Source organism: Molossus molossus, unplaced genomic scaffold (genome assembly GCF_014108415.1).
Source record: "Molossus molossus isolate mMolMol1 unplaced genomic scaffold, mMolMol1.p scaffold_m16_p_6, whole genome shotgun sequence".
Lineage (NCBI taxonomy): Eukaryota > Metazoa > Chordata > Mammalia > Chiroptera > Molossidae > Molossus > Molossus molossus.
This window is the reverse complement of record NW_023425399.1, coordinates 116,750,391-116,890,858: the sequence shown is the minus strand read 5'-3', so window position 1 is coordinate 116,890,858 and position 140,468 is coordinate 116,750,391. Positions and strand designations below refer to the sequence as shown.

The 140,468-nt window shown below is 58.4% G+C and overlaps 2 protein-coding genes across 5 annotated transcripts; one reads left to right on the top strand and one right to left on the bottom strand.

Annotated features, from left to right (window-relative positions):
- Positions 1–37,403: 37,403 nt before the first annotated feature.
- On the bottom strand, positions 37,404–49,196 carry GALR1 (galanin receptor 1). The gene is made up of 3 exons (XM_036245610.1): positions 48,531–49,196; positions 44,209–44,274; positions 37,404–37,721 (listed from the first exon to the last, which is right to left on the bottom strand). Exons 1-3 carry the CDS (start codon positions 49,194–49,196, stop codon positions 37,404–37,406), a joined length of 1,050 nt encoding a protein of 349 aa, XP_036101503.1.
- A 17,756-nt stretch (positions 49,197–66,952) lies between these two features.
- LOC118618156 (myelin basic protein) lies at positions 66,953–136,409 on the top strand. 4 transcript variants are annotated; one of them, XM_036244132.1, is made up of 10 exons: positions 66,953–66,997; positions 82,940–83,014; positions 89,878–89,965; positions 105,309–105,742; positions 112,078–112,155; positions 125,793–125,900; positions 127,217–127,252; positions 127,593–127,625; positions 130,174–130,293; positions 135,401–136,409. In XM_036244132.1, exons 2-10 carry the CDS (start codon positions 82,964–82,966, stop codon positions 135,443–135,445), a joined length of 993 nt encoding a protein of 330 aa, XP_036100025.1. In that variant the 5' UTR covers positions 66,953–66,997; positions 82,940–82,963; the 3' UTR covers positions 135,446–136,409. The 4 variants fall into 4 exon arrangements, with proteins under 4 accessions (XP_036100025.1, XP_036100023.1, XP_036100024.1 ...); XM_036244130.1 differs by lacking the exon at positions 66,953–66,997 and adding an exon at positions 81,207–81,335; XM_036244131.1 differs by lacking the exons at positions 66,953–66,997; positions 112,078–112,155 and adding an exon at positions 81,210–81,335 and having other exon boundaries at positions 135,401–136,408.
- The last annotated feature ends 4,059 nt before the right edge of the window (positions 136,410–140,468 follow it).

The following is a 140,468-nucleotide window of genomic DNA, read 5'->3' as shown; positions in this document are numbered from 1 at the left end:
GCACCAATTGAACGACAGAGATTATCAGAGTGGATCAAGAAGCAAGACCTAACTCTATGCTGCTTCCAAGAAACCCAGTTTGTCTATAAAGACACATAGATTAAAAGTAAATAGAGAAAACCCATAATACTAACACTAATCAAAAGAAATCAGGAGGCACTATATTCATTTCAGACTGAGCAGACTTAAAGGCAAAGAAAATTATCAGAGATTGAAAAGAGCATTATATAAGGAGGTCCGTTCTCCAAGGAGCAGACCAATCCTTAATGTCTATGCACCTAACAACAGGCATCAAACTCTGTGAGGCAAAAACTAATGAATTGGCAGAGAGGAGTAGTTGAATTCACTATTGTAGCTGGAGATTTCAGCAACCGTACGTCAGCAATGCTCAGATCCAGAGAGCAGGAGATCGTCAAGGACGTTGTGGAACTCAACGTCTCCATCCATCCCCTGGAGGTGATGGACATTGGCAGACTCCCCAGCAACAGCAGGGCACGCACTCTTTCAAGTGCAATGGAACATTCACCAAGAAAGACCACACACGTTCTGGGCCATAAAACACACCTCAGTAAGGTTTAAACCAATAGAAATTATGCAATTGTCTGCTTTCCGACCACAATGAAATGTAACTGAAAATCGACAACAGAAAGATAACTGAAAAACCCAAAACCGCACGGAGATTAAACAACACCCTTCTAAAATAACACGAGTCAGAGAAGGAACTGAATTCCTCAAAAGGAGTTTTTCCAAATAGTTTGAACTAAGTAGAAAAACAATTTACCGAGATTGAGGGGAAGTGTTGAAAGCAGTATTTAGAGAAAAAATGTCTAGCATTGAATGCATGAATTAGAAAAACAGAAATATCTAACATCAATCATCTAAGCTCCCCTTTTAGGAAACCAGAAAAAGAAGAGCAAATGGAGTCTAAAGGAAGGAGAAAAAGGAGGAGGAGGCCGAGGAGGAGGAGGAGAGAGGAGGGTGGGGGGAGAGGGCAGGAAGGAGAGAGCAGAAATCAGTGAAATCGAAAACAGAAAGATCAATGAAACCAAAAGCTGGTTTAAAAGAAAAAAGATCAATGTACCTAGCCTGGCGTATGAGCCAGGCTAAGTATGGGGCACCGCGAGGGGACCAAAGGCCTGTGGGCCCTGCTCTGGGTGTCTGGTGGCCTCTCGAGCTCTGAGCTCTAACTGCCCTGCGTGTTCCTTTGTTCAGCAACAGCTGTGGGCAGAGTGACAACATGCAGCACGCAGAGCCGCTGCTCACGTTAGACGGAAACCCCAGGGTCCCTCTGTTCCGAGCGTCATCGTCATGGACTGTCGAGGTCCGGGGGTGAGCGCAGGAGGGGTATCGGCTGGTTCAGTGTTTGATATGTGCCGGGACCGAAGGCACACGGGAGCTGACTCAGGCATGGGTCTTCTGATTTCAGTGGTCAGCCTCCAGCTCCGGTTTCTCCCGCGCTATCGAAGCCACTGACTGAGCAAACAATCTTCTTCAGAGAGAAGGACACAGCTACATGTCAGAAACTCAGACCCACGTGACGGAGAGAAGTGCGTGAAAGAAAGAATCAGTGAAAGTCAAATAAAGATTTTCACTTCCTTTGTTTTTAAATGATCTAACGGAAAATTCTGATCACCATCTTAAAACCCTATGAACGTATCTTTTCTAGAAGGAATGTGTTATTATAACGTGTGAAAGCTAAAGCTAATGGGATTACTTATTTGGGCTTTTGTTGTGTTTCATAAAGAGATGTTTTAAAATACAACAAACAGGGCCAAAAATAAAAAGGGGAACGTTATAACTGTATGAGTAGCTATCCTCTGTAAATCTATGTTGCACATTTAAAATAGATTCAACATTCTGGGAGCTGGCGTAAAATACAGGGTGTCTCTGTGTGTCTGTCTGTCTGTATATATGTGTTGAATAAGTTGAGTGACTTTCACTCAAATATCTTTTTTGCAAACTCAAAGGATAGTGTGAACACTATAGGCCTTTTCGCCATGAGAAAAATAACCTATGATGGGAGTGAAGAGAAAATTGATTTTCTCTGTAGAAAAAATAACTAATATAATCATGAAGCAGCCAAAGATAGTCTTTAGATCCAGTAGGTCCTGTTGAGAAGATGAATCTCTCGGAAAGTCTATTCTTTCTTGTTCTAGTCTGAACTCAAGTTTAAATAAAATCAAAAAGATAAAGAGTACCTTCCCCCTCAACCTGAAAAAAAACAAAACAAAAATGTTTTCTACAGCAGCTTCCATGAGCCATGAAATACAAAAATTAAAAGTAATTTTAAGTTTCTACAAGCACTCAGATGATTAAATTCTAAGTGACTTTCCAAAGTATCTAAACTCTGAGGCTCACGTAATTTCACTAAGTGTTTTGTTTACATCTTGTTTCCGACGGGGATGTGACAGTACATTTCTCACCGAGAGGTGATGAGCACTGAGTGACACCCAGCTAAGGCACCAGGCTCAGCCGCTCAGCATCCTCGCTTCCTAAGCAGAGCGTGGGTGACAAGAGGCAGAACTGCTCGGAGTAGGTTATGTAAGGTGATTGCAGCCTCCCTGGTGAGTCACCTGCATTCTTTCTAACAGACCTCAAAGACCTGTGGTTCTAGTGTTGACTTGGTGCTCTCTTCCTGCCCCATAATGGCTTCAGAGTCAAGATCAACTTTCCACGGCTTGTGCTCATTGTTCACGTGTCTCCCTTTGTTGTGACAGAGAAGACAGAGAAATCATAGTACCTCTGAACTGAAGAGAAGCCCTAAAGACTGAAGCAAGTCATTCCTCTTGCACGTCCTGAAGAGCACAGCAGGCTCGTGAAGAAGGTGAGGCCGTGTCCATTGCCGTGGTGGACTTGCCCTGTTGGCCTCAGGCCGTGAGGGGTAGATTGCTCTCCTCTTCCCTGAGGACAGGTATTGTCGCCACTTCTCATCACAGGCTCAAAATTCTCAGGACTCACAGGGCAATGCCAGAACCTCATGGAAGAGTGCCTAGGGAAGGACGTCAGAGCCCAGGATGAGAAGGGTGACCCCACCTTTCAGAAGGACGGACGTCTGAAAGCAGCGAGCTGGGGCCGCAGCAATGACGACAGCGTCCCAGAGGAGGTCAAAGGGACTACATCAGCAGAGAGAGGTGGGTGACCTACCGAGAGGATCGACCATATTAGTGAATATCACATTGGTGATACGTTACTAAATGTGTTGAGGTGAAGAGAACCAGGCTTCCCAGTGCGGGCGAAGAGAGGTACGAACTTGGAAAGACAAGACAAGAATAAGCACTGTGGCATCGAATTAAAATTGGTGTCATTGGTGTGATTCATGGGCTTCAGTATAGACAGATGATGATGATGATATTAGGCAGATTGATAGATAAATGATAGGTAGATGATAGATGACAGATAGATAGATCGATAGATAGATAGATAGATAGATAGATAGATAGATAGATAGATAGACAGACATTTATAGATATGTGTATATATTTATATTCATACATTTATTCCCCACTTCTATCCACTGAAAGGACCTGAAGGCACTGAAACCCCAATAGCCTTGAGCCCACCAAGCTCTGACCTCTCAATATGATTTTCCACTCCCGTGAATTAAGGCTCCTTGGAGAAATGGCCGACTTCAAGGCTGGAGCAGAAAGTTCACGATGAGCCTAGAACGTGTGCCAGGAAGGACGAAAGTGCTCAAGAGGGATGGGCAGGTGTTGGAAGGACACAGAAGCCGGCTCGAAGGACTCTCGCTCACCAATTACGAGATCAATTGAGCATCAGAATAAATAGTGACAGCGAGGAACTTTAACCTATTAAAATAGGAAGCTACAGGTACCTATTTACACAGATAAATGAATAGTTCAAATGTAATGAGAAATGGGATATTTAGCTGGTAAGCACCCACCAAATGTTTATTAATAGCAGAAGTAATAAAAGGAACTTTAGCATGAACACTGGAAGACACCACCTTGATCAACGTGAACATTCTCAGTAATGGGCAATGGAACACGGCAAATGGGGACTCGGGGGTGACTTTGTTGAGCAATAAACGGCGTAACAGGGATTCCCTTCATCACTCGGGAGAAACGGCGTCATGACGCAGCAACTGCGCATGATGGGCACAGTGGGGACAGGATTTTTGTTTGCCAACAGGTACCCTCTCTGACGGTGAGTAGACCCACAGCGGGGGGGGGTAGGGGGACTGTGAGATTCTCACTTAGAGCAGTGCTTTAGAGAGCAGCAAGATGTTTGTTTTGCTGCTCTGCAAACATCACTTTAATTTTCAGAAGAGTTTAAATGTCCCTGAGGAATGTCGCCACCCCTGTTAACATCTGGGGCGTCTTTGGACCCCTTTGCTGCCCAGATCGGTGATCTCTTCTCGCCTTTTTGCAGGATGTGGAACTTGAGAGAAGCTTTTCTTCAAAGTCAAAAATTGCCATCTACTTGGCAGTGCAACCATTCTATTTACACCGAGTCGCCAGACTTAGCATTAAAGACAATAAAGAAATATAGATATCCGGTTGGAGGAACCATGATCAGATAATAGGAGGAAGGACAAGTGTTCACCCTGAGTGACACTGGTTGGGACGTGGGCGTCGGGGCAGGAATTACAGCTCCTGTGTGATTAGGGCTCTTATCTTTTCTACGAGGAAGCAAACCCCAGAGATCTGCAGGCGCCCTCTGGGGTTCTCTCCGGCCTGAGCCCAGGAGGTGAGTCACCACCAACCAGCCAGGAACCATGCCCGGGGCTGGAGCCTGGGCCACCGCGGGCTGGAGAGAGTTCATCAGCTGGTTTTATTTCCCCTTCTTCTCCCAGCGCGTCAATAAACAGGCTTTGGCCCTGGCTGGTTGGGCTCAGCAGTTGGAGCGTCGGCCCTCGGACCCATGAGTCGCAGGTTCCATTCCAGTCAAGGGCACGGGCCTCTGTCGTGGTTGGATCCCGCCCACTCTGTCTGAAAATCACTGGAAGAACATCCTCAGTGAGGATTTTAAAAATAAATAAATAAATAGGCTTTGTTCTTCTTGCTTTCTCCTTCCTTCCTTCCTTCCTTCCTTCCTTCCTTCCTTCCTTCCTTCCTTCCTTCCTTCCTCCCTCCCTCCCTCCCTCCCTCCCTCCCTCCCTCCCTCCCTCCCTTCCTTCCTTCCTTCCTTCCTTCCTTCCTTCTTTTTGTTACAGATGTTTCTCCTTTCTCACCCACTGACACCTTCCCCCCTCCCTCCCCACCCTGTCCCCAGCTTTGTTGTCCATGTCCATTGGTCATGCACACATGCATATAAGTTCTGTGGTTTATCTCTCCCCCCCACCCCCTCTTCTGGGGATTATCAGCCTGTACCCCACTTCCACATCTCTGGGACTACCCTATTGTTTTGTTCTTCTTAATGTTGGGGTGACACTCAGACTTTCCACAGGTAGGGCGAGGAAGACTCGCAGAATCTCTTTCCTCCTTCATCGCTTGGATAAAGTTCCCCAGCAGGCTCCCGGGAGAGAAACTGACAAGGTGCAAAAAAAATGGGGACCTGATTCTGCACGAGGTTCTAACAAGTTTGCAGTCATGAGGACAGACTCGGCGGCCGCGCTGGAGGCTCCTGGACGAGGGGAGAGCCGAGAATGGGCTGGGGGGAAACCGGGAGCCAGCGGTCCCCAGCCCATTGCTTCCCCTCCAGCCTCTGGCCACAGCCCAGTGAAGCCTGAGCTTCCAGTGAATGGGGGGGGGGGGGTCCCACAACACTGCCAAACCCTCACCCTTGGGAGAACTGTCCAGTGTTCAGGATGCTGAGGACGGACACATCACACAGAAAACATTTTCGTACGCCTCGGTTTTCCATGTTCCAAGCACTCAATTCAAAATTAAGACGAACCTCATGGAAGCAGATTTTAATCTAAGGATTTTTCAGGATGTGATAAGGCTTCAGAAGCTCAGCTGTTTGGGAAATTGAGCATAGAAAACATGGTTTTCCGGTGCACGGGGAAGCAGCTTACTCCTTGGGTTGATCTATAGCTGTTTTTAATCAGCAAGGGGTTCCCAACTGAGAAGGAGAAAAGCCAAACCTAACCTGCGGCCCTCAGAGACCCTCCGGCACAGCTGCGGTTGTACCGGAGGAGGACGTGGCGGAGATGGGACTATGACCTAACAGCCAAGGCGGGGTCTCCACGCGGAGCCCCTGACAACACAGCCTTGCCTGGCAACCAGACCCGACTTCCTTGGTGACAAATGAGCCAGAGTGTGTGTTATCTTTATGGCCTGGCCCACCCAGTGGAGGGTGTCGCATTGCCTTTCTGAAGGAAAGAGACCACATCCGAGGACACTCTGGTGTGCTGTGGGCTCCCGTAGCAACGCCACTGGCCCTGCCCATGGACGGCCCGCGGGAGTGAGCAGGGGAAGTGGTCCTGCCCGGGAGGGCGGCTCCGCAGTGGGGCCCTGCCCCCCATGCATATCCGTCCCTGCCCCCCGTGCATATCCGTCCCTGCCCCCCGTGCATATCCATCCCTGCCCCACCCCCGTGCATATCCATCCCTGCCCCCCGTGCATATCCGTCCCTGCCCCCCTGTGCATATCCATCCCTGCCCCACCCCCGTGCATATCTATCCCTGCCCCCCGTGCATATCCGTCCCTGCCCCCCTGTGCATATCCATCCCTGCCCCACCCCCGTGCATATCCATCCCTGCCCCCCGTGCATATCTGTCCCTGCTCCCCCCGCATTTCCGTCCCTGTCCCCCGTGCATATCCGTCCCTGCCCCCTGTGCATATCCGTCCCTGCCCCCCTGTGCATATCCATCCCTGCCCCACCCCCGTGCATATCCATCCCTGCCCCACCCCCGTGCATATCCGTCCCTGCCCCCCGTGCATATCCGTCCCTGTCCCCCGTGCATATCTGTCCCTGCCCCCCCTGCATATCTGTCCCTGCCCCCCCGCATATCCGTCCCTGTTCCCCCCGCATTTCCGTCCCTGATCCCCCCGCATTTCCGTCCCTGCCGCCCGTGCATATCCGTCCCTGCCCCACCCCCGTGCATATCCATCCCTGCCCCCCCGTGCATATCTGTCCCTGCTCCCGCCGCATTTCCGTCCCTGCCCCCGTGCATATCCGTCCCTGCCCCCGTGCATATCCATCCCTGCCCCACCCCCGTGCATATCCATCCCTGCCCCCCGTGCATATCCGTCCCTGCCCCCCGTGCATATCCGTCCCTGTACCCCGTGCATATCTGTCCCTGCCCCCCCTGCATATCTGTCCCTGCCCCCCCGCATATCCATCCCTGCTCCCCCCGCATTTCCGTCCCTGATCCCCCCGCATTTCCGTCCCTGCCGCCCGTGCATATCCGTCCCTGCCCCACCCCCGTGCATATCCATCCCTGCCCCCCCGTGCATATCTGTCCCTGCTCCCCCCGCATTTCCGTCCGTGCGCCCCCGTGCATATCCGTCCCTGCCCCCCGTGCATATCCATCCCTGCCCCCCGTGCATATCTGTCCCTGCCCCCCGTGCATATCCGTCCCTGCCCCCCGTGCATATCCATCCCTGCCCCACCCCCGTGCATATCCATCCCTGGCCCCCCGTGCATATCTGTCCCTGCTCCCCCCGCATTTCCGTCCCTGCCCCCGTGCATATCCGTCCCTGCCCCCGTGCATATCCATCCCTGCCCCACCCCCGTGCATATCCATCCCTGCCCCCCCGTGCATATCTGTCCCTGCTCCCGCCGCATTTCCGTCCCTGCCCCCGTGCATATCCGTCCCTGCCCCCGTGCATATCCATCCCTGCCCCACCCCCGTGCATATCCATCCCTGCCCCCCGTGCATATCCGTCCCTGCCCCCCGTGCATATCCGTCCCTGCCCCCGTGCATATCCATCCCTGCCCCACCCCCGTGCATATCCATCCCTGCCCCCCGTGCATATCCGTCCCTGCCCCCCGTGCATATCCGTCCCTGTACCCCGTGCATATCTGTCCCTGCCCCCCCGGCATATCTGTCCCTGCCCCCCCGCATATCCATCCCTGCTCCCCCCGCATTTCCGTCCCTGATCCCCCCGCATTTCCGTCCCTGCCGCCCGTGCATATCCGTCCCTGCCCCACCCCCGTGCATATCCATCCCTGCCCCCCCGTGCATATCTGTCCCTGCTCCCCCCGCATTTCCGTCCGTGCGCCCCCGTGCATATCCGTCCCTGCCCCCCGTGCATATCCATCCCTGCCCCCCGTGCATATCTGTCCCTGCCCCCCGTGCATATCCGTCCCTGCCCCCCGTGCATATCCGTCCCTGCCCCCCGTGCATATCCGTCCCTGTCCCCCGTGCATATCTGTCTCTGCCCCCCTGCATATCCGTCCCTGCCCCCCGTGCATATCCGTCCCTGCCCCCGTGCATATCCGTCCCTGCTCCCCCCGCATATCTGTCCCTGCTCCCCCCACATTTCCGTCCCTGCTCCCCCCGCATATCCGTCCCTGCTCCCCCCGCATATCCGTCCCTGCCCCCCGTGCATATCTGTCCCTGCTCCCCCCGCATATCCATCCCTCCTCCCCCCGCATTTCCGTCCCTGCCCCCCGTGCATATCTGTCCCTGCCCCCCGTGCATATCTGTCCCTGACCCCGTGCATATCCGTCCCTGTCCCCCGTGCATATCTGTCCCTGCCCCCCCTGCATATCCGTCCCTGCCCCCCCGCATATCCGTCCCTGCTCCCCCCGCATTTCCGTCCCTGCCCCCCCCGCATATCCGTCCCTGCTCCCCCTGCATTTCCGTCCCTGCTCCCCCCACATTTCTGTCCCCGCCCCCCCCCGTGAATTTCCGCCCCTGCCCCCCCCCGTGCATTTCCGCCCCTGGGGATGCAGACATTTTATTTTACTTTCTTTTTCAGACTTTTTATTTTAAGGGAAAACCCTTCATTTTCTCTAAGGTCGCCTGAGAATTGGTTCAGGGTTTTCCTCTTAATGTGAACGTCTACATTTTCGTTCCTTTGGGAGCACAAACACGCCTCCTTGTCCCACTCAGGGGGCCGTGGCCACGCGGTCTTGGTGGTAATCCTCGCGCGGATGCTTCCGTCGATTTGGGGGGGAATGGAGACGGGGAGGGCGGGCAGGAGAGGACAGCAGCCCTCTCCCCCGTTTGCGGGATGCTGAGAGTCGCTGGACAGTTGGACAGACTCAGCAATGACATACCTTGTGAAGGTACAGTGAACGCGGGCACAGGCACACCACGCTCCTCACCCCTCAGAGGAGGAGGTCACTGCGGAAGCCCCAAACCAGGAACCAAGTGGGCCACACAGTTTCGGTGGCAGAGGTGGCTCGGCCGGCTGCCCACGGAGTCATTCCAGGCAGTGCCATCTGAGACGGAGATGGGGTTGGAGACCAGGCTATTTTACTTTCCACCTCGTGTCCCTCTACAATTGTTGTTATTCAAGCCACAGTAAGTGTTAAGGTCCACTGTCCCTTCACTCGTCTCTCGGGCAGAGACGTGGTCGGGATCCCACGTCACACGCGTCCACAGTGCGACCTGGAAAAGTGCCTGGTAACCTCTCCCCACGGGCCAGGTTATCGCCGGCCCCACCTTCACGTGTTCAGGGCAGATCTGACGGGAACGGTTTCCAAGAGCTTTATTTCCCCGGCTCTGGACTCTCCCGTTGCAGAAGAGGAACTGGGGCCTGTGCACAGCCAGAAGCACAGATACGCACCGTTTCTAAGGCGGAGCCATCCTGAACCTCACGCGGCCCACCCCCTCGCCCCAACTTTCAGTTCCCTTTCCGGACGAGCGTGGCCGGTGGCGAAGGAAGGAAGATGTGTTGCGCAAAGGCCTTTTCCCTGTTGAAAGAGCAGAGCCCTCGTCATGGAGCAGGGACGGCAGTGATGAAACGTTAGAGCCACTTTCGAAAGGACGTTTGACCGCCCGCCCGCGGAGGCTCTGCTCCCATCCTGATGACGGCGCTGGCTTGGCCTCGGCAGAGAACTCAGGGGAGCAGGGGCCCTGCAATTTGCCAGAAGAGCGAGGAACCCATGCCCTGCGCAGTAGTGAACCGTACTCGCGATGCTCATCGGTCCTCCCAGAGAGGAAGGGGACCATGCCCCTCCCAGGTCAACAAAACTGTCACGGCAGGTCGTACAGCCCAGCCCAACACCAGGGGTGGAGCGTGAACCCTGTTTACACCGAGCCGGCAGAGTTGTGAGCCAGAGGGTCCGAGATGCACAGCTAATGAAGAGGCCCCGCCATGAGGTCCAGTTCTGTAACCGGGACGTTTTATTCGGGTTCTTGCTGAGCACAAGGCAGCACCTCGGGGCTGCAGGAAAATGCGCACAGGAGCTGGGAAGAGGGGACGGAGCGAGCGGCCGCCAACGGGCGGTCTGTGCAGGGACAGACGCTGCAGTGAACTCCCGGCGCAGGACAGAAGGCGACGAGAGTTCCCGTCTATGAACGTGAGGGCTGGTTTCAGTCTTGAAAAGAGGGTAATGTGGAGGTGGTCGGTTTTAGAAAGTCCCGTCTGACACCACAACCCCGTGAAGAATCAGAGCTGGAACGGGTGTGGCTGGTTGATGAAGCCAAGCTCGGACGCCCCGGTGAATCTCGGTCCCTGTGAAAAGCCCTTCTCTGACGGGGTGAGGAGGGCCTCGCAGGCAGGGGTCTGAGAGGCCGAGGGGCTCTGGGGACCCCGCTGTTCCCAGGTCCTCCCGTCCTTCCTGCATCCACGGTCCCATTGGTGAAGGTTACCATGGCCACCGTCACCGGGCAGAGGACGGGCTGGGCGGAGTGAGCCCTGAAGGAAGACACGGCGAAGGCGGACAGTGGGGTGTCTGGGAGGGTAGAGACGGAGGCTGAGCTTGGAGAGGGGAAGGCTCAGACCCAGAACATGCTGTTGGCACGGCGCAGGGGCGCATGAAGGGACGGGCCATCATCTGCCAGGAAGAAGCGTTTGTCGGTGGTGTGGGGATCAGGGATTCGTGAAAAGCAGGTTTTAGGGCGATGGATGAGATTCCGATGTGGACACTGGACGAGAGGGATGAAAACACAGGGGAGAGAATTAATGGGCTCGATCGTCTCGGGCCGAAGGGGAGGAGACCGGGTTAGACGGGACAACTCAAGGTGAAGGAAGTCTGCCACACCTCCAGGGCGACTGCAGGAGGACACCCAGGCGGCTTCCTGAGGCTCCAGGTTTGGGGACAGGCAGTAGGTCCACAGACAATGCCAGTGTGGGTGTGGTGCATTCATGTGGGTGAGCAGGCAGCAAGGACACAGGAAGTGGGGCCCGGGGTCCGACTCCAGAGCACTGAGCATCAGAGTTAATGGCACCACGGAAAACTCTCAGAAACCACGAGTTCGCATACCACAGCCTGAAACACACAGAGAAAGCCAAAAAACAAACAAACAAAAAGGCTCTGCAAAGCTGTGAAGGTAAAAAAAAATCTTTATAGCCAACATCCTGTTCAATTCTCCCTCCAATAAAAAAGAAAAAGAAAAGAAAAATTCATTTCATTTCAGAGTAAATAAACTCATCCAATTTTATGCGATGAATATAGAGCTATTATGAAAACTAATTAAGAACAAAATACTGTCTTTACCGTCAATAACAGCACGTCAGAGAGATATTTGATAAAAACAGGTGCACCGAGAAGAAAAATACAGACCAGTCTCACTTATGAGATACTGCTGCAAGAATCCGGAATTAGAGTTAACACCTCAAGACTCACGTCCACTATCTTGGACCAGCTCTGCTGCAGATAGAACAAAAGCAAGAAGGTGTCCTGGGTCTGGCCTTGCTGACGTCAACGCTAACATTGCTCCTCTGGCCGCCCCACCACTCGGGGGACCCAGTGACTCTCCCTCCCCGGCAGTGTGGGGACGAGGCGCAGTCAGACCTGGGAGCGGCCGCCACGTGTGCTCACGGTCACCCTTCATGTGACACACTCACCCAGAGGGCCCCATGCTCTCGGTCACCTTTCTGTCGCCCTCTCTCACACACGGACTGTTCAGGTCCTGTCCCGCTCGCGTCTTCCTCCTCCCGGCCTTCCCAGAGTCAGAACGCCAGCCAAGACCCCGCCAGCCTCCAGTTGTGGCCACAACGGGATGTGTCCAAGCCCAGCCGCTGGGACCGAACTGAAAAGGGAGCATCAGCTCTGTAATCAGTTAGATGAGGCCCCGACCCGATGGTTGGTGTCCCTAAAAGGAGAAGGAGGTTGGGGGACCCAGAGACACAGATGGGAAGGGTGACCGTGAGCATGTGTGGCGGCCGCTCCCAGGTCTGACTGCGCCTCGTTCCCACACTGCCGGGGAGGGAGAGTCCCTGGGCCCCCCTGAGGGGTCCCCCTGAGGCGGAGGCAGAACGTTCAGTGACTCGCGCCCAAAGCCGGGACGTCCAGGAGCCACCCGGCGCTGGAAGAGGCAGGAGGGTTTCCCCCCGAGGGTCCTCAGAGGTCCTGCCCGCACCCCGACCAGCCCCTGGCCCCCCGAAAGGGGAGACATTCTGTGGATGCCGGGCTCTCTGCCCTGCTCTGTCTCCTGGGAGAGCAGCGAGCGGACTGAGAAACTTTGCAATGAGCCGAGCGCTGGCCATTGCTGTGGAGTAATCCAGAGATTTCAGAGCAAACCCTTGTCCCCGGGGGGTTGTTGAGGCCGAAGTGTGCGTGAGCGTGTACGCGACCGGCGCCCACCCCATAGTCAACGCACGCGAGACATTCGCAGCCCTTCGAGAAACCATACGTGGATAATGGGGCTGCCCCCAGGAGGTGCGCATGGCCAAATGCAAGAGCAGTGAGGGTTCTGGCCGCGGCCGCCTGCAAGGGGTGATGGACCCGCAGCGACCGAGGTCCGGCTTCACCGGCGGACCTCACGGGTCCACACCCACCCTCCGGCTCCCTGGACGGCCCTCCCCCTGCCGGGCACGGGGAACAGAGACAGCGCACAACTATCCAACCCATTTCACCGAGGAACCCTGGAGCCGTTTCCCCTGAGTGTCCTCCATCTGGTTCCATCTCTTACAGACGAATGACGCATGAGCCTTCCAGTGTCACACACCAGCCGAGGCTTCGAACGCCTGCTTCCTCCTCCTGCCCCTCTCGCTTTCTTCTCCGCTTTCAAAAGACTGCTGTTCCTATGGCAACAATAATGCACCACTTAGCCCTGAGAGCAGTGCGCAAGGGAAAATGATGGACACACACATGGCTTAGTTGTGTGATCTTTTATCCCCCAAATATACATAAATATTTACCTGTGATTATCCATAATATCGAGACAGGAGAAAAAATTAAAGTCCAGACTGAGACGGCTCTTTCAATTAGGCTGACATCTCTCTAAAAGTTCTCTTTCCCAGCGAATAGAAACGCCGATCCTGTCATTTCTCGGCTCGTTCCTCCGCTCACCAGTGGTATCCGGGGCCTACCCTCTGGCAGGCATCTAGAAAAATCCACCCGGGGTGCTTATCTTCTGTGAGATCCGATGAGGCTTTGACAAGAAACATTAAGCGTGAGCCTTACCATTCCTTTGTCCTTAGGGAATTCGAACACAAGCATCTTTTAAATTTTCAAAAAGATTATTTTAAAAGCGTAATTACCCCCCAAACGACAGAAATGTGTGCAGTAGAACTCGGCTCCTGGCAAGTCTGCTCTCCTCCCTTCTGCAGGTCTGAGTTCAGTGCCCCCCCCCGAAACCAGGCGGGACTCAGTTTCCCCGAGATGCGGACGGAGACATCTGGTCGCAGGAATGTACAAATGCGTGACCGGGATGTTCCCGTGGAGAGAGGAATGTCTGGACTTTGAATCTAAAGATGAAGTGCTGCTTCATGCGTCCTTGCAGTGGGTGTCGGCAGTGAGCCTCGATTATTCTTGCGGTTTCCGTGGTCTATAAATTTCCAAACCGCTACTCCGACACTTCTGCCTTGACAAATGCCTCATTCATGTGCCCAAGACTGTGCTGTGACGTCAGTCATGGGATGTCTTGTTCAGACTTTTGTCATTGCTGTGTCGTGTACTACATGTTGCATGTGCACATGTGTGCACACGCACGTAAGTATATGTGTACATGGATATCTACCATTACACACAGACACACACATATATGATATACGCCTCAGAGAAAGCACGTCACCTAGGGAAAATGACAAGTCCGCAGACACCTGTCTGTTGTAGCGACCCGACGAGTTTGACCAGTCAACTGTGTGATAAGGATTTGTATTCACAGGACATCACCATAGTCCGAATGTCTGCACCCTCCCAAGATTCATAGGTAGGAAAACTAAGCCCCATGGGACCTGAAGTGGGGCCTTTGGGAGGTGACAAGGTCACCAGGGTGGAGCCTTCGTCAAAGAGATTAGTGTCCTTACAAAAGAGGCCCCTTCCCTCCCCCATGCACCTGGGTTGTACTGATGACCTCAGGCACAGACAAGTGACGGGGTTCCTCCGAAGTTAGGGTGGTGCCCAGAGGCCAGGAACATGTGATATTTTTAGAGATTGTCCAATAAAAGGCTGAATTAGAGGCTGGATGGAGAACTCACTGAGGCAGCAACTCCAGGGAAGAATAAATGGCAGAAAGTCAGTGGGCTTAGGCCCAGGGAGGCACAGATGCCGGGGTCTGAGCCACCCTGGGGGTCGTCAAAGAGCACAACCCCCATATTCAGGGTCAGGGGTGGAGCAGTTTCAAAGACGACAACTAGGCGGACTTAGGCATCGGCAGGCACAGGCTCCCTTTGACTCCGAAGGCGGGTGTGTCGTCTAGAGGAGGATCTGACCGAGGTGGGTCACGAGCCCCTCGCGCACTAAAGTCTACGTGAAGCTGCCCTTGCTGGTCGCTTCTGAATCCGCGGGGTCCAGCCGGACATCAGGGTTTTAGAGGGAAGTGCGTTGAGGGTTCTGGGTCGGTGACAGTGACACCCTCCAGGCCTCACCCCTTTCCAGGCCCTTCTCGGGGGCTCCCCCTGTGCCCTGCAGGGGCCCCCGGCTCCCCGGCCTCCTCCCATCTCCCCAGGCGGCCACCAGCAAACTTAGCACATCACTGCCTGCTTCCAACCTTTCGGTGACCCGTGACGCAGAATGAATTTCAAACTCTTCGTGGTGACCCACCAGGCCAGGCTTCTGACACGGGTCCTGCTCTGGGGCATCCCGTGTTCCCCCCGCTTGTACAGGAGGCTGCACCCGCACTGAGTTCTCCACACATCAGGGGTGTGTCGCCCCCTTTCACACGTCTCTGGTGCTGGTGGCTCTGACAGCGACTCCGGGGTGGGGGCTCTGCTCTAGCCCGTCGGTGCACTGCGGGGCTCGCGGGTGCCCCACAGAGGCAGCGCGGGGTCAGGACGGGACCCTGAGCTCAGCGGGCCTCAGAGTCCGCAGCGTCACGGGCCTGGCGGGAATGCGGCCAGCTCCCTGCACTGGACAGGGCGTCCCCGTGGCTGAGTTCCTTAAAGAAATAATCATCAGCTTCAGACACCAGCACGATGTCCTCCCAACCCCAGGAGTGCTGTCCTGGCGGCAGGCTGGGCCGGGCCATGGTGTCTGCACCCTCGCGGGCACAGTGCACCACAGGCACACGCTTCAGCCGCTGTGCACCAAGCTCTCCTGCAAGTTCAGGCTGGAACGCAGGGCCTTGCATTTGCAGAAGTGACAGAAAATCGCAGACTGGATCTGTACCAGAATTTAGAAAAGAAAATGCAGAGTCTCACCGAAACCGTCAGTGTGGGCCCTGAACTCAGGGGGAGAGCAGCGTGGGGATCTGCTAGGTAAGGGCAGACGGGGTGAAGAGGCTGAGGGGAGGGTGTGGCTTTGTGCCCAGGTGTCTGGAGCTGCAGGGACCTGTCCACAGAATTAGCAAGACGAACGCCATCATTTTCTAGAAGAATAAGGAGCCCTGGCCGGTTTGGCTCAGCGGTTAGAGCATCGGCCTGCGGTCCAGAGAGATGTGGGTTCAGTTCCTGCAGAGGGGCACGTACCTCAGTTGCAGTTTGTCCCCGGCCCTGGTTGGTCGTGCGGGTGGCAGCCACTTGATGTGTCCCTTTCACGTCCATGTTTCTCTCTCTCTCTCTCTCTCTCTCTCTCTCCCCCTCCCACTCTAGCTGAACAGAAAAATGTCCTCTGGTGAGGATGAAAAAAGAAAAAAAAACTGGCTGTGACTTCCCGTGGCCAAATTCTGAAGGCCCAGGTCCTCGGCATATATGACTCAGCCCTCTGCCCTCTGGGCCCCAGGCCCTCTGCCCTCCACCTGCCAACCACCCTCAGGAAGACGCACAGGAAGCTCGGAGTTTGGGGGAACTGTGGGCAGTCTTGTCCTTCTGAAACGGACTAAGGCAAACATGACTGGATGTGAATACATACATCTTAGTCTCCCATTAAAACATACCTGAAAGTCTCTGAATCCTGTTCCATTGAAACTCAGCGAGATGAGGTCAGATGGAGCAGGGGCTCCACCGACCGAATAATGTACCCCCAACAAACAGGCTTCTGGTAAGAGTCGCAGGCTCTGCACCCCGCCCAGCACCGGAGAGACAGAGCAGACAGCGCCCGGACGCTGTGGGCCTGTGACAGGCCCAGGGAAAGGAAAACACATGTCTCCAAACAGGAGGCCATCGCTCCTGAAGGAATGAGTTACTTTTCTTAATGACTTTGCCATTACGTGGACCCGTGTTTGTTAGCGTGTGTCTTCCGGGCAGCCGGTCTCCTACCCTGAGCTCTCCTGCTGCCTTCATGTGTCTCACTTTGTACTGAACACTGACAGCACCTACCAGTGCGACACTGACCACCCGAAGGGCCACAGTGTTCCCGAGGCAGCATCTCGGGAGAGGAGCCGCTCCGTGCTCATCCCTTGAGCAGTCAGGACCCTGAACGGCCATGGACACACACATCGGGACCACCCTGGGGAGCCTTTGGGGGGCAGGGTCACTTGTAGCTCAACAAAGTTTGACAAAATTCAACACCCTTTCATGACAACACTCAGCTCACTAAGGCTAGAAGGAAGTGACGTAACAGTAAACGCCATGTGCTAGCCCACAGCTGACGTCACACTGCAGTGAGCACTGAGCGCCTTCCCTCCAAGACCAGGAGCCAGGTTCCCTCTCCCACCGTCTGTCCACATGGTGCTGGAGACCGGAGCCTCCGCAGCTACCAAGGAAAACAAAGAGAGGCACCAGTCAGACGGGGAGAAGGTGTGCGCCGTGACTCAGCAGCTTTGCCTTGACGTAGCCACTGGGCTCAGGACAGTCACACTGCAGACATAGCTAAAAAAAAATCAAGCCCAGCCGGTGTGGCTCAGCAGTTGCGCGTTGACCCTGCTCCAAGAGGTTGCCGGTTCGATTCCCAGTCAGGGCACATGCCCAGGTTGTGGGCCAAATCCCTAGTGGGGGGCATGCAGGAGGCGGCCAATCAATGTTCTCTCTCATGGATGTTTCTATCTCTCTCCCTCTCTCTTCCTCTCTCTCTAAAAATTAATAAAGAAAAATAATTTAAGAAAGAAAAGAAAACCTAATCTTTAAGAAAAAAAAATCAATAAAAATATATTTTAAAAAATTAAGTCTATGAAACTTTTTTAAATGTGATAATATAGAGTTAAAGAAAAGAGGAAAAGATAAAATCGGGGGGGGGGGTGCATTTCAGGTTCCAGTGTGGGAATACTGACTTGCACGTTGATGCCTCTCAGGTAAACCAAGGCACCGCGGAGACGGACTGGGATGTGAGAACGAGGGAAAACACATTTTGTTTGGGGCACGTGACGGTGAGATCAGGCAAAGCCAGCTACGATGATGGTTTAATTACCATTTGCCTTTCACCCTTCCAGGGATTTTCTCTGATCAAGGCACTGATACAATTCAACAAGCGATGTGTTATAGCAGGACCACAGGGTCACATTACAGGGAAGGAGCCAGTAAATGCTGAGTGACGTCCCTCCATTCATCACTGAATTATCAGTTACTTGGGAGCCAGCTGCCACCGCATCCTTCATAACTGAGCTGGAGAGCTCAAAAAAAGCCCCTGGGTATTTTAAAAATAAGATCTACTGGACTGGCATTTAAAATGGTCCTGGAGTCCCTCAATTATTATGCAAACATCATCTTTGCCTTGGCAATGGGGTTAGCCAGATTTATGGATTAATCTCTGCGGCGTTTTGAATTTTCACTGAATAATTGGATAAAGCTAAACCATTACCAGAATTGAATCAGCATATTTAAGGAAAATTTAAAACATAGAATGTTCGTTCAAGGAGAGAAGTGGCTCTTTAAGAGAGAGAGAGAGGGGGAGAGGGAGAGAGAGAGGGGAGGGGGAGGGAGAGAGAGAGGGAGGGAATGAGGGAGGGGAAGGGGGAGAGGGAGCGGGAGAGAGAGAGAGAGAGGGAGAGAGAGAGGGAGGATAGAGGGAGAGGGGAGGGAGAGGGAGGGGAGAGAGAGAGAGAGAGGAGGGAATGAGGGAGGGGGAGGGGGAGAGGGAGGGGGAGTGGGAGAGGGAGGGAGGGAGGGGGAAAGGGGGAGGGGAAAAGAGAGAGGGAGAGAGAGAGAGAGATGGAGGGAGGGAGAGAGGGGGAGGGGGAGAGGGAGAGGAAGAGGGAGAGGTGCTGTTTTGCACAGATGCGCGATGGACCTTGGCAAACAGAACAGCCCCATCGCTCTCGCTGTGGCTCAACAACACAGAAACGCACCGTAGAGACTAATAAAAAGACCTGGTGACTTTCCTGGTCACACATATTGTTTAACTGATTTATAATGTCTCTGGCTCATAATAACTCCACAAAGGCTCGATGTTCCCTAAATTACCTACCTATCTTTCTGCCCCTGCGAAAGCGCACTGTTCATTTTGATTCATTTTGGTTGGAGACATCCTTAGTCAATTGGGTCTGTAAAGACAATTATTACTCAGATTATGTTTTTGTTTTGTTTTTTCAGTGAAGAGCTAAATCTAATAAACTAGAACATTGTATGAAATAAGACTTTGCTTGGATATAAGTAATTAAAACCTGATTAGCGATGACTTGCAACTTTTTGTGTACTATGTCTCTTTTGCCGACTCATGGTGGCCTAACCTAGAATGTGGTGTTTTTGAAGACCGGTTGATTTGAGGAGCTGGTTATTGAAATAGTGACTACGCCACTCTCCTGGGACATGTTTCTCCCCAGGACTCTGGGTTTGGACTTGGAGGTCATGATGATGCTGGCAGAAATATGTCTTCTGCTCGGCCCACCATTCAAGGCATTGACCCGTGATGAGTGCTGCAGCGAGTTAGGAAGATATGCTCATGTCCTGACTTGCACAACCTGTGGATGTGACTTTATCTGAAAAGGGGAGGGGGCTGTTTGCTGGTAATAATTAAGGATCTTAAGGTGAGATCATCTGGGATCACCTCCGTGGATCTGAAATCCACTGACAGGTGTCCTTATAAGAGACACACATGGAGAAGGAAAGAAAACCTGTGAAGACAGAGGCAGAGGTCAGATTGAGGGCCACCTGCCAAGGAACACCTGCAGCCATTGGAAAGTGGAAGGGGCAGGACGGATGCGCCCCCAGAGCCTCTGGAGGTGTGCTCAGCCCTGCTGACCCTCTGATTTCAGACTCTTGGGCCCCAGAACCACATTTGTATTGTTTTAAGTCCCAAGTGTGTAGCATCAGCACTCACAGGAAACTAACACACTCTGACACCATCTGTTACAGTCGACCACGCCTACCTGCAGAGTCCGGGCATGACTCAGGTCTCCAGTAAACCTCCTGCCCTGGTCTTTCCGAGGTCGGTTATGTCACCAGGACTTCATGGATCACCTGCCTGGGTCTTGAGATGCAGTCCATTAAGGGATAAACATTTTTTAGCAAGAAGTTGGATAATGATAAAGGGATCAACTACCAGCAAGTCACGCGACCTGGATGGAAACACAACAGACCACAGAGCCTCAAACTACCTGAGGGATGAACCTCATAGAGCTGAAAGGAAGCGAGCAAACCCACAGGTTCCGCTGGGGACGTCAACCCCCCCTCAGCACAAGCAGACCGAAGATTCCACAATGCAATCAACCAACAGTCCCTCGCGGACCTTCATGGAACCTCCTGCCAACAGTGCCAGAGCGCACGTTTTCTTCCGAACCATATCACAGGGTGCTCGGAGGTTCTGCTCTGGCCGGTGACACCCCCACATACAGCCTTTTGGATGAACCTCACTTTTGCTGAGTTGCTCACTCTTGGTAGGTGCAAGACTCAGCCAGCTGGCTCGTGTCTGAACTTTCCTCGGGGATGCTGGGCCTCAAGCTCGTTCTGGAGAGCAGGGGGCACGAGGGTCGGCGCACGTTTTCAGGCTTTGTGAGCCCTGCCTTCTTTGTCACAGCGACCCAGCAGGGCCACGTGGCACGGAGACACCAACAGCCGCCTGCCCGTGTCTCAGGACCCTCTGCTGAGGGCACTGGGGTTTGAATGCCAAGTGACTTTCCTGTTGGAAAGGACTCGCCCGTGGAGAGCAGCAGAGAGCCCCTGTGCGAATACCCAAGGGTGTTTGAGAAGAGTCTCCACAGGCCTGGCCCCACCCTCTCCTGGGCTCTGCTTCGGGATGGGCGCCCCCCAACACCTGCTACCCTAACTCGGTGGTGACTTTCTGTTTGTTTACGGAACAGTCTGTGACGTCATCCAAGTGCCCTCCGGAACTGCTGGTTGGGCTGAAAATACACAGAAACATTGTGAAAGAGATTTTGTTGGGAAAATCTAACTTCCGGGGGCCAGGACTTTGGAGTGGACACCTCCATTTCAGTTGCAAGAGATCAAGTCAATCCAGGGAGGAGCAGTGTGTGTGTGTGTGTGTGTTCTTGTGCGTGTATTTATTTACATATATACAGTCTATGTGTGTGGAAATCTATATGCCTGTGCACATTAAATATAGTCACTAATTTATTGTGAAATATTACTAATGTATATCGATAAATATTTAATATATTGACTTATAACTAAATATAATTAATATATTTTATTCATATATAGTAACTTGACATGTTTAATAATTAATGCTTGCTATGTTTTAAATCGTGTATTAATATATATATGATGTAAAACATACTTAACATATATATTTAAACCTATATAAAGACGCACACGTTGTTAAAAGTCGGCATCAAGTTCTCGTAGGCTGTTTCGGATGGCGCCAAGGTCGCTGCAGGAGTTGGCAGCGTCCCAGCAGGGCTGTGCTGCACCTGTCCTTTTGCACTTCCTGCCGCACCATCTCGGGCTCAGGTGACAGACGCTCGGAGGACTCCCCAGAGCTGAGCTGCTGGGGCGGAAAAGGAAGCGTGTATGTTGGGGAGCTTTAGACAGCAGGCAGCCACAGATCGGGGCTCCGCTCCCTGCTTCGCAAGCAGGAGGGTCCTGGGCGGGCAAGGTGAGAGTCCACAACAGGTCCCCGCACCTGCCCGGTGCCCCTCTCCCTGCTGGGGGCTGAGTTCCACCAGCCCCAGTGCATCCCACATCCCGCATCTCTGTGGGTGGAGCCCAGCTGTGGGTGGAGCTTGACTGTGGGTGGAGCCCGGTTGTGGGTGGAGCCTGACTGTGGGTGGAGCCTGGGTGTGGGTGGAGCTCGGCTGTGGGTGGAGCCCGGATGTGGGTGGAGCTTGGCTGTGGGTGGAGCCCGGCTGTGGGTGGAGCCTGGATGTGGGTGGAGCCCAACTGTGGGTGGAACCTGGATGTGGGTGGAGCTCGGCTGTGGGTGGAGCCCGGCTGTGGGAGGAGCCTGGCTGTAGGTGGATCCCGGCTGTGGGTGGAGCTCGGCTGTGGGTGGAGCCCGGCTGTGGGAGGAGCCTGGCTGTGGGTGGAGTCCGGATGTGGGTGGAGCCTGGCTGTGGGTGGAGCCCGGCTGTGGGTGGAGTTTGGCTGTGGGTGGAGCCCGGCTGTGGGAGGAGCCTGGCTGTGGGTGGAGCCCGGATGTGGGTGGAGCCTGGCTGTGGGTGGAGCCCGGATGTGGGTGGAGCCTGGATGTGTGTGGAGCCTGGCTGTGGGTGGAGCTCGGTTGTGGGTGGAGCCCGACTGTGGGTGGAGCCTGGTTGTGGGTGGAACCCGGCTGTGGGTGGAGCCTGGCTGTGGGTGGGGCCCGACTATGGGTGGAGCTCGGCTGTGGGAGGAGCCTGGCTCTGGGGAACCAGCAGGGAAGGAGCTTCGTCCTTGAGTCCCAGAAGCCCTGTCCCCTGGCGTCCTGGGAAGAGCCTGACTGAGCTGCTAATTAAATGCTCTCTGCAGAAGCAGCTTGCGCACACTGTCTCCCACTGAGAGGGGATGGCTTAGGCGAGACCGAGAGGCACACGTCTGAAGAAACCCATTTGGGGCTGAATTTCACTAGGAGAAGCCAAAGGGCAGGGGAGAAGGAGAGCGGAGAGATCGAAGAGCCGCAAATGCTGCTGCTTCCGTTGACGGCCCTCTCCCCGAGGGCCAGGCTCGCATGACTAGGAGGGGCCTGCCTGTGCAGGGAGGCCTGGCTCCCCACCCGAGACCCTGAGACAGCTCCCCAGTGAGCACCTGGAGGAAGGCGACTCTCCCTGATGGCACACGTGGCCAAACCACGCAGGAAAACGCCACGGAAAATGAAAACCCTCCAGAACCTACTGCAGACAAATTGATCCTCATTCACAAGTACTTCCTTAATTTTCACCTGGGTTATCGCATTACTGGTCGCAAAGTACAGCTAATATGTTGCGGTATGCAAATTCTGGGGGAACATTGGGCGCAGAAAAGTAATATTCACCCAGTGCGACTGTGGAAATTTTAAATGTAAAAAAGAACTGGTAAAATATATGAGAATTTCCTGGTTATGCAAACTAACATAGCCCAGGGGGTCTGGCTACAGTTCATTTGCATTTTAACTTAGTTTTTATTCATACAGTAATCAGGTAGGTGTATGCTTTATGGGTACAAAGAAGTTCTTAAGTGAATATGGGTAGAATAAAAAATACAGATACTCAACAGAGGCTGCTACCAAATTAACAAAAAGAAATCGAGTAAGGCCGAGAGCCATGGAGGGCGACTCAGAAGCCCAGTTATGGCTCGTTACCGGGCAGAAACCAGGCCTTTCTTTGTGTCTTCGCCCATCAAATAATGATTACATGTTGTTAGAGCCAAATTAAATGTTCAAGTGCATTTGTCGGAGAATGAATAACATAATAAACCAACAGTTAGGGCACCCTCCTTCTGAGAATTCTATGTTTTATTCCAATGTTCAAGCTGGAGAGAATTTGGGTAATAGCCACCTCGTTTTTCAAGCACAGTGGAGCCCAACGGGGAGCAGGCGGCAGGGACAGGCAGGCTCTCCCTCCACACACACCTGTCTTTCCATCCGGGTCCCCACGGGGGACCCAGCGAGCGCTATGAAATGGGGGGGAGGGGCGCTTTCCTAGGTCTTTCCTGGCCAGAGCCGAACCTCTGCAATTCCCATGAAAAGGCTTCAAACTCAGGAAGTTGTTGGGAAACCACCCGTCTGTCCGTCCCTGACTCAGCAGGGCACATGGCTCAAGGAAAAGAATCCTGCTAACTCAGAAGTGAGCCTGCAGGGCACCCCGCTTTGCCCTGCAGCAAGAGCGAGGCCCCGCCCGCCACGGGCTCTGAGCTGACCATATCTGCGTGGGGCCCTCTGGTGCAGCAATGCACCCCTCTGGTGGGGGCGTGGGTAACAGGGGGCTGTGCAGGAGTGGGGGCAGAGGGTACGCGGGAAATCTCTGTACCTGCCACTCCAAAGCTGCTCTCAACGTGTAATCTGTGTTAGAATAACTGTGTGGGGTCCAGGTGGGCACCAGACTTATCGGGGGGAAACTTATAGATTGTCTAAATATCTAACCGCGATGGTGTACACCTAAAACTAATATAAAAGAATAGTGAAGGCCAACTGCAATTGACAAGTTAAAAAAATCATTAAAAATGAAATTAAAAATGAAGCCAATTTTTAGAAACCATGATGTGCTGTCCTGTGTCGGTAACGGGGCAGATGGCCGTTCTCATCGTGGGGAAGGTGTATCGCTGAAGGGTACAGTTCCCGTGGACAACATGACTTGGCTTCCTCCAAGGGGGTCTGAACTCCGCACACTGGGCTGTCAGCAGTGTGTCTGCCGCACCGGAGCCCGAGGTGAAGGGCTGGGCTCCCCCTGCCACATGCTCCAGCTCAATTCCTCACATTTCCCCACGGCGTTCTCTCTGTAGCCCCCGGGCTTCAGCCAAGTCCCATGTGAAATGCAGCCTAGGGGTGCTGTGCTCTGACGTTGCATCTCTGTCCTTCATGGTCTGGGGGAGCATGGACTGGAGAGTGGTTGTCCAGGGGCGGCGGGAGGTCAAGGCAGAAGACTCCGTCGTCAGCTGCCCGCGAGGACACACTGGGACAGGGGAGGTCTGCCGGGCGCTGAAGACAATCTTGAGAAAATTCAGAGTACTCGCTGGCGAAGGAAATGTGGTTAGAAGGACAGAAGTGGAGAGAAGGAAGGAGGGCGGGCGGGCACCTTATATGTGGTGCAGCAGGAAGGGCCTTCACCTCTTTGCATTTGCACCCTGAAGGGCCGATGACACCTCGATTCTGGAGCAGCTTGGAGCACCCCTGTGAGTTCCTTTCCATTCCTTTTATTTCAGATGCAGGCAAAGTATTTGCAGATACATAAATGGAAATGGAAACGAACACCACACAGCAACATGAAATTCTGCTTCCAAATTAGCTTTCTGTTTTTAGAAAGCAGCAGACATGATGCTCTTCTAACTAGAAAACTATTATTTGCTAACTTAATTTGGACAATGCGTTAAACACAGGGAAGAACATAAAAATGACCCATACTTCCTTGCCAACTGGCCTTTTAGAAAGGTCTGTGTGATAAGTGTACAACAGGCTCGTTTGTAGTAGTGTGCACGTGTGCACGCACACAGAAAGGAGGCACACTGCGCCCTGTCTAGCGTCCCCTGTTGCGGGAGCCGTGGCCGTGGTCTGTTTCTCATGTTCAGCTGCAGTGTTTTCCTGAGAGCACAGTTGCACCCCGGAGTCCTGGGGACATGACAGCAGCAGAGATATTAGCCAATTTAGGAGGCACACGTTAGACTGCAATATTCCAATTACGTCGACGTTACAGCAAATTGACAGAGTTCAAGTGATTTAGCCGTGTCCCTACTCATTTCTGGCTGGCTGTTCTTGATAATTTCTTTTGCAAAACTCTTGAACTGCAGGGAGGCACCCAAGAGGAAATTATATAATTGATTAAGTTTCTGGAGGGTTGGTGAAGTGGAACAAATCCAGATGAAGAGGCGACTGGAAATCCAGGACGAACTGTAAATGCCACACGGGGACCCGGACTCGGATGGAGTTCCAACCAGCCAGGTGCGGGGGTGGGGGTGGGGGCAGGGGCTGGAGTCGCAGGGACCCCTGGACTCAGAAGAGAGCGACCATATGTGTGGGGTCTGCGTTTGTCAGCGCCCTGACTGCCTGGAGCTAGTGTCCCTCTCTTCACTCTCCCAGCCACGCGACGGCGTGGTCTGACCCTGCGTGGCAGGACTTGGCTATCTTTTCAAGTTCAAACTGCTCATTCCGGCCTCGTGTCCTGGGTGGTCCCCATGGATGCGAAGCTGCCCCCCCTCAACCTTCCGCCGTGTCCTGATGGTTTTCCGTCTTCAGCTGTTCTCAGCACCTCTCTCCCCTGCACACACTTCACCTGGTCCCCCAGCTTCCAGAGGGCTCTGGTCTCCCACACGGGGGCCACCCTGTCCTCAGGCCCTGCGTGTCTCTCGGGGCCCCTGTCAGATGCACTGCACTGGGACGTCCCAGCCGATGTGTTCCTGAGAGGTCACACGCTCCATAGGGCAGAAACCACTGGGCTTCTATATCACTGTAACCATAGCAACCAGCATTTTCCCCGATACTTCACGCACAGCCAAGAACAAATTAGCTGAGCATCTTTACACAAACTAGTGGGCATATCAGGGTTTCACCGTCCTGATTCAGAGACACGAGGAACCTCGACCCATGGTCCTGATGCCTGACCCCAAGACTGGGCAGCTGGTCACTGGCTCTCTTCAGGCCGAGGTGATATTGAGGTGAAACGTGACCTGCCATCAGCTGTCTGCACGGGAAAGTGGGCACCAGCAGAGAGGAGTTCTCGGGGTTCTTTCAGCCACTCACTGAGCTTGACCAGGCAGCAGGACAGCTGACGAGGCCCTGGACTGGAACCTTTCGGGGTTCCAATCTACCGGACCAGTCTTCAGGGCCTATCTTAGCGGGATGTCGAAACAGTAGTGTTACTGATGTTTCTAAGGCCATTTATTCAGCAAGAGGGGAAATAGTTTTACCAAAAATGCCTTAAATCAGAATCTTCCCTTTTTCCTCTCTTAGAGTGCCCAATTTTCCTCTGGGGCGGGCTCCTCCCACCCCTCCCCGTGCTTCTGATGGGCGAGTTGATCGTGGTGACCTGGGCTACAGGGGTCACGGAGTAGGCTGCACCCCAGACAGACGTCTGATGACACCTCGTGAGTTGAATGGAGGTTTGGAGCGAAAGTCTGACTCAGCACAACGTGAGGGATGGTGACTATTCCCAACACTAGGGCTTAATTGGAGAGAAATGGAAAATCCATGAGATGGAAACATCCATCAGCTGCCTCCTGCATGCCCCCTACTGGGGATGGAGCCCGAAACCCAGGCATGTGCCCTGACAGGGAATTGAACCGGGACCTCTCAGTCCATGGGCCAATGCTCAACCCACTGAGCCACACCAGCCGGGCTGCCCTTCACTTTTAGATGTTTAAAATCAATAACTTCTTTCGGAAGTGGTCACAGGAGACTATGTATTGTAAATAATTCAAGCCATTCCTGTGAATGAACAAGTGTCCGTGGTACACGTGTACATACATACATATTTATAGCCTCTAAATGTGACGATAATCAACGTGCTCATCTTCCTGAACTCATATTTACAAAACGCATTTCGGTAAAAGAGACAAATTACAGTACCTTGTGCATCCGGCATGAACCATCTCGACACATTTCTCAGTTTGGCAGTAATTCAGATAATGTATCTCAGGAATATGGCTATTTAATCTTCCAATCGTCTGTGCCTAGAGTGTAATAATCTCCCTCTCTGCAAACAAGTTCCTGGAACTTCGTTCATTCTCGCCCCCCTTCCCCGAATGATATAATTTTCTTAAGAGACACTCATCAGCAATTGTCTAGATAAGATCCCCACCCTGTAATGAAGGTAGACTTCAGCGAGCAGAGTGGTGTTTATCTGTATTAACGCCTTTATTTGAAGTGCCTACGGGTCGTTGCCTCCCGGGGTCCGCCCCGTGCAGTCCGACGTGCTCAGGTCACGTTACGATCCAGCGTGAGGCAGCGAGCCCTTCGAGTGCACCAATTCGGGTTTTGGACCAGAGCCGCGGTGCTCGCCACGCGCCCCTCAGGAGAGCACCGTGCACGGAGGAAGCTAACGTGTGCACGCAGCATCTCCGGGCTGGCCTTCCGAAGGCGGATGTGCAGTCTGAAGGCGGAAGGTAGTTGAGGGGCACGAGGGGAACGTCTCTGCTGGGGAGCACGTGCCCAGACCAAGGGGCTCACAGATCACAGGGGCCACCACCTTCGGAATCAGCCCATGTCCCCTTCGCTGCCCCAGGAAACCCTCGTGTCGTGGTTAGGAACAAGTTAGGAACACGGAAGAAGTGTTCTCTCCCACCAATTTTACACAGTGGTTGGAGGTGTCCAGGGGGAAGGGGAGGCAGAGAGGCCCTTCTCTCATCCCATCCGCACATCAACGAGCACCTTAAACACAGCCAGAGATGGCTCCGAATCCACCCAGAGGCCATGCTGGAGCTGACCAGGCAGACTGCATCCGGGACAGTTGCAGGGGTGAGCGCAGACCCGCCACAGGACAGGCTCTGTCATCCGGGAGGATGCTACAGATCGAAGGTCTGTGTCCCCAGATAACTCATTGACACCCAGTCCCACTGGGACGGCATTAGAAGGTCGGGCCGTTGGGGGTGCTAGTCATGATCCCAGAGCCCCCGCGAGTGGGACAGCATCTTTATAAAAGCCGCCCCAGAGCACTGCCGCCCCTCTGCCAGGTAAGGACAGAAGACGGCGTCTGTGGGGCAGGACGTGGGCTCTCTCCAGACACCGACTCTCCCAGCAGCTCGCTCTCCGCCCTCCATCATCCAGACGGTGAGGAGGGACTCTGTTGCCCGTAAGACCCCCGGTCCCCGGTGTTCTGTTACAGGCGTCCCACAGACCGAGACAGGACAACGCACCCGAAGAAGCAGTGAGTCCTGGGAGACGCCGAGGGGTGAGGGGGCAACGCCGGAAGGACAAACAGAGGACACGGGCTGCGAGGCCCCCAAGGCAGGGCCCCACTCCTCGGAGCCCGCATCCGCGTCGTTACCGGGCATCCGCGTCGTTACCGGGCATCCGCGTCGTTACCGGGCATCCGCGTCGTTACCGGGCATCCGCGTCGTTACCGGACATCCCCAGCACTGGCCCTTCCCGTCGCTCAGTCGTGTGTTCCTGTGTCGCGGAACAGCACTTACACCCAAGACAAGGCTATGAGGACTCGCATTTGCAAACGGCTTTATGGAAGCCAGTGTTTTCTTAGCTACCAAGGTCATTCATTTTTAAAAATGCTTTTCACGTCAAGGAAGCATCCGTGACTTACTAACGGTACGCACACACCACAACGGCAGTCATTTGTGTGCTTGGTTTTGAAATTACCTTGACAATGGATGACGACCCCTGTGGATCAAGGGCTTCTCTCCTGTGTCCACAGGGAGACGCGTGCATATGTCCGCAGGTGTGCCGAAGGGCCGTGTGACGCTCCCTCTTACTAAATAAACGTCACAGCAAGCGGAAAATCAGGTGCCATTCAATCCTCTGTGGCATCCCGGATGTGACGATAGACCAGACAATATTTATTTTGAAAAAGCATTACTGAACTCAAGATGGAGTGCATCTCAGTGCCCCTTAAAATTAGGATCATGATAAGATAGTGCAGGAAAACACACACAAAAAGGGGGTAAATCTGGGGACCCAGCTCTCACTTTCCAAAGCCCTTCCCCATGGCCAAGACCCTCATTTTAGGGGTGCCAACAAGTCCCATGATTTGAGGTCTTCAACGAGCAGGTTACAGATTCTCACTGAGAGTATCACAGGCAGGAAGCTGCTGAGGCTCCTTCAAGCAGCCTTGTCTGTGGACTGAATGAATCGTCTGTCTCGTTCTGCGGATTTCGAGTCTTAAGCAGAGAAGCTGTGCCGTGGGTAATAAGATACAATCCACTTAAATGTGTAAGTGATTCACTGTTGCATTTTTTTTTTTCCATTTTCTATTTTGTGTGTTGACCTTGAATCCTGTAACCCTACTGAAATCACTTACTAGTTCAGGAGATATTTTGTAGATTCTTTGGGGTTTTCTACGCAGACAAGTGTTATCAGCTGCAAATATAATTCTTCCTTTCTGATCTTATGCCTTTTATTTCTTTTTCTTGTTTTAATGCAGTGGCTGCATACCTATGTTAAATGAGAGCAGATGTCCCTGCCCTGGCCGGTTTGGCTCAGCAGTAAAGCGTCAGCCCGTGGACCAAAGGGTCTCTGGTTCAATTCCAGTCAAGGGCACATACCTCAGTTGCAGCTCAGTCCCCAGCCCTGGTTGGGGCCATGCAGGATGTAACCAATTGTTGTGTCTCTCTCACATCAATGTTTCTCTCTCTCTCTCTCCCCCCAGCCCCACTCTGTCTGAAGATAAAAAGGGAAGAGAGCAGAAGTCCCTGCCTTTTTCCTGATCCAAGGAGGAAAACTCTCCACCTTTTACCACTGAGTATGAAGTCAGCTGTAAGGCTTCTTGGAGATGCGACTTACCAAGTTGAGAAAATTTGCCTCTATTCCTAATTTGCTGAGAGTTTTCCATCGTGAACAGGTGTTAGATTTTGTCAAAAGCTTCCTCTGTGTCAATTATAATCTCATGATTTCTTTTTACTACCGGTTACCGTGGTGGATCACATGAACTGATCTTTCAGTGCCGATCCAGGTTTGCGGTTCTGGACGAAATCCCCCTGGTCATGGCATATAATTTGTTTGAATCCTTGCTGAGTGTTATTTGCCGATGTTTTATTGAGGACTTTTGTGTCTATGTTCATGAGAGATATTATTCTGTAATTTTCTCTTTTTTCGTATTACATTTTCTACATTAATATACACTAAAAGTGCAATTACTCATATGAATTTTTGGTAATTATTTATAGTTTATAAAAGAATCCATACACTGTGAAAGGTTGGACATCGCTGGGCTAGATCATCACAAACACCTCTTTTACTTTTGTGAAACTGTGATTCAATTTGTGAAAAATGCTCAGGTATGAAGGACTGATGGGAAGACACATCCTGATGAGAATGACAGACATCAGTGATTTCACAAAGCAAGGGGACATTCAGGGAAGAGACTAAAAACCAGTTACGTGAGATGGGGAAAATGAGTTTACCTCCAGATGTCTTCCCAGGAGCATTAGAAATTCGGAGCAGGGTCTAAAAACTCAATGAAAATAAAGGGCAATAACATCTTATTTTGGACATTGTTTTCCAGGGATCAAGGCAACAAATGAATCTTCTCAAACGTGAAATAAATAACTCAGGAATATTGTGCCTTTCAGACCTTTGGGGAAATACAATATTACTTGGCCAAACGACTCCCAACAATGAGCTAATAAAAAGAGAGAATTTAAAAATAACCTAGTGGTAAGCAACGTATAAAGTTTAAACATAGAATAGAGATTTTTTTTTTTTTTGTTCCATGAGATGGGAAAACCGTCTGAAGCTGAAATGTGTTTGTAGTTTTTGTCCTAAAGACTCCAATTCCCTCCAATGTTTCATAATCTTTGTTTTCAACTCATGGTGATCAACTATTTAAAATTTAGTAATTCTTTCCATTTCACTTCATTTTGTGTTTTGCTAATTAAATTCAAGTGAAATACAGTTAATGTTATTTATAAATAATATGCATATCATGATCTAACTTTTCTAAAATTTCAGCTCCCCCCCCCCCATCCCTTCCTCCTACCCTTTGGGGAGGACCCAGAACAACATTTAGAAGATGGCTATTTCTTTTTTTTTTTTAATCCTCACCTGAGGACATTTTTTTATATTTTGTTCAGATAGAGTGGGAGAGGGAGAGAGAGAGAGAAACATCAACATGAAAGGGACACATCGAGTGGTCACCCAACCAGGGCCGGGGACAAACTGCAACCGAGGTACGTGCCCTTAGCGGGAACCAAACCCGGGTCTCTCTGGACCACAGGCCGACGCTCTAACCACTGAGCCAAACCAGCCAGGGCCATGATGGCTATTTATTGATCATAAAATGTGGGGGTGAATGCTTACTCTCTTTTTCTATAATTTCTTGTAGTAATTTTATAATTTTTACAAAAGCAACAGACATGTATTCCTTTTTAAAACAGAGAAAGGGGAAGAAGGTGGAGGAGAAGAGAAAAACATTTTTCAAGTTCAGGTGTCAATTTTCCACCAACGTGATTCACCTGTGTTTTCTATATGACCCCCCCCCCCCATAGGAGTTAAACCGACTGACCTCAACAACCTTGTATTATGCTCCTACAATATGGAACAGCATACTCACAAATAAGACCACTTTGAGGAACAAATTTTATTTTCAGTTCAACAAAACTGGTTCAAATCACGAATTCCATCTAGATTTCATGCAGAATGCAGAGGTAGGGTGATTTAGGACCACAACTGTTACTATGTGGATTAACATAACTTCTTACTTTGGAGGTTTGGGTTTGGGTTTTGCGAGTTTAGGGTACTCGCACTAAGTTTACACATGCTATCCATGCCAAAGGTATAGATAATGAGACAAGCTTTAGAGAAAAAGTCTGAGAACAGTTGTAGCAGCATCTGCTGTAGAAGATCTGTGCTCAGCGCCACTCAAACAGCGATTTCTAAGCAACCACATTAGTAACATGACAACACAAAATACCTAGATTTTCTTCCTTATCCGTCCTACCGTGTTCTTAGCAGGTCTTTAACGGAAAACCTATCCACATGGAGTAAGTTACATGTATCTCTTAGAGATAATAATGTTAAAAGTCAGCGGCCACACAGACAGACATGCACACATTTATTTAAACATTGAGCTCAAAAGCGGACATGCAACACTTTTGAATGTTGTCTTCACCCCTACATCTCGGTAGGAATGAGGTGAATGTATAGGTGCTCTCTCCCCCCGAGTTGTCTTTTAAGGAAATCCTAAAGCTTATCTCTGAAATCCTCAAACGTATTCTCAAAGCCCTTCACACTCTTGAAAACCCTCAAATGCCTGCAGCTCAGGAGCCGTGACCGTTGAACGGACGTGTCATCAACCCGGTCAATGCGAACCACAGCCCTGGCCAGTGTTTTCGCCCCGTAGCGGTGTGGAGGCCTGAAGGGCCGCCCCAACATGAGTGTCTCAGCTCCGGCTGTGCACCTGGAGCCTTTAAAAAAATGCCTGGGCTCCGTCTCCAAGCCAATGTAGTCAGGTGGTCGTTCCCAAACGGTGCCCCTGGACCAGCAGCAGACCAGCAGCATCAGTATCGGCATCAGCATCACCAAAGCGCTCGTTAGAAATGCAGATGGGGCTACATCAACCCTCCTGACTCGGAACGGTGAAGGTGAGGTCGCCGGGCCATCCGTGCTGATCCGGCTCCTCGGGGACGCTCAGCAAGTGCCCAGCACCAGCGCCCCCTCCCCCCCAGCCCATCCACACGGTGACAGCGTTGCCGCCAGCCACCCCCAACAGCCCACCTCAGGCAGGTGTCAAGCATCTCAAACTGTTCCTCAGGCTCAATTCTCCCACTTGTAAAGGAGAAAAGATCGAAATACAGTACAAATTAGAATCCGATAAAATCCCCACTTCGTTGTGTTCCTCTCTCCAAGACAGCAAGGGAGGCCGCCCCCTCCCACTCTGCACAGCTCTTGATACAAACAAGTCGTTCAATGAGCCAGTCACGAACGGCTACTTCACAAGGAGCCAACCTCATGGCAACACTGTCTTAACGGCCACGAGGAACATGAGCCACTCACACATGTCAAACCTGGGAGATATTCTCCACCAGAAGAGACCGAGCCTCACAGATTCTGGATGTTTGCAGAGGACACGGACGCACTGTGTTCAGCTCACGTGACTGTGGTCTGTGGACACGCGTTTGATAGACCCTCTTAGTGGGAGCTGGTGCTGCTGACGGTATGTATCTGAGCGTGAGCCTCCTCAACACCAGCAGCTCAGAACTTAAGGTGTCTGTGGCCATCTGTGGGGGGCAACATGCTGAGCTAAGTTATCCCGTCCTGCTCGGAGGACCCCTGGCCTTGGGGTTCCGCGAACGCATCCACGTTATCACAGCCTTATCTCCAAGCATCCGAGATACCGAGCAAACACAATCGTCTGTGAGATGGCAGTGGAGCTGAGTCACCCCAAGCCTGAGCCTGCATGACTCATGCCGACGCCCCCGGCTCTCATTCATCCCAGCTGGGGCCTGGCAGGAGTTGTCCTGGGGTGAGGATCGGAGTGAGGAGGTCCAGGGAGAAATGAGTTACCACCGAAGCACAGGAGGTGGGGGTGGGGGAGCGAAGGAAATGCTGCTTTACCCCCGACGTGTGCAGCGCAGTGACCTTGTTAACAGCAAACGTATTTACCTGACATGCGCGGAAAACTACCCCATCCCCACAGACAAGGTCAGAGTAGCAGAGAGAATCTCTGCAAGGGGGCTCCTGGGAGCACAGGGCAGGGGGGCTCCCGGGAGCACAGGGCAGGGGGGCTCCCGGGAGCACAGGGCAGGGGGGCTCCCGGGAGCACAGGACAAGGGGGCTCCGGGGAGCACAGGACAAGGGGGCTCCGGGGAGCACAGGACAAGGGGGCTCCCGGGAGCACAGGACAGGGGGGCTCCCGGGGAGCACAGGACAGGGGGGCTCCGGGGAGCACAGGACAGGGGGGCTCCGGAGAGCACAGGACAAGGGGGCTCCAGGGAGCACAGGACAAGGGGGTTCCCGGGAGCACAGGACAAGGGGGTTCCCGGGAGCACAGGACAAGGGGGCTCCGGAGAGCACAGGACAAGGGGGCTCCGGAGAGCACAGGACAAGGGGGTTCCCGGGAGCACAGGACAAGGGGGTTCCCGGGAGCACAGGACAAGGGGGCTCCCGGGAGCACAGGACAGGGGGGCTCCCGGGAGCACAGGACAGGGGGGCTCCGGGGAGCACAGGACAGCGGGGCTCCCGGGGAGCACAGAACAAGGGGGCTCCGGAGAGCACAGGACAGGGGGCTCCCGGGAGCACAGGACAAGGGGGCTCCGGGAAGCACAGGACAAGGGGGCTCCGTGGAGCACAGGACAAGGGGGTTCCCGGGAGCACAGGACAAGGGAGCTCCGGGGAGCACAGGACAAGGGGGCTCCCGGGAGCACAGGACAAGGGGGCTCCCGGGAGCACAGGACAAGGGGGCTCCGGGGAGCACAGGACAAGGGGGCTCCGGAGAGCACAGGACAAGGGGGCTCCCGGGAGCACAGGACAAGGGGGTTCCCGGGAGCACAGGACAAGGGGGCTCCGGAGAGCACAGGACAAGGGGGCTCCGGGGAACACAGGACAAGGGGGTTCCCAGGAGCACAGGACAAGGGGGCTCCAGGGAGCACAGGACAAGGGGGTTCCCGGGAGCACAGGACAAGGGGGTTCCCGGGAGCACAGGACAAGGGGGTTCCCGGGAGCACAGGACAAGGGGGCTCCGGGGAGCACAGGACAAGGGGGCTCCGGGGAGCACAGGACAAGGGGGCTCCGGGGAGCACAGGACAAGGGGGCTCCGGGGAGCACAGGACAAGGGGGCTCCCGCCACCTCACTGGATTCACCATTGGAAACGGACCTCGCGGCTTATTCAGCAAGCGGGAGACGGGTCTGAATACCCGAAACCTCTCTCCCTACATGGAAGCAAAATGCCCGGAAAAGCACCCCTGCCCCGGCCGGGAGGCAGCCGTCTAGGGAGCAGGCATCCCCTTTGCCTGAAGTTCACTGAAAAACCAGGTTTGCAAGAAGCTGACCTGAAAGGGGTCTTTCTCCTTGAGCTCGGCGGCCGGAAGGAGAAGCGTGCTGGGCGCCTGTGTCCTTCGAAGGACACAGGGTGCTCTGAACGGGCACGGTCTGCCCTGGCACGGGGAAAGCAACCGCCCGGGACACGCGGGCACCTGCACCTCTCCTGGGGGTGGGGGTGGGCAAGGAGTTCCCCAACGCCTCGCCAGGAAACACACGTTTAGGTCCTGGCAGGACGGACGTGATCATCTGGGTCAAAATTTGTTCTGGAAGTGAACACCCTAAACTCTGAGTGAGGGGCACCGACGGAAACGACAGCCGGCAAGGACACCCTAACATGAAAGGAAGCGGGCGCAGGGACGCCCACAGACCGGGGTCCACAGGTCCGTGATCACAGCAGTGCTGAGCCTGCACCGCCCCCCAGCCAGCGCCATCTGGGGTCCCCGGGCTGGCTGGCCCCAGGCCCTCTGCCGGAGCCGGCCAGTGTGGCTTAGAGAAAGCAGCATTTTAAAACTACTTCCAGTGTGGGTAGAAATCGGCAGAGGATAGAAGGGGCAGCCAGGGCGCAAGAAGCTCGTCGTGGAGCAGGTCCCGCGGCCGCCGGGAGACTGTGCGGCAGGAGCTCCCAGGGGCTATTTCACGCTCCACAGAGCGCGGACTGTCACTATCGGGACACAAGGTTTCTGCCGCTGGTTTGAATACAGTGCTGAAAGGTTTCCATGCAAAGGATGTAGCTGCTCTTTAACGTACTCACGCGCACGCACACACACACACACTGTTTCCCTGGCCGCCCAGCCCGAGGCCGGGGACCCCCAGCCCTCCGAGGAGTTCCTCCCAGCCCGCCCGAGACACCGCACAGGCCACCTCGCGGGACAGAACGCGGGAGAAGGACTCTGTGAGCTACAGGTCAGCAAAGTCTTCCTCTGCGCCTGTTTTCTGCCCTAGAAGGCGACATTTCGCACGGAGGCCTGCTCCGACACAGGTGTGCCTTACCCAAAGCCCTTCTTTCTTAATCTTCCCACTTCTGTCTCCTCCTGAAATAACCGAAGTCTTGCATTCAGAAAAGTGTCTTCTCGGATAGGGTAACTCAACCTTTCCATACCGCCGTCTCATTGTAGACACGAGTCAACATGACACTGTCGTAAACCACATTTGAAACTCAAGCGGTGATGATTTTAACCCAAATTAACATTTCCAGAGGGAGTTCTGTTTGGGGTAAATGAGCACTAGACATCACTGCAATGTAATGAGAAAGCACTGTTTGTACAGACAGGGTAACCCCAGGTACACCTGCTCACAGACATGTTTTCTTCCAACGTGATCTGATCACGCATTTGGTCCACTGTCCCATGTGGCAGGACCACCTCATGGACTCACTTCTGACTGGTCTTTGGCCCCTAGAAATTATCTACACATCACCCTCGCTGACATTTTTTTTTCCCAATTCTGTCTTTTGAATTGGTCCCATTCCAGGCATAGCTAAGGCCTTGGTCAAGCATATGTACAATTTTAATGCCCGGTTTCATTGCCAAAAACTCACCCCAGCCTCCACTATGAGAACAGTTGTCCTTGGCACTTTTCCTGGACTGTTTTTTTTCCAGTCGACTCTGCAAAGCCCGGGTTCACAGGGCAGGTGTCACGTGTGGTGCCCACGGCTCCGCCTGGAGTCTGCTGCAGCACCAGTGACCTCTGAAATGACCCGAAAGGCCTGCGGCCGCAGAAGGACACACACCCCTCCGAACCCTGCGCTCTCCGCGCGACCTGTGCCGGGGGACTGGGCACGGTCCGAACCCCACTGAATAGCTGCGCGGCCACCTCCTCGGCCACAGGGAAAGTGTCCACGGTCACAGTGTTCATCGCCCCGTTTCTTACAACTGAGGAACACACACGTGAACATTTTTTCTAACAAAATCGTCTTTGACATACAGATCATGAATGTTCCTGATCGCACTTTTGGGTCCTTATTCCTACTGTATAAAGACGTGAACCTGCCCTGGCCAGTGCTCAGTGGTTAGAGCATCGCCCGGGAGCAAAGAGTCTCGGGTCCCATTCCAGTCAAGGGCACGTACCTCCGCTGTGGTTCGTCCCAGGCCTGGTCAGGGTCATATGGGAGGCAACCGGTCGATGTGTCTCTCTCACATCGATGTTTCTCTCTCTCTCTGAAAATAAACGGGAAATAAAATGCCCTCAGGTGACGATTAAAAAAAAACTGAACCTATCTAAGGAATTCTATTAAACTTCCATGTCTGGAGCGGTATAAAACAACGCAGTGTTTTCTTTCTCCTTTTTTGTTAAAAATAGAATTCTAAACTAAACTAAAATTTGGAAATAATTCTCACTAGACCGAGGGATTTCCTAAACAGGTGAAAGTACTTTTCAACACAAGTGGCACTTAACCAGCACGAGGGGTGGTTGCCAAGGTGAGGGCGCCCCCCCGCCGCCCATCCCCCGCCCCCCGCCCGGGGGCAGCCGCCTGTCCTCACACGTGCGTGCAGTTGGTGGACGGCGGGGTGTCCGCTCGGCTCCTGTTCTCCTTGCTCTCGCCGGGGGGCGCCTCACGGCGAAGCTGGCACCGGAACACCTGCTTGTAGGCCTTCCTGAAGTTCTCGGACAGGAAGGCGTAGATGATGGGGTTCACCGACGAGTTGCTGTAGGCCAGGCAGTGCGCCGTGACGCGGAACAGGAAGGAGGCGGGCGTCAGCGGGAAGGCGCCGAACTCGGCCCACAGGTGGACGACGTGGTGCGGCAGCCAGGAGACCCCGAAGACCACGACCACCACCAGCACCGTCTGCGCCGTCTGCGGGGAGGGGACACGTCAGTGCTGGCAGCGGGCGAGCGCCCTAGGACATGCTCCGTGTCTTCCCGGGGCTCAGACAGACTGGGTGTGTGCTGAGCCTTGGCCTCGGGGCGCCGGATGGTTTTGTCCCACCGCCCCCGGGACCTGGCCTTGCACGGGACAACCTGGCCGTGTGCGTGACGGGTGGGACCTGTGCCCGGGTCACGGGAACGGAAAGGTCTGGAGAGTTACCACGTGGCTTCACCAGCTTCAGCACGGCGGCTGCGTCCCCGGGGGGCAGCCCAGGTGAGCACAGAGCCCGCCCTGCGCAGCCTCAGGCTGCAGGTGGTATTTCTCCTGAACTTTGGCAAGTGAAGGAAACAGGTGTGTTTCCGTCTGCGGACCAATTAGCCCCTTGCTGGCATCATAAGCCTTCCCTGTGCCCCTGAACCAGAGACACCGGAGCCCGGAGGCGGGGTCCCGGGGGTGAGTGAGGGTTTCACCGAGCAGGTAATAGGGGTGCTGCCCAACAAGGACCTCAGCAGGGACCGGCTCCTGCCGGCCCTCTGGCCCCTCCCTCGTCCCTCTGTGCCCTGCCCTGGGGACACACACATCATGTTCTCCAGGGGCTGCCAACCTAAGGGCTGGGGTCCAGCCCTGGGGCCACCCGCCCTGCGACTTGTCCCTGCCGCTTCCGCCCATGTCGAGAGGTAACAGCGAAGGGCTAGCGCTGTGAGCCACTGAGGACGCCATCTCTGGGTCAGTCGAAGGTGGGGGTTTGCTGACATTTTCTACTGTAAAATACAAAGCCATCGGCTGGGTCCTTCCCTCAGCAGTGACCCCTCTCCGTCTCGCTGCAGCAGAGGTGGCCGGGGGGACAGCGCCCAGGACAGAGCCGCCAAGGCTGAGCTCATGCTCCCTCTGCCCAGCTCGACCCTGCAGTGACCATGGGCTGCCGATGAGACCAAGACGCAGAATGGGGGAGAACCGTGCCTAGGGTCCCGCAGCTGAGCGCACCCCAAAGCCAAGCTCTGGCCGCTGGGACCCAGGAGAGAACTGCTCAGAGCTCCTGGGACCCATCGACCGCCCGTGCCACCCGGCCCGTTAGTGGCGTCGTGGCCGATGAACAGCCACAGAACACAGCAGCCTCTGGGTGCCCATCCGAGGAGGCCCCCGTTCCCGTCACCAGGACGTCCCCTCCTCGCGGGAAGAAATACTGAGGCACGGGAGCCCCTGGCCTGAAAGTGGCCTTTCCCCCAGGGTTAGGCCAGGTTGTAACAGTTTAAGAGCTTGAATTCCTGGGGTGGACTCAGGACTGTTTGGACCACTGGCCTCCCGTGCGTCTCGGACCAGGGAGGCGAGGGCACGCCTCTCCCGCCGCCCAGTCAGGACGCGAGAGCGGGGCTACCAGGCCGCTCCCCCGACACAGGAACAGTCCTGATGAGGGAGGGAAAGAGAGTTGAGAGGAAAGAAGAGAGAGGAGGGAGGAGGTGGGAACATCGTATGAAGGCTTATCTGTCTGACACCCACACGGGAGGAAGCATAAGACACAGTGATTGATGGCTAGGAAATCACGGTGACACCAATTCCGTGTGGGGGACGGGGACCTCACCCCCTGCACTGTGGGGACCTTCCCACGGGGCTTTTCTGTTACTTGTCGTGAGTTAGAACCTTCTGTTCTGGGAAACATCACCGAGGACGCAGCGAGGAAGGCGGACTCGGCAGGCAGACCGAGGCCGAGATGGCAGGAGAGACCGTCAGGGTTCGGGTCGGAGCCAGGACGCGCAGGGTCGGCAGGGGCAGGAGATGAGAGTAATGCTCCCTGTCGGAGGACCGCGGATGGTGCAGAAGCCGCGACGCCACTGACGGGCCGTAACCTGGTTGTGCGACCCGGAAATGACGTGAGCCCTGCGCCTGGACTTCCTCGCCTGGGCCTCAGGATCACCTGGGGACAGGTGTCCACAGGTGGCGGGCTTAGGTGCTACAGCCAGCTCTGCACGCAGGTGAGGGACGCACGTGCGGGGACCGTCGCTCCATCTGTTTCTCCGTGTGCAGCAGACACTGGTCCTGGATCACTGAACCAAAACCACCCACAGGTCGCTGTACCTGCACCTGGAACTGTCCCCTTTCTTCCTAAGTCAGCAGGGACCTCTCTCTACTTCACAAAACAGGCCCCTGGATGATTCTCACGCTTCTGTTGGGAGGCCCCTGCCCAGCACCAAGCCGAGGGCAGGGGGGGCCCAGCCGCCCACAGCCCGTGGACTGGCTCCCAGGCCCCAGCACCTGCGGGGAGAAGGCTGTGGCCGTGCATGGAGCCAGCCTGTGGCATGCCTGTCCCTGCGCCTTGGTGGGTCATTCAAACTTTAAACTTTACCTTTTTAGTATTTGTAACCCCTGGTCTTCTCAGAACCATGAACAAGTTCACTTTTCTCGATCCACCTGTAGCTTCAAATGTGCCTGGGTTACAGTCCGCAGAATAATATCGGGAAAGAACACCAGGCAGGCACCGACATCGGCCGCGTCACTTATCTGAGGCTGTGCCCAGAGGGTGACCCAGCATGCTCCCCGCCGAGCGTCCGCAGGCCTCACGGTGTCCCCACTTCACAAGCATCGCAGCCCATCGGAGCCGAGGTTCTGCGCAGACAGCGCCCTGCGCCCGGCCCTGCAGTGCCCAGCCCGGCGACGTCAACTCCAGCAAACGTGTGTGCGCCGCGGATACAGCACAGGGTTCCTGCTGTCCCCCAGCACTGAGGCCCAGGCCTCCAGGCCCAGGGTACTGAGACGCTGGGGTGGGGGCTACCGGGAAGAAGCCCCACATGTGGGCAGAACACCGTCCTTGGCTCCCACGCTGGCTGGACGTTGGAGGTCTGGTCGGACGACGCTGGGGCTGGGAAGCCCAGCGTGCTCACCCCTGCCGGGCAGGGCTCCTGGGGAGGCAGACATCAGGCCTCACGCCCCTCTGCCCGGGCATGATCGTCAGGAAGCTTCTGAACGTCTCGAGGTTGAAGAACCACGGACAGAAACCACAGCAGCAAACTGTCCTGCCCACGTCAACCTCAAGACACAGGTGCTCACAGGGCTCAGGGCCCACTTTCCCCAGAAGGACTCAGAAGGGCTGCTTCCTCTCGCCCTTGGACACGTCGGGGTGTCGGGAAGAGCCCGTCTGTGGAGAATGAGGGTGATTTCCCAGCGTTTCTTACAGGACTGCTGTTATCCCCGCAGCAGCACGGACCTCAGTGAGGGACAGAGCGGGTCACCCTGTGCAGGGCCCGCGCCCCCGGCCTCACCCCTCCGCTCTGTTTCCTGGCTCCTTTCGCTCCTTACGCTGAAGTCTCTGAAACCCACTCCTCGTCCGTCTCCCCGGGAGATGCTTCTTTTCAAGTCGCCTAAGACATCCGTTTGCTTTATTTTTTTCCTTCAAAGAATTCCGCTCAGAATATGTCTAATGGAACTTGGCTGGAGAGGAAAAGTGGCTGAAAATGAGAAAGATGAAAACAGGAAGTAGCCGTGTCATGGCCGAGGGGCCGCGGGGGACTCCGGGCCAGAGGGGACGCGTCTGGAAGAACCGGTGGCTGATGGCTGTCAGGAGGGACCTCTGCTGCAGGTCCTGCAGAACCCGTCCCGGCGATGCTGTCCCACCGGTGGCAGGAAGCACCCGTGTCCAGCTGTCCTGAGCACAGCATTGGCTCCATCGAGGGCTCCAGACAGTGATGGGCATTATTTCCCCGGGGGAAATCACATCCTTTTCTGCGTTTCCCCCGAGGACGCAGGACAGCTGCGGGGGGCATCCCTGGGTGGATGGGTACCGCGCAGAGGTTGGGAACTGCACTCAGCTACGGAGGGGAGGAGCTGGGGACAGGTGAGGTGAAGTGAGTGGGCTGCCCCCCTGCGTGTCCACGGAGCCGCCATGCAGTGCACACTGAGCACGAACACGCAGCAGGGACGCCGTCAGCGAGGAGCCCGCGTTCTCTCCTGCCTTCCGGAGCTCACCACGGAGCCCGGCTGTCTGCCCCGGACCTCCTCCTCCTCCTCCCTCCCCGCACCCTGCCCTGCCCTCTCTGCTGCCCCGTCTCAGACACGCACGCACGGCCGCACCACGCCGTGTTTGTTCTGTGTAAACAAGGAGGCAATTAAATCCATCAAAAGACAACTGACATCTGTTCGGTGGCTGTTTAGGGTCAGAGGCTGTGACAATGGAAGAGAAACTCTGCTTCCCACCTACAGATGCTGAAACCCTCTCCTGGGGCAAGAATCACATCTACAGACACGTACATGTGCACATCACACACACACCGCTGCACACCCACCACACCGAACACAGTAGCCGTGAGGCGAGTCACTACCCTTCGGACGTTTTGCTGTCGAGCACAACAGAGGCTTTTCTCGTACTTCTCGTGAGACCTGCTCTGCTCCCTTTGGCCGCTGGGTCCTTGGGGCTCCACAGCTGTTCTCCTGCACCTTCCGAATATAGGACGTAAGAGCGCCGCTGCCTGCCCGCAAGACCAGCTCAGCTCACCAAACGCTGGTGTGCCTGTTGCTGAGCACCAACAACGAGCGGCGTCACCTCCGAGCGGCGTCACCTCCGAGCGGCGTCACCTCCGAGCGGTGTCACCTCCGAGCGGCGTCACCTCCGAGGACGCCCAGCCAGCGCCCCCTTCCCGGCGCCCATCAGGTGGACAAGGCTTGTTCCTGAGCCTCTGCAAGGTCGGAGCCCATGGCTGCCGGGTCCTGTGCAGGGCGGGAGCTCTGCAAATAACCGTCCAAGGGCAAAGTATAACAACCCTTAATTGTGTTTAAGGCATCGTTTTCTTGGAGACAGGAGTGTGGCTGAGGGAACACGGAGAGAGGTTGAAAACGGACAACTCCAGCGCAACAGCACCTCCCTGAACACAGACGGGAAGCACTGGTTTGCACACCAGCCGGACTTCTCAAGCGGCTCTGCAGATGGGTCCCGAGGGCTGGACGGCTGCCCCGCCGCAGGGACAGACACAGGAAGGGACACTGGGACAGGCCTGCGGTCCACGCCGCGCCTTTCCCTTCGAGCGGCTTCTCCTAGACGGGCTCTGGCTGCGTTTCAAGTGTAAGCTGAACCCTGGCTTTTCCAACCAGCTGGCCAGCGTTTGCACCCCTCGCCTCTGGGGACAGACGTGTTTCCACTGCGTCATCACTTCACAACGAGAAAAGTTCGGAAGGACTGCGCTATACTTAGGTGGAATTTTTAAAAACAGATATGATTGAGTCACGGGCTCGATTCCAGCCAAGGGCATGTACCTTGGTTGTGGTTCGTCCCCAGCCCTGGTAGGGTTGTGCAGGAGGCAACCACTCGATGTGTCTCTCTCACATTGATGTGTCTCTCTCTCTCTCCCTCTCTCCCTCCTGCTCTATCTGAAGATAAATGGAAGAGCATCCTCGGGTAAGGATTATAAATAAATAAATAAATAAGATTAAAATGTGCCCAGCTGGTGCAGCTCAGTGGTTGAGTGTCGACCCTGCACCAAGAAGTAGCTCATTCAATTCCCGGTCAGGGCACATGTCCAGGTTGTGGGCCCCATCCCCAGTGGGGGGCATGCAGGAGGCAGCCAATCGATGTTCTCGCCCCTCAATGTTTCTATCTCTCTCTCCCTCTCCCTTCCTCTCTCTCTAACATCAATACAAATTATTTTTAAAATATATATATATAAAATATCGGCAAATATGTGTCATTCATCCCAATAAACATTTAGAAGGAAAAACAAGGTATTTTAAGATGTTACATATCATATTTATGGGTAAAAATGTCTGGTTATGATCTCCCCATCCCTAACCATACTGTCTAACGAGCTCATTCTGCTTTCTAAAATCAGATATTCTACAGATGGTGTCTAAGGAACAATTGAATTAACCCTGATTTGTAAAACAGCTTTTTCCTCTAAAATGTGCAATGTCATCGACAGCAGAAAGTCAGACACCTCCCCATTACTCAGAAGCTTGTCTAAACAGGATTCGCCTGATAAGAAAGACAATTAAAAATGGGTAGAAGTGACCCGGCAAGGCCTCCTCTGGGCTGTGAGCCCCTGCCCGGCCGACGGCAGCACAGGCCTAGGAGGACCCGAGAGGGACAGTCTGCTCCCGCGTTGAAGGGACAGGTTATAGCAACGTCCTCTCTAGAGCCAGGCCTCGAGTTGCTCAGAGGAGGGAAGACACCATGAAATGGCTGTGGTTCAGGCAGAGTCCGGTGGTGGTGACGTGCCCACTCGGTCCCCATCAACCTAGAGCACAGCCCCCCGGGGGCTCAGAATCCAGGAAACATGTCCCCTCGCCTCCCAAACCTCCGTCTACAGTTAATGCAGCCCGGTGGTCACCCGCGTGGCCCTCAGGAGCGGCCCGCCTCCGCCCTGCACCCAGCAGTCAGAGCCCCCCGAATCCCTGCCCCGGGGGTTTCACAGGCACTGGGTGCGTGTGGGACAGTGAGGCATGAAGATAAAGCACGCGGTGAGCAGTGCCCAGGCAACAGATGTGTGGACATTACCTTTTTCTTCGATGCCTCCGATTTCTTCGACATGTTCTTCAGCTTTTTATGCAGATGGTTAAGGACCTGGAACACACAGGCTGTGAGAATGGGTCTGCTCGCGCCCCACCTCCCGCTGTCTCTATCGCACGACAATTCTTGGCACTCTGGATGGCAGCACCGTCATCTACAAGATCACTCAGATGGAAATGCACACAGGCGATGATGATCGTGGACTGCCCACCGCACTGTATCCGGGTGCAGGTGTTGGCCAGAGCACCGTGTACAGAGCACCATGTACAGACATCCGTGTACAGAGCACCGTGTACAAACACCCGGGTACAGAGCACCGTGTACAAACACCCGGGTACAGAGCACCGTGTACAGAGCACCATGTACAGAGCACCGTGTACAGAGCACCGTGTACAAACACCCGGGTACAGAGCACCGTGTACAAACACCCGGGTACAGAGCACCGTGTACAGACACCCGTGTACAGAGCACCGTGTACAAACACCCGGGTACAGACACCCGTGTACAGAGCACCGTGTACAAACACCCGTGTACAGAGCACCATGTACAAACACCCGTGTACAGAGCACCGTGTACAAACACCCGAGTACAGACACCCGTGTACAGAGCACCGTGTACAGAGCACCGTGTACAGAGCACTGTGTACAGACACCCGTGTACAGCGTGTCCTCTGCAAGTTACTCTAGGGCTTTGTCGCCACACTGCTGCCCACCCTTGCTGGTCCACCTCCCACCTGGATCTCCCCCAAGATTCTACATTGTGACCATCACCAAGCCTCCCTACACGCTTCCAAGTGCACAGAACAGTGGAGAGACGCCACCATCACCACCACCTCCTGAATGTGCTCGTAACCCATCATGACATCTGCACTCTTTCTCTTTTATGACAAACCTCCACTGAGACGCATCACAATATGTTAATGCGTGCACGCGTCTCGGACATCACGTTAAACCCAGCTACGCACAGATGCTAGAGGCCAGCGCCAGCCCCTGGGGAAGGGAGGCAGGTGGGCCGAGGAAGACGACGTCATCAGGGAGGGCTCACGCAGCCCTCGTCTGCTCCCACGTGTCCTGCGGGCTTCCCTTTCCTGCAAGACCCCTGAAAGCAAAGGTCCACCCACTGGGCGGTCAGCTGGGCCTGACCTCAGCACCCTGTCGGGGTCTCCCGGAGCGCACCGGCTTGCTGGTCGGAGACACCAGGTGTCTCCTCTCGACAGCGCGGTGGTCGGGGGAAACGAGGTGGGACATCTGGCGCGTGTAGAGGAGCCTGCAGCAGCCCGAGCCCCCTCTCCTGTCCCGTCTGAGCGGGGATCTGGGGAAAGCTCGCCTCTGCCGTCTGAGGGCTCAGGCTGTCCATCGGCTGCTGAGCGAGTCTCCGCGAGAACTCAACCCATTCCAGCCGGGTTTTCGCTTCCCTCTGACACCGAGGCTTGGAAATAACGTGACCAAATGACACCTGCCAAACCCCCCTCCCCCCGCCCAGTGCTGGATGCAGGCTCCTGGGTGACCAGTCACACCTGACGGAGAAACGAGGACTATCTACCAGCCCTGGGAGCCCCGAGCCGGTAAGCAGCAGTCACTGCGGCGTGGATGTCGGACACCAGCCCCGGCGGCTCAGCATCGTCCACCAGATGACACGTTCACTTGCTACGGCCGCATTGGGCATCAATACGTTGGCAATAGGTTAGGTTACTGTTCTGCCAATGGAAATCATGGGGCCAAAAACGAGATGGAAGGCAGAAACACACAAGGTGCTTTGGCAGGGACCATGAGAGTCTCTCCACGGGGAAGGGCAGAGCTGGGCGCGGGACGCTGTCTGGACAGGTTCCTCGGTGGCAGCCTCCCCGGAGAACACTGGTCCCTGGGGACAGGGACGGGAGGCGAGAACACAGGAGAGGCAGAAAAACAAAACCCGAGAGAGACACCCGGAGAGGAAGCCAGAACAGGAAAGTCAAAGTTGTCTGCTCGGGGTCCACTCATTCCTCCCATAAACTGGGGGGTGACCTCTCAGTAACCGCAAAACACCTAAGGAGTGTCGCCGCGTGGTTAGCGGAGAAAATGCGCAGGCTGCCGTCTTAGCTCTGATTCCTCCGAAGCCCACGCTCTGTGCGCGTATTAATGTCCCGATGGACGTTGTCGTCAAAGGGAGAGAATGCAGATGCTACGGCGGGTTACGCGCACATTTCTTCAGAAGGGGATGATGGTGGTGGCATTTCTCCAATGTCCTGTGCACTTAGAAGTCACACGTGACCTCCAGCTGTTCAAGCCTTGGAATGAATGTGCTTAATTGCACTGAATTCAAACGGTATTTTGAGTTATGTTTAAAAGCAAACTATTTCCATGGAAAAATATCCCCACGACCCTGTACTTACTGGATTTGTAAAAACCACCTTCACACTTTGCTCTACAGTGGAAACCTAGCCTAATCTGTTCCTAAACATTTACCTTGTCCCTTTCATTAAGACTTAAAACTTCTGGGAAATTGAGAGATTGTGCTGCAGTTCTAATCTACGTAATAATAACAAAGTAAGAGGCAACTATGCGAAGAATCCCTCCCGTCCCAATCTTCATGACCCCAAAGCCCTCACCACCTGTCCCCTCCCACGGAGGACAGGGAATCCCTGCCTTGGAACCTTCCCGAACAATTCGCAGGCTTCCTGACCTGGGCCCGTTGCTTCCTCCCTCCCAAACCCCTTCCCTCATCTACCCAACAGGGACGGCAGCTCCGGCGGGGTCTGCCCTGCTGATCAGGGGGTCTAGGACAGGAGGCAGACGCCGTGCTGTGCGGACCGCGCCTGGCCCTCCGTCCCAGCAGACAGGCCAGGTCGTGCGCCAGCCGCAGCGGAAGATCGAGCTGGAGTCTGTTCTGAATTCCCCGTTCCTGCCGTGCAGGCTGTTCCTGCAGATGATCTCCAAAACCTCCACAACCACCACCGTCCGGAAAACAGAACCCCTCAGGGCTGCTGTGGGGGAGGGGAAAGCCAAGCCCAGGTGCTTATATGACATACACGTTGTCACTGGGAAAACTACTTTGTGAACTGAATAAAAGAAATGATTGCACCTCGTCTGGTTATTCACGGCCCTGCCGGCAGAGCCGGAGCAGAAACAGGACGAGACACACAGAGAGGGAGGTCAAATAGTGGAATTTCAGAACCTGGGTCCGAGGGTGTTGGCCGGTGGGGGTGGTCCTCCCAGACAGTAAGCTGGGGGCACGGGGCTCGACCCCGCGGATTGCGACCATGTGAGTATCAGGCACAGACTCCTTTTCACTTAAACGTAAACAAGTGTGTTGATCAGTGTGACACCTTCAGCCCCGTGGGCTCTGAATGAAAGAGAAGGTGAGTTTGCGGAGCTGTGAGGCTACTTGAAGGAAGAGTGGGAACAGCGTCAGGTGAGCAGAGCAGGTCGCCGGAGTGGGGCCCCCTGTGCTGCCCCCGGTGAGGGAGTCCGGCCGACCTGCCCTGGGCCACTCACACCCTTTCCACAACCTTCCCGAGACCCATCCAGTTCTCGGGGGCCTCAGTCAGACTGAGAAGAAACACCGTTTCTCCACTGGGTTTATAAAGCGACTTCCGGGGAGAGCAAAACGTGAGCCCAGCTGTGTGGCTCAGTGGATCGAGCACCATGGTCCCCTGCACCAAGAGGTCACCCGTTCCATTCCCGGTCAGGACACATGCCTGGGTCTCAGGCACGACCCCCAGTGGGGGGCGTGCAGGAGGCAGCCCATGGTCTCTCTCGGGGATGTTTCCATCTCTCCCCCTCTCCCTTCACCTCTCTGATAAAGTCAATATCTATCATCTCTAATGTGAGGCTCTGTCACCAGTGGCTTCAGAGAGGCAGGTCCCTGCCGAGCATCCCTGCGTCCCTGCGTCACCTCCTTGTGTCCCCACTGAGTACTGGGCGGGGGCAGAGGGGACCTGCCACCCTGGCAAAAGGCTGGTGCTCGGAGTGAGCGAGCACTCCCTGCGACTCTGCAGCCGCCGGCTGTGCAGGTTTGAGCTGCTAAAATGGAGCCGGGTCTCCTCTGCCTAGAAGCTGGGGCTGCGCACGGGCCTGCTTCCAGGACAACCTGGGGCTGTGGGCTGCAGTGACCCGAGGGTGGGCTGGACTGTGGGAAGTGAACTGCAGACTTTCCCAGTGTCTCCCACACTCCGGGTAACTTTCCCTGAAACTTCAGACAGACAAACCTGCAGCGGAGACAGGGACCAGGGCTAAGCGGTGGGGGCCGCTGCGGGGCGCAGAAAGGGGCGCAGGGAGGCGGAGGAGAAGCAGGGACCCGCGGTGCCCGCCCCAGCCGCGCCGCCGGCCCACCTTGGCGTAGCAGAAGCAGATGAGCAGCAGGGGCAGCAGGTAGCCGAAGACGAAGGTGCACACGACGTAGGCCTTCTTGTGGCGCGGGTCGGGCCACTGCTCCCAGCAGAAGGTCTGGTTGCGGCCGTCCAGGTGGAAGAGGCGCTGGTGGTAGGCGACGGGCGAGGCCATGGCGATGGACAGCGCCCAGATGCAGCCCACGCCCAGCAGCGCGTTGCGGGACACCCTCAGGGAGGAGGAGCGCCGCGCGTGCACGATGGCCACGTAGCGGTCCACCGACATCGCGGCCAACGTGAAGATGCTGACGAGCATGGAGACCGTGAAGAAGTAGTGGGTGAACTTGCAGATGAAGGCGCCCAGCACCCAGGTGGGCAGCACGTACACGGTGGCCTGGAAGGGGATGCAAAAGAGCAGGTAGGCCAGGTCGGCGATGCTCAGGTTGAGGATGAACAGGTTGGTGGTGCTGCGCCGCTTGCCCGGCTTGCTGCGCGCCAGCACGGTGATCACCAGGCTGTTGCCCAGCGCGCCCAGCGCGAAGATCAGGCCGAACACCACCAGCGTGATGAAGTTCTCCACGCCAATGCCGAAGAGCGGCGGCGGGTCCGGGGCGGGGAGCTCCGGCCCGCTCGCGTTGCCCTCGCTGAGGTTCCCGGCCAGCAGCTCCATGGCCTGCGGGGCCGCCCGGGCGCGCTGGTGAGCGTTGCCTGATGGGGACGGAGCGTGCCCGGGGCGTTGGGGTCCCAGCTGCAGCACAGAGCGCGAGTTTCCAAGCCTGAGCCTCCCCGGTGGCCACGCGCGCGCGGCCGGCCTTGTGTGGGTCCGCCTCCTCGAGAGCTGGACCTTCCCGGGCAGAGGCGGCGGTTCCGAGAGCGCAGGGGACCCCTGCCCTGGCGCCACTGCCCTCCGCGGGCACAGAGCAGGCGAGGAGGGACCCGCTGTGCGGCCCTGGAGGTGGAGAAGCGCTCTCTGCCCTTTACCTGCTCGGGTCCCTGCGCATTCCCGCCCGGGAGTGGATTCGCGCCGCACCTGTTGCTCTGAGCCGCTCCCTTCCCGAGCACGCCCGGGGCTCTGCCGAGTGCGCACAGCGCTCGTCGTGTTCGCGGAGAGGGCTCCCGGCGACTCCCGACCGATTCTGCTCCCAGCTGTTGCCGCGGCCCCAGGGCGTCAGCAGGGCGCGCGCTCTGTGCCTTCCCGGCGGCTGGCAGCGGGGTGCTCTGGTCTCTCTGTTGCAACTGAGATGTAGCCAGGACACAGCCTGGCTGAAACCCACGCCCCCCTGGGTGCCTCCCCTGTCCCCGGAAGTCCCCGCGCGCAGAGACCGGGCCAATCCTAACGGATGGGTCGCCGCCCACCTCGGCGCTGGAAGGAGCCCCGCGCTGCAAGGTGCGAACCCCGCCCGCGTCCAGCGAAAGCCCGGCGGCTCGGGATGGGGCACAGGCGGGCGGAGAGGACGGCACAGCTGCTCGGGGCGCCGGCGGGCGGGCGGAGGCCACGGGGTGCGCAGGCCTCCTCACCCCTCAGCACCCTCCGTCTTTCTCCCTCGCGGGGAGGCTGTCAGTGAGCGCTGCCTGCCCGCAGTCACCCCGGGAAGTCGGGATTGGCGCCACAACTCAGAGTTTTGTGACATCCCTAATCCCCACCCCCACCCTGCCCAGGACTAGGGAGGAAAGACCAGGAAAGAGAGAGGAACAGCCTGTCTGCGTTCCCTGTAAACACGCGCACGTGAGGTTAAAGGAGCCTGTTGGGTTGGCGTCATCTGAACGTAGATTGGTTTGCCTGACATTGCTCATTTGAGTGGCAGAGATGGGAACACGGACATGAAATGTTTGTCAAGTGAAAGAACATGTTTAATATCAGCGTTGTTGGTTCCTGTATTTGCCAAGCCTTTCTGATGTGTCTGACAATCACTTTCCCAAACACCAGGAGGTTCCCTGCATTCTCCAAGTGGGGAGTGAGAGCCCCTGTGCCAGACACGGTGTTTGAGAGGCAGGTAAGCGCAGGGGAGCAGGTGGGACACCCAGGAAGGTGGGCAGGGCGTGTGCTGCCACAGAAGTAAGCACCACCCTGAGCTGAGGCAGGGCCGGCTCCTGGGGTTGGCGGAGTAAATAGTATCTCATTTCTCTTTCATTCTATCCCACGGCTTCTATTCCGCCCCATTTCCAGAAAGATTCTGATGCCGTTTGTTGAACACCTACTATGTACCAAGTACTTTATCTGCAGTCAGTGTTTCATTTTGTGGACCCGGAGGAAGAAGACACCTACCAAGAAGGGCCAGCAGCCATTTCTGCACAGGGGCCTCTCCCGCAAACCAGAGCTCAGGGGGGACCCTGCACTGTGTTGCTGCAGAGCCGGCCCTTATAAAGGAGTTCCTGGAATCCTATTTCAACCAATAGGACTGAGGCTATCCCCCTCCAATCGGAACTGTGTATCCCCATCTGCATTTTTCACCAACCAATCAGAGCGTCTTTATTCTCGCCAATCAGGGCAGTGCTTTTTGGACCAAGCAAACTGGAACTCTTTCTCTAGTCCAAGTCAACTGAGGAGTCCAGATGGATTAGCCGGGTCCTTTTGTCGCCACTTGATGGAAACATTACTGCAGGGGGGTGACGACTTTGTGGGTCCAGATATCTACACAGGAACAGAACATTCTTTCAGACTCCCCATAATGATTGCATATTTCAGCCTCTGCTTTCTCAAAGATCAAACGACAGAAACACTGCAATTTGTCTGGCTACAGTAATTGGATTTTTATTCACAAGCCCTATGTAGAAAATCACCGTGGAATGCACTTAAATTAGGTTAAAATGTATCTGAAATGTCATTTGCAAAGTTAGTTTGTAATATATAATATTCCTCTGACCTGCTGTTAAATAGATTTGGGATGATGTATGTCTAAGCAATTTTCCATTCGAAGTTTTTGACTCTTATCGTCCTCTGCGATTCTCCTTCTGGGAGTCTTGTTCCTGACACTATTCTCCTCCCTTGTGTTAACGTGGAGTTTTTCCAAAACAAACACTGTCAAACAACACAGAGCAACTTAAAATATATAGAGCCAACGTTGTCCTCACAAAACAGCCATTTATCATTGAGAAATCACTCGTCTGTCCACCTGCAAAATGGACCACGTCTACAGAAAGCAGGATAATGGAAAGACGATTAGTATTAGGCTGTTGTCCCCACTCTTCCACTCACACCACGCCCAGACTCTTCTGTCTCGGGGCTGTTCTCCCTCCCTGACCTGGTGATGGAGGAAATCAGGCGAGTCCACCATGACAGGTGCAGGGCTAGGAGGTGGGATTCCACTCACTGCGGGGTTTTTCCAGAGTTCCGCAGTGGCTTCAGAGGGTAGTTGCCAGAAGGAAGGGGGTGAAGGGGACCTAAGATGATTTGACTTTGGGTGGTGGGCACACAGTGCAACATACAGATCTTGTAATCATAGAAACCCACACCTGAAACCTATATGATCCTATTAACCAATGTCACCCCAGTGAACTTAATAAAAGATACAGATAGAAATTTGATAGATAAACAGATGATAGATAGATAGATAGATAGATAGATAGATAGATTGATTGATAGACGGGTAAAAGATAAAAATAAAGTTTGATTATGTCATAACAGAAAAATTGCTGATGGCTTCAGCATTTTGCCCAAAGTGTGTTTATGATGCAAATGAGCCGAGGAGGAGGGTGGGGGGTAGAAAGAGCAAAGTCTGAAATTCATTGTACTTCGCCTTCTAAATACTCAAGTCCTCTTGACTGAGACAATGGAATGTCATCTCATTAAAGAAACATCATCTTATCAATAAGCCCACGGGACTCCTTTTTAATGTTGAACAGGAAATGACACTTTGAGAACTGGGAAACTTGCTGGTGCGTTTTTAAATAACAACTGTTGTTGTCATATAATTATTAAGAGTGATCTTATTTCTATTGTCAGTAGCATTTTCAAGATCTATTTCAGGCTACCCTAACAGTCTTCAAGTTCTCATTCAGCTTAATGACGTTTTGTGACTAATGAGGTTTGATCATGATGGCATAACGGTTTGAATTCCTCAAATTCAACTTAGAATAAATGAGTCCCCTGTCAGACCCAGTGTTAGGCGAAGATGTATGTTGTATGGACACTTCAAAAAGAATCTGTGGTGGCCAAGTTTGTGGTGGAATCAGACGCTCTAAGAACCACTTTGATGTGTACTCTTCAGAAGTTTGAAATGGATTTGGCCCCCCGCTCCCCCCGAGAAGAGACCTCGGCGTGGGGTTCTCCACGGGGTGCAGTCTGGTGGAGCTGTGGCCCCTGAGAAGGCAGAGGACCCTCTGTGTTCCCCCTGGTTCATGGGCAGCATTGTTCTTACTAATTTTTTTTAACAGTCTTTTCTCCCCTTTAAGTTGATGGTTAAGTGACTAACAACAGGAGAAGACAACAACATGTACATACTTGTCTGAAAAAGCCCCCGAAATGCCGCCCACAAGCACAGAACACCGCACGCAGTTGCGTTACGAAGTCAGATGCCCCATAGGGTAGCTGTGGGTGACGTCTCCCCACCTCGCAGGAGCTGCTCCTGCGAAAGTGCACCCAGCTCGCTTTCTGCCAGAGCGTCCCTCCCTCCCGTGTCCAGTGTCGGTGAAGGACACACCTGAGGAACATTCTTCACAGCCACGCTTCTCGCTGCTACTTAAACACGGCCCCTGACACACACCATCACTGGCCTTCGACAACAGTCAAGTATCTTTGCCTGAAGAAAATGAGTAGAATAAGCCTCCTCTTGTCATCCATCCTGAAATGTGCCGTGTGTAATTGCAGCCACTGGGAAGGGGGGGAGCTACAGCATCACCGACCATGCAGTGATAATGCAAACATCCGAAGCAAGCACAAATAGAACGATGATCATGTTTAAATGGAGCAGCTGGATCTGTCGAAGGCAGAATTCACGACGGCCCTGCAGCCCCATCACAGGTGTTGGCAGCCCCGACTCCCCCTTCTGTTCTACTGCTCGTCCTGACCAGGCATCAGCGTTCCTTACGTCTCTCCAAGTCGAGCTGTGCTTTGCCTTTGTTGAGGTCAGTGTACAATCTCCAAATGTACTTCCGTCTGTAAGTGTTCCAGCCGGTGTGGCTCGGTGGTTGAGTGTCGACCCCTGCACCAAGAGGTCGCTGGTTCCATTCCCAGTCCGTTCACATGCCCAGGTTGTGGGTCAAATCCCCACAGTGGGGGTCATGCAGGAGGCAGCCAGTCGATGTTCTCTCTCATTGATGTTCCTATCTCTCTCTCCCTCTCTCTCTGTCTTGATGTGGCCTCTTCTTTAATTCCGTAGTTGTGGGACTTTCATTCAGCTCGATTTCACGTGGTTTTGAATGATGGTTGTTCTGTAGTTTAGTTGGCATTTCGATGTGGTTGTGGGAGGAGGTGGTACCACGTTTACCTACGCCCCATCCTGACCGGAAGTCACAGTTCTTGTAGCTGATACCTGTGGGTCTTTCTCTGACCTGCACAGCTCACAGGGGGTCCAACCCTAACACATCTGTACAGAGTCAAAAGCCAGGAATTTCTTGATATTTCCATCTGTTCAGCATCTTCCTGTTGGTACATTCAGCTCCAAACAGGCAATCAAGTACCTTAACAATTATTCCCCTTTGTGCAAGGAATTAATGATAATAGCTAGACTCTTAGCTAGAGTGTTTTTATTTTAAAAGTGTTTACCTTGGATTTCCAGTCTAACTGCCTTACTTGGGGATAAATGAAGTGTCTCTAGGTCCCTTGTTGACCAGACTGCACCATGGCCCACCCTGGGCCAAGCCACGAACGTGCCTGGTCTGGTTCATTGTAATGGTTTCCTAGCTGGCCCGTCGGCTTGGACACTTGGTCCCCACAGAGGGACCAGGAGTGTCTCACAGATTTTGAACTTCATTTCGCAGGGCCCTCCTCCGCGGCGTGAGGCGGGCCAGGCACCGCGAGTGACACCGCCCTATCGCGGCTCATGCCCCCCGTGAACAGGAGCAGGAAATCTTGCCAAGACTTACAAGCTGGTGGTTCCTTTCACGCCCGTTGTTTTCAAGGTGAAAGCAAAAATTTCCGAAGAGCCGAAGACATCGAACATGGGTTGCATCAAGCAGACCGATCAAGGATGTGCGCACAGGTCAGCGGGGTCGAGTCCGCAGCCAAGCTGTCGGGGAGCCCAGGGAACCTCCGTGACCAGAGCCAGTCACTCTGTCCATGCTGGCCACACACACTCACGCTTTGCCCGGAACCAGCCGTCACCAGAAGGGGTGGCTTACCAGAATCGAATGCGTCGCCCTCTGACAATGGCCTGTTCACGGACAACTTAAATAAAGACAGTCAGAAGATTCTCTCAAGGCCTTCACCAGGGGCCTGTCCAGGGGGTGCGCAGGCTGGGGAGGCCCCGGATGAAGACAGGTGGACCTCAGAGAGCCCGAGGGAAGCGTGCGGTTTCAGTTCGAGGGGAAAGTGTTCGCAATTCCACGCCGTCTCTCCTTGCCCCGCCCACCGCCCTCAGCAAGTCCTGGGCTCCTAAACCGAATCGTTTAGGAACTCCACTCTGGACTCAGCCAGGAAAGGACAATTCTGAACAAGAAGAAGATATAAAACTTAGGAGGAGGGAGGAGCCCTGGTACCATGGACTGGGGATGTCTGCGCCCTGCCAAGGCTCGATCCTGGCTTCCAAGCACCAGCCTCACACCCAGGCTGGCCGGGCACGGAGCCTGCGTGGGGGCCTGGCAGGCCAAGGCCGCTCCCTCAGTCTCCACTCACCACCTCCAGGAGCACAAGACATCCGTCCACTCACCACCTCCAGGAGCACAAGACATCCGTCTTCACAAGCCGTAGGCCCCCTCAGGGCCGGTCAGCCTGCTCACACGAACAGCCCTCTGCCTCGGGTTCAGAGGGTGCAGGGACAGGGACCAGACGTGCAGGCTCCAGTCCAGACAGTGACTGTTCAGGTGAACTGACCCAACAGTCAAGCCCTGAGCCTCAGTTTCCCCACTGTGAACAAACATCTCATCACCTCGCGTCCCTGTCTACGTTTACAGGGAGGTGTCACTACTGTTGCTATGATGAACAATGTACTGAGTATGAATCATGAACAAATCCATTATTCATATCAGTTATACTAATAAAGTTGCTATTTATTGAGAACTCACCCTGTTTTACTGCATCACCTCACTAAAGTCCCATCCTAGCCCTGCAAACTAATACAATTATGTCCGATTTACAGGCTAAAAGAGGTGAAGTGGCCGGTTTTTAAGATAAGGAAGATGAACGCACCTGCAAAGTTCAGCAGGCTGACCCCACAGACAAGGCTGACCCGACCTCACAGGCATGTCCCATGAGCCTTCTGCCGGCCCGGACTGGCTGTCTTTCTGCTCCCTCTAGAAGCGGTCTTCCTGGGGACCAGATCACCTTTCCAGCCGGTTCCCAGGCAGCAGCCGGCCTTTCTGTGCCCAGGGCCCTGGGCAGAATCACCACGGCAGCACCGCGTCCCCCTGCCTGGAGGATTTCCACTCCAGACACCTTTCCTTAACCCCGCAGATGGCAGCTTCGCCCCCTTTGCTCTGGGCTTCGCACTTGGAGAAACAGCATGTCGTGTGCTGGGTGACAGACGGCTCTTGTGAGTCGTGCCAGCCCCAGAACTCAGTCACCTTTTGTCCAGCTAGGAAAGCCCTTCTCCAGTCCCAGCGCTAACAAAGCTCCGGACTCTGCAGGGAGCAGGGACACTCCGGGGTTCAAGGGGAGGCAGCTTTGTCCCCAAGGGACACCTTGAGATCTTTGCAGACACTTGTGGTTGTCGCAACTGGTGTGGGTGCTGCTGACATCTAGTGGATGGAGGCCAGGTTGCCAGACATACTGTAAGTGTGGAGGCCCCATAACAGGGAACGGCCCAGCCCACGGGGCAGCAGAGCCAGGGGTGAGACACCCCCACACACGGGTCCCCCTGCAGCACCGGGATGACAGTGTGGCCCGCCTCAGGTGTCATCCCTGGGTTTGGCGGGTGTTCGGCGTGCGCACCTCGGCGTCTTTGGAGCGCTGTGTACCTGCGGGTCCACCCAGCGCGGAGCACGGCGTGGTGCATCGTCCAGCTCGGCGCTGGGTAAGCGTCCAGTGTTTGAATAAACACTGCTCTGTCTGTGCCCCTCTCTGCGGTAACGTGACGACGGAATTATCACCGATGAGTCCGCAGCCCTCCAGGTGCGACTCCGAAGTTGTACTAGGGTGAGAGCGTCAATATTCTACACGAAGACCAGAGTTGGAACCCCTCCATAAGGCATCTTTTAATCAAAAAAGGAAAAGAAACCTGAAGGATTATTATTGAAATGACCCAAAAGGAGTCTTAGTAAAAGTCTACGGTGAGCCCTGCCAAGGACTCCGGAGCCCTCGGAGGGCTGTGCGCAGGTCTCGTGGGGCCCGCTCATGACGGGCTCTTTGCTGTGCCCAGACTGGGGGCGTAAACGTAGACCCAGAGGGTGGTAAATGTCACAACCCACCCACAGAGATGTGGCCACGCGAGGTCACCTGGCCTAGCCTGACCTCTCGAACAAGGAGCTAAGGCAGACGCAGGAGGCTGCCACACTCCGGGCGGGGCGGGCCGGGGCAGGGCCAGCCCGGGGCGGGGCGGGGCAGGGTGGACCGGGCATGCAGAGGAGACCTAGGAGCAGTGCTCAGAGCCCATGTGTCGATCGAAACAAGAGCGAACACAACCTTATAAGGGACACGTCAAACGGCCGCTGCAATCCTGGGCTCCGACACCAGCTGTGACCTTGGGCAATGGATCTGCCCCCTTTGCAAAGCTCATTTTGAAAATTAAATGAAACCACACTTGCAGATCGCCATGCACACGGCCAGGTATCCACTGAACACGCCATCCACACGGGTGATGACACAGCATCCCCGCCGCTGTCACCGCCTGGCAAGTATCATCATCACGGAGCATACAGGGATTGCTCCAGTCAGGACCCGTCAGTGGGATTTGGAGCCCGATGTCCCAGTGCACCGAGCCACAGAGGGAGCCTCCTGGGGCCCTGTCCCTGTGAGCTGGTTGGGTGGACTCGCTCCGCTGAGCCCGGCACCAAAACACCTGTCGTCCATTTTCACCTTATCTCTCGCTCTCTGCTGGAGGCAAGTCTCACATGCTCAGATAGTCTTTCTCTATTTTAACAGGAAATGGGCTGTATACACCTCAAAATACCTTCCACTGAGCACAAGGAACAGTGACGCGTCCCCCGCCCACAGCCCCGGGAAGGGCGGGACAGGGTGCCAGTTGGGACAGGCCGCGCCCTGTGCTCCGGGGCCCGGGGGTCATAGCAACCTGCTGGCGTGGCCAGACTGAGGGGAGCAAGGGCCCCAAGGAGTGGGCTGGCAGAGGGGTGACAGTAAAAAGAAAGGCCCACTTGTCGAAGCCCAGAGATCAGTCTGAACAGAGAAGACGGCACAGTGGGGTGATAGCGCCCAGGGCGCGGGGCGCCGGGTCTCCGAGGGCTTCTGGAAGACGTGGGAACACCCCGTTCCCACCCGTCGTCCGCCCCCCAAGGCTGCCTGTGACGATGGCAGGACAGGCACACACCCACCTCATTCCCAAGGACCTGAGGGGCCCGGAACCGCACCGTCCGACAGCGAGCCCTTCGTCCGACCCGGGGCCGCAATTTCCCACCTTCTCCATCTCACGCACACGCAAACCCACGGCGCGAATTCTGCGGCACACCGAAAGTATGTTTTTTGCCGATCTCACCAAAAGAAAACGTGCAATTTTGATTCATCCGCATCGGACAGCTAGTGCTGTGTTGGCCGTTGGCCCTTTTTTACTGGACAGTCTGAGGGAGAAGCATCAGAGCCCCAACCAAGTAGGCAGCTGTCGGGGGTTCTGAAGACTCTGAGGGGCACGGCTGAAGTCGCTGCCCTGGAGGACCCCTTCTAAATGCTCCCGTGACGGCCTCCGCTGCGTCCCCACGTCTGGGCCCTGTTGCTGTCTAGGGTAGAAGTCCCCTCACCCCCAGGACCCGGCCTCCTGATGCTCGGACACACCCGCCTTCTGTCCCGGGAGTTGCGGGGACCTGACCCTTCCTTAGCTCTCCTGCCATCTCTCTCTCTACTGCCCATTCCAAGATCTATTTTTGAGCTCAAATCCAGGTTTGACTCTGTTCTGGGCTCCAGTTCATCCCTCTCGGGAACGTGACTTCAACGCCTGAATGGCGAGCGAGGTGGGGGGCACCTGGGCGAAGCCCGTGGCCCTGGGGAGAACCCCCGCTTCGCTCGCACTGACTGTCCTAGAAATGATCCTGTGACCTTGACTGTTGAGTTTCTATTTGTGAAAACATCCTGTCGAGTTCGTGTTGGGTCCAGCGGGGAGGGGGGGCGGAGGATGGTCTGCCCAGCCTCTGACCTCACCCCAGCTGCCTCCTCGAGGACACGCCCACCAAGCTCTTGCTTCTGGGGACCAGTCCTCGTCCTCCTGAAATCTGAGCAGGGAGCATCCAAAACCCTCCGTCCAACATGCACACGGTTCCGTCCCATCACCTCTCCCAAGGGCATTTGCATCTTGCCGTGAATCAAAGCTTCACAATAATGATGCTTGCGCCCTGGCCAGTTTGGCTCAGCGGTTAGAACGTCGGCCTGCGGTCCGGAGAGACGCGGGTTCGGTTCCCGCTAAGGGCACGTACCTCGGTTGCAGTTTGTCCCCGGCCCCGGTTGGTTGTGCGGGTGGCGGCCACTCGATGTGTCCCTTCACGTCGATGTTTCTCTCTCTCTCTCCCTCCCACTCTATCTGTACAAAAAATGGAAAAATATCCTCGGGTGAGGATAAAATAAATAAATAAATAAAATAATGATGCTCTCATGTTCGGACTTCCATCATCAGCCGGTGGAACACGGATATTATTGGGACGTCAGGAGCGGACATTTCCAGCGCCTCCCAGGTCCAACCACACCCTGCCTCAGCGTCCAGCTGACCTTTGACAGGTTGTGCAAAGATGAGTAAACTGATGGTTTTTATTTATTTATTTATTTAGGTCCGTGCCCTTAGTGGGAACTGAACCCGGGTCTCTCCGGTCCGCAGGCCGATGCTCCAACTGCTGAGCCAAACTGGCCAGGGCTGACATTGTCATTACAAAGGCTACAGTCGTGTCTCCGGGCAGGACGGCAGAGACACACATCGGCGTGCATCCGGGTGGATTTCCGTCACAGGCCGGAGATGAGTACGTAGCTTTTGTAGAACAGCACTGGAAACTTTGCTTGTATCTCTGTTTTTCGTAACAGTCGGCAGAGAACGGATCGCACCCTCCAAGGAAGACGACTTTGGCACCACATCCCAGGGTGCCAGGCACTTGGGTCTCAGCTCTTCGTAAACACCACCATTTCCTTCAAGTTCACAGAGTCCGAGACGAAGGGGAGGGCACCCCAGCATTTGTGTCCTGGCGAACTAAGTGGAACACGGAACGGCACCAGCTCTACAGTCGTACGGAAAGGGGACCGTGTGGGATTCTGGTCGGCGGCGTGAGGAAGGCCACGCGGATCCAGGTTCCTTAGGACACACGGAGACTCCCTCGCTGGTGGGGATTCGCCGCAGACGCGCCACAGGGAGCCCAGGCCTCGAAGGTGTGGGAGCAGGGAGGAGCCTTTCTGACACTTCTCCTGGGAGGCAAGCAGCCGTCCAAGGTCACGGCCTCCTCCTTCAGGGGGAGGTGACTCACTTTACCAGCCACCCAAACGCCAGGGGCCTCCTCTCTCCGCCCCAGGGTGCAGGGCAGTGAGCAGGCAGGGTCAGCGCCGGACATGGCCCTGCGCACAGGGACGGGGACGGGCTTCTGTCCTGGAGGCCTCGTCTCTTCTCCGCTTCTGGAGCTGCTCCCAGTGCACACCATCTCATGGGGACCGTACCTCACCGTCCACTCACCGGCAAGACGACATGTTCCTGACGGACACTCAGCAGCTGCCAGTGGGGTGGTCTGTGCCAACGACCCGACCACCAACTCCCAGCCCACACACACCAGGCCCACTCGTGACACATAGAAAAACACGAGAGAGGCAGGGGGTGGGGGAAACAGATCAGAAAATACCTAGAAACATCGAGCTACTCAGTTTCACCAGCTACGTGTTGACAATGCAGCTCTGAGTGACCTGTCCAGTTGCCTGGGTGTGGTGTAACTGTGCACCAGGTCTGCACAGGAGAACTCGGGCCCCTGGGAATACCCACCACCTGCCCGGACACAGAGGGGTGCGGGGCCCCGCTCAGCTCAGGAGGTGTCTGCTCCCCGAGGCTCTGACCCAGGCAGCCAGCGCCCAGCTCCCGGGAAACCGCCGATGCCCCTTTTGCTTAAAAACCACGTCATTTCCATTATTCATGTGCAAACAGTATACACCTTTGTGAGGAGACTGTTCGACCTAAGAGAACAAACATCTCAAACCTCCCGCAGAGTCCGGGGACGTGGGCACTGGGTAGAGACACTGTAATCATCGCTCTCCGTGGGTAATGATAAGGAGGCCTCCTCGTAAAGTTGTCACGAGATGACAGCCTCCTGGCCTGGCTGTGATGATCTCAGGCTCTTTATACCGGTAGTATTTACGCCCTTGAATATATTAAAAATACACAGACCCAGAGCAAACACTTCGTCTTGACGACCTAGTAGGCCCTGTCCGAGCGTCTCACACTCAGTGGCTCATGTAATTCTCGGGACCACCCTAGGGATAAGGACAGAAATACTATTATCACCATTTTACAAGTGAGCACACTGGGGTTAAAGAATTTGCCTAAGGTCACAGTGAGGGTCGAAGCCAGACTGTCTCCTGGTCCGTGGTTTTTTCTACCATAAGCCTCTGTGTCAGTGACAGAAATTACCCTCACCTGAGTGTCCAGGTGTCAGTGTGAACTCCGCCTTCCCGGAAGCTGCCACCCTCCTGGACTGACCCGTGTGGTCCGACCCCTCTGGTTGTGGCCCTTGTTTCAGAAATGACCCCACACTGTAGCCGCCCGCCCGATGAAGGCCGGACTTCTTTCTGAAGCCTGCATCTCAGGGGGGCGTGGGAGCCGCCAGCGGCCGGGGGAGATGAGCAGGAACGGTGCTGCGTGCACAGTGGAGGAGACGGGGACCGCCACGTGGCCTGAGCTGCCTGTTCACGCCGTACCTGAAGGCGGCCTCCCTGCTGCACTTCTCTTCGGGCTCAGTCGCTCCTTCCGCTGGTTTCCTCGACCGGCACATGCTTCGTCCAGGGGCGGAAGGTTATCCCCAAAACCTTCAAGCAAGGATTGGCTGCTTGGAAGACCGGCAGTGGCCGGCCCTTCTTGACATTTTGAAGGTGAACACAAGGCTCAAGGACTGCGGGGTAACGTGGGCACCGGGACGATGCCCGCTGCGGGACGGGCAGCGTGGGGAAGTCCCCAGGGTGCGAGAGGCCGGCACCGCAGGACAGACTGACTGCTGACTGGGTGCCAAGCCCCCCCGGAGGGCACAGGGACAGGATCGTGGCTCTGCGGACAGAAGGCCCTTCGCTCACAGCTCGAAGTCCGATTTCTGGGACCGCCGGCCCCGCGGGCTAGGGGCATCTCAGCCCTAAGGACGAGGATCCTAGGGAAAGTCAGCGTGGCTCAGATGGCTTTTCTCGATGCCAACCTGACGACATGCAGTGCTGACGACTGCACACCAGCCATGCTCACCCCCCTCGGGGGTCCTTCCGCAGCGCAGAAGGCCCCCACTTTCCCGACCAGCTGAGCCCTGCAGCCGACCCCTGATGCGTCTGGGTGCCCCGCCACCGTCCTCTGGGGGCGTCCACCTCCGCAGACTGCAGCCGCCCACCACAGCCGGCTGCCTCCACCCCGCCCACCAGTACCAGTGCTTCAGGCGAAGGACGGCCCAACGCCAGAAGGAAGCTTCGGTCAGGACAAGCTGCTGTGTCCACCCCCTTGCGCGGCTCGGCCAGGAGCTGTCAGAGGTGTTCTCAGGTAGGTGTGGCCCGTGTCCCTAAACTCGCCTGCGGGGGCCCCTACGCTGACGGGCTTTGTAAAGTGTCACCGACCTTTCCCTGGGACTGAGCCGCAGTGAAGTCTCAGGAGCACGAAACACTTGGTCCAAGAAAAGACTCGTGACTATACGGCCGGAAACAAGAGGAGGGCCCGGGTCCTCGCTTTCCGCGGGCATTTTACCTGCAAGACCACAGAGCCGCGTGGAGGCGGTTACCTTTGAGGTCCACGGACCTCACCACACGTGCGACTCTTCTGTGCTGGTTCTTAACAATGGCTCCCAAATGGTACAGGCTTTGGACCCACAAAACGTGGATGTCCCCTCGTGCCCATAAGCATCAAAGAAGATAAAGTGAGCCCTGGCCGGTTTTCTCAGTGGTTAGAGCGCCGGCCTGCGGTCCAGAGAGACCCAGGTTCGGTTCCGGCTAAGGGCATGTACCTCGGTTGCAGTTTGTCCCCGGCCCTGGATGGGTCGTGCAGGTGGCAGCCACTCGATGTGTCCCTTTCACGTCGATGCTTCTCTCTCTCTCTCTCCCCCCCTCCCACTCTATCTGAACAAAAAATGTCCTTGAGTGAGGATAAAAAAAAAGAAGGTAAAGTGGGAGGATTTTAGGCATCGACAGTCCCTCGGAAGCACCTGCACAGTGGACATGGGGACCTAGGTTCTCTCCAGACCCTGCACGGTGGACATGGGGACCTAGGTTCTCTCCAGACCCTGCACGGTGGACATGGGGACCTAGGTTCTCCCCAGACCCTGCACGGTGGACATGGGGGCCTAGGTTCTCTCCAGACCCTGCACGGTGGACATGGGGACCTAGGTTCTCTCCAGACCCTGCACAGTGGACATGGGGACCTAGGTTCTCTCCAGACCCTGCACGGTGGACATGGGGACCTAGGTTCTCTCCAGACCCTGCACAGTGGACATGGGGACCTAGGTTCTCTCCAGACCCTGCACGGTGGAGGGAGCCTCAGTCACCAGGACCAGCAGCTCCGGGGATGGAAGGTGGGAGAAGATGGGGCTCCCCCAGCCAGGGTTGTTTATGACATGGCACCCCACCCTCCATGCCCTAGGACTCCAACTCCGCGGTGCCACCCAAGCATTCCAGACCCCACCGCTGGCCCGCCGTGGGGAACCACGTCTCTCCTTCTCCTTTGGATGTGCAGCTCACCCCTCGTTCTCGGACCCAACCAACATCCACCAGCATCCTGCAGAAACCTGAGTGTCAGCCAGGCCCTCCCTCCCTCTGCAGCCTTCTGGGCCCTCCCCTCCCCACCCTGTGCCAATCCATGGGCCCTGCCTTCCGCCCTGCCCCCGCCGGCCTGCCCCCGAATCCTTACTCCAGCAGATATTTTCCCTGGGCTCCCAAGTCAGGGTCCCCTCCCTCCACCTCCACAGCTTAAAACACAGTCGTGATGCCCCTGGATCAGCTCCAGCTGGTGCCCTGGGCAGCTCTGCACCCCGTGCGACAAGGTATCGAGGATGATCCTGCAGCCTCCTGGGATTCAGGGCAGGACCCGCACCAGGTGAGGGCGGAGGCAGCGTTAGCCAATCACCGTCATTGCTGCTTTTCTCCGAGTGGTGTCTGTACCGTCTCTCCCCCCCGCCCCGTCCACAGAGCTGGGCACCCACCATCCCAAGGCTTCCTGGGCCTCAGACCCTGCTCAGTGCAGGGAACTCCGCAGCTCCAGGCAAAGGCTGCCTGTGCCTCCCTGTGTCCCTGCCCCCCCACACACAGTGTTGCACCCCAGAAGTCCCGCAGCTCCTCTGTGTCCCTGCCCCCCACAGTGTTGCACCCCAGAAGTCCCCGTAGCTCCTCTGTGTCCCTGCCCCCACAGTCTTGCACCCAGAAGTCCCACAGCTCCCTGTGTCCCTGCCCCCCACAGTGTTGCACCCAGAAGTCCCACAGCTCCCTGTGTCCCTGCCCCCCACAGTGTTGCACCCAGAAGTCCCACAGCTCCTCTGTGTCCCTGCCCCCCACAGTGTTGCACCCCAGGAGTCCCACAGCTCCTCTGTGTCCCTGCCCCCCACAGTGTTGCACCCCAGAAGTCCTGCAGCTCCTCTGTGTCCCTGCCCCCCACAGTGTTGCACCCCAGAAGTCCCGCAGCTCCTCTGTGTCCCTGCCCCCCACAGTGTTGCACCCAGAAGTCCCGCAGCTCCTCTGTGTCCCTGCCCCCCACAGTGTTGCACCCCAGAAGTCCCACAGCTCCTCTGTGTCCCTGCCCCCCACAGTGTTGCACCCCAGAAGTCCCACAGCTCCTCTGTGTCCCTGCCCCCCACAGTGTTGCACCCCAGGAGTCCCGCAGCTCCTCTGTGTCCCTGCTCCCCACAGTGTTGCACCCCAGGAGTCCCGCAGCTCCTCTGTGTCCCTGCCCCCCACAGTGTTTCACCCCAGAAGTCCCGCAGCTCCTCGGCAGCTCCTGCCCCTCCTCCGCTTGCCTGTGCACCCCAAGGAGCACATCGGGGGACCCGCAGGTCTTCTCCCACCTCAAGCAGGCTCACTGCTCACCTGGGTTTTCCAGGCCCCGTGCAGAACGACTGATGCTGGCTGGGGTAGGAGGCTGGGCCTGCCCCCAGGGGCTCGGGGAGGGCACTGGAAACCAGTCTGCAGCTGCAGGGGGGGCTCCGAAAGGGGGGCCAGGAGGCCAGGAGGCTGGCGTTGCGGGGGGCTGTTCTGAAGCAGTCCCGGTGGCTCAGGTGACCAGATGGGACCTGGACAAGTCTGAGGCCCTGGTCTCTCTGCACGAGGCACCCACAGAGTTGCCCTCTGGCCCTTCAGAACAGAGAAGTACTGACTCCCGGTCTGGAGCAGGAAATCCAAAGTCAAGATGCCGTCACTGCGCTCTCTCCTCCGTCTCTGAATGTGTGGGGGTCCTTCTGCCTCTCCCAGCTCCTGGTGGCCCCGGCCCTCCTGGCTGGTTGCCCATCCCTCCAAGCCCTGCCTCCACGTTTGCCTGGCTTCTCTGTCTGTCTTTCCCTCTGCTTATGAGGATGCAGTGAGAGTGGATGAGCCCCCAGCCCGATGTCCTCTCCTCTGGACAGTCTTTTCTGAGAAAGGCTCAGATTAAATATTTATGTCATTGTGGACCTGCTTCTCTTGGAATCAGCAGCAGTCGAACGTGGTGATGGATCCGGGTCTGTGCGGGCACTTCGGGCACGCAGCCCAGGAACGCACTGGAGGGACCTCTGCTGCCCCGTTCAGCTGGCCCAGGGGACAGGGGCTCACTGAGCCCTGCCCAGCATCAGACACCCCACCCACCAACAGGCACTGTGTGGTCGCAGGCTCCTGGGAAGTGTCAGATTCAATCCCCTGACCTGGAACCTAAGTCAGGATGGATGCCAGGGTCTCAGCAGTGGTCTCTCCCTCCACCTCCTACTGTTTTTTTTTTCTATATGTGTGTGTGTGTATATATATATATATTTACAAATATATATATCTCCTCACCTGAGGACATTTTTTGTTCAGATAGAGCGGGAGGGGGAGAGAGGAAGAGAGAGAGAAACATCGACATGAAAGGGACACATCAAGTGGCTGCCACCCACATGACCAACCAGGGCCGGGGACAAACTGCAACCAAGTATACGCCCCTAGCGGGAACCAAATCCGGGTCTCTCTGGACCGCAGGCCGACGCTCTAACCGCTGAGCCAAACTGGCCAGGGCTCTACCTCCCACTTTTCCACCAACAGGAGGAGGCTGAGAATCAAGGAACCGTCCTCTGACTCTACCAGATCGGTGTCCATCCAGGAGGCTGATGCCCAAACAGCAGGCTTCCCTTGGACCCTGAGGACAAGGGACACAAGCCAGCAGAGGCCGCAGCAACGGGACCCCTGCTCCAGGGCACTTTCTGGGCTGTTTCCTGGCGCTGTGCACCTGCTCCTTGAGGGGACCCTGTGCTCTCCAGAGCCCAGCATCTGTCTCTGGTCGAGGGTCCCAGCAGAGCTAACCCCCCCCCCGGGTCCCGAAGGGCCAGACTTTGGGGACCCCAGACTGAGCCCTGAAGACCTGGCCCTGAGCCCGGATGGGCGGTGGATTCCGACCAACTGCCTGCGCTCAGGCCCTCGGTGGCCCCTTCGAGGTGCGCGGTGGGGAGACGCTGTTCACTGGGTGCCAGGCTGAGGAGCAACAGGTCAGCGGGCCGCACTCCGGCCCCACCCCCAGGCTGACCTGCGGGGGGTCCCACGTGTCCCGAGCTCGGTGTGGGGAGGCCACCCCAGGTCCTCCCTGGGCCCTCCTGCTCCGTGGGCGCCCGCGGGGCGGCAGGTGGGGCTCGGCCTGTTTACCTGGAGCAGGAAGCGGAGGGGGGCGGGGAGGGCGGGGTGCGCGCGCCTCGGAGCCTCCGTCAGTCACCGCCGCGCGCCACTGAGGACGAGCCTCCGGCCCCGGCGGCCCGCGTCCCCGACCCGGAAGGCGGCGCCAACGGCCCGGGGACCCCGCGCTTGGGCCGGGCGGCGGGGAGGCGGCCTGGACCCCGCGGAGCCCTCGGCCGGGGAGCGGCGAGCGCAGCGCGGTGAGCGACCTTCCCGGGGGCGGCGGCGCTTTGTCTGGGCGCCGGCAGCGGAGCGCGGACTCCCGGGCGGGACCCCGGGCGCGCGTGGGCTGCAGGAAGCCCCGGATGGGGGCTCTTTGCGCTGGACTCGGGTCCCTCGCGGGCGGCCGCGCAGATGGCAGGCAGGTGGGGGCGCATCGTGGCCCCTGGGCTCCGTGCGCTCGGTGGGCGCGGGCGAGGACCCGGCCGGGGGTCGGCGGGTCTCGGGTTGTCTCTGGCCCGGGTCGCGGCTGGGGTCGCGGAGGAGCGCTCGCCTGGGGGGTGCAGTGAAGGGGAGGTGACCGAGGCCAAAGTGGCCGCTCTGGGCGGTGCGGAGCCCATGCTGGTGACGAGCTGACAGGAAGACTGGGGGTCCCTAGGAGCCGAAAGTGCCCCCTAACCCTCAGCGCGGACCACCCCTTTACCCGCACCCCGAGAAAGCCCAGCTTCCCTTTGTGCTGGACGCAGGGACACGCGACCGCCGGGCTTGGCCTTTGCGGGGCTGGTCCGCTAGGACCCACTTGCATCCACTCGGGCCCCCCTGTGAGCCACCTGCGCCCACCTGCTGGAGCAGCCCCTCCTGGGCGGGCTGCCTCCCGGAGCCCAGGAAGGCAGCAGGAGAGTGTGGGTCTGCAGTCACCCCCAAACCCAGATGGCTCTAGGTCAGGTGGGTCCTGGAGGCAGCGCCTGGCGTCCCTGAGGGTCTGTCTACTTTAGCTGGGCTTGGGGAGGCGGCGTGGGGTCTGAGAAAGGGGTTAGGTGTCCTCAGGGATCCGGGTAGGACGCCAGCAGGAAATGGGCGCAGTTTCAAGGACATGTTCCCTTGATCTGTGCACCCAGGAAGTCACCGGCACAGCTGGGTGTGTGGGGGTGTACACATGGGGGGCTGTTCCGGCAACCATGCCCACATTGTGTTTCAGAGGAAGGGAACTTTAGGGGCTGCCTGTTTAAGACCTGTGGTTTGTGGGGAAGGTTAGAGCCCCCCGAGGCCAGGGAGACATTTCACAGACTGGTGGCCCACAGGTCAGGGCCACCCTCACTGGCTCAGCCCTGCTGCTGGGCTTCTGGGAGGCCACCTGTGAGTGCAGCACTCGGGGAGCGGGGACAGGGCTGTTGTCCCCCAGGATGAGCTGAAGGCCTGGGGAGGAGGCCCACAGCCTAATAGCTATGTTCCGACCAGCCAAGGAGAAGTAGTAGTTTTATTTTAAGTGCGGTAAACAGAAACCCGGAGAGAGAGAGGCTAGTTAAAAGTTATTGTAAAACGTTGGTTAACGGTAACTCCCAAGGATTAGACTGTTATGAAATGACTCCTTTTGTTAACTCGGGGTTAAGCAAAAGCTATTTGATTCAAATCCACCTTGGAAATCTTTTTGGAGTATCACCTTTCTGCCCCAAAGTAAGAGGGTGTAAGGCAAGTTCCTGGCCTGTGATTGACACCTAATGCTCCGTGGGCTCTTTCCGTGGGTTCTTTCCGTGGGCTCTTTCCGTGGGTTCTTTCCGTTTGGTCCATGAAAACATCGAGCTGGAAAAAACCTCCCTTGTAAATTTCCTGTGTCTGCCGGAAGGTTTAACTGCTCAGTGAAGGTTATTCTGTTCACTTTTTCCTTCCTCTATAGATTATTTAAAAATTTGACACAAAGTTAGCAACTGTCTGGGAGCCTTTCCTACCCAAGTCCTCAGGTAGGACTGACTGGTTACGTAGAATGGCCGGCTCGCCTCAGAAGCACACACCTCCTCGTCCACAGCCGTGAGCACCCCGGGATGCTCTCCTCTGCTGCAGCCACCCTCCCTCCCTCACTTCTGCTGACGAGGAAACCAAGGCACAGGGACGCCGGGGCGGCCAACACTCCGTCCCAGGAGTTGTCCCCTGCCCCTGGGGGCCGCCCTGCGGGGCCTCGGAGAATAGGGCAGTTTGAGAACCTGACGGAGCTGGCTTCCTCTTCTCTTTCCTTTAAATTCCACCATGAGTAAGTAGCCACACCCCAAAACATGCTTCCTCTTCAGAATGATTCAGCTGTAATGGTGCCGCCACGTGTCTTCGTTAGTCACTTCTCCTTACCGTCCTCAGTTGTCATTACGAGCAGGGAAGGCGCTCAGATTACTTAGTATCATGTTCAGTACGTAGTTATGAAGCAGGAAGACACTTCTGTTGGTCCGCAGGAGCCACTGAAGGAAGCCGAAGCCAGCGGAGTAGGGGCCCCGAGACGGCCTCCGGCCGAGCCAGGGCAGAGGGTGCCCGGCGCCCCCGCCAAGCGGTCCACGGCTGCTGCTCCCTCCTCCTGAGCAGACGCCAGCCTCCCCCTGGGTGTGCGGCGGGCAGGCTCGACCGGAGCCAGAGCCAGGAGCAGGACTTACTGAAGGAACAGGCTGGGCAGGTGGCCGAAAGGGGCTGAAGCTGCCTCCGAAGGCAGAATCCCCCTCCTGATGCAGCCAGATAACTCGTATTCCGAAGCTAGTAGGAATGCCTCCATCTCTGTCGCTGTTAAAATTCAAAAACGTGGGTCTGAATGTTGTTTTACCCTGGATTCTGTGACCACCACTGAGTAGGTGTGAGGCTCGATGATAAAAACTGGGTAGATGACCAGAGGATGAGGGCCAGTGATGTAGATGGGGCTCCGGAACATATAAAAGATCCTAAAGCTCAGGACATATAACAGCCGGCCCCTGGAAAGGGTGTGAGGGAGCAGGCTGCTCTGCAAGAGGAAGCCCAGCCAGGCTAATAAAATAGGAAAAGGTGTTTCACCCACTGGTTCTCAAGGAATTGAAAATCACACCAGTGGGATAATTTTTGCTACCCATTGGTATCAAAATGTTTACCATGGTAAACATTCTTGAATTCCGGTCCCATTAGTATGAGTAGGAGAGTAAAAAAGAACAGGCACTTTGGAGAAGGATCTGGAAAAGCTGGACATGGAGGCCCCCCCATGGCCAGCAAAGATGGGAACACCCCTGGGGTCCCAGCCCAGTGTGCCCTCTCGGGAGGGTCTAGTCTCTGTGTGTGAGGGACGTACACAGGATGCTCAGGGAAGCCATTTTTTAATTTATTTATTTTTCTTTATTGATTTTAGAGAGGGAGAGAGAGAAACATTGATGAGAGAGAACACCAATGGGCCGCCTCCTGCATGGCTCCCACTGGGGATCGGGCCCACAACCTGGGCATGTGCCCTGACCGGGAATCGAACGGGTGACCTCTTGGTGCATGGGTCCATGCTCAACCACTGAGCCACACCGGCCGGGCTAAAACATTTTTATTTTAAGAGAATTGTAGATGCACATGCAGATGTAAGAAATTATTTGGAGAGATCCGCATACCGTCCATAACATCTTGCAAGACTATAGAACGGCACACCACGCAGGACATTAACACTGATACAATGCAGCAACCTTACTGAGGTTTCAGGTTTCACCAGCGTACATGCTGGTGTGTGTGTGAGCAGTTCCGTGTAATCACACACGTAGAATCATGTGACCAGCCAGCCACGTACGACAGTTTCACCACAGGGTTCCTCATGCTGTCCTGTAAAACCACGGCCATCTTCCCCTCGTCTGCCCCCCTGAGCCCTCGGCACGCACTGATGTGATGTGTTCCTCCGTTTCCATCCTTGCATCATTTCAGAATGCTATACAAGTGAAATCATACAACGTGTAACCTTTTCAGATTGGCTTTTCTTCCCTAAGCTGTTTTCTGGAGGTGTCTATAGCTCATTCTTTTTCATTGCTGAGTAGTATTCCAGGTACAGGTGGACCACCGTACACACCATTCGCGAGCACATCATTGCTCATAGAGTCCTGACTATTCTAACAGCCCAAGGGTCAGTAGCAGGGCCTCTGTTTCATTGCTCATACAGGTGGTTTGTGTCTTCTCTTTGTTTGGGTCGGTTCTGCTAGGAAATGATCTGTGTTATTAATTTTTTCCCCCTAAGAACTAGCTTTTTGTTTCTTTTTTTTTTCTCTGTTTTCTTGTTTTCAATTTCACTGATTTCTATTCTTGTCTTTGTGATTTTCTTCCTGTTGCTGTCTGGAAATATTTAGTTCTTCTTTTTTAGTTTCTGAAGTTAGAACTCAGATTACCAACGTGAGGCCTGTTCTCTTCTCTGGTGTAATCATCTAGTGCTGTAACTTTCCCTCTCAGCAAACGTTAGCCACACCCATGTGTTTTCATGAGTAAAGATTTTGACACCAAAGCAGAGAGAGAAACAGACAAATGGCCCATGAGTAGGGTTACGGGTCTATACTGTGGTGTAGTCACAGGAGTTAAAGTAGATTAACTAGAATTTCAGGTATCAACATAGGTCAAGTTCAAAGGAACAATGTCAAATGGGAAATTGCACGTGAATAAATATGGTATGATTTACTTCTTGGAAAAAAACATACACACACAAAACATATTGTGATTCCACGCGTGTGTAATAAATACAGAAGGCAGCAGGGGAGGGCTGCCCCCGCCTGGACGCGCACGGGCTCAGAGAGCCTGCTGGTCAAGTCAGCGTCCTCGAGCCACGAGGTAAATGGCTGCTGCAATTGTCTTCGTATTCACAAGTGTCAGACGAACCAAGGCCAAGCATCTCGCCCTCAGGAAAAGCAGCCCGGGGGCTCTGACCACACCTCATTTCCTGTGAGCGGCTGTGGCTTCACGCCGCAGGGAAACTCCCCCCTGCCCTGACGGTGTCGCCCCTCTGGCCCCAGTGATCAGCCTGTGACCCAGTTTCGAAACCAGTGCCCCTCGGTGAGTCCTGTCACAGGAAGAGACGGTCTGTCTCTCCTCACCTTCCTGATGGCGCTGTTCACTGCTTGCACTGCCCAGCCGTGGCCCCGCACTTTGGGGGTCAGGGGACATGGGGTGTCCCCGTCCTGCCCGCCCTCCAGTCAGTGCTGCTCTGCACGCAGGGCCGCGGTGCCATGTGCCAGGATGGCTCCTCCCACGGAGGTGGCTCAGACGCAGGAGGCCACGGCCACGGCCACCGCCACACCAACCTGAACGAAGGGAAACTGAGCTCGCCCAGCTGTCTGTGAGTGGAGCCAGAGGCGGGGCTCCAGCTCACCTGGATCAGGCCGGCTGCCGGCGGGGGAGGGGCCGGCTGGGAGGCCCAGTGGGCTCCCCCACAGCCTCTGGGGCAGCCACCTGGACTCCAGGTCTTCTCCCTGGTGGTGGGGCAAGGCAGGCGCTCGCGTTCCCCTGGGGGCCTGCCCGCCACCTGCGTACATCTCCCGCAGAATTCTTTTCTTGTTCTTTTTAAAAATCTTTATTGTTGAAAGTATTACGGATGTCCCCCCTTTTTGGATTATTTGACCACCCCCCCATCGACCCCCACCTTCCCGCTCCCACCCCCCTCCTGCTTTCCCCAAACTTGGGTCTGTGTCTGTTGCTTATGCATAGAAGCATCTAAGTTCTTTGGTTTATCTCTTTCCAACTGCCCTCACCCCTCCCTCCGAGGATTGTCAGTCTGAACCCCACTTCTAAGGGCAATAAGTCAGTCGGAGAAGACAAGTCCCACATGAGCTCCCTCATTTGTGGACTCTCGTGAGCAGAATTCTCGGTAAATGCAGTCTCTGCTACACCAGTCTTGGGGATCCGGCGGGGAATGTGTATTTGAATGAGTTCCCGTACCCCCAGGACCAGGCCCCTACGTGAAAGCAGGGAGTGGATGGTGAGGGCCCGAGGTACATCCGCACGGACATTTCCACATGTGCCCACGTGCTCACGCCCGCTCGGAGGACCGATACCTCTGTGCTCACTGTGATCTGGCTCCAGCCAGAAAGCATGACTCAGGGAGGGCGAAGCTCTGTGCTGACGATATATTTTCATATACGCGCTTATTTTTGGTACTGGCTCCACAGAGGACAACGTTTTACTTCCCACTTGTGCCCCCGGCAGAACTGCTGAGGAGTATTTATGGACTCATACTCCTCATCTGGTTTCTCGCGGGCTGGAAACCCAACATTTTCGCTGAACCATGAAAGCAAAACACACAGAGCTCTGTGGCAGGCTTCGGAGACAGAGCCGACGCGCCACTGCTGCTGAAACCTCGCTGCCCGTGTGTGCTGTGCTGCGTCGGGCGTGTCCGCGGACAGGAGACGGAGCCCACGGAGTCCGGTCCTGGAGGAGCTTCGGAGCTGGGAGGGCGCGGGCGTCCGCAGACAGTCTCCAAGGCGGAGCGTTTGCCAAGGGCCTGACCTGTGCGTCGGCACCCCTGCGCTCTGAGGCCCACCTGGAGGCCCGGAGGAGGCTCCGTCGCCGTTTGGAATCCCCTCGGCTGGAAGGTCCATTCCACCCTGGACACAGCCCACCCCAGTCGCCTGCCTATCCGGGGCCTGTCTGGGGGTTGCTGCTCCCCGAAGTCTCGTTCATCGGGCTCTGCTCCCTCACCTCCCTTCCAGACGTCTGCGTCCCCCACAGCCTCCAGCACCAGGGCGGCTCTTCTGGGTTCAGGACCGGTTTACTTTTAAGTGGCTGGAAGGTCCCGCTGTGCGCGTACCTGCTGGGAAGGTTGTCGCACGTCTCCCTGGTGTGCCAGCGCAGGCGCACACGTGTCCATCCGCGGGGGGCGCTCCGCGCTCATCCCCGATGGACGCGCAGCCGGTCCGGGCGCCCAGGGCTGCTGTGCTCGGGTCCATGCCTCCGCCAGGAGCGCGGCCCGGGCGATCCAGCTGACTGTGCTGCCTCGCGGACCAGGCGCATCGGAGCGGGAATGAGACCAAACAAACCAGACGCTGCTCCTGTTGTAGGGGCAAGTCTCCCTCCCAGAGTGGTTGGGGCGGGGCTGCCCTTCTGGCTCCTTCCGATGTCGGACGATGTGATGACTGTGGAGGAGCCTGGAGCAGGATTCGTGAAGTGCACACCCAGGGGCAACCGTCTTTCTGGAAACAAAAGAGGAGACATTGCGAGTGGGAAGCAGCAGGGCGCACGCGAGCCCCGATGAGTCGCTTCTCCCGCTGTGTGGTCCGGTGTGCTCTCGAGGGGGCCTGGCGGTGCTGGTGGGTCATTATGTTCAGATGTCAGCACTGCTGAGGAGACAGGATTAACCCGGTGCTGAAGGTAACCTGCTCACCTCGGAGGCGGTTGGACCCTGTCGCGTGGAGGGCGGTAGACCACGCGCTCCTCCTCCCGCTGACGGGCACGCCAGGTGCGAGCCACGTGGGAGCCACGGGCGAGCCACAGGGAGGCGCCTGCCGAGCACACTCACGCAGCGTTGGCGGCACCAAGGGACAGTGTGCTACAGGACCTTAAAATAGACCCGAATGTGGAGGTAGAGTAAAACCTGCTCCAGATTGCACGCTGTTAAAAAGAGAAGCACACACGGGCGGTGGTTCGTGGGGTTCACGCGCTGCCTTCATTTCACGTGGTTCAGTCTCTGAGACTCCCTGTGCCTCTGTGACCCCGGTTGGAGAGGAATTTGCAATGTCTCCTGAACTCACTCCCAGAGCTGGACCCTGACCTCTCCAGGGGCCGCACGGGTCGGAAGGGGACGGTCCCGCGGCACCAGCAGCGTCCCGGTCTCTTCCTCAGCCTCACCTTTCAGGCGCTGCCCACCGTGGCTGATGTGCTGGTTCCCCGAATAGTAACAGACTTTGGGGTGACAATTACGGACACCCAGGGAGGGCGACATGAAAGTGAGCAGACCGAAGAGGTGGGGTTCGTTTACTCCCCCAAGCAGGGGAGCCCAGACCCAAACTGGTGCCTGTGAGGCTTCACGAAAGGAAAACCCAGCCGGCTCAGCTCAGTGCCACCGGCGTGGACCACCTCTCGGCGGGGCCTGTCTGCACAGGTCCCCGGGCTGGCCACCAGGACACAGGTCCTGGGCACCAGCGTCCGCGCCGCGGGCTGTGGGCTGCCCTGGCTTCAGGGTTTCTGTGTGAACATTTGGATGAAGCTCACGGTTGAGCGTCGTGTCTAAATTAGTGCTTTGGAAAAGGCGGGAACTGTGTGAGAACCTCCCCGGCGGAGCTGCTCCTACAGATCGTAACTGGTAATGCAGGTGCCGAGCACTCGGACGGGCAGCTTGGTCACAGGTCCTCCTTGGCCTCTGGAGGGCAGCATCAGGTCTCCAAGCTGGACCCCTTGCCGGCCCACTTTAGGGTCTGTGTTTGCTCCTGCCCGTGGGCGCCATGTGGCCGTGTGTGGGAGGGCCGGGGGTTCAGCCTTTGCTCCTGAGTGTCCTGTCCTGCGCTCCGGCTCCCACGGAGGGCCGGGTGCAGAGCTGGGGAAGGCGGGTCTGCGTGCAGGGCTGAGACCCTCCGCCCCCCATGCCCGGTACCTCCACTGCACCCAGCCTGTTTCCTCCCCAGGAGCAGCCCCCATGGACACAGGGGGTGCCCCGCTTGCTTGCTGTGGTGTCCTATGTTCCTCTGAAGGAGGGCTTCCATTTTCAGGGGACACTCTGCCCCAGTTTAACCCCAGCCCCCCTGGTCCTGTGCCAAGCTGCAGGGACCTCGCTCTCCATCTGCCGTGCTGGTCCTCACGGCCACGCCTCCCTCCAGCGTCCCCCGCCCACGCCTGGCTCTGTAGGGTGTGATGCTGCAGTCCACACTCGGGCCTGCTAGCCCCGAGGGGCTCTGTGTGTGCGCGTGTGGGCACGCATGTGTTAGGGAGCAGGGACCAGCTTCGCGTGTCCTCCCCAGTCACTCTGGTGTTTAAGGGGCACCTACTGTGTACCAGCCACTGTGTGCGGTGCAGGAGTCAGCCGTGGACAAACCAGAGTCCTTTCCATTGCATCATACTCTCTGGAGACATGTCACCCGCCCCTTTGGTCCATGTCATTGTCACTCGTTAACATCTTCCGTCTCTCTGCTTGAGAAGGAAGGACTCGCCCAGGGAGGTGTGTGCTGTGACGTGAGCTCCCAGCCCGGCTCCTGCAGCCGTGGTGGGCGGTGCTTCGACGTTAGCTCAACAGGTCGAGGACTCAGCGTCCAGTGTCTCTGTGTTTGTTTCAGTCCGGCTCGGGCTGCAGCGCCTTGGCCCCAGCCACGTGCAGACCCGTGGCCCGAGCTGACACGCTTCCCCCACACAGCTCCGAGGAGCCACCGTGCCGGTGTTAAGGAATTTGCATGTTGTTCTGGAGGAGGTCAGGGTGCACTGAGTTAGATAAACATGTCCCGCCCTGCCTCGCTGCTCTGGCCGGGAGCAGCCCCTGAAGAGTGCACGCCGCCTCCGTGGCCGGGGTGGTGCCCGGGGTGGTGCCCGGGTCACGTGGCACACGCAGACCTGTGGCAGCAGCACACCAACAGCTGCGTCCCCGCTAATCACACTGTCAGACTCCTGGGCTGTGTGGCACACGTGACTCCCGCTTGGCAAATGAGGGGAATGCCACCCGGGTGCAGGGGTCAGTCGCAGAGGCCAAGGCCCTGCTGGGCTTCATTCCCCTTCTGACTCACACGTGTCGTCAGCGGCCTGTGAGATATTAACCAGCGTTTCCACGCTCCCTCCCGGGTTTCAGATAAGGGGCGAGCCGCGGCGCCCGCCCCACTCAGGCTTGGGGTCTTTCTCTGGGAGCCCCGCATGCCTGTCCCAGGCCTAGGCCTCTGGGTGGGACCGTGGGCGGGGCCCCCAGGACTGCACGGCCTCCGGCGTCCACGCCCACCCGGGGAGGGGGGAGGGTGTGCCCTGCGCATGCCCAGCAGACCCTGCGCGGCACAGAAAGGCAAAGGCCCGTCTGGACCTGACTGCGGGCCGGGCCTGCCAGGTGCCCAGAGCCGCCAGCTGCACCTTTCTGCTCTCACACGGAGAACTTGTCTCCCCGAAGAGGCGAGGGGGGCCAGCAGCCGCCTTTCTGTTCCGTGTACACTAGCTCCTCGTGGTGCAAATGTGCTCTCTGGGTTTTCTTTCCGAGATTCAATAGAGTTACCTGTCTGCCCCCCCAGCTTTCTGCCTCACGTCACCTTTATGTGACCTCCTGGAGGCCGCAGGGCCTGTTTCATCTGTGAACCCCACCCACCAGGAGGCCGCTCTGGGGGAAGCTGGTTCCCAGGGCCCCTGGGGACCTGCCTGGATGCTGGGGGTGGGGGGCCTCCCCCAAGGACGGGGGACTGTCAGCCTCCTGCTCTTCCGAGGGCCCAGCCTGTCTTGCCTTTGGGGTCCCCAAGGAGAGGTGACGCCGCTTTGGGTTGTCGGTTTCCTGCTCGGTCACCTGTTCACATTGTCCCGTCCCCGGGACTCCGCCTACACGCCGTCGCACTCAGCACAGGACTCAGAGGGCACAGGGGCCTGTCGCGTTGAAACTGCTTCGTCACCCTCGCCGTCCTGTCATCCTTCTAGTATGCAGCCAGGTCACCCCCCAAATGCCAGCACTCCCGACCGGCTCGCGGTGCTTCCACAGACCGTGGGCGTTGGGGTCGTGGGCGACCGCGCCTACCTTTCTGCGGGTTTCACGGAGCGAACTCCGAGGCCTGCAGGCCCGAGAGGCGACAGCCCCTGGCTTCAGCCGGAGGTTCCGCGGGGCCGGGGCTGTTCTGTAGCCAGAATGGGGAGGGCTGGCTGCCCCTAAAATCCAGCAGAAAGCAGATGCCATTGACCTTTGTGCCAAAGCTCATGGAATTGTGAGAACAATGCTCCTGTGAATTTTTAAAAGTTGAAGAAAGCAAGGGTGCCCCCTGGGGGGTTCTACATCTACCACGTGCGTGTTCATGCTCCCTGTGCCGGGGGGTGGGGGTCAGCTGTGGGCTCAGGGTCAGGGGTTCCTCACCGACCCAGCTCCGCGGCCAGAGGGCGCCTCAGCCCCTGGCCCTCTCAGCCCTCCCCACCCCTGAAGACCCTCTGGTTTTTCGCTGGCACTGGTCACACTGCAGAGGGCGTCGGAACAGAAGAAACCTCGCTCTGAAATCTCATACACGAACGGTCACCCCGGACACGAGTGTGGAGAGATACAGTTCCCGGAAAATGTGATCACAGGAAGGGTGGACCTTGGCAGTTGAGATCTACGGGCACCATGGGCACTGCCGGTCTGTCCCCTCTGCCCTGGGCCCCTCACGGACCACAGAGGCCTTCTCTGAAGGGGGACAGGCGATGATGCTCGGGTCAGGGGTGGGGCTGGTTGGCCCCCCATTTAACCCTCCAGGACCCCGCACTGCAGAGAGGGTGAGAGAGCCGAAGCTGAGACATTGAAGTGGCTCAGCTCCAAGGTAGATAGTTCTCTGGTTAGCTCCCACGATCCCAGCGCCCTCCCCCGGCACGGAGATCTCAGGGAGCTGGATCCCAGCACCCCCCCCCGTCACGGAGATCTCAGGGAGCTGGATCCCAGCACCCCCCCCCCGTCACGGAGATCTCAGGGAGCTGGATCCCAGCGCCCTCCCCCCCATTCCCCCATCACGGAGATCTCAGGGAGCTGGATCCCAGCGCCCTCCCCCCCATCCCCCCATCACGGAGATCTCAGGGAGCTGGATCCCAGCGCCCTCCCCCCCATCCCCCATCACGGAGATCTCAGGGAGCTGGATCCCAGCGCCCTCCCCCCCATCCCCCATCACGGAGATCTCAGGGAGCTGGATCCCAGCGCCCTCCCCCCCATCCCCCCATCACGGAGATCTCAGGGAGCTGGATCCCAGCGCCCTCCCCCCATCCCCCCATCACGGAGATCTCAGGGAGCTGGATCCCAGCGCCCTCCCCCCCATCCCCCCCATCACGGAGATCTCAGGGAGCTGGATCCCAGCGCCCTCCCCCCATGCCCCCATCACGGAGATCTCAGGGAGCACATGGAAAGCCTGCAGGTCTCATCATAAAACCGTCCACACCCAGGTGGCGTGAGGTCCTCGCCCTGTGCTTGCCCAGGGCTGTGGTCACAGGGACGCTCCTCTTCCTCGTGTTAGTGATGTAGACATGTCTCTGTCTCAGACCTGCCACCTAACACATATTCATAATGCGAACAACACCCAGTGAACCTCTATTGTTTTAAATCCTCACCCGGAGATATTTTCAGACAGAGTGGGAGGGAGGAAAAGAGAGAGAAGCATCGACGTGAGAGGGACACATCGACTGGCTGCCTCCCGCACCACCCTGACCAGTGCCGGGGACGAACCACAACCGAGGCACATGCCCTCGGCCAGAATCGAACCCATGACTCTCTGGTCATGGGCCGACGCTCTAACTGCTGAGCCACACTGGCCAGGGCCAGGGAACCCCTATTTTTAACTGAAACATGTTTTAGAGGCTATTCTCACAGTGCAGTCGGCCTTCTGAATGTCACTTTCTCAGCTGTGACACGGGGATCGAGCTCCCAGGTTATTCCTATAATCACACTCCGTGGAGACGGCACAGCCCTGTGAGATCAGCCCCACCCCGTCCCCCCACGAGCATCACTCAGGGGTGCTCTCCTGATCACGGACTCAATAAAATAACGATTGTCCAGCCAACAGCATCTCATCAAACCGAAGCCCAAAGAACCCTACGTCTGTAAGAATTATACAGCCGTGGTCTGTTTCCTACGCCGTGGCAACCTCCTGGGTGAGCTGATCAGCAGGGGACCCCATACGAGTGCCGTGCAGATAAGAGACGGCAGCCCAGCCCGCCCCGCCCCGCCTCACTGCACCCCGAGTTTCTGTTTATCTCCTCTTGTCACGTGTGGGCGTAGGGAGGTAGGGAAGATGACGGGGTGGCCACATCTGCGGGGCCAGCCCTGGGGGAAGTTTGAATGGAAACCCCCATGTCACAGTGAATGTATGAGCAGATGTCCTGAGAATCCCATGACCCGGGGAAAGGCGCTCAGGGGTGGGAGTGGCCATTCAGCACTTGGCGTTGGAGGCTGCCTGGTGTGGCGGTGCCCCCCCCACCCCCGCACCCCCCTTCAGCACTTCCTGTTGGGGGCCGGCGGCATTCCGGTCTCCCCGCCCCGCTCAGCACAGGCTGTTTTCTGATGTCTGTGGTTTTCAGTTACAGCTGACACAGTGTTGTGTCAGTGTCAGGGGTCCAACAGGGTGATCGGACATTGACACGAAGTGGTTCCCCCCCAGCAGGGCCCACCAGGCCCCTGCACCTTTGTCAGAGGCCTGGACCGCGTCCCTGTGCCGCGCCTGAACTTGCCCCATGACTTCAGTCTGTTCTGTGTCTGCCCGACAGTCACAGTTTCGTAAATATTGATTACAGCTCCCCCCAGTGGAGCCCGAAGTTTCACCCTGAAGCCTGAGGAGGTGATGATCAGAGATGCCGGGAGAACTATTCCTTCTCCCGGGAGCCGGGGAGGCGTCTCTGGTTCGATTTCAGCTGTGCTCCCCAGACCCCTCATCCCGAAACACACCCCTAGTCCACAGGCAGCCCCCAGATGTCGACTGGCCCCACCCCACTTTGCTGTAGCTAAGAACTTAGAGGCTGGCTATCTGGAGGAGGGAGCCTCACTGTGGGGGTACCTAATGCCAGCCGGGGAGAGGGGTGAGGGCCTGACGGAGCGGAGGAGGCGGGATGGGGGTTACTGCACTTGGACGAAGGTGCTCCCCGGAAAGAACAGAGACGGTGACACGGGGGAAACCCGGGGAGTCCAAACTGCCGGCTTTATTTTTTTTATTTTTATTTTTTTTATTTTTTATCCTCACCCGAGGACATTTTTCCATCTTTTGTTCAGATAGAGTGGGAGGGAGAGAGAGGAACAGAGAGAGAAAAAAACATCGATGTGAAGGGACACATCGAGTGGCTGCCACCCGCACAACCGACCAGGGCCGGGGACAAACTGCAACCGAGGTACATGCCCTTAGTGGGAACCGAACCCGGGTCTCTCAGGACCGCAGGCCGACGCTCTAACCACTGAGCCAAACCGGCCAGGTCAAGCTGCCGGCTTTGATGAAAATAAGTTCACTGTTTTCCGGTGCTTCGTGTCAAACAGACTGACTCCTATTTCTTAAACGGGGAGATGGACCCACATTGTCATTCTGCGTACTGTATACGTGTTGTAAGTTCTCCGTGTCGAGTTGAAGCCCGGCATGGAATTAAAGAGGGGCCAGATTTCAGAGTGATGCTGCTGTCCACCCACTCATGCTCTCTGACTAGAGCTCAGGCCCCCCGAGGACAGATGGAGCCTGTCCCCCCGCCCCCTGCACCCATTCGTGTCGAGGAGAGCGCCCCAAACCTCCTGTGACATGTCTGCCCAGTGACATCACCCCTAAGGGTGTTTCAGGTCTCATTTGAATGAGAGGAAGGCGGATGATAGACTCATTTCATCCTGAAATTATCGGCAGAGCTGTCTTGCATTATAAGAAGCGTACACGCTAAAGAAGTGGGATTTGTGTTCACTCTCCTGAAACATGAGGGATTCGCACGATGCTGCAAAGACAGTGTGTTGCCACCGCTTGGACCACGTCTTTGATTTCCGGACACATTGTTGCGCTTGCATCCAAGCTGCTCGAGGTGAGCGCTCGGTGGTTCTCCCCCTGCGCCGGCTCTCCCTGGAAATGTCTCCTGCCCAGGGCGCCTGTCCACGGGGCAAGGGGTGCTGTCCGCTCTCCGCCTGTGACAGCCGCCGACCCCACACACTGGGAGGTGACCGGTCTGACGTCCTGGCTTCCTTCTCTCCCGTCCGGAGGCCCAGCCTTCTGAAGAGCATCCCGACAGTATGCGGGCGACCTGGGGATTCAGATATCAGGAAGCCCCCCCTTTCCCGAAGAATGCCTTCCGGGCAACATGCGTACGTTCCCCCCAGACACGTAATATTTTAGAAATTCACCTTCCTATTTTTAGAAAATGATTCATTTTTGTGACCTTGTTGTGTCGCGACAGAGTCAAAGAAAGACCACTAGGGAATTGAAGTCCAAATAAGAGCCGTTTATTAGCCGGCCGGCGTCTGATTCCAAACACCCCTGTGACAGAGTCTTCGGAACCAGCCCCGATACGCTTTATCACATGCCTTTGACACCTTACAGAAATGGGACCTTCTGGATATAATGCCCAGGGCCACAGCAATGCTGTACAGAATTAGTTTGCCTTTCGGGTAACAGGCACACCCAGGCTCACCCAGGTATTTCAGGTATTTCAAGGTACACTGGGTCACACATAGCCCCGAGCTGCACAAACACAATGCAAACCTGGTTCCTTGAGCTTGTGGGGGAGGCCAAGTCTCTGACTCAAGACCTCCAGGCCCTGTGGACTCTGTCAGACACGTAGCCGGCTCCCAACAATTTCTTGGTTCAGGGAGTCTTCCAATTTACTGAGGTTATTTTGATCTCTATCCCGTTGGTTAAATTTTTTACAAAACAGGTTCAGCTGGCGGGCACACAGTGACTTTCCCCATCATCAATTACGGGGCCATGAACACGCCAGCACCACCTTTGAAAGAACGTTGTTCAGCAGGGAGTTGTGGCTCTCAGAGCGCAGTCCTGCGCCAGGCGGCCGGGTCTAAGGGTGGCGGCACCGGGCACCCCAGGTCGGGGCCGGTGCCAGGACGCGGTGGGACACAAATGTGCTTGGAATGGGTCCCCGCTAAACTCTTCAGTGCTGTGCCTTTGGGGGGAGAAACATTTCAAATTTGCTTCTAATGTTTGGGTTAAAAAATAGGAACTAGAAACACACACTTTCGGTTTTTTATCTAGCGTCGCCTCCCCTGGAGAGTCTGCGGATTCTCGGCATACTTGTCTCATGAGCCACGTGGCCGGGCCTGGATTTCCGGGCTCACGCCACCCCGGGCAGGAAGCGCCGCTCCTTCCTTCCCTCGTGGGCTCCGGAGCTGTGACCCCTCTGCGTGTGTGTTGTGTAGACGCAGCCTCGGAGGTCGCCGGAGATGGCTGGTGTTTATTACGGAGGAGGAAACACCCCGAAATGTGTTTGCTGCTGAGCAGAAGTGGGGTCGGCAGCTCCCCTATGTCCCACCTATTTTCCGGGGCCCACCACGGAGGGGTCCGCTGTGTCCTGGGTTTGGGGTTCAGTCTTGTCCCTCCGGGAAGGGCAGGGCACCCCACACGGGGCTGCAGTCCTGATGGAGAAAGGCGGGAAACTCTGACCCTTGTCCTCTCTTCCAGCGTCGGCAGCTCCACGCGTGCAGGATGGGGAACCACGCGGGAAAGCGGGAGGTCGGCGCCGAGAAGGGCCACAAGGTAGGAGGCTCTGCCCCTTTCCTGGTGGTGGCCCCGCTCCCAGAGGGTCCGCAAAGGGGCCTGCCCGTACTTCTGGATTGTCCTACTTAATCAGCCTGCAGGAAAGGGGGTTTCACACCGACAAACAAGACCTGTGAGCCTGCAAACATGAACATCAGCTAATTTCACAGAGGGAGGGGTGACCCAGCTGCTCCTCAAAGCCCAGCGGTGCCAGGCGAGCCCCGCAGGTCACGCCCGGCCCCTCCAGGGACAGTCACATACTCCGTCGTGAAAATCACACGCCCTGGACGAGACTCTCCCGGCCGTGTCGGAAGGATGTGCTGAGAAGGAGCTTGTGTTTGTCACACACACACGCGCACACACACACACACACACACGCAAGGGCCCCGACTCCTCCCACCCATGTGAACAATGATTCTTCCCCTTTGACTGGAAAATCCCTTCCCCTCAAAACCCTGAGGCCCCAGGGTGGGATGGTGACACCGCCCGGTTAATCCCTCGGCCACCTGCCCTGGCCAGTGGAGTGTGTCCGGGGCTGTGTCACTGCTCCGAGCGCTGCCCCTGTTCTGTGTCCTGTTTTAACCCGCGGTAGCTCCCACTGCACCGTAGTCCTCGCTCCTTCCCACATGGAAAGTCAGCTCTGCTCGTGGGGTGTCCTCGTGTCCCGCTGCTGAGGGGGCCCTGCCTGCACGGCCTGTCGGGTCGTGTACATCCCAGCCAGGTGGCCGCCAGCAGGACCTCACGGGAGCTCACAGCCCTGCGACCCCAGCAGGTGCGTCCTGGCTCACTGCAGGGACAAAGCGCCGGTGGGACTGCAGCGGGGCCCCCAGACCCCAATCCAGCACCTCTGTCCCTCCTGCGTCACACTCTCCTGCGCCTCCTGCTGACAGCCCTGTCACCATGGCGAGGCCACAGACTCCAGCCTGGAGCGTCGTGTGGTGGGGCCGTGGGGCCTGTGGGCCCCGAACTCACCCCGAAATAATTCCACCTCTCTGAGTGGACGGCAGCACTCGGGCGGTTGCTGGACCCGACTGTGTAGTTTTCATTTCCTGGGGCAAGTCACACACGTTTCTGAGAACTCGGTATTTCTCAGGTCAGCCGTGTACTGTGTATCGAGGGGGACGTAGAAGGCACTTCCTGACTCGCCCCTGGTTCCCTGACGTCCCGGGACAGCCAAGCCGAGGCTGCAGGATGTCGGGGCTCAGGCTGAGGTTCAGAAGGGCCCCAACAGTCTCCCGGCTCGGGACCTTTGACCAGTGAGACCTCCACCTCAGCTCCCAGCCCAGTGCCCGAGGCCAGGACACTTCCTGGGGGTGTCCTTACGGGAAACATCCTCAGTCTCAGCCCCCCGCCCGTGCGGCTTCTCACCCGTCCTCCCTCGCCCCCTTTCTGCCCGGCAGCCCTTGGCATTGCAGGACGTGCCCCACCCCGCAGGCTCACAAATACAGACGTGGGATTTGATTTGAAAAGTGTGGCTGCCGCGCACCAGCGCGAATGCCCACCAGGCGAAGGCCAGGCTGCCAAGCTCCGGTCATCACACACACTCTCCTGTGGGTGTTTTTCACAAGAGACTGAGGATCTTGTGGTTTGCTGGGTTGTTTCCGTCTTTAATGAGATGCTGCGGCTTCCGTGTTCGAGGCCGTGGTCTGGTCCCCTTTGTATCCAGGAGCATGTGTCTTAGGGCTGCTGCCTTTTCTCTTGAATTAATAAAAGTGCTGTAGTGATAGATGGAGCTTTTACTTTTTGGCTTTTCAAATAAAATAAATTGAATGTAAAACATTTTTTTTAGCCATTCTATTCTACTTTCCGATGACAATTTTAGTCTTTTTGAAGAGGTTTATTGCGATGTATTTCAAAGGGAAACAGGAGGTGGTATTTGGAGCACGTCCCGGAAGCTGTTAGCACTTTCTCTCCATGAGACTTTCATGTCACCGTTGTGATAGGAAGTGTTTCGTTCCTCTGATAGGAACATTGTATCTCACACCTTTGCTTCTTTGCTTCAATGTCTAAAAGAAAATCAACCCTACGGTTCTAAGTTTCGGTTCTTGAGTCTAGAACATTGTGAAGACCAGGAGACGGAGCGCGAGTTTCAAGTCGCAGCTCCTTTGGTGCTTGACACGGGAGTATCGCTCCGTGAACAGCACAGACGACTCGTTCCCCCCAGTCGTCTCGTGACCTGGTGGGTTGTGTCGCCTGCTTCACAACAGGTTTTTCAAAATATAAAAATATTCTGAAGCTTCTGTCTTCTTGGAACTATAATCCGACTCGCTTTTGTGGTCAATGATGGAACAAGAGAAGGTCTGTGGCCTGCAAAGCAACTTTCTCCTGCAAACGCATTTGCAGGGATCTCACGTTCACGCTCCTGAGAGGCGAAGAACGGGCGCATGGGCCCTGCTGACCGGCGTCTGTCAGCGGTAGGTAGGAAATTCCTGAGATGCGTGCTCTGGTTATGAATGTTCGCGGGGCTGGTTCTGGCGTTGACAGGGTTGAAACAAGCTTTATCCTGAGTCGTGCCGGCAGCTCCCAGGGCAAGTCGGAGCAGGTTTCTGCCCGGACCCTGCACCCCCACCCCGATCCCACAACAGCAGAGCTGGACTTGGAGGAAGGGTGTCTACACGGACCAGGGACCATTCCTTCTGCAGGACGAGTTTGTCCTAAATTTAGAGCAAAGAAACCTCAAGGTGCAGATAAAGTTCTACGAAGTGCCTCTTTTCCTTCTTAACCTCCCTGCACTGGTACACACAGCAAAGCCTATCTTTGCCCGGCTGGTGTGGCTTAGTGGACTGAGCGGCATCCCACGCATCAAGAGGGCATCGGTTCGATTCCCCGTCAGGACACAGGACACAGGACACACGCCAGGGTTTCAGGACAGGGCTGGGGGAGGGTGGTGGGCTCAACCCCTGGTAGGGGGCGTGCAGGAGGCAGCTGCTTGATATTTCTCTCTCTCCCTCTCTATCTCAAAAAATCAATAAAAACACTTTAAAAAAAAACTGTTTACTTAAGATTTTATTTCTGCCTTCTCTAAAGTATGAGAAATGTCAGGAGATGGGTAATACGCCACCATAAGTAATGAAGGCGTCTGGTGCTGACGCAGGGACCCTGGTGCCCGCTGTCCACAGGGGCTCCCATTCCACAGTCTCGGGGCTCTGGGCAGGGACTGTGTTGTCAGAGATGCGTCCTCTGCTGCCACAGGAACAGACAGGCCTGGGAAGGAAACGTGAAGGCTGGAGTCCAGAACAGGACAGCATTTCCCCGGACTCTCTGAGCTGTGGCTTCACCTGCCCCGAGATGTCCCCTGCAGCACCCCCTTCACTCTGGTGACGACTGGGTCCCAGAGCCTGCCCTGCGCTCCGGGCAGACCCAGGCTCCGCCTACGAAACCACGGCGCAGGGCGCTCGGTCTTGGTCAGCAGACTCCGTCCGCCTCGGCCCCTTGTCCTGCTGCCCTGCTCTCAGACTGCTTTTCAGAAGTTGCATTTCGACGACATTCTCCATATCTTTATGGAAAATACACGAATACAAGGATCTGTAGGTTTTGCTTCCTCTCTGAAACATCTCTTTGTCCAGACCAGTGGCTCTCAGACAGGGTGTCCCCTTCCCCATCCCGAGGGGGGACGTTTGCCAAAGTCCGGCTGACACAGCTGCAGGGGGCCCCTAACCTCCCAGGTGTAGAGGCCACAGATGCTGCTGAACATCCCAGAGCACACAGGACTGCCTACACCCCAGGACCAGCACTTGCCCAGCCCCAAACGTCACCAGCACCACCCTCGAGAAGCCCGGCTGCACAGTCCCAGTGTGCCCTGGCGGGGTGTCCCCTCCTGTCCGGCCTCTGCATGAAGGGGACACGCTTTTGAGACGAGCCAGTCACAAGACCCAGCTCTTCATGCCTCTTTGCGTTCTTTACTGTGATCCCCCAAACTGTCAACGTTTGCTAGTATCCTTTGTTACTTCCCCAAACCCAGCTGAGAGCAAGTCTAAGAATGACCCTGTGTCTTAAGAAACAAACCAAAAGTGCTGCGTTACAAGCTCAGCATTGTAGGATTGTCTCTCTTCCACCACACGCACCCACACGCACACACTCACAGTGGAAGGATTGAGGTTTGACCCCCAGGGGGTGACCCTGACCCCTACATCCTTGGCGGCCCCCCTTCACTGGATCTTCTCGTGTGGGACCCCGATGCCTGTGAGCAGTGGGAAGAGTCTGACCCCACTTTCAGAGGGTGTTCGGTGCAGCCGGGCTCTTCGGTTCGAGCTCACCGGACGCCCTCGGACTCTGATGGAGCGAGTGTCCCTGGAGCCGGCTCTGGCTGGCTTTGAAGACACCCCGCCGGCTGCTGGGGGCTCTGAGGGCCTCTCCGTAGACGTGGCCTCCCACCCAGGTCAAGAGAAGGCACTTAAAGGGCCATGCTTCTCTGGGAAATGCAAGAAATAGCCACTCCTCTATTTAAAGAGAACGTACAAACCCTTCAACCGAAGCAGACAGAGTCCACCCCACGTCCCCGTCCAGGTGGCCACTTGGAGCCAGGGAAGAAGAGAAAAGTTGCTGGCTCCGCCGGGGCTGGGACTGCAGGGCGGGGGTGGGTGACCTCTGTGTGATGACAAGAGGGGACACCAGACCCGCAGGGGTTTCAACAGCCCCAGGGCTCAGCCATCAAGCAGAGAACAGATGGGCCAAGGAGACATGTTGATCACACGTGAGTGACAACCACTGAGAGATGGAGGCCGGGACACAGCCCCTCGCTCAGTTCACGGCGGACGCTGTGCCGATGCCCTTGCACAGGACGCTCACCTCCGTGGGGACACTCTTCAGTCTACCTGTGGTTCTGAGAACTCTGTCTCGTCGCGTCCCCCCTGAAATGATCATGGGAACGAGACGGGCTGCACGGGGGTGGGCGCTCCCACACGGGGGCTGCGGGGGGCCCAGACCCCCGAGGGAAAGCCACACGGCTTCTGCGTGTAGGTACGCAGGGCACAGACCCCGCTGGGAAGGAGGTCCCTGCGCGGTGTCCGCTGGGCTCCCGGGCGCGGGCTGGCCCTCGGTGCCGAGCCGAGCGTGGCTGACAGGACGCTCCCAGTCTTCACCGTGCCCGTCCCGCGGTGCTCGACATGCTTCATCCCGGCTCCGCCGGGCTCGTCTGTGGACGTTTCGCTCATTGGAAGTGTGTCATTCACAGGACATGCTGGTGTGCACAGGACAGCAGCAGCGTCAGGTCTCAGGTACATGTTCCTTGTTGGGACAGAAACGAGTCCCTAGGTTTCCACAGGTCATTTGTACCCACACACCACTGGGCCTGAGAGGGGACAGGACCCCAGGAGGTGGGTGAAGTTTGAGGTCCTGACCATCGTCTCTGCTCTGGGTCCCACCTGTGACCACTCTAGGTCAGGAGTGGACAGTGGGCGCTGTGCCGCTCGGGACAGATGTCCGCACAGGACGTGCAGATGCCTCTGCCCCTGCAGCCGAGCCACGGGCCAGGGAGGCTGTGACCATGTGACCAGCATCTGTCGCTTTGCGTTAACCTCAAGCTTCTCCTCCGAACCTGAAATGCCCTCACCTCGGAGACTCGGTATTGCTTATCGCCGAGACAGGAAAAAACACCCATTCTTGTTGGAAGACACAGTGGCTTGGAGGGGGACCCACGGTAGGTGTTAGAGCGTTAAACGACATCCGTGGAACGAGATGGTGGCAGGTCGTGTTCACCACGTCCCAAATGAAAACCCTGCTTTCCACCTAGCGAAGAACGTGACAAATCAGCTGCGGAACCGGCTGAGGGACACACGCGTGCGGCAGGAGTTTACAGCTCGTGAAAGAAACAACCACGCGGTTCCTTCCGTCCCAAGTCCTCCTGCCCTAGCGTTAAGTAGGGAGACATGAAAAGAGATCTCGGCCCACCTTTGGTTCCCTCTGCTGAAACAGAAACCATCTATTTGAACTACTCTTAAACAGGGTAGGACTGAACATTTTTCTCTCTAGCACAAGCTGGTGCCAGGCACTGTGAGGTGGGGACAGAAAGGTGCATAAGGAAAGGTCCCCATTCTTAAAAAGTGCACAGCATCACCGGGAGAGAGGAATAAAGAAGCAGGTGTCGCCCTGGCCGGTTTGGCTCAGCGGTTAGAGCGTCGGCCTGCGGTCCAGAGAGACCCGGGTTCGGTTCCCACTAAGGGCACGTACCTCGGTTGCAGTTTGTCCCCGGCCCTGGTTGGTTGTTTGGGTGGCAGCCACTCGATGTGTCCCTTTCAAGTCGATGTTTCTCTCTCTCTCTCTCCCTTCCACTCTATCTGAACAAAAAATGGAAAAATGTCCTCGGGTGAGGATAAAAAAAAAGCAGGTGTCTGTGACAATGTCAGACTTCGGGGGGGGGTGGTGGTGGTCAGGAAGGACGATGGGCACAGAGAAGCTGCTGAGGGGACGGGCGCTGGGTGGGGTCAGAGTTCTTGACCTCTGCCTGCACCAGGCTCAGGAAGCAGGGGAGGGGGTGCCCCAGGCACAGGGACAGCGAGGTTCTGGTGGCTTATCCTACATGAACAGCTGTGGCTGTTTGTCCAGCTCCCAGGAGGGTCCCTGCCATGCCACAGCCCTGGCAACACAGGGAAATGTTTTCAACTCTGTCGATATGTCAGGAAATAGGGTTGGGGTGAGGGTGCACCCCGACGACATCCAGTTTCCCTCGTATGGAGATGCATCTCCTGGAGCGTGAGAAGCCTCCTGCTCAGGCAGAGGGACAGAGATGGGGTCCCCCACAGAGCACCCACCTGAGCCGAGGCGGCTTCCACGCGCCGGAGTGGCCGTCCGCCCCGCAGTGTATAAGGACAGGAGCGCAGTGAGTTATTCTGCCGATAAACCTCTGTTTTTGTTTTGTTTTCCAGGATGATGAAGCTACCAGAGGGGAGTCTGAAAGAAGGAGGAACCTTCGGGAACTTTCCCGGGAGCCCTCGGAAGACAGCGAGGTGTTTGGTATGTGGGTTATTAGGGGGCGTGATTCCAGGGGACATTTGGGCACGTGCGTTCCGCTGGGGGGTTTCACTTTAGCTTCGCGGGTGCTGTGTGAACCTGCTCTCCTTACTGAAGACGGGACTCTGCAGATACCTGGGGGGGGGCTGCCTCAGCTCCCCCAGCCCCTGCCCCGCCGGGGCCGCCCGTGGCGTGGGCTTCGCCCCACTGGTCTTGCCCTTTGGGGTTTACTTGCATGGATTTCCCAGACGTTCCCTGCCAGGTGCTCTCTGGTTTGCTCACGCATGTGCCCGCCCGTCAAAAATCCCTCATGAGGAAATGAAATTGCCCAAAGCCTGGATACTGTGTGTTTAGTGTCAGGACGAAGTGACTCAGTGTTGGGACTGCTTTTATGACACTGCCTCTCCGCGGTGGCCCCGTGACGTGTCCCCCACACGCGGCCTCTCTGCCCGCGGCGGCGCGCTCTGGCCTCCTGTGGCTTTTCCACTCGGCCTGGAGCTCTGCCTGGGTGCAGTGACTCACCAGGCTGAGGGCAGGCCGGGCGGAGACTCGGAGCTCCGCCCCCGTCCTGAGTGGGGGGCAGGGCGGAGGGAACCCGGGCCCACTGTTCCACCAGGGGGTGGAGCCACTGCACAAAGTCCCGGCCCCCGCGGAGCCCAGGGCAGCGGGTCCTCCTCGAGCTCCCAACCTGGCCTCCTTGCGCTTGTGCAAAGGGTTTCTCTGTCTGTCCCTTGTTGGGCCCGAAAACTGCCCCGAGTTCCTGTTCCTGGTGTCGACGGCTTTTCAAAGCCGCTGGCTTTCCTCTGAGCCCGCCCTTCCGCGGCCTCTGGCCCCTTCCCCAGCACCGAAACCTTCCGTGACAGCAGCAGAGCCCGAGGGCCAGAGGCGCAGGGCGAGGGTGTGGTGGACGCAGGCCGGCCCGGAGGAATTCAGCCTTCTCGGTCTCCACCTGCTTCACGCGGCTTCTGACGGGCTCTTTCTAATTTTTTTTTTTTTTTTATCCTCACCCGAGGACATTTTTCCATTTTTTGTACAGACAGAGTGGGAGGGAGAGAGAGAGAGAGAAACATCGACGTGAAAGGGACACATCGAGTGGCTGCCACCGCACGACCAACCAGGGCTGGGGACAAACTGCAACCGAAGTACATGCCCTTAGAGGGAACCGAACCCGGGTCTCTCAGGACCGCAGGCCGACGCTCTAACCGCTGAGCCAAATCGGCCAGGGCCTCACAGGCACTTTCGGTGGGGGAGGGGGCTCAGCACAGCCCGTGGCCCTTCTTGGGGGGCCCTTCCTCGGGGACAGAGGAGGGACCAGGCGGCGGATCCCAGGCGGGCGGCCTGCGTGCGGTGATTTCAGGAGCAAGGCCGCCTGGGAACCTCGGGAGTGAAGGCGTGGGGACCCCTCCGCTCGCTCGCGTTTCCACACGTGTATAAACACGTAAACAGACGGGCAAATGCCCACTTCCGGTGTTACGCATGAATTAGAGCACGTTTTAGGGTTATTTAGGCCGGTGGACTCATTTCTGAAGCAGACATCATTTTCATCATTGTTTCCCCTGCTTTTAGGATCATTCACAACCACGTCTGCCACTCCGTTACTATCAGACACGCACACACACGGCATGCGCACACATATATGTAACATGCATGACATGACATGAGCCGGGTCTGCCGTCGGCCTTTCCCTTCACTGTGAACACGGCCCGCCCCGCACCACCAAGCCGCCGCTCTGCCCCTTCTCCAGCAGATGCCGGGCCTGGGGGTGTCGCTGCCCAGCGCCGGGCCTGGGGGTGTCGCTGCCCAGCGCCGGGGCGTGGGGGGACCGCTGCCCTGCGCTGGGCCTGGGGGCACCGCTGCCCTGCCCCGAGCCTGGGGGTGTCGCTGCCCTGCCCCGGGCCTGGGGGACCGCTGCCCTGCCCCGGGCCTGGGGGGTCGCTGCTCAGCGCCGGGGCGTGGGGGGACCGCTGCCCTGCGCTGGGCCTGGGGGCACCGCTGCCCAGCGCCGAGCGGAAGGCCGGCGGAAATGCAAACCTCGCGGTCCTGACAATCTCAGGTCCGCCTCCTCACCGGCAGACTCGGCCTGTTTGTTTGGCCGTGACCCGGAGCCCCGAGCCCCGAATGCTCACACGGGCACCGGATGAGCGCACCGGGCACCGGCCGCACTCTGGGCCGAACCGGTCCGGAGATCAGAACACAGCCCCTCACGTGCTCGGCCCACACCAGGTCAAGGCTGAGTCACAGCGGAGGGGAAGGGGGAGGCTGTGACAATACCTCCCTTCGCGTGACCTTGAGCAAGGTGCCCGGATGCCTCGTGGGTTCCGCTCTCTCTGCCCAACAACCCCGAGCAGCACAGACGGCGAGACCCCGCCGAGCGGCCGGGCGCCTGCTTTTGAACCCAATAGTCCCTGCCCCTAGTGCCCCCGGACCCAGAGACCGCTGGGCAGGCAGGGCCCGGGGAAGGAGCCGGTCCCTGGCTGTCCGTCTCCCGCACAGCCGTGGACTCTCCTGCGGACTCCGCACTGCACGAGGAGTGACTGGTCCCCGCTGTGCAGGAGACGCCTTTTCTCGCCGAAGAGATTCCCTGCGTGTGCCGGGGAGCCCGGCCTCCGGGTCTCTGCCCACTTCACGGCCATTCCAGCCCACGGCTCCCAGGTCCGAGTTGTTCTTCGGCCGGTCAGAGTCCCCACTGAGGACCGACTGGGACCTTGGAGAGTGTACAGCCGGCTGAGGACGCCAGCCCCGCCCCCAACCGCAGGTGCGCGAGGAGACCCGCCTCCTCGGGCCCCGCAGGCCACGCCCATCACGCGCTCAGGGTGGGGGGGGGTCTCTGATTTCCTTAGAGCTTCCTTCCATGACAGGTCCCACCCAGGGGTCGCTCCGATCTAGGCACAGGACACACCAGGGCACGTTCAAATCACTCTCCGTGACTGGCTTTCTGCAGGGACACTGCAGGGCGCGCTGTCTGGCTGCCCAAAGAGGAAGAGGACAGTGAAGGGGCTGCCCCAGCCTGGGAAGCAGGCTGTCCGCAGCAGGCCCGTCACTGGGCTTGTTTTGAACCATGCACCCCACTCAGACACGCGGTGCTGTCAGCGGAAATCCAGGCAGGGAGGACAAGGGCATGCCCCGCCCTCCCGGAGGGCCCTCGCCTCAGGGCCTAACAGGGTGGGCAGGTCAGTGGGAGGAGCAGAGGCCTCGTCCCCCTCGTTCCGCTGGTGAAGGAGAGAAGTCTCCAAGAGGGGGCGCCTCTGCTCTGTCCAGAACCCCAGAGGCTCCTTCCAGATGGGATGCAGGTCCTGGAGGCCCCTGAATGAGGCCAGCCCAGGCCTGGGGGTCCTGGGGAAGGACTCTGAGCTGGGACAGCGCCGCCTGGCTGCTGCCAACAGCACCTTCCGGGCTCAGGCCTGCGCCCACTGCCCCAGGGCGCGGTTTACGGATCTCGGATCTCGCCAGGGAGGTGCCAGCCAGCCAGCCCATCGCTCGATAACGGAGCTAGAGCGGCCTCGCTGGCCCTGCAGCTGCAGCCCAGCACAGCCCCTGAACGGCCTGCAGGCGGCCAGAGGGGTGGGCAGGGCCGCACTCGCTCTCCACCCTGTGCCGCGGCCTCCCAGACGCCCCGCCTCTCCGGGCACCCAGCGCGGCCTGTGGCAGCCTGGTGCAAATGTGGTATCTCCTTGTGTTCTGCCGAAGTCTCTGCTCTGAGGCTCATTCCTGAGGTGACGAGGTCACGGGCGCCTGGGCTGTGGCCTCTGCCGGTGATGGAGTGACTGGGGACTCCACCTCGCCCTGTGGCCCTGCCCCCTCCTCTCCCTAAGAAAGGCTCTGCAAACTGTTGTGTTCGTGAAAAATAAGGCCGCCCTGACCGCTTGTCCGGAACCACGCGTGAGCTCGACTCTGAGCAGCTCTGCCTCAGCCACCGCCGAGCAGGTGATGACTGGCCCACGTGCACTTGTGCCTCGGAGCGTGTGTGTGTGCAAGTGTGCACATTCAGGGTGTGTACACAAGTGTGTGACTGTGTGCACACGTTTGGGTGGGCGTGTTGGCACACACGCCTATACATGATCTCCATGGACAAAAGACCTCTGACACCACTGAGTTGCTTTGTTCCCTGAATTAGAGTCGCCAAGACCATGTTCACTCGTGTTTCCATAGAAACGGTGTCCACCCACATGGCTGTGGTTGTTCTAACCCGTAAATGTGAATCCACGTGGCAGTGAGACCCCAGCCACGGGCCCCTGTGGAGTGAGGACAGCAGTCTGCTGAGGGGGCTCCGTCCCCTGAGTCTTGAAATGCCCAGCCCCTGCCCTTCCAGCAGCCTGCTGAGTGTGCCGCCGGCCGGTGTCCCCAGTGCCTGCGAGGACAGGCGGGAACGGGAGGTAGGGGGCGTCCCTGCAGACACAGGGGTGGACTCCGCTGGACGGTGCCCTCGCAGACACCAGAGGCCACACTGACGTGTTGCAGGGGAGGCTGGCGTCGATCCTTCTGCTGGGCTTTCAAAGCTTAGGAGACAAAAGTCCTCTTTCACCTTCTGGAGAGACCACAGGTGTCTCCACGGAGGGCGTGGGCTCCCACAGGCTCCCAGCACCCCATTCAGGGGCCTCCGGGGACCTGCATCCCATCTGGAAGGAGCCTCTGGGGTTCTGGACAGAGCAGGGGCGCCCCCTTTTGGGAGCCCCCACAGGCTCCCTGTCTCCACAGGGGATCCGGCGAGGATGGAGGATGCCCAGCCAGGAAAGAGGCCGGGCGGTGGGCAGCTCAGCTGGGTGCTGGCACAGAAGGGCCCGTCGCTGAGGGAAGGAGGTGGCCAGGGCTCGCCTGCTGTGCCCTGCGTTGGCAGAACACACCCTGTCCCGCCGGGTCCAGGGCTGGATGACGCTGAGGTCCGGCGGGGGCTCGGTCCCTGAGACAGACTCAGCAGGGTGGCCCGAGCTGGTGGGGCGCCCTCAGGGCAGGCCTGGGAGAAAGGAGGCCACCGCTGCCCACCCTGCGTGCCCAGCCTTCGAAGTGGCATGTGCGGCGAGGGTCACTTCAGGCCAGCAGAGCCACAATGGGACAACTGAACAGCTTCCAGAACAAAGGGGACGCAGGCCTCACAGTGGCACCAAGAGCAGCCGGGATGGGCGTGGCCAGGGAGCAGGCCCCGGCTCAGACCTGCACTCAGCGCCCCTGCCCGCTGGGCCCCGCGTCCCGATTTCAAAGCCCCTGCATTAGGGTTCCTTCCGTGAAAGTGACTATTTCTCATCTCACCCACCCCACGGGACGGGTGGTGTGGACGTGGGGACCGCAGGGGGGGTGGGGGACTGTCTGCTCCTGGGACCTCAGCCACCAAGGCCTCTGGGCGGGCCAGTGGCCACGGAAGGACAGGCCCTGCGGGACGTCCCGGGCAGGCAGCTCTCGAACACCCAGCGGAGTCCCCGCCTCCACCCCTGCAGTTTGGGAGGTGCCAGAACCCGAATTTCACTCATTCCCTGACGCAGCGGAGTAAGTGGGCCCTCGAGGAGGGGAACCTACCTCCCCCCTCTGCAACAGCATCGCCGCTGTTTTCTGAACTGAAGAAACAAGTCTTTAAAAAGGGAAGTGAGCCCTGGCCGGTTTGGCTCAGCGGTTAGAGCGTCGGCCCACGGACCAAAGAGACCCGGGTTCGGTTCCTGCTTAGGGCATGGACCTCGGTTGCAGCTTGTCTCCAGCCTCAGTTGGGGTTGTCCGGGTGGCAGCCACTCTATGTGTCTCTCTCACATCGATGTTTCTCCCCCTCTTCCTCCCTCTCGCCCTCCCGCTCTATTTGAAGACACATGCAAAGATGTCCTGAGGTGAGGATAAAAAAAAGGGAAAGTGAGCCCTGCCTGGTGTGGCTCAGTGGGTTGAGCATTGTCCTGTGCACCAAAAGGTTGTCGGTTCAGTTCCTAGGCAGGGCACATGCCCAGGCTGTGGGTTCGATCCCCAGTGGGGACACATACGGGAGGCAAATGATCTGTTTCTTCCTCTCATACATCAATGTCTCTCTCTCTGCCCCCCCCATCCCCTCTCTCAGAATCCGTGAACATGTCCTCAGGTGAGGATTTGTGACAAAGGTCAATAACACAGCTCGCTAAGGTCTGGTTCCGGCCGAATACAGCCCCACTCACAGACCCACCCAAGATGCCCGGGGCCACGCCCTGCCGCTCGGGGACCAAAGGCGCTGTGAGAATCCGGCCCTTCTCTGAGCCGGTCTCTGTGCCTGTGTCATAGCCGAGTCGTCGCCGAGTCACCCGCCATCAGTGCTGCTGGGCCCGATTCTCCTATATCCGGGCTCTAGCGGGTGACCTCGCAGCACCTGAGCTGTGATGACAGTGGCAGGGGCTTTTAAAACACCTGGCAGGTGTGACGCGGTGTCAGCAGATGTAATTTCATCACCAAGGACGGGAAAGGCACTTAGAGCTGTCTGTGTCACGTGAAATCACCAGGACACGAATTGTCGGTGAATTGATGTTTTCTCAGCACATTAAAATCAGGGCGTTTCGTTAGGTAGAAGCCGTGCATCTGGGCCACCCCATCTCCGGACTTCGGTACAATCATTTTCCAATCAGGGGCCATCCTGTAAGGAGACACACCTGCCTTCCCCCTGCCCCTCGGACGGCAGCACCCCATCTGGACAGTCCCATTGTCAGTGCTACCTGATTTGATCAGTGTGCACCTTACTAGAACCATATATACCTAGAAATACTTAAAGCAGCAAAGAGACCGTTTTTGTAAATACCTTAGAATGTCTCCCTTGTGCCCACGCATCTCATTGTTATTCCACATTTTCTCGATCTGAAAATTCATGTTTTACTGCCTGAGGGTTTTTGTTGTTGTTGTTTCAGGTTTGTTTGTTTGTTTGTTTTTTGTAAGTACTTTACTGACTATTCCTTTACTTGAAGAATTTTCAAGTTATTTTTATCCTTAAAAGATAGCAGTGGCTGCCACTGGCTGGCACCGGCTGTGCCCTGGGCACCTCCTCGGTGCCGGGACCGCCTGTGAAAAGCAGACATTGTGTGCCAGGCCCCCATCCCCGCTCCAGACATTTGCCACCATTGTTCCCGTGGCTCCCAGGGACAGAGAGTGCTGCACCACAGACCTGCCACTGTCCCCAAGGAAGGACCTAAAAGTAACCCTCCCTTTACTAAAACATTTGCCCAAGAGTCAATGTATCAATGAAGTTTTGCATTGTAACCCATGGATTATGCCTGTGCTGCAAAACAGAGTATATATAAACAGTTACTGTTTCTAATAGTTTTTCTAGGTAACAATTGATAAATAAAAAAGAAACCTCTGGATACTTACAAAGTAACCAAGACGTTTGTAGACAGGAGATGGTTAAACTTGACACATTGTTTTCACTAAGAGAAGGGACCCCAGTCAGAAGGAGTTAAATCTGGACTCCAGCTCCCCATTCATCTAAGTACAGCCAACGCGGAGGCGAGGTGACCCGCCACCCAACGTCGACGCATCTGGAGCAGGTGCCTTTGGCTGGGTTTGGGAAAGCATACCACCACCGGCTCGCCCCCCTCCCTCCTGTCCTTACTTTGCAAAGACTGCAGGTCGATGTTGGACATTCATGCATTCAGCATGCACAGGCTCCATGGGGCCACAGATAGTGCGAGCCGCTCCACTCAGCTGTGGACGCGGTTCAGCTCCAACTTGTTTTTGCGGCGCTGTGATCACTAGAGATGCCACATCTCTTTGCTGGTTACACCTAGATGACAGAGGTCCCACCGCACGGATCTTTGGTTTTCTGGAGGACTTTTAGTGGCCATCCTTCCGAAATCCACCATCTCACTTATGTGATTATTTAGCACACAAACTTCAGAATTGAAAGGGAAAAAATGATAACATGAGAAAATTCTAACACTCCATCCCCGAAGCTGTGCAGGACATACGTGAAGGGCGGGGCGGATGCTTTCATCTGCATGTGACTTGGTTTCAGTGAATTTCTCAGTGATCAGAGCAGCTCACCTGCTGTGAGGACAGTGAAGGTCACGCGTGGGAGTGATTTGCAGCCGCGGAAGCTGGGCATGTGGACCATTCCCGCCGTTGTTCAAATGAAGAAACTCAGGCCCCTGGGGCATGCATAGCGGAGCCCCCGGCCCCGGCCCCGGCCCCACTGTGGGAGGGTTCGAGGGGCGAGCTATTTAGAGAAAATAAAAACTATATGTTCTGGGTAGACAATGGAGGCATTCGTGTGCGCCGGGTGGGCTGATAAGACTCGTTTGTGAGAGGTTTTAAAGGGATCTCCGCGTAGCCGGCGGGCGGCCGCGTGCCTCTCATAGAAGCGGCATTTCTGCCATAGCAGGTCGGCAGCCACACCAGGGCCTTTGTTTCCGTCCCCTCCAGGGTGACCCCGCGCGCAGCCTGCCTGGGACAGAAGTGTTCTGCAAACAAGGAGGGTCCTCTTCAGCCCTGGCCCACACTGGCAAATTCCAGAGCCCTAGGGCCCTCCGCAGAGAACAGCCTGCGGCCGGGCGCACACCCGCGGGCACCCCGCTGCCCCTTCCCCGAAGTCGGGGTGGCCGGCCAGGGGCGCTCAGCATGCAGCCCCCGCCCTCGGGACAGCGGTCCTGCCCCAGGTGCGGGGCTCGCAGCCAGGTCCTGGCCCTGATTAAGGCAGAGCGGGGTCCGCACCCGTCCTTGTCTGGGGGTCAGGCTGGTTCCCGGCACTGGTCCCGAGCACAGAGCCGGCGTCTGCAGGGAGCCCGGCAGGGTGCCCCGATGGGAAGGGGCTGGTGGTCCCCAGCAGCCCTGGCACGTCACCGTCCTCTGTGACTGAGCCCACCCCGTGGGACAGCACCGTCTCCTGTCTCACGGCACAGACCAGCACGCTGGGTCTCAGGAACCTCATGAACAGGAGAGCAGCCGGGCTTTCATTAGACAGCAAACGGCCAACGTCCTGCCCTCCGCAAACACGGGGGTGGCCAGGCCTCCAGACCGTCCACACTGTCCACGCTGGAGGACGGGAACATGGGTGGGCACATCCTACATTACTGTGTCAACTTGCATCAGTGAAAGGCCTGGAAACGGGGCCACTTGGGGTCATCAACTCCACTGTCCAGTGGCTGTGAGGGTCCCGGGGTCCCTAAAATGCCACTGGAGGAAAAATATGGCGGGAAAGTATAAGTCGAAAAGGCATGAGTGTAAAAACACAAATCGAAGACCCGACAGTTACTGGTTGCCCGCCGTGCGCCCTCCAGGACGACAGCGCCCGCCGCCTGAGGGCTGGTCCGAGCAGCTGTGAGCCACACGTCGGGGTGCGTTTCCGTGTACGGACTCGCTTTGGGTGAGACTCTGTGAAGGGGCAAGGACACAGACTGGGAACCACCGCAGGAGAAGGAGGATCGGGCCCCTGAGTGCCACCCGGGCGTCCAGACCCAGTCAGCAGCGCCGTGTCCCCATCGCAGGTGCACCCCTCGCTCTCTTCAGCCCAGGAGCGAGGCGGCCCGGCCAGAACGTCCATGCAGGGCCCTGTGTCCTCCGTCTCTGCCAGGTGACTTCGTCCTCGGATTCCTTAGCACACTGCAGCCGGGTCCCACCTTGGGGTAAGACGACAAGGTGTCGCCGAGCACCCGTGGGCCGCAAGTGTTGCCTGAACTTCTGGGAACCCGGGCTCTGGCTGCTCCGCGTTAACTCTGAGCCCCGTCAGTCCCGCCGACACGGGTCTGCTCCAGGTCCTGTGTCGGCACCAGGAAGTGACGGGGGCCGGCGCCGGCGGGTGCCCTGAGATTGTGTCCCGGGACAGTGTGGGTGCCCGCCAGCTGGGACCCCGTCTTTGAGGCAGGCTCCGTCTCCCTGATGGAGGGCAGGCTGCCAAGTCAGCTCCACTGTGACTCATGGGTTTGAGGTTTGGGGGAGGGGCGTAATTTTATAAAAACTTTAAACACTGAGAAGAAACTAAATTGTACTTTGGGCTGTAAACCTAACCAGATATGCCTCCAAAATAAGTGGCTGAGTATTGTCCCACGCACCAAGAGGTCACAGGTTGGATTCCCAGTCAGGGCACGTGCCCAGGTTGCGAGCTTGATCCCCAGTAGGGGGCGTGCAGGAGGCGGCTGATCCGCGTTTCTGTCTCACACCAATGTTTCTCTCTCTCTCCCTCTCCTTTCCTCTGTCGCTAAAAAAAGTCAATTAAAACATTTTTTTTAAAGAAAAGGTAGAAATGTGGGTAAGACCCATGCGTCTGATCCCACACATGAATCCACAAAGTTGTGTTTTCGGTCAAATTATCCGCCGGACAGATGGGTAGATGGTGGCAAATGAGAGCTGTGTGTCCAACGTAGATGCAGCGTGGTTTGTGGGGTTGTGGGTTTGACCTGAATGTCAGGTCTGTTGGAGGCCTGGGGCTCCCCAGGGCTCCCCCTGCCCCTCCGGAGGCCACCAGCAGGTTGGTGCACGGCCTCTGCTCAGGCCTGGGGCTCCCCAGGGCTCCCCCTGCCCCTCCGGAGGTCTCCAGCAGGTTGGCGCACGGCCTCTGCTCAGGCCTGGGGCTCCCCAGGGCTCCCCCTGCCCCTCCGGAGGCCGCCAGCAGGTTGGCGCACGGCCTCTGCTCAGACCTGGGGCGGCTGTAGGGGCAGCTGCAGCTTCTTGGCAGGCGGGTCAGGCAGTGACCTAAGCACGTTACACTTGACCCCGAGACAATGCTGTTCCTCCTCTCCTTTTGATCCCCAAATTCCCTTCATTCTGCAGTGAACCCAGGACTGTGGCAGGCTGGCCCTCTGCATGTCCCAGCTGGAAACAGGCGCACCCACCATTCTCACTGCAGCGTGAGCGCCCCTCCCCCTCAGCCCTGCTGTCTACCTCTTTCCTGGCCCTCGAGGTCGGGGAGCCCGGTGTGAGGGAGCCGTGCACATACCTGGCCAGCGCTGAGGGTTTCGGCGGCTGGGCCCCCGCCGCAGGTGCTCAAAGTTTAAACGTCCGGCAAAGCCCCGTTGGGCCATGGCTACTTTTCATTGTTCCCAGTCTCATTAAAGATCCAATTGGCCGTGGACATGACATTTATTACAGTTGCCTAATGACATTAGAGTTGGATGATCCCTGTGTCAAACATGTCCAGACCTCTAATTATGGGAGGAAAAAATAAATTGTCGTGAAAAGAAGTCACTGTCTCCCTGGCCGGTTTGGCTCAGCAGTTAGAGTGTCAGCCTGCGGACCAGAGAGACCCGGGTTCGGTTCCCGCTCAGGGCACGGACCTCGGTTGCAGTTTGTCCCCGGCCCCAGTTGGGATCGTGTGGGTGGCAGCCACTCGATGTGTCTCTCTCACGTCAACGTTCCTCTTCCTCCCTCTCTCCCTCCTGCTCTATCTGAAGATAAATGCAAAAATGTCCTCGGGTGAGGACAAAAAAAACACAAGAAGTCACTGTCACCCTCTTCTTGGCATGAGGGTCAAACGTGGACACACCTGCTGAGACCCAGCCCTGTGTGGGGGTGAGGCAGGGACACGCCCACATGTTTGCCACTTGCAAAGAGGATGTTGTCAGCTGGAGAACAGATGCGGAAACACGAAATGACTTAGGGAAACAGAGGCAGCTGCTTTGGGGGGCTGACCACGGGGAACCAGCATGCACGGGAGCAGGCCTCCGGGGGCCTGTAAGGATGGGGACAGGGAGGCAGGCGACCGTGGCCTTGACAAGATGACAGGCCCAAGGACACAGAGCAGGGCACATGTGCGGGGACCCCTTGGAGAGCAAAGGCCAAGTGGGTAGGCGAGTTTGTCCTTGGTGCTAGGACAACGGGGTCACCGAGGGGCACAGACCGGGGGCCTTGTACCGGGACACCTCTTTGCACAGGTCACGCGAGAGACTGAGGGTAGAGGGGCCTCAGAGATGCCGCAGGCGGAGGGTGAAAAGGATGGAGGGCGCCGGTCCTGTGGGGGACAGTCCAGAGGGGCAGCCACGGAGGTGGGCGCCCCGCCTGCCTGTGAGGGGTGGTGTCGCAGGGCGTCGGCGGGGCCGCGGGGCCTCCAGCCGGAGCCCCTCCACCGGGACTGCTGCACCGTCCCCCAGAACCCCCGTCCCGCCGGCCGTCCTGTGACTTGACTCTCAAGCATCAAGAGGCCGGTGTGAGCCCATCGGCGTTTGCTGCGGCTCGTTCCAGCAATTCGATTGGGAGGGTTCGCTGGTTCGTTAGGAAGTCTCCCTGGAGACCCCTGTGGAATCCGCACAACAGGGAGCATTGTGGGTGACATTCCTCAGAGCCAGGGCCCAGCCCCACCCCACACCGCAGGCTCGGCCAGGGCCAGCCCGGCGTCCCCACGACCGCTGGTCCCCACGACCGCTGGTCCCCAGACCGCTGGTCCCCACGACCGCTGGTCCCTATGACCAAGGGTCCCCATGACCGCTGGTCCCTATGACCAAGGGTCCCCACGACCGCTGGTCCCCACGACCGCTGGTCCCCACGACCGCTGGTCCCTATGACCACTGGTCCCCACGACCGCTGGTCCCTATGACCAAGGGTCCCCACGACCGCTGGTCCCCACGACCGCTGGTCCCCACGACCGCTGGTCCCCACGACCGCTGGCCGCTGGGCTGCAGGGGGAGCACAGCTGACGGGTTAAAACCGCGCTTGGCCTTCCCAAAACGCGGCGCATCCCGGATCCCAACTCCCCCTGCCCCACAAGTGAGCACATTCAGGGACACAAAGCCCGACTGTGGTGGAATGTTAGTATGCAGAGGCGCTCGTGGCCGGTTCTGCATGAAGCCCAGGACAGCAGAGCCATTGTCCCTCCGCAGCGGCATGGACTCCTCTCGCCGCAGAAGCTGAAGCTCAGCCGGAAAACCAGGCTCTTTCTGGGGTGACCGAGCTCTGCGCCCGCAAGCCCGCAGCTCCACGCCGGCCGCGTGTCTCCGTGCGGCTGCAGCGAGACGAGGCATTTCCACGCGTGTGTTGCAAAGACCGGTGGCCCACGTGGCTGGATTGAGCCTGTGGCCATGGGAGACGGGCCAGGGCCCCTGCCGTGTCTCTCAGGCGTGGCCGAGGACTCCCAGGAGCACGGGCCAGGTCAGGCTGGTCCTGCTGCCGACTCTGCCTCGGGCTCTCACTGCACATGTCCGTGATATTCGCCGGGAGTAAGTCACAAAGGCAGGACCACACGTCGATGGCGCGAGGACTCACTCGTGGGACGGCCTCCTGGCCCATCGAACTGCCCGCCCACCGTTCACTGAGCACCTACTAGGCACCCAGTGATTTTATGGGAAGAGGGCAGAACCTTTGCCTTTTGCTGTTTGTATGTGAGTGCACACCCCTCAAACAGAGGCAGAGGGGAACAGCTCTGCACCCCTCAGGTGCAGTCACCCCTGGAGGGGCCCCTTCCTCCCTCCCAGGGCACCCGCATCTCCGGACGAGCCCCTCACACGTGCTCACCCACCCGAAGTCTGGTCCCCCACACACCTGCGGGCATCTCCTGGGGCTCTGGGGGACCGGCCAGCCCCTTGTTCACCCCGGGAAGCCCCGCACAGTCTCAAGGTCCAGCGCCACCTGCCTCCCCTCTGCCCCCCCCCTTCCGCTCCCACGCCGGGCTCCTGGCCTCTGGTCTGCCTGGGCCCGGCCTGGTGTCCTTCCCTGGTGTCCTGCCGCCCCGGTGCTCACACGGCCACAGCCTCATGTCACCTGCTGTCCCTCCAGGGGCCTTCCTGACCCCTACCCTGCTCCGCGTTCTCACATATTATTACTTGGTATGAAATTACATATCGTATCCATTTCCCGTGGCTGTCGTAACAAATTACCACAAACTGGGTGACTTAAGACCACAGGCATGTCTTCTCAAAGTCAACAGGACCGTGTTCCCTGACGGCCCGAGGGCAGGCCCTGCCCCCACCTCCCCGCGCTCCTGGCCCGCCTTGGCGCCCTCATCTTGCGGACACTCAGCTCAGCCCTGCCTTCCCCCTGCGCCTCGTCCCCGAGTGTCTGTGTCCACACCTCCCCTTCTCAGAAGGACTCCTCCTAGGACCAGGGCCCACCTCCAGTCTGACCTCGTTGTAGCTCGATGACCCCCAGAAGACCCTGTTTCCAGCTAAGGTCACATGCATAGGGACCAGGGTTAAGACACAGACTACAGTTTGGGAGGACATTATCCAACCCATACACGGTTGTATCTGTGTTCATGAGAGGAGGACTCATCTTGTCCAGCACTGTGACAGCTAGGACAGCGTGTCACTCATTAGGGACTCAGTGCGTGGGGTGGGGGGTGGATGTGGGTTAGATCAGTGAGTAGGTGGGGGGTGGATGGAGAGGTGGGTGGATGGGTGGATGGGTGGGTGGAAGGAAGGATGGGTGGGTGGGTGGATGGGTGGGTGGGTGGATGGATGGGTGGGTAGATGGATGGGTGGATGGGTGGATGGATGAATGGGTGGGTGGATGGATGGGTGGGTGGATGGGTGGATGATGGATGGGTGGGTGGGTGGGTGGATGGGTGGGTGGGTGGATGGATGGGTGGGTGGATGGGTGGGTGGGTGGATGGGTGGGTGGGTGGATGGGTGGGTGGGTGGATGGCTGAATGGCTGGACGGGTGGGTGACTAGGTGGGGAGATGATGAGATGTCTGGATGGGGGACAGATGCTGCTGGATAAAGGTCAGTGAACAGTGTCGGATGGCCAGTGGCCACACGGTGTCACAGGATGATGTGAGTAAACCGCACCTCCCAGACAGGTAACGAGGCTTTGAGAGGAAACAAACCCACACACATTTCTTTAAACCCAGCCTGTAACTTGGGCACAGACGAGCACATCGCTGCTCTTGAGGGAAGTGCTGAGATTTTGTAAAAAGCGGGGGGACGGGACACGTTTCCCCCAAATGTTCCCATTGCTGCTGCTCCCACGGAGAAGCCGGCGCAGAATGTCCTGAGTGGGCATTTCATGCAGGAGGCCTCCTGTGGCATCGGGACACAGGGCCCTGAATGCCCGATCTCGAAGGCCGGACTGTAAGTGCTGCAGGGAGACCCCTTCCTGCCAAGAGCACCAAACACCCCTTTTGTCAAACCAACGCCCCTAACATTCTGGCTTATGCCCCAGTGGCCTTTAGATCGTAAGTGACCCCTAGAGGTGCCTGCCATCCTGGGCGCTCCAGGAACAGGGCAGCACCTGTGGGGATGTCCCTGGGCTCGCTGCGGGCTCTGCCGCTTCTCCTGTAGGGGCGCAAAGCCGGAGGAACAGGCCGTGCCCGGGCCTCTGGGACACGGAGCTGCCGCCGGGGTGCCCAGGGCTGTGCCTCGGCGGCCTGGCTGCCTCGGCTCCAGGGCAGGGTGCTGCCTGTGGGTTTTGAGGGGACCAGCTGACCAGCCTGGAAGAAAGCGGCATTGTCCCCTTGGCCGTGCAAGGCCGCATTCATGTCTCACTGTTGTTTGCAGGAGCGGCAGATGTGGGCCGGGACAATGGGGCCCCCCCTCGGGACACAGCGGTGTCAGGCCCCAAGCGGGCAGCGAGCCCCGAGAATGCCTGGCAGGATGCCCGCCCAGCTGACCCCCGGGGCCGCCCCCACTTGGTCCGCCTCTTCTCCCGAGATGCCCCGGGCAGGGAGGACAATACCTTCAAAGACAGGCCCTCAGAGTCGGACGAGCTGCAGACCATCGAAGAGGACAGCACCGCTCCCGAGCGCCTGGATGCGATGGCGGCACAGAAAAGACCTTCCCAGAGGCACGGGGCCAAGTACCTGGCCTCCGCCAGCACCCTGGACCACGCCAGGCACGCCTTCCTCCCGCGGCACAGAGACACGGGCATCCTCGACTCCCTGGGGCGCTTCTTTGCTGGTGACAAGGGTGTGCCCAAGCGGGGCTCCGGCAAGGTGAGCTCTGGGTAGAGGAGGACGCGGTGCAGACGGAGAGAGGACGTCGCCGTGCGCCGAGCCGTGTGGGGCGTGTCCTTTCTGGAACACCTGCTGCAGGCTGGCGGGAGAGGCCAGGGCACCTGCTGTCCCCTGACTCACCTTCGTCCTCCTCCTCCCACAAGGGGTGCCCTCGGGATGGGGGCCCTGCAAGGACACCCTGGCACCTGCGGCCCTGCGCGGGCAGCGTGGGGGTGGGCACCGCCCGCGCCCTCGGGCTCCCGTGTCTCGCGCTGGGGGCTTCATGGCTGATTTGTCTCTGCTGCGTTGCTTTGGGCTTCGCCGTGGGCCACGCGCGCGGCCTCCGGGCTGAGGGCTCACCGCTGGCCGGTGCTTTGCAACAAGACCGGGAGTGAGGCCTGGGGAGCACGCCCGGCAGGCAGCTTCGCTCTGAGCAGCCTCTCCCCGTCTCCGCCGTGTAAGGGGGAGGAACGTGCGGTGTGTCTTTGAATCAAACTGTATCATGTGATTCCGTGAATGTGAGCACAGTCTGTGAAGCTGCGTTATTTAAGTGTTCTGCCGATTGAAATGCATCCCGGGGACGGACGCCCCTGCTGGGGTCCCGCTCCCGACAGGGTGTCTGGGGCTTGGTGGTGAATAGGTCCTCTGTGGCCGGTGTGGCATTCACCCCCGTGGCTTGACAGCGAGGACGTGGCCCATCGCGTGGCTCGCAGGGGAGGCTGGCTGGGCAGTTGTGGGAGGAGAGAGGCTTCGAGAAGACCCCGGCTTACCGGGTGCGCCCACAGGTCCTGCGAGGTGCAGCTTGTCTTCGGGCTGGGGCTGCACTCACTCCAAGGGCCTTCAGGGGGAGACGCTTTGGGGCGGAGGGCGGAGCAGGGGCCTCGGCCTGGGAACAGCATCCCGCAGACCCCGGGCGACTGGGGGTTCCGGCCCGACGACACCTGAAATGACACGATCATGAACTTGGAGACACGTGTTGGTTTTGCCTGATGTTGGGGTGTCATGCAGCTCGAGGTTCTGGGCCCGGGCTGCGTCTTCACCTCCGCCCCAGGCCCAGGTCTCTGACAGGACCCTGGTCATGACTTTGGGTGAAGAGCAGTTGTGTCCAGGGCCCTTGGACTGCCTCTCTGGTTGTTCCCCCAGGCCCGCTTGTGGCCGCGTCCCTGTACCTTGGGCCAGACTCCCCTTCCCCTGAAATGTCCGTCATCCGACCCACTTCAAAGGGTCACTTCACGCTGGCCCGCTCTCCAAGCCGTCCCGTCCCACGAGCCCCAGCGCCCACGGAGGGCTGGCGCTCACGCCCCGCCAGTGCCGAAACCGTAGCCTCTTCTGCCCGAGCCAGTGGGCAGGACAACATGTTTAAACTGGCGACAGAGATTACAAAAAGCTGGGGAGCCCTTATCTCAGAACAAGCTTTGTTTCAGGGGTGTGGCTAAGTTCAAATAAAGCCGAGAGTGTCCATCGCGTCTCTGTGGCTGCTTCTTGAAGTGCAGAGGCACACGGTGTGGTCCCTTCCTCGCGTAGAACTGCCCCGGGGGCTGCCCGTCTCTCTGGTCGGCAACATTGTCAAAGAAAAGGTCCTAGTTTCAGAAGGAGGCGCTGTTATCGAGGACCCAGAAAGCTCAAAACATTCTCCCAGGACTGTTACAAATGAAAGCGGCGTTCAAGTTGTGGTTGTAGGATTGTGTTCACTACTGACTGTTGAATAGTGTGAAGAGGGTCAGCCTTTGGCCCTTCGATGCCCCAGACGCCAGCCGGGTCGCCGTGTACCCCATGGCTGCTCGTGGCCAGCGGGGCGGACAGGCCGGGCGAGGACCCCGGCAGTGTTTGTTCGGCTCACCCTTTACTGGGGAGTCTCCCTTTGCTTTGAAACACTGGGGAGGGGAGCTCAGTGCCCTGGGGGTTGGGGGAGAGTGGGGGGCTGCTCTGCGGCTCTGTTCTGGTTCCGGTTCTGCTTCGCTCGGTATGTAACTCAGGAGAGCCCTCGCTCTGTATCCGGACGGGGCCTTTGGGTTGAAGCTTGAAAATGAGGGGGGGCATCCAAGGGCCGGTTTGGCTCAGCGGTTGGAGCGTCGGCCTGCGGTCCAGAGAGACCCGGGTTCGGTTCCTGCTAAGGGCATGTACCTCGGTTGCAGTTTGTCCCCGGCCCTGGTTGGGTCGTACAGGTGGCAGCCATTCGATGTGTCCCTTTCACGTTGATGTTCCTCTCTCTCCCTCCTGCTCTGTCTGAACAAAAAATGTCCTCGGGTGAGGATTAAGGAAAAAAAAAGAAAGAAAGCAAATGAGGGCATCCAGAGGCCGTTCCTGCCCATGAAAGTCCATCCCACCGTCCACCCCACCGTGTCTGGATGACCGCCCGAGGGCCACGGGATGCTACCAGGCGCCCGCAGGCCGAGGGGGAGGCAGCTACTCTGCTCACCTGCCGGGGGTCAGGTTTCTGGCAGACTGTACGGGCTGCTTGGAGTGAGGGCCCGACAGAGCGGGCTGGGCTACAGCCCCTGCTCGGCCCCTCCCTGGCCCCTCCCCGTCCTGGGCCGGAGCCGCCCTCAGGCCTGGGAATGTGCCCAGCACCCACCCTCCGGGGGGCAGGACTTGGCCTTCAAGGCAAGTGCCTGATGAATTCCTGCGGAGGCGGGATCTTAGACAGAGGAGAGCATTGGCCAGAGCAGGCCCCTCTGCCGGGAGAAAGGGCGGTGCTGGCCGAGGACCAGGCTCCCTGCCCCCGGGACGTGGCCTTGTGAGGTGAGCTGGGCATCAGGACAGAGATCAACGGGCTCTGGCCTGTGGAAAGGGCGGCTCTCCGTGGCCACGGCCTCCTCCCGCCCTCCTGTCCCTCCTGCTGGCTTCAGGCCTGGGCCGGGGCTGGGACCGAGGCCCTCAGGCTCCACACAGGTGCCCCCCCCCCCCCCGCACACCGCGTGGGGTTCCCAGCTGGCGTCTGTCCGACGATGTGTCCTGGTCCTCCGCTCACCGTGCCTGCCAAGTGCGGTGTACAACACCCCTCATTCAGCGTCACTTCTGCCCTCGCGCGTGGACCGCACGGGGACCAGGCGGCCTCCTCGCGTGCTCTGGGCAAAATCAGTCTGTTATCCACCACAGGGTTCAGGTTCCTGATTTTTTAATTGCATTTTAATTCCATTCAGCTGCATTTTAGTCCTCCAGTGACCTAATTCTTCCTCGTGAACACGATCCCCGCATTGTGGAGGCGCGCTCTGTCGTCCTGTGGGGGCTGTGACCCGGGGCACGGAGGAAGGACACGGCCGGAAGCCTGTGAGCGGCCCGGGCCCCGCGCTCTCTCCGCTGGCGTGTTCGCTCACGGGTGCGCACGGAGCCTGGGTGACTCCCCGGCAGCCCCCTCCCGCTCCATCATCCGTGTGCCAGGGGTCTTTCTAGAAGAAAACCAAAATTGGGGGGTGTATTTATTTCTGCACCCCAACAAAATGATCTGAGAGTTCCTGCAGGAGTCTCATTGCCCCGATCAGCTCCCTGCTCCGGGCTGCGTCCTCCCACCGTCCCCACATCCCCGGCGTCCAGTGCCAGGTACAAACCACAGGTGCACTGAACGGCCGTCCCCGCGCCGGCGGCCAGCTCCCCGCCCTCTGAGTAATAGTTTGTAAACAACGCTGTCTGCTGTGGCGACTGCTCCTGGCGATTGATTCCAGTCTGCTTGTGTGCTGAGATTTTGCTCTTTATCTACCTTCATTGTCGTGCCTTCATTAAACGTGTTAACAGACCGTGGATGGTGTACTAATTGCGCGTGAATTTTTTACGTTGTCCTTTCTGGTGTCCTTCCCTCCCCAAGCACGTTTATTACCCAGGTGGCTCCTGATCCGGCCGCCGACAGGTGAGTCCGCGGGCCCAGCCCCTCAGCCGCCCGCTCCCCTCACAAAGACGCAGGACTCCCTGGTCTCCTCGGGCCGTTCGGGGTCCGGCCGGCGTGGGGACTCACGGGCTGCCCTCGGGGCGCCGTCCTGCAGACACAGCGAGCGGCCCTGAGCAGACAGGGGGCCGGGTCAGCCACACTGGCAGCTGCATCTGCGGCGTGAGCGCAGGGCGGGGTGTCAAGGCAGCAGCCGGGGACCGGAGGAGAGGGGCTGAGATTAAGGGTGAGCTTGGGGAAAGCAAAGATCACTGCTTGGTCGTCCATCCCCGCACGTGCTGCGGTCAGACCTGGGCCGCCCTCAGCCCGCCCCTCGACCCCGCCCTCCGGCGTTCCTTCCTCAGCACTGACTGGGTTCGGAACCGGGCAACTCCGAGGGGTCAGTGCAGGGCTGAGCCTAAGCTCGGACGGGTCTGCCGTCGTGGGGACCTGCTCAGCAGAGCCTCGAGGAAAACGAAGGAGCTGCCGGAGCGTTTGGGGACCGTGGGTCGAGGCTGTCTCAGAGGTGCCCACAGTGTCCGTCTCCACGCTCTTAAATGCTCCGGAACCCCCCCACTTCGCAGGACAGGAGAAGGGGGAGGCGGGGAAAAGTGAGCCCACGGACGGTCCCATGAACACGCCCGGCCTGCTCCCCCGCCCTCGTCCCACCAGCCCGGTCAGGCCGTGGCCCCCACTCCTTCCACGAGGACCCCTGCTTTCCCAGCATCCCGATCGCCTCTGCCACCAGCGCGAAGGGAAGGCAGCCGTCCCCTCCTGTCTCCGCGGGGACAGGCAGGCAGGGTGGAGGCCCGTGCCCTGGCCAGTCCCCAGCGCGGCTACCTCAGGGCCCCCGCCGTCCAGCGAGACAAGGAGGGCGCTCGGCCAACCCCAGGACTGCCCACAGACGCCCCAGGGATGCTCCTCCTCATTCAGGGGGACACCGTCTCACATCGAGGAGGAGCCCATAGAAACCCCCCCTTGCCTTGTGAGCACGTGTATGAGGAGGTCTTGCCCGTACCCCACCTTTTGAGGGTCACAGCTTTTTTTTTTCTTTTGTAATTCTCAACCCAAGATATTTTTCCTTTTATCTTCAGATAGAGAGGGAGAGAAAAACATTGATGTGAGAGGGACACACCGATTGGTTGCTTCCTGCACGACCCCGACCAGGGCCGGGGGGCGAACCGCAACTGAGGCCCGTGCCCTTGACCAGAATTGAACCCGAGACTCTCTGGTCCAGGGGCCTGATGCCCTCACCACTGAGCTACCACTTTCGGTGGGAACAGCAGGGTCTCATCAGGGCAGAGACGGCCACAGACTCGCCCAGCGACACACACCCTGAAACAGCCGCACCTCGGCAGGGAGTCCCCAGCACCACGAGTTAAACCCACCGGGCTCCCTGCCGCTGGAGACGCGGCCTCGTGGGGAGACCCTGGGGGGCTGGGGGCCGAGCACACGCCCCACGGGCCTGCCCCTGGACACCCGAGTGGGCTCCCCTCACAGTCACAGTCCCGAAATGCAGGGACAGGGTTGTGTGTCCTCACTACCGTCCCTTCCACGAGTAACCAGCGCTTAACCTGTTTACTAAAAACCCATCTCATCTGTAGCCAAGTGGAGGCTTCCCGGTGACCGGGACAGGGGCCCTGTCTCCTGACCCCCGTGGGCTCTCGCTCCCTCCCTCACCCCGTCGGCGGTGGGCAGTCTCAAGAGGGGGACTTCCTGCCATGTCCTCCGGGCGTCATCATGCAACATTCTCTCCAGCACACCCCTCAGCTGCAGGACTGTCAGCCCGTGAAACAGCAGCAAACGGTCTTTAGGGAGATGCACAAGCACCGGGCCAAGGCGAGGGCCTGGCTGGTGTCAGGAAGACGAGGTCCTGTCCCTGTCAGGCCCCGAGCGGCCCACAGGGAAGACAGGTGTGGGCGTCGGGCCTCTGTGTGGCCGGCTCAGCCCGAGCGCCCTCATCCCGAGGGGACGTCCTCATGCCGAGGGCCCTCGGTGCCAGCCGCCGTGGCCCCCACACAGCGGGCGTGGCCCCGCTCGTGAGTCCGACCCTCCTGCTGTGAACGACAGTGACGCTCACAGAGAACCACACGGGCCTGTTCCACGGGAGACTCGCCTGAGCGAGCTCTGGTCCTGCCGAGCGGCTCCATCCTCCGCTCTGAGCCCTGCTCCGGGCCCGAGGACCCCGGTCACGTCGTAGGTGCCGGGCCTCAGGATGGAGCCGAGAGGGAAGCACTGTCCCCCAAATCTCTCTTTCCTTTCCTTCCGGCGCCCGGGGGCTCCCGGGCCGAACCGCTGTCTCCTTCCCTGCGCCCGCCTCAGCCCTCCGCTCTCCCGGCCCGGCCTCCATCCATCCTCACGCCCCTGGCTCCCTAACGTCCATCCCGCGGACTCTCCTCACCACCGGGGTCTGGCCAAGCCGGGGCAGGAGGGGACGCTGCAGAGGACTCAACCGGCCACTCTGTGTCCCTGGCAGGTTCCCTGGCTCAAGCAGGGCAGGAGCCCTCTGCCCGCTCATGCCCACAGCCGGCCCGGGCTGTGCAACATGTACAAGGTAAGGTGCGCCGCTGCGCTGCTTCGTGCCACACGGCCGGCCGTGTGCCCACACGGTCTCCGTCCACGCGGGCACGGTCTGGGGCACGCCCCTGTCCGGGGCACAGCGGGTCTGCAAGGCTGGCAGAGCGAGGCGGCAGCCCCTCAGGACAGCCAGCAAAGGACACCGTGTGCGGACAGAGAAAGGCCCTCGGGGCTGGGGGAGGTGGAGCAGCCGCCTTGCCCCTCGGGGGGCCCTGCCTGGATAGAGCCCCACAGGTCAGGGCAGCAGCCGGGCCCTGCAGAGGGGACTCTGACCGTGGTGCCGACCTGCCTGTGAGCACCCCTGTGTGAGAGGTGCCGGCGCCCACCAGCACCAGTGGGGTGAACGCTACAGGGCAGGTGCCCTCGGGCGTGGGCACGGGCTGTGCCCACCTGAGCTCGGCCGAGCTCCCTGGGCTGGGTCAGGGCTGTCACCGGCCCTGCGTGTCCTGGTGCGGAGGCAGCTGGTACTCCGAGTGCCAGTGATGTGTGGACAGCGGGGAGGGGAGGGCAGGGGCTCAGAGGAGGCCGCCCACGTCAGACTGCCGCACACACGGTGGGCACCAGCACCAGGGGCTGCCGCCTGGGACCCTGTCGGGAGACAGCGGGCTCTGTGCTTGGCACCTGCGAAGTACGGTCACGTGCTCACTGCCCAGACAGAGCATCATTCTGACGCGGCCGATGAGTCCACGTGGAGGAGGCAGCGACGCCCGCCCCCAACACTGTGCCTCTGTGGTGGGGGCCTGTGCAAGACAAGGAGGGTCAGCTCTCCAGGGCGGACAGTCCCGGGGGCCTCTGGGCAGCCAGCGGACGCAGGGCCGACAGGAGGTGGGCACACGGTCAGAGTCCCCGCGGCAGACTGTAGGCTCCTGACAAGGGCTAGTCCGTCAGCCGAGGCCCAGCGGGCAGACGCTCCAGCCGAGAGCGCGGAGGCTGCACAGGGCCCGTGCTGCCCTCAGCCATGTGGCGAGCTTGCTTTGCACAGACTCGGTGGCTCCTTTGCCAGAGCAGACAGCCCTGTCCCCAGGAGGTTCATGGGCCCCCGTGTGCCCCGGGCAGTCAGCCCGGTCGGTGAAGCCAGGGACCACACGCCTCCTGGGCGGGCGAGCTGGGCAGGCATGACCGACACACAGCCTGCACGAGGGGCAGCGGCGGCCGCACTGAGCCCGGACCCCTGGACGTCCCTGCCCCTCCTGTCCGCAGAGAGCAGAGCCCAACCCGGCAGGGCGGCCAGCAGCCAGGGTTCGCGGCCGACAGTGAGACTGTCCCCCAAGGCTGCGCTCTTCTCTTCTCAACAGTCGTGGGCGGAGGAAGAGCAGCCCGTCACCCACACCTCCGTCCCCGCATCCACACCTCTGTCCTGTCTCCCACACTTCCATCCCCGCCGACTCGTGCTCACTTCTGTACAAATGTGCGGCCCCCTGATCTTCAGCGGCATCTGCGGAGCCGTCCTGTGGAGCAGGACTGGGCCCGGCGGCCCGCGCGGCCCTGCTGTGGGGACATGGGAGGAGGAAGGGGTGCTGGGGGTGCAGGGGAGGCCGAGACAGAGCAGGGCTGAGACCAGAGGGAAGACGCTGTCCACAAAGGCCGACAGTGGCCCTTCCAAACGGTGACCGGCGCTGAGGACCTTCAGGGGCCGTATTCTGAAGTCACAGTCGCAGGGGTCTGCTTGGACAGCCCCGCCCCGCATACTGCTCTCCCGAGGTGTCTGCACCAGAGCCGGAAGGTGGCCGAGAGCCCAGTCCCCGTCTGCAGGTGGCGTCTGGGCCAAGAGACCACGCCCAGGACCTCCCTCTGAGAAAGGGCTTCTCTGTTTGCAGTGCCCCCCCCCCCCCCGGGCTCTTCCGTGTTCCCAGAAAGTGCCCGTGTCCCGGAAGCAGACGTGGCGGCACCGGCACGGGAAAGGGTTGCAAGAGTTCACGGCAGCGAGGGGCTTTAACATGGGTCCCCGGTGACGGGACAGGGGCACCTGGAACAGGCTTGCGGAGGAGACACTGCCGGGCACACTGAGCAGAGCAGCCCCTCCGCGCTGGGAGAGCGAAGATGTCCTGAGCCCCGAGGGGGACCGCGCGCAGGGGCAAGGTGACCTGCGTCCCCTGACCTTCCAGGGCATTCCCTGCGGTCACTGACTCTGCAAATACAGCAGGAAGGGCACGAGGGGCCCCCCGCCAGGAGGTGGGAGACCAGATGCTGGGTGCTGGGGGCCAGGAGCCACGCCCACCGGGAATTCCTCACGAGGGGACCAGCGTCCTGCGCAGGACTCCGGAGGGCTGAGTACCCCAGGGCCAGTTGTGACCGTGGGGGGTGGTCACATCACAGCGGACGAATGTGGTGACATTGGAGGAGTCAAAAGCTGGATAAGCAAGAACCCCCTCGAGAGGAACCTCAGTGAGCAAGAACTGTGGTGACATTGGAGGAGTCAAAAGCTGGATAAGCAAGAACCCCCTCGAGAGGAACCTCAGTGAGCGGCCCCTCCAGGCAGAGACAGAGCCTTTCAGTCCAGCCTCCTCCTCACAGCCCTGCGCCTGGACCTGGGTCCCCGCAGATCGCGCCGCGCGCGGGTGGCCGGACCGCCCCACAGACACGTGCTGGAGGCGGACAGGTGGACGCAGGGCGCCGGGGGCCTGGGAAGGAGGGAGCAGCTCGGTCCACGTTCGCCTGCACCCCCGCCCCTGGGCCCCTGGAGGTGAACCTGCGGCTACAGGAGACCCGCCCTCCCCACTTCCATCAGAGGCTCCCACGGGGTTCCTTGGGGAGTCTGTGCGTCCCTGTGGCCACTGCTCTCAGGATCCTGCCCCAGAGGGCTGGTGGGGCCGCAGAGTGCTCCCCAAGACACTGCGATTCTGGCCCCCCAGTGGGCTGAGGACTCAGCCCGGTGGCCTGGAGGAAACCAAACCTGGAGCCCAGGCATGACGGCCCCGGCAGGGCGGCCTGTCTCCCTGGAGCCTCCTGCCCTCGTGGGGAGGCCGCCACAGCCTCCGTGGTGGGAGCACCCGTGTCTGCAGTCTCCACACCCCAGCTCGAGCGAGGACACCACCTGGGCCCGCACGGACGGGCGCCCCAGGTCCTCAGTCTGGTGAAGTCAGCCCGACATTCACGCTGGAGGAGACGTCTGCACGCCTCAGACGCGTGGGCTTACAGACCGGTGCTCAGAGGCAGAGGGGAACCAGGGCGGCGCAGGCGGGGTCCAGCTCTGCTCGGCCCCTGGGAGGAGAGCACGGGGCCTCGGAACCATGTCCCAGGGGGGCCGACCTGGGTTTGGGGACCAGGTAGCAACCAGCCTTCCTTGCCAGGAGGGCAGCCATGCGGTGGCCATGCTTTGGGCTCTGCCCACACGGTCATGTTGTCCTAAATGGAGACCCGGCAGAGCCGCCTGGGGAAACAACAATGTCCCGTGCCCCCCCCATTCAAGAGCAGCTCCAGGCCTTCACCCCACCAGCTCCACCTCCAAGGACACCAGCTCCGGGAACAGCTCCCTTTACGACCAAACCTCAGGTCAGGAAAACGCAGCCACACCAGGGTCCCTGGGTGCGGAAGCCTGGGGCTGAGAGGGTGGGTCCTTCCTGCGTCTCTGTGCCCAGGTGAGACCCTCTGGCTCACAATCCCTGCACCCCCTGTGTCGCCGCCGAGAGGTCGGACTGGACCGCAGCTCACAGAGGCCGGAGCTTGGTGCCCTGCGCTCAGGGGAGGCATCAGGGGACACAGATGGCCGCCTGCGGCCTCAGCTCACCCTCAGGGTCTCCAACTGCGAAACGGGTCCCTGTCATCCCCAGGGCGAAGGGACGGTCCCCCGCCACCCGCTGCTCGCCGGCCACATCCTCCTTTTCCACCTGAGCAGCCGACAGGAAACCTAATATTTCCACCGGAACCAAGGTTCGCCTGCGGACTTCAGCCACGGAGAGCCCCGCAGGGCGCACAGCACAGCCTCTCCAAAGCCCACGGCGTCCCTTGACCCCCTGGAGCCAAAGCCTCGGCAGCAAGCGCGTGTCTACAGCCGCGAGGGGCAGGGACGCAGGGCGGACTGGTCCTGCTCGGACGGGCGGCACTCTCTCCGGACAGCAAGCGGAAGGCGTCCAGACCTGGCCAGAAAGAGCCTGGCCTCTCCTGGGACAGCTCGATGCTGTTTGGCCAGAAATGGCACTGTCGCTTCCTCTGCAAACCTGGGAGAAGGCGGGAGCCGGAGGAGCATGGCGTCCGGCCCGGTCTCCACACGGCCGTGGGTCGCCTGACCGGCTCTGAAGGGCAGCGTGCAGACCACATGTCCTTTCGTCCCCAAACATGACCTTCGACCCACCAGCTCTGCTGGATAAGGTGTTTCTCTGGTGCATCGCCTGCCCCGGGGGTGCGGCTGGGACTGAGCGACTCTCCTGCAGTGACTCCGACGGGCTCCTGGAAAGTGGGGGAGGGAGAGAGCTGGACACCCCCCTGGTCCTTCAGGGGGCGAAGTCACTGACGCCAGCCCCTGAGCGAAAGCGTGAGGCCGGAGGAGAGGACACGGACGTCCGGCCGGCTCACAGCGAGCCGCGGTTGGACGTAGAGAACAGAGTACAGAAAACGCGGGTTTCATCAGCACTTTCCCAAGAGAAGAATCACCTGCTGACTCCGAGTCTCCTCTTGTCGGCGGTCAGAGAAGCGACGGTACCACGTGGCCTGTGCTCCCGATAGGATCAGCGGCCACCGCTGGCCGCCTGGGTCTGCAGGGCCACACAATGAGGAAAAGAGCAAAATGCAGATCCCTTTCCCGCTCACTCTCCCGGCCCCTGGTGAGACCACCTTGGTGAGACCAGTACCCCTGGCACCACTTTGGGGCTCTGCCCGCACCCCACGCCCCGCACGGCGGGCACAGAGCAAGGACCGGCTGTGTGTGCTGGCTGGTTAATCACCCGAACAAAACAGAGCGATGCCCACACTACGGTCTTGTTGTGTCAAAGGGTGTTTTCCATTCAAAGTGGGAGCTGACCGTGCCCTGGTTTTAATGACATAGAAATGGGCCCTTTAAAATGAAAAACAAGTGGAAAAATCTAGTCTCACTAACTTGACTACTTCGTTGTATGGAGCTCTCAGTTTTAAGGAGACAAGTGGGAACTTGTTTCCCAGGGGAGAGGGGGAGAGCCCCCATCCCAGCCTCCCTGGCTCCCCAGGTCCTCACGGAGGGGTCTGACCGACCCCATCCACAGGTGCTCACTTTCTCTTACATACAAGCAGTTTTAGCTCATTGGACCTTCAAACGTAACATCGAGTAAGTCTACAAACTGAAAAAATACGTGAAATGAACCCAAATTTTAAAGTGCATTTTTCTCCATGACCTTTGCCTCCACCGTGGGTGCAGCAGTGACTGGCCCACCTGCTGTGAGGTTTAGGTTGGCAGCACCCCCGCCCCCCTGTCCCGCACGTGGGACCCACCAGACCCACCTGGCAGAATGACCGGAGGGACCCAGCCCGGGGCGGACAGGGAGGATGCCAGGGAGCACGTCCTCCGACAGGACATGGTGGGGACATGCACCCCATCTGCGAAAGCGAGTTGAATCCTCGTTCACACTGCATCCTTTGGGGGCACAGGGTGAAGGGCCCACGGCTTGACCTTGACTAAGAAAGTGCCCCCAGGAAAACTGTGACCTTGTGGGCCACTGCCGGTCCCTAGGGGGCACGTGCGAGACGGATCCGCAGAGACACCCTCGGCTGTGATTCTGAAGCGGCGCTGGCGACCCCCACAGTGCGGGGCGACCGGCAGGTGGCCTCGGGCTCAGGTTCCCCCCAGGACCAGACGCGGATGGACCGCCCCACAGCGGCGAGGCGGACAGAGCTGGTGTGCGGGAGGGACAGCGACCTGGCGACCTGGTGACCTGGCGACCTCGGTGACCGTGCTCGGGGCCAGGTGCAGGAGGGCAGAGGCTCCCACCCAGAGCTCAGTCCCGCCCCCCAGCAGGAGACGCGGCAGACAGCGCGGCCCGGTCCACGCACACGCACCCCAGGACCCATTTCCCCCAAACGCGCGTAACATTCGGTGCCCGCCGAGCAAACGTCCTTCCGCCTGACGCCTGTGCCCGAGGCTGGAGCGCACCGAGGACGCGGATACAAGTCAGGGCCCCGTGGGCAGCGGCACCCGGAGGGCGGGGTGCAGACCGCTGCGGACCCGGGGTTCGGCGCCCGCCGCGCAGCCCTGGCGCCGGCGGCCGCTCCTGCCCTGGTACCGCCCTGGGCTGGGCTCCTGCGCCCCAGACACCGCCCACGGGGGCGGGGCCCGCAGGGACGCTGGGCGGGGGCACCTGCCTCCCGGTGCAGCCCCTGAGCCCCGAGCCCGCAGAGGGGACACGGCCCAGCCCCCGACTTTCTGCGGATGCAGCTTGAATCCCGCGCTGGGAGGGGAAACAGAAAGAGCCTGACTCTTCCTCTCCCCCACCCCCACCGCACCCCACCGCACCCCACCGCACCCCACCCCGGGCACAGCAGGGTCTGTCTTCAGAGCCGCCTTTCTTCGGAGAGGAAGTGACTCCATCAGTGTGTCTCTGGCCAGACCCCAGCACCTCGCCCTGCTCCGAAAGCAGCCACTCGCGTCACAGGGACGGCCCTGTGCCCACCGAGGACCCCGTCCTCCCGGGGCGAACCCCGGTCTGCGCAGAGGGGAGCGAGCCCAGACCAGGCGCGCCCCCTGCTGGGCGCGGGCAGAGGACACGCACTTGCCTTCAAAGTGAGGGAAAGGCGTCCTCCACCCGGCAGTCCTCCTGGGCTGTTTAACTCCCCGCAGCGCGTGACTGACCTGCCGTGGGCGCTGCCGGTCGGTTCTTCACGACCAGGCGTTGCTGTGGACACGCACGCGGGGGTGATGGGCCGGCCGCAGGTGTCCAGGGCGCTGGCCCGTCCTCCGCGCTGACCCCTGGGCCAGGGCTCAGCCTGAACACGGCTGTGGATGAGGCTGGCCCTGCGTGGCAGCACGTCCTCTGCGAACTTTGAAATCTTATTTGACTTCCGTATAGAAAGAGTATGTATTTTTTTCCGAGCAGTTGAAAGTATTTTATTTTTACAAAATTGGACTGTTTTTTCAAACTCTGACGTCCCAAACACGGAGCCCCGCAGTGGAGGCCCTGGTGGGCGGGGTGGGTCCCTGCGCCCACACTCTTCCTCCCCATGACCCGCCGTGGGGGGGGGGGGGGCAGCAGTGGTCCTCGCTGCTTAGAACAGGGTGGACTTGGACGAGGAGACGCCAGTCTCGGTGAGTAACTAAAATGCTAACAGTTTGCGCTTTTTTTAACCTCCGTGAACACAACTGGAAAGTGATGCACCAGAGAAGGACTAAGCGCGTGTCTCTAAAACTAAGTGACAAACCCGTCCTCTGCTAGGCACCCCAAGTTCAGTGGCCTCCGTAAGGGGACCCTGTGCATCCCAGGCAGGGCCTGAGCATGTGGAGGGGCTGAGGGAGGAGGCCGAGTCGAGGGACTGGCCCGAGGCCCCAGGGTTTCAGGAGGGGCACTTACCTGCCACCCTCCAATCGCCCCCATGGCCCCCATGCCCTGCACTCTCGGTCGCACGTCCTCCAGCTGGGACTGGGAAGCCCACAGGGCCTCAGCCCACCCCCTTCACCCCAGCACCGCCCTTGCCTGGGGCACGGCCCCTCCGTCTCTGCCCTCCCAGGAAACCCAAGACCTGGCTCACTGCACAGCGTGTGAAACAGGGGTTCTCAACCTTCCCGCTGCCAGGACCCTTCAATACAGTTCCTCATGTTGCGCGGACCCCCAACCATAAAATTATTTTCATTGCTACTTCATAACTGTAATTTTGCTACTGTTATGAATCGCCATGGGAAATATGTATTTTCTGATGGTCTTAGGCGACCCCTGTGAAAGGCTCATCCGACCCCCAAAGGGGTCGCGACCCGCAGGCTGAGAACCGCTGGAAAAGGACACCCACCCACTACCCACAGACTGTAAAGTATAACACAGGAGCCACCATTTTAAAGTGCCTCCCAGGCTGGCCCTGCTCTGACCACCACTGACCTTCAATCTCAGAGACGTGTTGCACACATCCGGACCTGGCCTCCTCACGAGGGGACAGTGGACCGAAGCTGGGAGGGGGCGGCTCCTCTCGCTCGGTGCGGGCGGCTACTAACGGAGGGAGAGCAGGGAGTGCGGGCCTCCTTCGGCCAGTTGTCGGGGCCGCGGAATTGTCATGGTCAGATGGATCAGGTCAGCAGGGTCTGGGCTGGACGGGGGACTCGGCATCCGTCCCCAGATGAACAGGGGTGTGCCTGCAGCTAGTATCACACAGCCTTAGAAAGGGACAGGGTTCCGGAACCGCCGCAGCGTGGACAGATGGGAAGACATGATGCTGAGTGAGTACGCCCAACACGAACAAGACAGATACTGTGCGATTCCCCGTAGTGGGGGACCTAGAGGGGGCAGACCCAGAGACAGGAAGTAGCTGGGGGTTTCGGGGAGGGGCCTGGGGCCTCAGCGCCGGATGGGGACAGTGTCAGTTTGGGAAGATGGATGGTGGTGAGGGTACTGACTGCCTCTGAGCTGCACGTGTCAAAATGGTTATGACAGTAAATTTTATATGACTTACGCTTTACCAGGACAAGAAAAACTGAAGGGTGACTGAGACACAGCCCCCTCCCGCCCCTGTGAGAGTCTGGCCAGGACTGGAGGCTCCAGTGCACAGCAGCGCCCTGTCCCCACGGGGCACATCAGGAAGAGGCTTCTCTGTCCCTTGGGTCCATTCATATTTGCTGAGTTACACTAACTGACTGGAGCTTTGGGGGGGTCACAGAATTTTTTGTGTTTTTTTCCTCCAAAACATTAAAATCGGGCTGGAGAGGTAAGATGCTTATGGAAGCTAAAAGGACAGTTGGATTCCAAATGAGTAGTTATAGCCTGAAGGTACCATGTTGTTCAGAAAACAGAGACATTTGGGAGGGGAAGACCAGCTAAGGAGGGTAACCGTGGAAACGGGAGCTCAGAGGGGAAATCGAGGCATGCACTGAGCGGGAAGACCAGTCCCACTGCCCAGACGTGGCCAATTAGCAAATCCACACACGGACATATTGCACCGCCTTCGACGTTTGGCTGCATAATGTTAAATGGCCTTATTTTATTTTATTGTATATATTAGCATAGAGTAACGTTGGCCGCTCACGTATGCAATTCTGTGAATTTTAACACGTGTATGGTTCCCTGTAGCTGCCACCACAATAAGAATACCCCCCCAAACCCTCCCTTTTGCTTTCATTGGTAGTCACACCACACCCTCCCCTCTCCCCATTCCTACCCCTGGCAAACACCACTTTGGCCACCTCACTATGGTCTAATCTTTTGAAGAACGTCCCATAAATGAGATAGCACCATAGGAAATCTTTTTAGAATGCCTTCTTTCACTCAGTACAATGCCTTGGAGACGCCTCCGAGTGGTTGCATGTAGCAAAAGTGTGCTCCTTTTCATTGCTGAGTAGTATTCCACTGCCCGGATGCACCATGGTCTGTTCTTACCTCCACTCATGGACAAATGTCAGGGCTGTCTGCAGATTTAATGATTATGAGTTGAGCTGCTCTGAACATTTATGTACAGGTTTTCTGTTTTTGTTATTGTATGATGATGTCTTCCTTTGAGACTTAAATTACTTTTTCTCAAAAACTTGGTGACCAACATATTCATTATAAAACCCACTTCTCAAAATGCTTGATTTTTCTTTTGTCATGAGCAGCAGGAATTAGGGTTGCTAGGTCATTTGGGTAACTTCATAAGGAACTGCCAAATTGCTTTACAGGGTGACCACACCATTTTGCATCCCCACCAGCAAGGCCTGAGCATTCCAGTTGTTCCACGTCCTTGTAAACACTTAGTATTGTCGATGTTTTTTACTTAAGCCTTTCTAATAGGTGTGCAGTGGTATCTCCTCATGATTTTTACTTTCACCCTTCTAATGACAAATGATGTTAAGCATCTGTCCATGTGCTTATTTGCCTTTTGCCATCTTCTTTGATTAAGTGCTTAGTCAAGTGTTGTGTCCCTTTTTTTAACGACATTGGTTTTTTTTACCATTAAATTTGAGAGTGCTTCACATATTTTGGTTTTAAGTCCTTTTTCATAATATTTTATCTTGTTCTGTAGCTTGTCTATTTACTCTCTTAATAGTGTCTTTTGCAAAACACGGTTTAAATTTTGATCAAGTGCAATTTACCAATTTTTTTTTATGGGTCATGTTTTTGGTGTCAGGTCTGAGAACTTGAAGCCTACACTCAGGCATGAAGATTTTCTCCTATTGTTTGTTTCTAAAATGTTAAAAGTTTTACATTTTAGATACAGATCTATAATCTATTTTGAGTTAATTTTTGTATAAGGTGTGACTTTGGGTTGAGGTCAATATATTTTTTTTAAATATGGACGTCCATTTGTTCCAACACCATCGTTGAAAAAACTGATTATTATTTCTATGTTGAATTAACGTCATTTTTATCAAAAATCAGCCGATCGTGTGTATGTGGGTCTGTCTCTGGACCCGACTGTGTCCCGTGGACCTACTGTGTTCCGTGGACTTACTGTGTTCCGTGGACCTACTGTGTTCCGTGGACCTACATGTCTGCCCTTCCCACACCACCTGCTTGACGACCATAGAAACAGGAAATCTTAAAGTCAAGGGGTAGAATTTCTCTAAAATTTTTTTTACAGTTGTAAGGCTGTTGTGGTGATTTTTTTTTCTTTGCATTTCCTTATGGTTTTAGAATCAGTTTGCATATATCTAAAGAAAGCCTTGCTGGGATTTTGAGGGGAAGGGCATTAAATCTGTAGATCAACTTGGGGAGATGGGACATCTTCACCGCGCTGACTCTTCCTGTCCTTGGCTGGTGTATCTCTCCATGGATAATCTTTGACGTCTTCCACCAGCACATTCTGGTTTTTAGCATAAAGATTCTTTACATGTTTTGTTATGGTGCTATTACATATGGTAGTGTTTTAAATTTTTCTTTTTTTTAACTGTTCCTTGTTAGTATACAGAACTATGATCGACTAAATGCCCTTTAGGGAACAGGCCATTACAACTATGGTATGACAATACAATCACAACTGTGTGACTACATCAACTTGTCTGTGCCCCAAAGTCCTTCAAAGTCTAGGTCAGTGGCTCTTCCAGAGACAACAAAACACCGTGTGATTGCATGAACATCGCTCTGTTTGCCTGCGATCTCTTGGATGTGTTGGACTCTGGATTAGCCATGATCCGAAGGGTGCACATTCAACAGGCGGTTAATGCTTGTCGCACAGCTAGTTCTGTGCTGAGGCTCAGAGACCAATCGCCGTTTCTGACCCTGATGTCACAGCTCCGAGAGCTAAAATGCAACCTGCCAATTTTATGTGTGCCTTAAAAGATTGACTTACTTTTCCCTTAGAAGATTGTTGAGTGGCCCTGGCCAGTTTGGCTCAGCGGTTAGAGCATCGGCCCTCGGACCAGAGAGTCCCAGGTTCAGTTCCCGCTAAGGGCACGTACCTCGGTTGCAGTTTGTCCCCGACCCCAAGGGGGCCATGTGGGTGGCAGCCACTCGATGTGTCTCTCTCTCATCGATGTTTCTCTCTCTTCCTCCCTCTCTCCCTCCCGCTCTATCTGAAGATAAATGCAAAAATGTCCTCGGGTGAGGATTAAAAAAGAAGAAGATTGGTGAGCGATATATTCACTATAGAAATCACAAAAGGAAATCTCTTTTCTTTTAGCGTTCAGAGCAGGCATGCAAACGGACGTGGGAAACAATGTTACTACCCACATACACTTCACTATCTCCCAACGTAAATAAGCGTTGATGATAAGAGAGCTGCACGGCGGAGCCTCCGTTTCTTTAAAAACCTCTCTGTAACGTTGGATGTTATTTTCGTTTAATCACTAAACTCAATTACAGCAGAGCGAGGACGCAGACGCCAAGGGACCGGCGCTGCGTACTGAGCTCTGAGCTGTTTTAATTATTTCAGGCCATTAGGACAGGATCCAATGAATACCCTCACCAGGCAAAGTAGACGTTTAGAGACGTTTGTCTTAAAGTAAGTAACTGAAATAGTTTCCGCGTTCACCCGTTTCGTGGGTTCATTCTCAATTTGGCATCCGCTCCTTCGTCGCAGTCATCACTCCTCCCGCTCGTTGGCGAGTTGAGAGGTGCGGGGTCAAGACAGACACGTGAGGTCACCAGATTACTTAGGTTCTTGCAGCAGCAGGAGAATAACTTGGAATAAGGACCAGCTGTCTCGCCTGCTGCGGACATCATTGTCTTCAAATGCCCTCGCGTCTGCTTCTGCCCACACTGTTGCCCACAGGGGAACCCAGTGCCCCCTTCGTCCTTGGAGCAGGGACTTCAAAGCCGAGGGGGAGGGGAGCCAGCTGGGTCACCAGCCTGAGGGCGGGCGGATGAGCCGTCAGAACAGATCTCAGAGCATGAGAGGGGCTGAGACACGGCCGCAAGGGCACTGCGGGCGGCAAGAAGCCCTGTATGGAGGCCTGAGCCCATGGGCAGTGGCCCCGATTTGCCAGCTGAGTGGCCTGGTCCAGCAAAGAGGGTGGCGGGGCACTGGGGGCAGAAGGGCTCCCTTCAGAAGTGCCCTCCTTCGTGGTCAGCGGGCACTGGGGCCCCAGGACGAGAGGAAGGGGCTGTTTCAGAACCCTCCACTGACCTTGGTGGGGGAAGGGCTGGGAGGGCCCACGTGGACGACCCAGAGCCCTCGGTGTGAAGCCTGGGCTCCCGGGGCTCAGGACAAGGGGGACTTGACAGTTGAAGAGTGAGCAGGGCCCAGAAAGTCACAGGGCAGCCGAGACAGCCAGCCTCGCCGGGGACACTGGGCTGGACCCGGACACCTTGCTCAGGGGCCGGCAAGGTGGCCAGTCCACTCGGAGCTAAGACAGAAGGCAGAGGACACCTGGACATGCTGATGGCCGGGCTCAGAAGGCTCTGCCAACCAGGGCAAAGAGGCCGCATCTGGTGGAGCAGAAGCCATAGGGCCCTGCGGGGGGAGGGGCAGGCAGAGCCCCGGCTCAGGTGCCCTGCTGCTGGGGGGGCGGGTGCAGGACAGGGTGCGGGACAGGTGAGGAAAACCTGTGGCCGTGAGCTGCGCGAGCCGATGAGGAGTGTGGGCGAGTCCCAGGGACAGCAGGGTCTCAGGCCCCAGATGTGACGCGGGACCACAGCTGGAGAGGGGCGTGAGCAGGAAGGATGGCAGAGTGCGGGCGTACCTGTCTGTCGGCTGACCGGGCGCCCTCAGTGCTGCTGCGGCCTGAGTGGCCGATTCCCGCGACGCCCCTCAGGGGCCGTCTCTGCTGTGCTCGGGTCGTGTGTGCTTCCTGAGCACGGCCCCTTGTCCACACCAGGACTCGGGGGGTGACATGCTGCCCTCCGTGCTCTGCCCACCCAGTCCCGTCTTGGAGGGCATCACCCTCCCGTGGCCTTCATGGCCCCTCGCCCTCGCTTAGGTGACTTCAGGACCCGGTGTGGACTCAGCGGAGGGAAAAGCTCCCAGCTCAGTGAGTCTCAGGCACCTCTGGGGGGGGGGGGGCTCAGCAGCGCCCCACGCTGGGATCCGGGCACCGAGGACCAGAGGAGCCCGGGGTGGAACGGGGGTGTGCCCGCGCGAGCTCCCACGCCTGTCTTTCAGGACGCGCACCACGCCGCCAGGACCACCCACTACGGCTCCTTGCCCCAGAAGTCGCAGCACGGCCGGCCCCAGGATGAGAACCCCGTCATCCACTTCTTCAAAAACCTTGTGAGTGCCCTTCATGCGGGCAGACCTGGGGGGCACTGTGCCAGTCCACGAGGGGGCGAGTATTCCCAGGCGGCTGCCTCCGACCCAGGAGGAACGTGAGCCCTTCCCCAGAGGACCCCGTCCTCCCCGCTGGGGTGGCCCGAAGGAGCCCCCGCCGCAGCGCCTACGTACTGAGCGTAGTGCTGTCCCGGAGAGCTCACCCCTCTGAAACGAAACCACTTCGAGGGCTTAGTGTAAAAACGCAGGCTTTGCCCTGGCCGGTTTGGCTCAGCGGTTAGAGCGTCGGCCTGCGGTCCAGAGAGACCCGGGTTCGGTTCCCGCTAAGGGCACGTACCTCGGTTGCAGTTTGTCCCCGGCCCTGGTTGGTCGTGCGGGTGGCAGCCACTCGATGTGTCCCTTTCACGTCGATGTTTCTCTCTCTCTCTCTCTTCCTCTCTCTCCCTCCCACTCTGTCTGTACAAAAAATGGAAAAGTATCCTTGGGTGAGGATAAAAAATAAATAAAAACGCAGGCTTTGGGAGATTGGGGACAGTGAACAGACCGGTGTCTGCCAGGGCACAAGGAGCAGAGGCCCAGGGATTTTTCAGGGCAGGGAAACTGCTCTGTGACGCGACGGTGGACACAGCTCGCACCTCTGCCCGTGTCCTCAGAATGTGCGGCAGGGTGGACCCCACCGAGCTGCAGGCTTCAGTGACCAATCAGCATGATGCCGGGGCCCCGGCTAGAACAGAGGAGCCCGCTCATGCAAGGCGGGGACAGGGACACCGGGCGGGTCCGTGGGAAGTCTGTAACTTCTGTGCCTTTTCTTCTAGAAACCTAAAACTGCTCCAGGAAAAACAGTCTTAAAAACAACAGCGACGCCACCACCCTGCGGTGGCACAGTCGCTGTGCAGATGCACTTTAAAATGATGCTTCCCACGCTCGGGGAGAGTTTTCGGAGCCACGGGCCTGGTGCCGGGCCTCTGGCCCCTCTAAAAACCAGGGGACGCCGGCGTCCGCCCAGAAAGGGGGGTGGTGGGGTCGCAGCCTTCGTCAATGTGCACAGGGCCAGGCGAGCTGGTCCCGGGGGCAGAGGAGCCTTTGGCTGGATTTCGGTTCTCTCAAACACCCCAGAGACTCTTGGGGGATCAGAGCAGCACGGAGACTCCCCTGCACCCCTCAGCTCGTACAGAACGGGCGCCGCGCGGAGCGGTGGCCTCCCTGACAGACGCGGTCAGCAGACACGGGCACTCAGGACAGCTCGGGAGTCCCCTGCAGAGGTCAGGGCCGCTCTGCAGAAGGGTCACCGCCGCTCACCACCTCCTGTGTCTTTGCAGGTGACGCCTCGCACACCTCCTCCGTCGCAAGGAAAGGTGAGACCCTGAATGTCGTGATTCGTCATCGCTTTATTTATAGACCGTCCCCGAAATCCCTAAGTGCCCCCCAAAGAGGGCTGGGCTCCCGGCTGCCTGACTTGATTGCAGTTTTGCCGCAGGGGGGCCCCCAGGAGAGAGGCTGAGATGGGGCGCCTCCTCCTCCGCCCGCCGTGCTGACGGCTCACGGATCCCAAACCCTCGCGGAAGCTGCAGGCGGCCGCTGCGGCCCCGGGGACCGGGCACCGGCGTCTCCGCGTAGGCTGCGGGTGGCCAGTCTTTGCTGAGAGCGGCCCCTGCACTGATCTCAAGGTCATTGTCTCTCTCTCTCCTCATCCAGGGGCGCGGACTCTCCCACAGCAGATTCAGCTGGGTAGGTGACCCCCGAGCCCCGCGGCTTCCCCGCTCCCGGGCCTCGCGGCCACTGGCGTCTGTGTTCTGCTCTTTCAGCTGACAGTCGGTCCACCTTCCTCCTGCGCAGCCGGGCCCTGCGTGGTGCCTTCCCCCGGGAGGCCAGCGGCTTCCTCCCACCCGAGGGGGTGCCCAGGGCCAGGGCCCTTCCTCCCAAAGGCTCCCACACACGCACAGGGCTCCCACCAGGTCTGAGAAAGCCCCGATTCCCTCCCACCCCAGCTGGGCTGGGGCTGCCGGACCGGGGACATGACCAGCCCACCCCCAGAGGACACTTTCCGATGGGAACTGATGCTGAGGAGACAGACAGAAAGTGACGTCGGTGACTTAGTTACTTGACGCTGGTCGGTGTGCGCCAGTCAGTCCTCACGGCCGTGCTGACGTCGAGGCGACCAGAAGCCTTCGGGTGGGCTCCTGGACCCCGAGAACGGAGTGTAATGAGACCCTGAAGGTCGTGTTCCTTCTCCTGTCCAATGCGAGTGAAACTAGCCTCTGAACCCACTCAGAACGCCAACCAGGGTCCTGAGCCCGCTCACTGGGCCGTAGCTACTGGTGACTCTTAGGCAGTGTCCTTACTCTATAAAAACTATAATTTTCAGAATAAAAGGGAAGAATAATCACTAACCTATAGGCCAGGAAGCGTGTCTGTGTTGGGAACACAATGCCTTCGTCCCCAGCACAGGGCCAGACACCAGATGCTGGGTTAACAGGCAGTCGTACGAAATCACCAGAGAAACGGCAGAAAGAGGGAGAAAGGATGGAAGGAAGAGGAAGTGGGGGGGAGCGGGAGGGCGGGAGGAGGCAGGCCGGGAAGAGGCTCCGTCAGGCCCCACACACGGGGACACACATCCTGAAGGACGCATTGGCCTCGCCCGCCCTGAGCACCTCGCAGAAGGGTGGCAGCAGTGCAGGGACTTGACCTGGGCGAGCTCACCCACGGTGCCTCCTCCTCTTTCCACGCCAGCCGGAGACAGACCGACCGGACATCGACCCTCCGGCAGTAACTGCGTGACCCCCCTTCCACTTTCCAGGGCAGACGGGCTGGACGCGGCGGTCCCTGCGGGGTGGCGGCTGGGACCCAGCCCTCCTCCCGGCCAGTCCCAGTCGTCCCCAGCGCTGGACCCAGGGGCAGGACGGCCTTCACACGTCCCGCGTCCCTCACCTCCGCGCGTTTGGTTTCTCTCCTTCCCAACCAGAACCCGCCTGCTCTGCCCCGGCCGCCCCCCGACGGTCCGGGGGCGCTCGCCCTGCTCCCTCCCGCTAAACTGCGCCGCGCGCTCTCATGTTCTAGGCCGTCCGGAGACGGGGAGGACCCGGAATCCCAAAGGGGGAAAACTCACTATTCATCCGAAAATCAGTCCTTGCGCTTAGGTCTCGGGAGCTCCGAATTCGGGGCGGAGAGGGAATGGGACAGTGGTCTCCACGCCCCTGCCGGCCTTGGCCCAGGCGTCCCCCCGGGGCCCCGTCCCTCCGTGTGCCGCGCGGACCCTCCGGCACCCACGGGCAGCGCTGGCGTTTCTCTAGTGGGCGGGCTCGGACCTTCACTGCCACACTCCCTGTCCTCGCCCCTCGATAACCCGAGGCCACCACCTCAGACCCGGTGTCCAGCCAGGGGGCCCCGCGGACAGCCCTGTGGCTGAGAGACCTTCACCCCAAACGCTCACAAGCAATGTCCGCTCCGCAGTCCGCCCGTGAGGTCTCCCGGGGGCGTCCCAGGGAACCTACAGCTGTTAGAAATCACAGACATTCTCCTGTCTCTGCGATCGTGTGCCATCACGAGTCCCACAGAGGACGCGTCCACTGTCTCCCTGAAGGGCGTGTGCGCTGCTGGGGCAGTTGGGGCGGGAGGGGGCCCACCCTGTGAGGACAGCAAGTCCCGAGCTTTGTTCCTAGAGCAGGACACCTACTAACTCACGTATCCTCACAGCAGCCCACCGGGGAGGGCACCGTTATTATTCCCACTTTACAGAAGAGGAAACTGAGGCTCAGGGTTCTGGGCTGGGCCCTGGTGTGCGATGCTGGTGGCTCAGCTGCCCTGACCCGCCCCTCCCTCTGTGGCCCCCGTGCAGGAGCCCGGGGCCCAGGTCTGCACCCTCAGGCCCCGGACTCCCACACCATGGCTCCCCGCCTCCCGGCCACTCGGGAGAGCTCCCCGAGGCCAGGGAATGAGACTTGTCCAGGCTGTAGAAAGTGGTGGCCACATATCCCACTTCCTGCCCGGGGTCCCTGGAGGCGGAGCGGATGCAAACGGGTCTGTGCGAACACCCAGAAACAGCCCGACTCGACCTCAGCCTCCTCCTGGAAGCGGCCACCTGTGTCCCCTACTTCCTGCCCCATGGGGGTACAATTCCCCGCCCTGTCCTGCGGCACCTGCTAACCTTCTCTCAGGACCCCGGAGCGCAGCAGGGAGCGGCGGCGGGAAAGGGCCGAGCTCCGCCCTGAAGGCATCTGGGCCGGCCTGGCGACAGCCCGGGGCCAGGCTCCGACCAGGGCTCTGCCCTCTCTTGCAGGGGGCCGAGGGGCAGAAGCCCGGTTTCGGCTATGGGGGCCGCGCTGCCGACTACAGAGCAGGTCACAAGGGCCTCAAGGGCCAGGACGCCCAGAGCACGCTCTCCAGAATCTTCAAGCTGGTAATGTACCTCCCGGTCTGGGACACGCAGGGCGGGTGGGCCTGTACCTTACCCTCCCCGGACACACCGGACAGGGCAGACGTCCGGCCTTCCCACCGCTTTGTATGGGGCCTCTCAGTGAGACGGAGCCAGGCCCCCGGGGCTCGCGGACCAGGTGGGGACGGGGGCACAGCTGGGCTGAGGCTCTGCGTGGGTGCCGACTCTCCCAGGATCCAAGGACCAGGTGAGACCGGAGACCACAGCGGGCGTGTCTGCCGGTTGTGACGCTGGAGTCACGCAGACCCAGGCCCCCGCGCCTTGGCCCCCCGCTGTGTGAAAGGGGTGACATGCAGGGACAGCGCCGCAGCGGTGACCGGTGGCGGGAACGCGTGGCCACGGGCGCCGGCAGGTCACGCACGCGACGGCAGCTGACGTTCCTGCTAAAGGAACAGCAGCCGAGCTTGGTCCCTGAAATCGCAGAATGTCCTCTGATCCGCACAGGCCGGCACGGCCAGGCTCCGGCGCCATGAGCGGGCGACCCCGGTGCCCTCACCAGCCCTAGAGGGGCGGCCGAAGCGGCCGGACCACAGGCCTCTCAGGACCCCTCCCCAGGGAGCCCAGGGGGATGCTTTCTCGAGGGGGGGAGGGGACAGAGACCCTGGGGAGCTGGGGGGGGCCCTGCCTTCCAGGGCTCGTTCCGACTGAGGCCCAGGCTTCACCTGCCAGGAAATACGGCCCCTGGTGCCAAGCCCAGGTCCCCGCACCCCAAGACTGGAAGGTCCCCTGTGCTGGGCTGGGGCCTGCTTCCTTGCAACAGGGGGACCTGCAGGCCTGAGGTCCGAGATGGGGTGGGTGAGGTAAGATAGGAGGGGACACGGGGGGCTGTGTGCCAGGTCTCCAGCCCCCCCTTACCCCCCGGACCTGGGGGTTGGCCATAGCACAGGCCTCACCTTGGGCGGCCCGTCCCTGCCCTGTCTCCGTGTCTGTCCCTCCGGGACACCTCCCCGGCCTGCAGAGGTCACAAGCGTCCCCTGGCGCCGACGGCTCCGTTCCAGGATTCCAGGGAAGGTCGCAGACACGGGCCTGCAAACACCTGAGGGCGGGGGGCTGGACGTAGGGAGTCTTGCGGAAAGGACCACTCAAAGGTCGCAGAAAATGAGCAGATTCAGTGCGATGGGGGAGCAGGCAGGAAGGGGCGGAGGGCGCCGTGGGCCTCTGGTGCCCGAGGTGGTCGCTGCTCCGGGACGGTGGCCAGACAAGGTGGGGCTGAGCAGGTGGCCCTCAACCAGGAGGGAGGAGGTGGCGGCTCCAGGCGGGAGACACAGAACATCTCTGCTTCCGGGAGGGGCGGGCGGCAAGGGGGTGACCAGCGGAGACCGAAGACAGGGGCTCCCCCCACCGAGGGTCTGAGGCCCTCCTGAGGGCTTTGATGGTGACGCTGCGCCGGGCATCCCGGGGACCCCGGGGACCCCAGGGACAGTGACGTGTGTGATGCTTCACTGCTGGAAGGGCCCGTCGGTGGCAGAGACGTCGGCGTGAGGCCTGGGCTGGAGGGTCAGGGACAGACCCGTGGGTTCTGTGGCCACCGGTCCAGGGACGAGGGGACAGAGCCGAGGCTCCCGCACCGCAGACGGCTCAGGGCTCAGAGCTGGAAGGGGGCGCGGGAGGGTCCCCGGGGGCGAAGCGGCAGCGGTCTGCACACTGACCCAGCCCGAGGAGCCCTCGTCCGGCAGAGAGGTGAGGTCTGCACAGAGGTCGCCTGCGTCGCGCTCCCGCCCGCTTTCCAGCGACGCCCACGCCACCTCTCACCTGCTCTCAGCCCAGACGGGGCCCACCTGCCCGCTGGGCACCGGGAGCCGGGCTAGACGCCCTGGTCGACGCTCCTCACAGGTGCCCAGTCAGGCGCTTCCCGCTCACGGAACGCAGTGAGGACAGGTAGGCAGGAGACCGTCCGCCTGCCAGGGCAGGACGATCCGTGGAGCACACACCTGGCTGCCCACAGCGCCGGGTCCGGGGAGCCCGGTAGACGTCCTGTTCGGTCCAGGGACAGGCTAGCATCCCCGCAGGACAGTCCCTGCAGACGGGAGGGCGTGCGTGCGTGCCCCAGGGGCGCCTGTGCTGGCCCCCACAGCCCGAAAGCCGCTCTGTGTCGCTGGCCGGGGTCCAGGGCTCGGACGCGGGGTCCTGGACTCGCACACCTCGTCCTCCAGCCTCCCCGTGGCTCAGGCCACGGCGCGCGCTGGGGAAGGCGTGAGCGTCCATGGACTTCGTGCTCTGGGTGTCCCGTCACTGATGGGGCAGCAGCCTCCCCTTCCCTTGACCCGTTTTCAGAGTTGCCGCCGGGGTCAGAGGCCACGGCACCGAACACATAAAGGTTCTGCTGCCCGAGGCTCGGTCATGTTGCCCCTGAGCTTGGCAGCTGCAGGGCAGGACCCATGTTCCCGGCGACGCCAGGTAATGCCAGGTCCATGCCCACCTCTGCCGACAGAGCACGGGGTCCCTGACCCGTGGAGGCTGCTTTCTTGTTCCCTTTTTTTTGGTACGTGCCCCTAGCGGGAACCGAACCCGGGACTCTCTGGTCCGCAGGCCGACGCTCCAACCGCTGAGCCCAACCGGCCGGGGCTGAGGCTGCTTTCTGGTTGGCTCATTAGAACAAGGTTCTGCAGCTGACAGAGGGGTAACTTGGTCTGTGACCCAAACCCTCATGGGTCTGGCGACCTGCCCTTTAACTCGGCAGGAGTCGTGTGGGCTGTGTCCGGGGTGGGGGTACCTGCAGGGGCAGCTCAGCGAGCAGGGGCGTGGGGCCCCCTCGTCCAGGCCTGTTCACGCGCAGGGAGCGGGGCCGCCCAGGCCCGCGGGTCTCATGTCGGGGAAACTCGGCTGGGCCCCCGCCGTGCAACTCCGGGCAAGGACGTGAACTGCACCCCAGACAGCGGCGTCACGACAGCCGACTGCAATGTGGGAGTTGGCCAGAAGCAAACGAGACCCTCCCCCGGAACAGCAATGTCCGCACCTGTGCCCCGGACCCGCCAGGAGGTCACGGCCCTCGATGGCCTGCGGTGCCCTGACCCCTGACCGGTTCTGGGCTCCCCCACGATGTCCCGCACCTAAGGGCCCCGGGAGGAAGCCAGCTTTCTGCGGTTGTAACAGCCCCCTCTGGTCCGGGACGTGCAGGCTTGTCCCATCCTGTGACCCTCCTCTGTGAAGCTAGTGTGTGTTCATTGCGTGGGTGATGGTGACCGGGAGGCTCGGCACAGCCGGCCAGGGACCCCCTGAGGACACTGCTTCCCCGGGGAGGGCCGACACTGTCCGAAAATAATCTCGTAGGCAGTGGTTCCGAAATTCTGCGATGTCTGTATAGTTCAAGGGAAGCTTCCATTTATCAAGTCAAATCAGATTTCAACGAGTATGGTTTTAATTAGATTTCACTATATAAAATGTCATCAGCTGACCTACGCTGGTCACAGGGCTGAAGGGGAGACACGGAGCGGTCACCCCTGAGTGAAGAAGTGCCCCCAAGGCAGGCGGTGGGAACAGAGGGATTTCCGTCCCTGCCTGTTCCCCCTCCTCCTCCTCAGGGCGGGGGACGGAAGGGGGGACGGAAGGAAGGCCGGGCGGTCTGTGCCGTCGATGGCAGCAGGGTGGAGGGCCCTGCGTCCCCCCAGCCCTGGGGCCACCCCGAGACATCGCTCATTTCCAAGCACACGGGCCACACCTGGCCCCACCGGAGCGCGTCCTCACCACTGTGACGGGGAGGGTGGGGGACGGAGATGGCCGTGACCCCCTTCTGCCTTGCCCCAAGGGACGAGTTCAGCTGGACCTCCCCCTGGGCAGACCAGGCACAGGGGTCACCGTGGGAAACGTAGGACAGAGAGGAGCGCGAGACGGAGCCTTGGAGGCCTGGGGTCCCCCCTGGCTCCTTCAGGGTGGGGTGACTGGGAAGTGAGCCCACCTCTCCGAGCCCCAGCTCTGGGCTGGGCCTTCCCGTTCATGAGCACAGCGGGGCGGCCTGGCTCACGGCAGGAGTCGTGGCAGGTAAAGGACCCTGCACCTAACGGCCCCGCAGGGGCATCTGAACGGGACCGTGTCCACGCAGCTGTTTGTCTTACAAGCGGCTCTGCTCTGGTTGGGGTGAGTCCCACGTTGGGGAGCCCTCGGGCTAATCTCTTGGAAATTCAGCCTTGTCCCCCAAGGGCAGCTCTGAGGGCCCTCAGGACAAGCTCCCAGGCCAAGGCCAAGGCCAAGGCCGAGGAGGCTGCCTGAGCCCCACCCCGACCTTCCCGGGGGCGTCTCGGGCCGCCCGGGGGGACGTCGAATTGGACGAGGCCTCGTTAGCCCGTGCTCACCGCAGTTTACATGTCAGGGCCGTCCTCAGTCTACAGGAGTCTTTGAGAGAATTGTTCAGTCCAAACCTACGGGGAAAGGGGGGCCCAGGAGGACGAGCCCGACGTGGGCCCCAACAGCTGAGCCCCCCGTGCGCGGCGTCTGCGGGACTGGTCTTCCAGCCGGGGGCGCCCCCGCCCCCGCCCCACGGCTGGGCCCTGCACAGCGTCCTGTCTCAGTGGCCGCCAGCTCCTTGTTGTATTCATTGAGACCAGGTCCGTTCCCGGTTTTACGCCCCGTTAGGTCGAAGTGTGTTGACGGCTCCTCTGTGGGTTGGTCCATCTGGGCGAGGCGGACGGACAAGGGCAGACAAGTGGGGAGAAGTCCCCCTCGTAAGCTTGTGGGGTCAGCAGCTGGTGTGTCGTCGTCCCCAAGGTCACTCCAGGGGTGAGGTTGTCCCCGGCCGGCACTGTCTGCAGAGAGCTTCGCTGTTATTCGGGGATTTGTGGCCAGAGCAACGAGGGGCTCAGTCCGTTCACAGTCCCGGGGGGCTGAGCGGCTCACCTGGAAACACGGCCCGAGGGGCACCCGCTGCGCCGGGACCCTCAGCTCCTCTCGCACAGGGGGGGAGGCTCAGTACTGGTCAGGAGGCTGTAAGGAGAAGCAGCCAAAGACGCCTTTGGGGGCATCGTTGCTAGTGACAGAGCCCCAGTGGCTTGTAGCCAGGTTTCCAGGAGGGGGCCACGGCTGCCGGGGGGGGGCACGGGGCCCCCCACTCACCTAACACTGTGTTTTCTCTCCTCAGGGTGGGAGAGACAGTCGCTCTGGGTCGCCCATGGCCAGACGCTGAGCCCGAGTCCGTTTCCCGAATCCCGTCCTCGGCTTCTTAATATCCCCGCCCTAGGATCTTAACAGGGTCCCCGCCCGCCCCTAGTTCTCCACCAACCTCTCGCCTAACCCCTGGACTCGTGTACGGTGGGGTCCCGCGCACGGCACCCCACTGGCAACTCAGTCACACGGAGACACACAAACACGGAACAGTGCAACCGTCCCCACCTGACGTCTGGACAGTGTCCCGGAGTCTCATTGCACGCGACGCGCCCCGGAGCCCGAGCGCCCCGGTGCCGGCCGCCGCCCCGCTGGCCCTCCGTCCTTGGACTCGCTTTGCACGCTGACCCGGCCCTCGGCTTCGGGCACTGCTGTGAGACGCTGCTGCGGACCCAGGACACGCGCGGGGGGGCTGTGACGGTGCCCTCGGCCTCGCCCCTGCCCCGTCTCCCCGCTCAGGCCCCTTCCCCCCCTAACAGGACTAGGCAGCAGGAGGGGCTTCACCCCGTGGGAGCTTCGGTATGTGAGGTGCAGGCGGGCAGCTGGGAGGAGAGCAGTGTGGTGGGCGGGGCGAGCCCCGGGCTGCTCCTGTGCCCCGTGGGCCGACCTCGGCGGAGAAAGGACGGAGGCAAAGGGCCGGGCAGTGGCCTGGAGCAGGAAACAGATGGGGACACAGGGGGGACCAGAGTGGCCCCTAGAGACCCCGGTTTCGTCACCAGAGCCCGGCTGAGCTCAGGGAGACCTGCAGAGAGATGGACTATAGGAGACTTCGGGGTGGCCGCGCAGTGTCACCCTGGTCACTGGAAAGCAGCCGTGACAGGTGCATGACCAGAAGGGCAGTGCCTACTGCAAACACTAACCCTGGGGAAGGACAACCTCCTGGCCTCCTGGGAGGGGGGCTGCGTGACCAGGCTTCATACAGCCGGCCGGCCAGAACCAAACCCCGCCCCGACCAGAACCTAACCCCGCCCCGACCAGAACCTAACCCCGCCCCGGCCAGAACCTAACCCCGCCCCGGCCAGAACCTAACCCCGCCCCAGCCAGAACCTAACCCCGCCCTGGCCAGAACCTAACCCCGCCCCGGCCAGAACCTAACCCCGCCCCGGCCAGAACCTAACCCTGCCCCGACCAGAACCTAACCCCGCCCCGGCCAGAACCTAACCCCGCCCCGGCCAGAACCTAACCCCGCCCCGACCCAGAACAGAACCTAACCCTGCCCCGACCAGAACCTAACCCTGCTCCGACCAGAACCTAACCCTGCCCCGATCAGAACCTAACCCCGCCCCGACCAGAACTGAACCCCACCCCGACCCAGAACCGAACTCCGCCTAGGCCAGAACCGAACCCCACCCCGACCAGAACCTAACCCTGCCCCAACCCAGAACAGAACCCCGCCTCAGCCAGAACCTAACCCCGCCCCGACCCAGAACCGAACCCTGCACCGGCCCAGTCCTGCCAACCACAGGCTAGACAAGCTGTCACTGGGCGGCGCCCGCTGAGCTGACAGCCCCGCCCCCTAACTCCTGACTCACCTTTGCTCTTCTCCCCCCCTCCCAGACCCGCCGCCGCCTCCCTGGAAGGAAGGCGGAGCGGCCTCCTGGGCCCTCTAACCCATCTAACCTGAATGTCGAGTGTGGGTTCATATAACGTCTACTAACAGGGAGCCTCGGTGAGGAGAGGGTAACAAAAACAAAAAACAACAAAAAAAAGAACTACCTTTGGGAAACAAAACCTCCGAACTGCTCGAGCAGGGCTGACGTTGGCCCGTGAGCCCGAGCAGACCACGTCCACGGCGGCTGTCACGGGAAGTGCACGCCGTTCTCGACAGTGACATAAATAAACTTCTAGTGATACTCGCACCGTGTCTGCCTGTCATTGGGTCCATGCCACATGAGCCACGACGCCCGAGCGGTGGGGCCAGGCTGCGTGGCCAGAGCGCGGAGCCCGCCACGCGCCCTCCGGCAGGTGCGCCGTCCCGCCCGGTTCGCACCGCGGGCAGGTGGAATCGGTCGCTGCTGGGCATCGGCTCTGACACCGGGACCGGAACCTCCCCGCTGTCCTTAGACGCCGTTCAGAGAGCACGTCCCAGGGAGTCCGCCCACGTGGACTGAGGGATCTCCGACGGATCACCTCTTGCATGTTTTATCTCGTAGAGACTTGACCAGTGGGTTTGGAAATTTTCGTTTATAGCTGATTTTGGCTACAAGAATTCTCTTTCAAAAGATCTGCTGAAATGACCTGTGTTGCTTCTGACAAAACCAGGGCTCCCTCTGTCCGGCAGCAGCGGGGAGGGACCCGTGGCCCTCAGCCAGAGCGCCAGGGCCGGGCCCCGGGCAGCGAGCCAGTGCCAGGGAGCGCCAGGCCCCGAGTGTGGCTGAGACTCCGCGCTGCCACCGACCACCCCTTCCTCTTTACTGCTCTACCCAAAGCCCTTAGGATGGGGGATTTGGAAATTGTGTGAAGATCAATGGTGGGTGCCAGGGCTCGGCGGGCCTGAGGTCCCAAGTCACCCTGCACCTCAGATGCGCACAAGAGGCTGGCAGGTCGGCCCTCGCGCTGGAATGCAAACACTCACGCGGCGAGGACCACGCGTTCCGGTGGAGCCTTGGAGAAGCACCCCATTTAGCTGCAGCGATCTGTCGTAGGGGGACACGTTTTCCATACTCTGGTCACTTAAAATACCCCTCCCTCTCATAAGAACGATTAGAGCACCCCCCCCCCCAAACAAGCAGGCACCACGACTCTGACCAGCCCCTCTGAGAGTCCAGGGTCCCATGTCCTTCATGCAAACGTGTGTGGCGTCCTCGTCCACGCAAGAAACAGTGTAACCGCGACGAAGATTCCTCCATTTAGACCCCAACAGGACAATGACTACACACGGCCAAATTCTGAACTTTTAAATAGGATTAGACGCTAAAATAGAAGCGGACTCCACCTGTGTTTCTGGGTGAGTCCGATGTCCCACAGCTCGTGAACGGACACCCGGGTGGAATGACGACCCTGGTTCACTTCACGGCGGCCTCAGACCCCCCCAGAGGAGAGGAGGGTGTGCGATGCCCTCGGGACAGGACATGCGACACCTCACACAGGCCACAGCTCGTCACCCCCGCCTGGACGCACTGCGGATCCGCCCGGCGCCGTGCTGACCGTCCGTGACCTTGACACTGTCCCACCCCACCCAGAGCCCGAGGAGTCCACACCCCGAAGTTGTGAAATAGCACGAGAGCCGTTTTCATTACTCTCGAAGCCAGTGGCCTTCGGTCAACTACCCACTTCTGATGCCAAGCTGGTTACATCGGTGTCATCCAATCTAGAAACTGACTGCAAAACCAAGTCAAAGATTCAAAAAAAAGAATTTTCTGAAAAAAAAATTGAACATTTCCTTCAGTGGTGAATCAATGGCCCGGGGTGTCACGTGGGAGCTGGGCGAATCCCCAGTCCCCGCGCTGCGAGGTGTCCCGGGGGTGACCAGAGGCACTGCCCTTCCGGGTCCCTGCCCGGGGCTCCCGCGACGGTGCTTTCTAGTGCTGAACCGTCTCCCCGGCACCCCCACAACCCCCACAGCGGCCCTCTGGGAAGGGGTGGGGCGCACGTGTGTGGGGAGGCCAGAAGCTCAGACCAGACGGGGGGGGGGGGGGGGGGCGACTCCTGGCCGGAACCGCGCGAGGCAGAGCCGTCTCCCCCAGGGGTGCGCAGGTCTGCCGCCCCACTTTCTAAACCACAGAGGAGACCAGATTTTAAAACGCTCCTTCCATTAGAATCAGCTCGTGACAGGCCCCAAGGGCGGCCGCAGGCACCTCGGACACTACCCGGCCCCGAAGCGCCTGCGCTTGGCACCAAGGGCGGCGGTGATGAGAGGGAACCTGGGTTCACAAGACCGATGACGGCTCCGTCTGCGCCCCACTCTGCGGCCAGGTTCCAGAACGAGGAGCCAGCCGGCCGCGGTCGGCCCTTGGACGGCCCTCTTCTTGGTGGTGCTGGGGGGCACTGTCTCTGAAACCGATTTCTGGGGGAAAGTTCGCAGAGAGCAGGCACGAGACCCCGCTAAAAACAGAGCCAGACGACAGTTCTTATATCTTATGTTTCCTTGAAAAGGTATCGCTCCCATCGATCGGAGGGATCACTTTTTCCTAAAAAGAAAAAAAAGGGGGGGGGGGTCCTCTGGTGAACTGGAAGATTCTCCCGCAGAGGAAGTCCACACGAGAAACAGACCCCTCGCCAGACAAGCCACGTGAGAGCTCAGGACTCGGGGGACTCGGCCGTGGCTGTGACGACTACTCTCATTTCCTCAAAATGACCACGAGCAGGAGTACAAGACACTGTCCCAGAGAAAGGCCCCTGGCTACAGCCGGAGCCAGAGGACACCGGGGTCCCCCCGCGTCAGGACGGGCTCCCAGTTCCCTCAGGGGTCTGTGGTCAGAGGGCACAGGCAGACGGGCCTCCCCGACCTCCGGCCGCAGGCTGACCCAGGGCGGGGTGCCCTTGTACCCCAGTCCGAGCCCCGCGTGGGGACGTGGAGGTGTGGGCGAGGGCCCTGGAGTCCCATTTCGGAAAGGGAGGCCCTGTCCCCAGCCGCTGCCACGTGGCACAGCGCTCCACGTCCTCGGGGGCTCCTCGGGGACCTGGGCGCCACGGCACCACAGGCCGGCCACGGAGGGAAAGGAGATGCCACCAAGCTCTCGTCTGTCAGAACGTCTGCACGTGGAACGCACCCCTGGGCCACACTTTCCTGTCTTAAATATTCTGAAAGAAAAACAACACGTCACACTCCTGACTTCACGTTTTCTTTATTGTTCTTCCAAAACAGATATGCTAAGATGAGCTCTTTCTAAAGATACCATCACCTATCCTCAGAATCCTGGTGTGCAGAAGGCAGAAGTGTCGGCAGAAGACCCCGTCAACCCAGATGTGAAGGGCAGGGTTCGAGTAAAACGGTCTCCACAGAACGTTCTGTGAGCAGCAGCTTGATAATCAGGAAATAAATCAGAACAACACAATCACGTCTTGTGTTTGCCTGCTAATAAACAGAAAATCACAAATGGACT

What these genes read in the sequence shown, in the direction of transcription:
- GALR1 (XM_036245610.1), bottom strand. Translation starts at nt 49,196, where the DNA reads ATGGAGCTGCTGGCCGGGAACCTCAGCGAGGGCAACGCGAGCGGGCCG. An exon ending in TCTGCTTCTGCTACGCCAAG is followed by an intron (nt 44,275 to 48,530) that starts GTGGGCCGGCGG and finishes TGTGTGTTCCAG; the next exon opens with GTCCTTAACCATCTGCATAA. An exon ending in CGGAGGCATCGAAGAAAAAG is followed by an intron (nt 37,722 to 44,208) that starts GTAATGTCCACA and finishes CCCTCCCCGCAG; the next exon opens with ACGGCGCAGACGGTGCTGGT.
- LOC118618156 (XM_036244130.1), top strand. Translation starts at nt 81,249, where the DNA reads ATGCTGCAAAGACAGTGTGTTGCCACCGCTTGGACCACGTCTTTGATT. An exon ending in TTGCATCCAAGCTGCTCGAG is followed by an intron (nt 81,336 to 82,939) that starts GTGAGCGCTCGG and finishes CCTCTCTTCCAG; the next exon opens with CGTCGGCAGCTCCACGCGTG. An exon ending in GGAAGACAGCGAGGTGTTTG is followed by an intron (nt 89,966 to 105,308) that starts GTATGTGGGTTA and finishes TGTTGTTTGCAG; the next exon opens with GAGCGGCAGATGTGGGCCGG.